We start from the raw sequence: 144,179 nt of genomic DNA, 5'->3' as shown, positions 1-144,179 counted from the left end.
ACAACTCCAACAAGTATTTGGCCCCTTTCTGATTTCTTAGATTTTTTTTGTTTGTTTGTGGGATTTTGATTGAAATTAAGATTTCTTCATGAATATTACCACCTGTTGCTTTGGCATGGTCTTGACAGCGCTTGAGGTCATTTTTTGCATTTTCATGTCGACAGAAATTTTTCATAATGAATTTGGAAAAAAACAGTTTTCAAAAATACGCATGCATGTGTGAACATAACCTGAGGCACACAACAGTAGTTGACCTAAGAGACAGCACCAGTGCTCAGTCAAAGGTAAATAAGGATAATTTTGAACTGTTAGTCATGCAAAGCTATAGAAATTGTATTGTTATTTGATTGGTTAACAGTTTAAATGAGAAAGTAAATACTTTGCTATATCGCTGACATATGATTGTGTAAAAGTTCTTCATATCTTCATATTGTGAGGAATGTGGGAAGATTTGTGTGACTGTAAATGTGTAAACATAAAAGCCAAAACAAAGTTTGTTTAATTTTAAGCAGCTTGAATGTCAATATTTGAGAATCATCTTTATTTTTCAACACAGCCTGAAGTGTTGGAGGCAGCTTTCTTATAATTTCTTTAAAAAGTCTTCAGGAATAGTTCTCAGGGCTTCTTGAAGGATATTTTAAGCTCTTCTTTGGATGTTTTCAGACTTTTGTTCTGTTCTCTGACCTCAAAACGTCCCACAGATAGTGCTAATTTACTGTAGATAGTTTTTTTTAGATGAGAGACTTATTTTGTCCTCCACTTGTGCACTTTCCTCAAATTTTTTAAGGGTACATTGCACACAAGCTTTTGGCAAGTGGACCTTTTCAAATTATCTTGTTGATGCACAAATACAATTAATTCCTGTCAAACTGTTATTTGTGGCATTTTTTGTAAATTCAACTAAAGGAATTGTGAAAAAAAACTGTTCTGGATCTTTCCCAAGTCTGTCATAGGTCATTGTTAAGTTGCCTAACAAATAAACAAAAAAAATTCCTGGAAATGAGTGAAAAATCTGCCAGTGTCCAAAGAAAAGGTTTGGCCCTCAGAAAGCCTGGAGAACTGTTACTCAAGACCACTTTAAAAAAATAAGTCTGGCTTCTTGGAAGTAAAATATAAAGAAGTGAGATGCGGCTAAAGACTGTAGCTCAGTATTGTATATCACTGATTCCAAAGTTAGCTGTTGCTTAGTTACATCTCTGATTTATTCAAGTCCTGTCACCCTTTGGTAGGTTACAGCCCTTTGTGAGGCACAACATTGTTTTAGTGAAATGTCACTGAATGTTACAAACGAACAAACTGCTTAAGTTATTGACAACTGATCAGCAGTGGTATGTTGGGAAAACAATGCATTTATTACATGATAATCTAATATATGATGTCATCCATTGTTTATATTCTCCTGTGTCACAATCAAGAAAATGCCCCTAAGGTTGTTGCAACATATAAAAAAAGCTAATTTAAGAGCAAAGATTTTGTTGAAAAAACGTTTGCAGAGCAGCACAAAGCAGCTAATTAAGACACGGTGACTGTATCTCAATGTTAATAATACAAATACAATGTAAAATTCTTGTGCTTTATATAGGGAAATAATATGGTCCAATTTTTTTGTGCCAGTGCCAGTGAAAATAATTCCAGCAGCAATTTAGTACATTGTTAACATTCCTTTTAAGAGGTAGGGTTACAGGGTCCAGTTCAATCAAACAATGATTTCTTTTCCTTGATTTATTTGAATGATTTTGGAGAGCCTGCAGGGGGAAAATTACCCAGCAATTGAAAAGGAAAAGAAAAAATATGATTTTTGTTGTAGAATTCTGCTTTTTCTGCTAGTAAAGCCTATCTTTATGTTTACTTTTGGGGGCGTCTTGACCATCAGTTTGAGAATGTGGCGTGAAGCATCCTGCATTCTTTCATTTATTTTGCCTATCTCTGTTTACACTGAACAAATAGCACCGAATATCTCACCCAGAAGCTGATATAAGACCATTTCAGTCCCCAGGTTCTGACTGTAGTAATCATATTCGGTTGATGGTACTGGCCCGTCCGCTATTTCAATACATTGTAATTTATTGACAGTTTTATAAGGACAGACTGGAAATAAGGTCCTTCAGGAAGGAAAGGAAAGCTGGTGCAGTAAAAAGACAAAGACAAAACTGCAGAAGGTGAAGTGGCTGTTCCGTTCGATGGACAAAGAAGAAGAGGCAGTGTGCGGCAGTAAGAGAGCAAAATGCTTCATAGCCTCGGGGGTGTGCGCCACTGAAAGAGACAGCCTAATGGAAGGTCCCTGTGAGGAGTGTTGACAGTCTATTTGCTTCATCCCAGTCAGCAGGTCTCCATTCAACCTCTGAAAGCAGGTGCACTGTAAAATCAAGCAGAAGGGGGGATGTTGTACTTGCAAACGAATACCTCCTAATTAAAGGCAAATATACATATTTAATAAGGCTGGAGTGGTCTCATCTTCACCTCCTGTAGGGGTGTCTGCATAATGTCCATGCTGCACTAATTAGTGGCGGTAACACAGCATGAGAGTCACAGAGAGACAATGAGAGGGTGAACAAATCTCTCTAACATTAGAAAAGCATAATCTGGGTCCTGCTATTACCAATAATTCGTAGCATAATTTCATTTATTTGTTTTCAAGCACTGCATCTCACACTCTGAGCTCTGACATAAGCCATTATTGTGTAAAGTGCTTAGAATGTGGGTCACATACCAGAGCAGTAACCTTGGATTTTGGGGGAGAAAATAAAGGCTTCTTTGATGCAGAAATTCACAACATGACCGCGGCAAAAACAGAGGATGTATCTCTCGGATGTACTGTATGGATCCATACTGGGGAAAAAAAGGTTAAAAATGGATTGACTGCAAGATATTATTTGAAATTGGGAAAATTAATATCCCTCTTGGTATAAAATACACATCAGAGATAGCGTGGTGAAATCTTCACACGTTTACCAGCCACACGCTGCCTGTCAGCTATGCAACCACGACGAACTGATGAAAATAATGAAACATTTTTGGCAGTTGCCTCCATGGAAACCCAAAAGCGTTTTGTTCTCCCAAGGCAGAGATGCCTCAGGAGTAAGTGTGCACAGCAAGATAGTGACTGCAGTTCCTCCAAGGGCCTGTAGCTATATTTTTAAGAAGAGCTTTCTATTTTGAGCAAACCACCACTGTGCTAGGCTGCAAGCTAGTCAGGGCTGGATGTCAGAAAATGCTCAGGTATAGCTTTACTGTGGGCTTTTCCGCCACACTTTGCTGCTGACAAGAAAATATTTTGTAGTATTTAGAGAAGCAAACAGGTTGATCATTTAACAGATTGGGGTAAAAAAAATAGATTCACACTATTGCTCAGGGATGAAAGTACTGCAGTGTGCTGTCTTATAAACTTCTTATTAATTCCTAGAAAAAACCTGATACTAAATAAGCCACTTCCTACTGCTGCAACAATCAAATTAAACCACTTATTCATTGCCAAAACTTTTCAATTCAATGCAGTTTTATTTATATAGCACCAAATCACAACAACAGTTGCCTCAAGGCGCTTTGTTTAACATGTTGTGACTTTTATTATGAAGTAATCACAGCTAATGTGAGTCTCGTTTTTACCAATATTGTTTCTCAAAAATGTGTCAAAGGCATAATGGAACAAGAATTAGAATCCCCCTGAGCTGCACACCAGCACACCTCCAACTTCTTAGAGGTAGCCAACTTTCATTTTAACTTCTGTTCACAGACTCATGCACTTGGCAGCTTGGCAGGTACTCACAGAATGATGGAAAATGGAGAAGTACTGTCTGATTCTTAAAAAAAATTAAAACAATTGTGGTTTTTTTTGTGGCCCACATAACACTGTAAACTGTAGCTTTAAACCCCATTTGTTGTTGATACCTAAAGGTGTTATATGTTCCAGTCAACTTTAGAAAAACATTATTTGGCAATTACTGGTTTTGAAAAGTCACTGACATCAACACTGATTAAGAAGCACTTGGTAGTTCATGGCAATTACATCAATAGAAGACAGCTACTGTACTATCAAAGCTAGTGAGCCAGAATCAGAACAACAGTGAGCAAGAATGATTTAATGAACCAACCTGGGTAGAAGAGAGCAGTGTAACTGAAATTAGTTACACTGCTCTTTTTGTGATGCCCAGCCACCTGCTATGATAGATGACTGTGACCAGACTCAAGGTAGACATCCAGCTCAGAGCATGACTCCTTCTCTCACTCACAAAGTCCCATTAGATGAGAGGCTTACAGATGTGAACACAAGTGCACACCATCTCCACTACCAGTACCACTAGAACCTATGAGCTCACATGTGCCACTCTGACAGTAATCCTAGAAGCATAGGGCATAAAGTCAAGGATGCACAGTCTTCTTTTCCCCCATGGAAAAAAAGACAGGAAGCCAAAATCAGAAAAACCCAGTCGGTTAACTGAGGTTTAATAGGATGTCATGACAGACAGGTCTTGGATGTACAAGAAGTACGACAAGATGTGCATAACTGAGGGTCAAGCCAAACGAAAGCTCACAGCTCTAGCCACTGAACCAGAGAAGCAGAGGCCAGGAGAATAAATGTCCTGTTCTCCAAAGACCAGACCTTCATCAGTGGTATATTCTCAACTACAAGGGAACAATAATACAAGGGAGGACCAACCCAGAGCTGAAACTGAGCAATACTGGAAGAAGATTTGAGAGAAAGAGACATCACGCAAGAAGGTAATGACATGCTATGGATGCCTGGAACCACAAATAAGAAGGCTGCTAACAGCAGGTACTCATCCAGACTGGCTAACACAAGGCAGAACCATCCTGATCATTAATGTTACCCACAATAGGACAATACCATCAAACTGTCACCCGATTACATGCCTCTCCAAAGAAATTCCTCTCTTAGGCACATGAGCCACAGCTCAGCAACGCACAAGCTCCTGGTTCATAGGGAAATACACCAGGACTTTAAGACCTGGCAGGCCAACATAAGCGCTCAGCTGGATGGACTGCAAGAAAGTCTACTACACGGTACTGCACACATGGATACTGCAGTGACTGGCACTATTCAAGACAAATAGTGTGCTAGTAATCAGGAACTTCATGGGATTATGGAAGATAACACTAGAATCCAACTCAAGGGAAATCGGATAAGTTCAAGTCAATCAAGGGTGGAATATTCCAAGAGCAAGCATCAGAGCATAGAGTAGGAGTCTACCAGAGCTTACAGGAACCAAGTTGTATACTTTGCAAAGAAACTATCCAACACATAGCAGCACTGTACAAGATGCAAACTGGGACAACATGCACTGAGGAGCACAACCAAGTATGGACTATAAGTCCCCAAGTGTCGATGGAAAACAATGAATAAAGAGGGCTAAGGTCCTGTAGGACTGTGAGTTCCATTTAGACAGAAAGCTGCTGGCCAACAAACCAGACAGTGGTGGAAGTTAAAGTCCAAAGTTGTCCCAGTGGTAACAGGAACATCAGGATTCCAGGCACAACATCAGAAGTCTCTGTCCAGAAGAGTGCAGTCCCAGGAACAGCCAAGATACCTCACAAACCCCTCTAACTCCTAGGTCTCCAGACTTTGAGGATCACACATACTGCCCCCCAGGGGCTGAGAGGGAGGTTGTAATATATACAATTTTTTCTGCTTGTTTTTTGTTGGAATGAAATGAAGCCAACTGCTTTAGGGCGCCTGCTGAAACAACTGATGCTGCTGTTCTTGAAATACTTTGTGGCTGCCATTTCACTCAATAATTAATGACTTATTTACACAACACCAATGTGCTGCCATGCACAAGTGTTGCTATGGTCACCAATTGAGCTTGCATGATCAAGTTGCTTGTGAGATTGCTTCCTTCGCATTTCACAATTCAGATGAATAAATAATGGCTTTGCTTCTGAAATTCAGCGCTTTGTTTTGCTTCCCCAGCACCCATTAGTCACACCAGAATTAACTTAGTGTCCACATGTCTGTTTTCATGTTTAGGAATTCTGAAATGACATGTTTTCACAGGATAAAAAAGGAGACAAGCAAGAGCACCAGAGTTAATTTACAGTGAAGCACACCGAAGAAGTTAGGTGTGAAAGTACCCTTTGGCTTTTTGCCTGCACTAATTGACAGTGGCACAACTGTGAAAACATACATACTCACAGGGTGCAATATGTGACTTTCATTGGTGGAAGAACACTAACAACATGGCAGAAAAAAACTGATAAAATAGTAGAAAAAAAACAAACCTTGACATACTTCAGAATATTCCTGTTTTTTTCCTCCTTTCAATGCTGAAGAGGTTAAACTGAAAATTTCTTTAACTAAACAATCTGAAAAGGAAGCATCTTTGAATGATTTTCAGCTCAAACAAAAGTGACAAGAGGTCATAATTAAACTGTAAAAATATCACATGCTGCAGAGTGGATGCAGTATTTTGAAATAAACCCTCAACGTGCATATTTCAAGCGGCAAAATTTGAGAGTTTCTTAGCTAGCAAACTTTAAAATACCTTTATATAGCACACAGCTTGGAGTCATACTCTGTCTTATGAAGGAAAAATCGGAGACGGCGATAGCAGACTGTATCAGAACTAGGACAGCTTCGATGTTTTCAGCCAACTTGGATAACGCAGCCAACCTTTGAGCCCTCTGCCAGCCTTTTATACTCCTTTTAACTACGCCCGTTTATGGTACCGCCTAAGAAAGCAATGTTTTGGCCACCCTTTAGAAAAAATACCCCCCCCCCATTAAAGAATATTGAATGTTTTTTTTTTTTTTAATTTTAACCAGATAACTAATTGTTTGTATTAAGCTCCAGTTGGGATTTTAAGCTTCCTCCTTTTAGATCATTAACACAGCAACCCATGTTTCTTCTTTTTTTATTCAAAGCTCTGGTCACACTACTGAGATATATCCCAGCTACATATGATAAGATTATCCAAATTAAGAAACCATCTGGTGTGCTGTGCTGTGTTGCTGAGAGTTATTTTTAAACCATTTAAGAATACAAATGAAAAAAAAAACATCAGGAAGAGAAGTTAAATTTTCATCCTACTTACATTAAAAAAATATTATTAGCTGGTTTAAGCTCTATGAAAAGATTGAATGTTTTCTACCTAAAGTCTAGCCAGTGCATTATGTGTTTGACATTAAAGTGGTGCTTAGGGAGCCCAAACCCAATCAATTTCACTGAGGCTGTAACAGAGAAGCCAATTGCTTAAGTGTTCAGATATTCTGATTGGAGTCCCAGGTGACCGGTGCTGTCAGTAATGAGATATAATAAGTGCAGCCCTGGGAGACTTCTGTTCACATAATGCCTGGGGAGCCAAGAGTTGCGATGGCATTTGAAATCTAATTGGAAATACTTTTGTAGTGAATAAAGGGGGACACAAGGCGCTCTTTCCTTGCGTGGCATAATGAAGTGTAACAAAACTATTTAAAACAGCAGCGGCGTGGCAGGTATAAGTCATCAGCGAGGCTGCTTTTTAAAGCCTCGCTGTTTAAAAACAAGTTTGATCCTTTACAGCGAGTTTGGACATTTTACGACACTCTCGTCATTAATTTTAATTCCAATTTACACGAGGAGTTAATTGGGGTTAAGGAATGACATTTACCTTATTTGTGTCATGAAAAGTATGTAATGAGAAAGCAATCAGCGCTGACCTCTGACAGCATCCACGTATTGACATTAATGCGAGCAATGAACGTGAAGCTGTGGGATTTTTGGGAGCAAAGCCAGATCCTTTTGTTGTTGCTGTTTTTAAAAAAAATTTTTTTTATACTGAGCCAAGCAAAGGGACTGATCGTCTCTCTCAGAAGCAGGAAACTTTCCAAAATCTTCAGTGATTTCTTTTCACATAATAAATGTTCTGTTCCAGGAAGACAGCTTATGTCTTGTTAAGTGATTAAGTATTTATTTGTACCTTTAGACCTCTATCCATAGCACATAAACAAAAACAACTGGTATGTGCTTCTTATCTATAGCCTATAAGCAGATCCCATCACCCCAAAATGGGTTATGGCAGGTTGCGGCCCCTCCCTGTGACTGGTTTTGTAAAAGAGACTTTTTGTTCCTCACTACTGCCAAGTGCTTGCTCGTGTGATCATTAAGCTTCTTTCTCTAAAGAAGCACCTTGAGGACTGCTGTGAACCGGTGCTATATATAAACAGCACTGAATTAGACTAAATGTTAAATAAACACTTAATATGCAGATGCATATGTGCATCTTTGCAGATTAACGCTGAATAACTCAAGCTTCAGATGTGCTACTACCAGGCTAAAATAGGCTGCACATACAGACCGATATGTGTTATAATGCTGCCCACGTGGATCAAGTAGCATGATTACAAAACTACACAAAAACCCTTTATGTGACAGTGAGGTTAATAATTTCATTTTATTTCTTTTATATTCGTTTTATTATTTGTATACTGCTTCTCATTTCTGTTAGTTCTTTGTCTGCTTTTCTGCCAGACCTGCATCCAATCAGCTAATTACCCACCCAGCATTTTGTTCTTGTGCTATTTTGTCTCTAATGTATGATCCGTGACTACGGTCATTGTGTACGAGCACTGCTTCTGCCTGTTCTGTGGATTGATTGGATTTCATATTCTGGAGATTATGTGCTTTGTGACTGCCTACCTGTGTATGACCCCTGCTTCTGCCATTAAAACAAGCGATCTGGGGCTTTTGTCCCGAGTCCAGCATGAGTCCCGCTTCTGAGACTCCCCTTGATTAAAGCCCATTACCGTTATATTATGAAAGTATAACATTTCATTATCAGTCAACATTTTCAGTGAACTTTGCAGTGAACATTTTACAGTGCACTGTCAAAGAGCTGGCCTTCCCTATCACTGCAAGCTGTTTACTATTTCAGATACTTGTGGTTCTGTTGAAAGTGATTGATTTTTTTTTATTGTTCTATAAGGAGGCAATCCAAAGCACTGCTGAGTGGTTCCTCTCTTGAGTTTCTGTGTTACTGTGTGGAGAACCTCTTTTCTCTAAAGCCCACAGCACTTTACTCTGCATCTCCACCTGCCTATAAACACTATGGCACATTGCACTGTGGGAGTTCACTTCCAATCAATTTATATTTATCTGCCTCTGTTGAGCTACGAGCATTTCTCAGATGCTACAGCGCCGGCAGCATTTCTAAAGCCCGCCCTTCTCCGTTGCATCTCATTCTATCTATGGCTCGTTTTTTTTTTCATCCACTCCTCAGCAGCCTCGCTCTCTGCGTTTATATTCATAGCATGCATATACGTGTAACTGTCACACACCTGATTTAAATGCATCTCAGTGGGGAAAAAAAAGAGCCCGGAAAGTACTTTAGGTCTGCTCTGTGGGATAGACCTGAGCGCATGTTTGTGGCTCGCGGTGCTGGGGGTGAGGCAGAGCTGCTTAGCATGATGAGACTGGAGGTGGTGACACACGAGGCGAGGCCATGTCAGTGTACAGGCGGCACATTTTTAGATCCAGAGTCATGCTCCAGATGAAGCATTAGCCTGAAAGAACATAAATCTTTCATCCAAAGGCCTCGACATCCAATTAACTCACAGACAAAGAGACAAGTGCCGAGACTCTGGACACCAAAACTATGGCTTCTTTTCCTTCTTCCTTTCTTTTTTCGCTAGATTTTAAGGTCATGCTGGTTCATAGCAACCCTGTCATTTTTACAACATGTCATCCTCTGGTCTTAAAAAACCCACCTCCTGCGAGAGCAAATTTATGCTTAATATTCTGCTGTCATACAACACGCATTAACCAAACCTAGCATTTAAATGACCTTGAAAAGTATTGTTTTTTCATGATTTGCATAGCAGACAATTTTAAGATTACAGTGCAGCCCTAGAAAGAACGAAGATCATTAAACATGAATTTTCATATCCCTAATGCTCCAATTTATACTGGTGAGGCATGTTTGTATGAGCACTTATGAGATGATAATTGATAAAATCCCAGGCACTGTAAGTAGACAGCACACTAGATAAATTGATGGTCAAGAAAAAACTTTATTTTAAATGGACTGAGGTCAGAGCAGGATTTGTTTTTTTAACCTTGAGCCAGAAGATCTTCCTCTTTTTTTCCTGAGAAGTGCACTTTGGTGCACGAGGGTGAATTGATACAATAACAGATGTGTGGCGAATGCAAATGTTAGCGTAAGAGGAGGTACGCCGATCCTTGAGAGCAGAGTTTTGGCAGGGTTTCATATCTCAAAGGCATCTCTGGGTGGAAATACCATCCAGAAGTCTCCACTGATCACACCATATGACATCTACAAAATGAGATGCTTTATCTGAGAGCCCCATGAAAGCCATTATTCCCGACAAATCCGCACTTTAAGATCAGATTTTTCTTCCTGCTCAGTGCCACAGAACAGATAGCACTGTCTTTGGTTATCACATCACATTTTTTCCTCCATATTTCACAAACGGTTGAATGCCACATCACATCATTTTTGACAGCCGCACTCAAGCGTTTATTAACTTATCCATATACTGCTAACAACATACACAAGTCTCTGCTACTCCTGTATTTGTTATACTACTATGGCCTGTTGCCCCTGTAGCCATGTTCAACCCCATGCTCCTATTTAGCCATTGTTATTTCCATGGCTTACAGAAAATCCCTTTGGACACTGAATTGCCTCAACAGCAAGGGCTAGAAATGACAATGATGCCACTGTTGACTGGACAAGAAGAGCTGCTGGTCTGGGAAGCACTCTTGGTGTGGTGTAATCTGATTTGACATGTCTGGTCAAACATGAGGCAGAAATAAAATATATATAAAATACAATCCACACAATTTAATCTGAGGACAACGGGACATTCACATCGGTGTACAAGAACACATGCGTGCCTTTGCAAGATTACAACAGACTAACGGTGTACTCACACCAGGCAAGGTTGCCTCGTACTGTGTCCGAGCGTGATTATCCTCCCCCCTCCCGATGCCCCTGCTGGCCTGCACTTAACGATACACATCAGTTTGTCTCAGCATCTCCACTCCTTTCTTATGCTCTCTCTCGCTCCCTTTTACAGATGTGCTGTACAAAAACACGTACAAGCACAATGAGGGTCATGATTTTCTGCATTCTGCAGCCTTATTAGGATTTCTTCTCACACGCCATATAGATTTGTTCTTAACACAGCAAAGCCCACAGAGGCCGCCATAATTGAGGACATGTTGGAGTGACATGCGTGGGCATTATTGGCAGTCACACTACATGCGTGCTCAATTTAATTCAGTTCAATTTAATTTTAGTAATTTAACACCAAATCACAACAATGTCAAGGCACTTTAAATTGTAAGGTAAAGACTACAGTAATAGTCCTGAGTAATGAGCCACGCCCAGGCCAGCCTCTTCAGGCAGTCCATGGCAGACAGCACTAATGCCCAAATGTTCACAGGCATGGTGAGGTATATTTGCATGCTCACATGCTTGTACTTATGATAACACATTGATATGCAGCAAGATATGCTGGCAAACAATTGTATTAGCATGCTAACATTAGCATGTATTGGCTAATAATTAGCCTGCTAATAGTTTCTAATTGATTATAAAAACAATGAATACAGCTGTATGTGTTTCGTTAGCTTTTTTTGATTGTGCTTCACAGTAATGGGCATCGTAATCCATCTTGTAGATCAGCGGTCGCCAACCCCCGGGCCGCGAAAGTTGAGACTAGGGTGTGAAATTGATGGTTTTCAGGGTTTTTATCGTTTTTTATTGTTTTTTATTGTCGTTTTTTATCGTTTTTATCAGTAACTAGGTTTCCCTGGGTCTTTTCCCGTGTGTTATTAATAAATCTTCTTTTTTTTGGTACCGGTACTGGTTTTATTTAGTTGCTTTTATCCACAACACCTTAAAGGCCGGTCCATGAAAATATTGTCAGACATAAACCAGTCCGTGGTGCAAAAAAGGTTGGGGACCGCTGTTGTAGATCTTATTTTACTAGATAAGTGAAAACTGTGACAAGAAAGGGGACATAAAATACTGGTTAACATGCATATGTGTAACAGACTTAATGGTATACTATTCAACAGCTACTGAAATAAAGGCAAAAAACCCACCCAAAACAAAAACAATATCACTATCCAAATCACTACAGTAATGAAAATCCTTTGAGATTGCGCTTACAACCAAAGCTTTGTGTCAAACTAAGGTTTTATGTCATTGTCTGGACATCTGCCGGCCAATCAGTCCTAATGAGCATGGATGGCTTACCTGGAATTTTGAGCAAGGGCTTGGTTTTTATACATTTATCATTTAAAAGAAAACAAGTCAAATGAATCAGATTCTAGCAGTAATTAAACACAAGTGAAGTCATACCCCCATGAGGCAGGGTCTACTTCAATTTTCTTGAACTGAGATATTATACGCTTGTCAGATCCCATCCATTTCACAGACAAACATTTTTTAAATCAAATTTCATCATACAAAAACCTCATTAATTAGTTTTTTGTGTGTTTTAAATAACATAATAAATGCTTTGTTGTTTGTAAAATAGGGAATAACTGCTGGACATGAAAATTATCACTGTCTGGCCACGTGGCAGTTGGCATCCAACCGCAACCGTCTTTGAGCAGAGACACAACGCTAGTGATTCAATAATGTGGGTCAGTCTGACATCTCAGGAGCATGCCAACTTTGTCATCCAAATGACAAAGTTAAAGGACTGATTAGAGAAAAGCCTTTGAGCAGAGACACTGTAACTGCAGCATGGAAATAAAGTGCCAACTATTGTGTTTTTCTGGGAACAACATGCTAAAAATACTGGGCATCAGAGTGACTCTTCTAGAAATGTCAGCCAGAATGAGTCTAAAGAAACAAGAACATGCAATGATGTAGAATATGCATACAGAGAGAAAGTTCAAACAGTGCTAAAGGCCATTGCAAGGAGTTGTAAGGAGTCCAATGGGATGATATCTGACAGTATGCTAAATATACAGCTTCTGCAGCTGATGCCGCAACTCTAATGGCGTGTTCTAGCACAGCTTACAATGGAACCGCTGTAATTTAGGGGTTTAACATATGCTCTTTAAACCTCAGCGCTCTCTTCTTGCCATGAATATAGGAGAGTTTTTTAGTTGATTGCTTTTAGTTACGTCAAAAGATTTGGACATATAATATATAATCTTTGTAACATCCTCATTAATAGTAGTGACTTTTTAAAACATTTTTAAACAGATCTCCACACACACTCCAGAAACATAACACATGCAAAACAACAAATGCATAAAACTGGTGGCAAAAAATGGGTTTCATTAGAGTTTAATTAGATCATGAAACTGCAAATTATTCACCAAGTTAAAGTCTTGTAACGTACTGTAACATCATTTATGCTTTTCTTTGCTCGTAATGAACAGAAATGCTAAAAGATGACTAAAATATTAATCGTTTGTCGTGTTTGTTTTCAGCACACTCTTGTTTATTCCTTATTAAATTAAAAAAACTACTAAGCCCAGCTGACACTTAGTAGTTTCAATTAGAAAACAAGGTGCTCTTACTGCAACATAACTTGGGGAGAGGGTGAGCTATTCTTTGAAGTAATGGAGTGATTTTGTCCGAGGAGATCAAGATCAGATCAGCATGGCAGTCACCCATCTCTCCCACAGGAACACATTAAAAAAAACAAAGTGTCTTCTAATTTTCTTGCTTGCTTATGCCTCAGGGGTAGAACAACATTTGCAAAGCCTACCCTGGAACTGTGACCTTGGGCCCCGGCCTAGTACTTAGACGGGAAAGGCTAAACAGGTTTTGCATACCAAGAGAGGTGGCTCCTTGTTTTCAGTCCAGCAGGGAGCCACATAATAGCAGGCTGGAGCAGGTCGAATGAACCCTCCCACCAACTTCCCCTCTGTTTACTTTGTCCTGAACACCTGCTGTCTCTCAGCCTGTAAATTAGAGGGTGAAACACAGGAGCAGTGTACTGTATATGTGGGAGTGCAGCACACAAGGATTAATTGCTAGCCCAGCGATAAGAGCCCTCCTTTGCTCCGTTTCTCTCTATCGTCTCTCATCAGACTCTAGAACTCCTGCTTCCAAAGCCCTGTGAGCTCTGCACCCGTGCTGCCAAAATAGATCCCCGTGCATGAATGAGGATACATCTGCGATGACAGAACCAAAGCACGGCCTTCACACCTCCCTTTCATTTATATATTTATCTATCAGACATCTGCTAGTGAATTTCAGTTGGCTAAGAAGAAGGCAGGCTGGAGGTAGTTAGAAAATTAGGAGAATTCTGTCATTTATCTCACATATTTGGACCTTGGAGCGCAAGCCCTAAATGTGTTTTACATTTTTCAGCAAGCAGCTATATCTGTAAATAGAAGTGTAACCCCCTGAGTTACATTGTGTTCATTCAGCAGTCCATTCATTCTTGTACTCCTAGCTTGTTCCTTACAAGGCTAATTAGGGGCTTTTACTTATAAATGCCCGTTATGACACTTCACCACTGATATGTTCACATACAAAACATTTAGAATCTTGAACTTATATGTTTTCATTGTGCTTTATTCAGGGAGACTTAATTTAAGTGGTGTTTTACTCTAATTGTAATCCAGTTAAATCAATAGCAGTACCACTGGCGCCACAGTGGGAGAAATGTTTCATCACTCATCCAAGTGACTTCTTCTGTGTCATTTGACTGCAGGTTTCCCCAACCTTGTTAACAGTACTGCTACGTAACAATGAATCATGACCTCGGTGTCATGGTTGTTAAGATGCAAATTGTGATGACCATTAGTCAACGGCCATGAGTACTCTTCACTCAGAGTTTGGGAATGGCTGTAATCAGAGCACTGTAAGATGGTTAAAGGTGTACTCTTAGGCCCTCTCCTCCTTTCAGTGATGGTCAGTTGACCTCCTTGACTCCGAACTCCAATCAGCATTCCTTACTGTCCAGAATGTGCACATCCTGAATGGAGAAAGTGGTCATTAGCCTCTAGCTTAAAACACAGCCTCAGGGCTGTGTTTTAAGCCCCCTGCTGTACTCACTGTACACTTATGACTGTGTAGCCACATCAGACACCACCTCCATTGTCAAGTTTGCTGACGACACTGTTGTTGTAGGCCTGATCTCCGACAACATTGAGACGGCCTACCTGGAGGAGATTAGGAACCTGGAGACCTGGTGCCAGGAGAATAACCTCCTCCTAAACATCAGCAAGACTAAGGAGCTGATCGTGGACTTCACTACAAAGCAGGCGAGGAATTACAAACCCCTCATCATCAGTGGCACGCCACTGGGTGTCCACATCACTCAGGACCTGTCATGGTCCTGTCACATCAACACCCTGGTTAAGAAAGCCAGTCAGCGTCTCTTCTTCCTCAGAAGACTTAGAGACTTCCATCTGCCACTGAAGGTGCTCAAGAACTTTTACTCCTGCACCATCGAGAGCATCCTGACGGGAAACATCTGCACCTGGTTTGGGAACAGCACCAAGCAGGACAGACGAGATCTGCATAGAGTGGTGCGCTCGGCCGAACGCATCATTCAATCAGAGCTCCCTGACCTGCTGTCTATCTACACCAAGCGGTGCAAGTCTAAAGCTAGGAAGATTATGATGGACCTCTCCCATCCCAACAATGGACTTTTCTCACTGTTGAGGTCTGGGAAGCACTTCCGCTCCCTTAAGGCCAAAACAGAGAGAATGAGGAGGAGCTTCTTCCCCCAGGCTATTCGGGCCCTGAACCAGGTGTAGGACTGGACTCTCCCACACACATCACATTAACACACGCACCACCACACATTTCCTATAATTTATAATCTTTATAATCTCTTTCTGCTATTTGCACATTTTTTACTGTAAATTTAGTTAATTTGTAAATTTTGTAGTAACCTGTAAAACTTTTTTCTGTCATTTAATGGTCGGGCATTGTACAGCTACAAGCATTTCACCCCTGTGTCATACTGTGTATGGTTGTGTGTGTGTGTCCATCCATCCATTCGCTTCCGCTTATCCTTTCCAGGGTCGCGGGGGGCGCTGGAGCCTATCCCAGCTGTCATAGGGCGAGAGGCAGGATACACCCTGGACAGGTCGCCAGTCTGTCGCAGGGCCAACACACAGGGACAGACAACCATTCACGCTCAAATTCACACCTAGTGACAATTTGGATTATCCAATTAACCTATCCCCTCAAACTGCATGTCTTTGGACGGTGGGAGGAAGCCGGAGTACCCAGAGGGAACCCACGCAAACACGGGGAGAACATGCAAACTCCACACAGAAAGACCCCGGCCTGATGGTGGAATTGAACTCAGGACCTTCTTGCTGTGCGGCAACAGTGCTAACCACCGTGCCACCGTGCTGGAAGTGGACTGACACTGACTTTACTCCTACACAGCACCCCGTGCTATCTTGCATAGATAGAGCGCTTTAGGTTGAAGTTGTAAAATGTTGCTTTTTTTGTTTCTTTCTTTGGGTTTTTGTGTCATACTGTGTATGGTTGTGTGTGTGTGACAAATAAAATTTGAATTTGAATTTGAATTTGAGGTGTAAATAGATGACAGAGTCCTGGCCTGATGAGGAAGCTCTTTTGTGTTGTGCCTCCACTTAGTCAGGCTGTTTGGTACATACGTTCCCAATGTATGATTCAGTGCAATCCTCTGAATATTAACTGTGTACAGTGTATTGCTGTCTTGACCGGGGTACCAGATCCTTGGGATGGACCAGGTTTTGTCATAGTAAAAAGGTTGGAGAAATCTGCTGAGAAACATTTCTGCTAAAGAAAATTTTGTGTCCAGATGAACAGAATCAACTTCCTGGGATTTCCTTACTTGGATTGTTGAGCATGCATCAAGATGAAGGATTTACTAGTTTTTCCAGTCCAGCGAAAAACTTTCATCACATGAGTATACATGCCACATTGGCTACAGCTATGTGGCAAAGTAGCTACCATATTGGTAAGGAAGTCTAGACCTCCTGATGCATATGTATTAAGTTTCCTGTTTGGTCCATGTAAAATGTCAGATATGTATCACTTATATTTACATTTTAGAATATTACTTTAATAACCACAATATACATTGTATTTCTGATAGTTACATTAACTCAGCATAGTGCTGTCTATAGCTAAAGAGGGATCATTGTATAAAATTCTGCATATTTAGAACCTTCTCACCTTAGAAATGTTTTCTCTGTTTCTTTGTTTTAGCACATCTTTATTTAGACACCCAGAAGCAGCACACAAGTCTGGCACGAATCTTCAAGCAGCAGCATGTCACAAGCCATGACTGAGGTATCTACATGTAACCAGTGTACAGGTAACGGTAAATTTTTTAAAGATTTTCTGAAAATGACCTGAATTATAATATAATATTTAATCTGCCTTGTCTATGATCGTCCGTTGCACTTTGAACAGCTCATTGTAATGTTTATTACATACTTTATTACTTGAATAAACCAGAACGAGCGCCTGCAGTTTTAATATAATTTAATTCAACCCTTCTATACTCATTGCAAGTGAAATATTTCAACTCTTTTTTGGGTTTAATTTTAATTGCTTTGATAGTGGCTTTCTGCTTGTCTTCTGGGTTGGGTGTTTTCTGTCCCTCTGATAGATACCCTATAGAGTTCCGGCCAGGCAAATTTGTTTAGAAGGGTCAGCAAACCATTTGATAGTAGGCATGTTGAAAACAACAACTGGTTCTTGTCAGCAGATTGATGCATGAAGTGCTCTGAAATCTTCTGCAGGATGGCTGCGTTGACTTTGGACTTGATAAAACACAGTGGACTAATACACAGTACCTCAAATCATCTTCACTGAACAGTCCATGCAGTCCAGTTCTTTTTCTCCTTAGCCCAGGCAAAACACTTCGGTCTCATCATGGCTTCCTGAGTTATTAGTGCATCCACATCACCACACAAGCATTTGTTCAGCTAAGGATCTGCGACTGTCGCATTACTGACACCGTCAGGTCCCCGTAAAGCTCTCCGTTGTAAATGTCTCCCTTCTTGAATTGGCTTTTCAATTCCTGTCAAGGCTGCGGTCATCCCTGTCGCATGGGCATCCTTTCCTCCCACACATTATCCTTCCAGTCAACTGTCCGTAATTTTCTTCATTACTGCACTCTGTGAACAGCTAGCCTTTTCAGCAATGACCTTCTGTGGCTTGCCCTTCTTGTGGAGGGTGTCAGTAACAGTGGTCAGTAACATGTTGCCAGCTCGATGATGTATCTGTGTGAGTGTAGCAGACTGAGAGATATACAGCATTTATGCACCGCGAACAGTAATTACCTCAAATTTGACATGAAAAATTCTAATAATTTGAAAAACTGTAGCAACTGCAAAGGGAATATCTCTCACAGTACTGAAGCTCAGGTGGTGATTTTTTTTTTTTTTAACTGTCACAAAGCCAACTCTAGTATTACATCCAATTACAAGTTGGATTCAGAGGAATGCATATGTCTAATTTTCTGGAACACCCACATGCTAAATAATTATTTCTAAACCTCAAAGGGCGCAAAAACAAACCTCAGCAGACATTAGTTGCATTTTTGTAAGTCGGTTATACTTCTTTCAACATGACTCACAGAGCAGGCTTTTATATCCTATCATCTAACTGCATTCACCTGGGGTCCCAGGTGCACAATAGTTGCTGATTAGAGGTTTCCAATTAAAATCTGCAAGGCTTGAGTGCAGAGGATCACAGTTGAACAGTTGGTCTACTTATAATTATAGTTTTTTTTTTTTTCACAATTAAAATGATGATGCAAATCTGTGAAATCTCAGTTTACTGCTAAGTACTGAGCAAGCTACTGTGTTTCTGTTTATAAATGGGTGAAGGAGGGTGGAAGCACAGCTATTTACCTATTTACCCTTAGATACTGTGATGTGTCACAGCAGGGGAAGCAATAATAATGAAGTGAGCATTCTCTGTGTGCTACGGCTTTGTGGAATAGACAATCTTAGCTGAATTTTTGGTAGTCTGTATAAGATATAATATATATGAGTGTGTGTGTGTGTGTGTGTGTGTGTGTGTCTCATGGATGTATTATATATAATACAACTGATTAAGTGATCATCAGCAAGTCTATAAAAGAAGAGGTTTTAGCAGTTTGCTGTTCTGGGGCATCCAGGTGTGTGTTACCAATGCCAAGAAGGGAAGACATGAGAAATGATAAAAATAAAGAGGTTAAAAAAAGAGGATTGTTACTGCCCATTAATCTGAGAAGGTCCATCATTCAACAGTCAGAAAGATTTTTGTTGTTGTTAAACTCGCATTGTTTCATTTTGAGACTGGTTAAAGAATTAATTGTTTTTCATTTTGTCTGGATATGTAAAACCTTGGCAGTGGGTATACGTAGTTTTAAATATCACTATGTGCAGTTTTTCAGATTTCTTTTTCTCAATTTTTTATTTTGTAACAACTTTCAACCAACCAACCAATCAATGTTTTCATTCTGAAAAAAGCTCTCAGGGCTGCTGGTTTAAGTCTTTTCCAGGTTAAAGTTGAGAAGCACTGAGTTTTTCTACATTTGCCTTTCTGTCTAATGGCTGTTTTGTTGTCGCATTACAGTTTAATCATCTTGTCACATCCATGTGTTGGTTTTGCTTTTACTTCTTTCATTATTGTTTTTTTTTCATCGCCTTTTTTTTTTTTTTTGTCTGTCCCATTTGGTTCTTTAGCCGTCAGAATTGTTGTCTGAAGACCAACAAGGATACCAAATGGATTTATTTTGCCAAATGGATCATCATGGCATTGCCGTATTGGTCCATTTGATCAAACTTTGGTGTTATTATTTATTTTATTTTCAGTTGTTACAGATGGGACAGACATGACTGGGGGATAGGAAAGGGAGAAAGAAAGAGAGGAAGGAAAAGAAAAACAGAAGGGAAAAGGGACAGTGAGAAAGGGCACTTACAAAGACAAAGAGAAAGAAAAAAAAAAATCTCCTGGATCACCTGTTGAGAGAAAAGAAGAGAAGACAAGCAAAAACCAAACAAAGACAAAGCAACATACTAAACACAACACCATCACGTTAATCTAGCTAAGTGTGAACAGCAGTAAATACTAAATATTGAAAGTTGTTGTGCAGCATGCAGGACAGACAGCGCACAATGTGCTTTGAAGTAGCAGCTAAGAAAGGTGTAGTTTATGTCTACGAACAGTGAACACCCGTGTGCACACCTGTGTGGATCAACGCGCTTGTATACAAAAAGGTTTCCCCATGTAACAGTCTGCTAGAGGGTGTGGAGGGCCATAGCCCCGTCCCCAGGGCATGAAGCAGGCATGGAGGAGATCCAGGCTCCAGACATCCAGAGGCCCCAGAGTGCGAGAGCCCAAGGAGTACCACCGGAGGGGCATCCGTGCCACCCTCCTGGGAAGGGCTGAGGAGATCCCCAGACGAGGGGGTCACCCAGTAGCCACGGAGCAGAAGCCAGAGGGGGCTGCACTGGCGTGCCCGCCGGCTCTGCCGGCAGCCAGCTGTGCCAGAGTGAACCGAGTTGCAGGCCCTGAGGCCGGAGGCCCGAGGGCCCCCTTTGCCCCGGAAGAGGCCTGACCGAGCGATAGGCACCAGGCCCCGCCAAGTAGCCACCGGGAGTGAGCTGGTGCATACCTGAGCGCCCAGCCCCGGACACCAAGAACCACCAATGCACCAACCCCTGAGGGCATCAGTTACCAGCAGGGAGTGTGGTGAGGGGAGATAGGCCTCCACACTTGGAGGGCCTGGGAGTACCCAGGGAGGTGGAGTCTAAGACCCGACCTGACATATAGACACAGACAAACAGGCACACACAGACATAAACATGCTTTCCCACCCTCATGCACACATATGCAAACACTCAGCACTCACCCAACGTAAGGATAGACATACATAGACATGTACACACAATCATACTCCCCAAACATACTCTATGCCCCGGGTCCAGGTACCCTCGCCCCCAGAGGGGGAAACGGCACCCAGACCCAAGAGATGTGACCCTTTCCCCCGGGGTGGAGGCAAGCAGACCGCCCCAGGCTCTGCAGCAGCAGGGAGGCCAATCGGACAGCCAACACCTCCTCCCAGCCCCCCGCCCCAATGGCTAGTAGAGAACGGGGTGTGTGAAGACCCCATACCTCCCTCCTCCCGCTCATGTGTAGTGTTGCTGCGTGTTGTTCGAAAGTGCATTTAAAACAAGGGAGGGCATGGTGCTGCTGCCAGAGAGCAGCAGGTGTTAGCACGCCCCTCCCGAGAACCCTCAATGTCTACATGGATTTAAAATTGAGAGGTGGGCACCGCGCCAGAGGTAGGGTTGAATACCCAAACCGTCCCTCTGGACGCCGTTAACGTGGTCACCCTCAAGGCCCTATATATATATATATGTGTGTGTGTGTGAGAGAGTGTGAATAATGTGGATGTCTAAGTTGTGAAATAAAATTGAGGCACAGGTGGCCAGAAGGGGACAGAGGGGGGAATGCCTCCCCTGCACCCTGAGTGACACACCCGCACCCCAAGGCCCTACCTGTGTGGGTGGGTGTGGTGGAGCGGGAAGAGGAGGCAGCCGGGGATGGGAGGAAAAGAAGGAGGGGCAAGATGCCCTCCTTAGGGCCAGCTCCCCCGCTGACCCCAGTAGGCACCCCCGTCCTCTAGTACCCACCAAGGCAAGGGAGCCCAGGCCCATCCAGACCGGGGCCTATGGCAGCAGCGCCGCTAAGCCCCACAGGACCTGGGGAAGCCCACCCCACCCCACCGCAGAGGAAACTATACCCACCCCAACATTCAATCATCTCCAGACTACACAAGACAGCAGACACCCAGGTTAGGTTTATTCTCCACCTCTCCTGTGTCTCTCCCCCACCTGCAGAGTGGACTTCTGCAAGGATGGAACAACCTCCCTGCCAGCTGAAGAGCCCCCCAGTTAGGCCGATGCACCAGAGGCCCCCTGTGCCAGGGCTGAGCCCCCGCGCACCCACCCGCCCACAACCTTCATCGCCTTTTCTTTGTGTTTTAAGTTGTTTTGTCTTCTTTTGTGCCTCAAAAAATAAAATAATAAAAATAAATAAACCCTACGGTACTTTACAATTTGCAGTTGTGCTTAATTTCCCCTGCTCCTTGCTTAAAAATTAAATGCAGCCATTATTATTATTATTATTACTACTTGTATTATTGTTATCACTTGGAACTCGAGTTGTCATAGTTATAAAATTGCACATCCTTAAGAATGGAACTATCAGAAGTCATTTTCATGCTGATGCACTTACTTTGGCAATTTTGAATTGCGGGTTGAGAGAAATTCAATTTAAATTATCTAACACAGTTTGCTTATTGTTGATAATAAGGAGATTATTGAACAGTGTGGATTCTCCTCAGATGCTCTAAGCAGGAAAGATGGAGCTGCATCACTCTTTCTATTTGATTAAGGGATCGTTTAGAGTAGGCTGCAGCATTACAACTTCTCCCAGACTTGATTTGACAGCCTTAAGCCTGCCTGTTTCTGCAGCTCACACATCCCATCTGTTTGTCACCTCTTAATATGAACAGAGTCACTCAAGCTGAAAATGTGTTGCGAGACCAATATTTACGGAATACCAGTTATCCTAATGCATGCTAGAGCTAGCAGCGTAATGCCTAAACATTGGGCTTATGCTGCAGCCTGCATGACAAATATGTACGGGTGTTGGTAATGGGAATGATTAGAAAAAGCAATCCCTGGAGAATTATGCAGTCCTAATAGAGATGCAGCATTTGGGATGGAACGGGGAAAAAAAAGATTGACCATGTTTGACAGTTATCATTTAAAGCAGCAGTGATGAATATTGCTTCAACATGGACAGTCATTTCCACTGACTAACATCATTAGTAGGTCACAGCCGCATAACAGCTGCACTCTGCCCTGTTAACCCCTTCTTTTCTCAGCATTTGATCCCACCAGCCAACAGCCATCGTTCTGTTGATTCATCCTTTTAAAGAGGGTAGATGTTCACACGATGCTTAAACAATATGAATCGACATTTGCATGCAATTTTAAAAAAATGTGCACATTACTCGGTTCACTGCAGCTGAAAATGGTTAGTAGTTAATCATCTGAAGATTGATTTTTGCTGTTTTTATCTAGCTTTAAAATCTCAGTGAGCATTTTAATGGGATGGGAAATGTGTCATACTGCACTGGGCCAAACCGAGTCTTTCAGTGGGCCAAGGGGAGAGCGAGACCTGGCAGAGGCAAACTTCAAACCCAGAAGCTTATCTCACGTTAAATTATTTACAAGCAAAAAGAAATGTAGTTTTCAACGGTAATGGAGAATCTCTTTTTCTGCCCTCTGAAGTACAGCCCCGTCTTGTGTTTTTGGCACGCTGTCAGAACCTTTTCAAAATCACATAAATATAAATCAGCACTGATTTAAAAAAAAAAAAATGGAGTTCATGTGCAGAGATCAGGGACAAAATGGTAGCACTCTGATTTTCTCTATCAAAGTCAAATTCTTCTCTTTTACCATGACTTCATGGTATCATAACAGAATGATGTAACATCATATTTAAATGGATTCTGTTTGGATGTGGTGTTCGATTTTTTTTGCTTGGGTGGTTAAAAAAAGGCTTCTTCAGTTCTAAAACAATGGAGATTGTTGGAGGATGATGGAGAGTCTCATGTATTTAACCCCTAGTGGTAGTTAAATTAATGGGACACAAATCGTGTGAGAAAATGTGTGGCTCATTTCCATCTCTGGAAGACATTGCCTCACCCACCATCATTTAAGCTATTGGGGTTACCTGAGGCAGGGGTGTGAGTGGGGGATAAAACCCTCATGAAACTGGAAGTTTATGCTTCAGTGGGAAATCTGTGATGTAGGTCGTAACTGCAAACCCCTCTGGAACCTACTTCATAACCTACATCTTAACCAGACAGGCACCTCCCTGGAAATTAGACTACACATTGCTTTGGCACAGCCCACAACGACTATAACTGACCTGTTCAATACTCTGGAATCCTTCCGGCTACTACTTTTCCTGTGGTTTTTGAATTTATCAGTGAGAAAATGTCAATCATTGCCTCAATTTAAGGAATGATAATCATAGCATTAGTATAAGAACTCACAAATATCAGCAAATTCCTACAGGGAGATTACTGAAACTATCAGAATGGACCTGAGGGAATGTACAGATGTGGAAAAAAACTCGAGGGGTAAATATGCTTGCCTTTGGGAAAAACTGACCACAACAAAATTTTATTTGTTTCCATTGTGGCTGGGACTGCATTTAAAACACTGGGACACAACAACAAGATTATTAATACATAATGCACGACAGAACTGTAAATGCTGCCAACGACATTGACCACACGTAAGTTACATTCTAGGCTCAATTCTAAACTTAAATAAATGAATTGATTTGGTTTTTCCTAGGTTGGGGTCATCATCCTCACTGACCCGAACAGCATATACTGTGTTGTTAAGCTTGTATTAGGGTGTTTTATCCTTCGGATAAACCATATTTTTCCCAGGGTATCGCTGGGTCTGAAGTGCAGTGGGATATTATGCTTGCTCTTGGAGTTTCTCTAAAAAACTTGAAGATAACTTTAGAGCTTCTGGGCCTCTTCTTTTCTTAATATGTCTTCAAGCTCAGTTTTATTTCTTGTACTTTTACATTTTGTCTTTTTTATTTGTTGATTCTTTGACTTTCACTTTGTCCGTGTGTTCCCTGAGTTTCCTGTTAAGTCTTCTCTCCATGGTAGTTGCTTCCTGTTTTATTTTGATAGTCTCCTATCTTCTGTGCCTTGTACTGAGTTTAATTTCCTTCGTCTCATTATCCCTGATTTATTCCCGCTGAGATTTTCAGCTGTTTTCCCTGTCCGACTCTCCCCTTTGCCCTTTGTTGTGTCCATCAATGCTGTGTGTTTCACTCTTTTCTGTAGTCACTGGTACTTTAGTTTCTGTTTTCTTTGATGCGCCTTTTCCCTTGTTAGAGTTTACCTCCTGGATTAGTCGTGCCCTTTATTTTGAATAGTCAACAATAAAGACTTGCTTCATGTTCCACTCCACTGTCGTGAATTCTGCATTTGGGTCCACAACCTGCCTGCTACACAACAAAGTGACAAATGCCATCAAAAAGCACTAATGGTTTTACATGGACCCAGTCTAAGTTTGCAGACGCTGTTGGTGAAGACAGTGGAGTTTTTCATTGTGAAAAAGGAGCATTTCCCAGAAATGGAGCTGGGATCATGGGGAGGTATTTAGCAACATTGCAGATTGAGATTGCTGAGTTTATACTGCTGTCATAGTGGGACTCCTGTCAGTCTATGTAAGTCTATATATGCAGAGTGTATCATCCCCAGGGTACAGGCTCAGTGACTGAGGACTTATTACTGAGTAGCATTTTCATATAAGAGGATGACAGGCAAGCATACAAATATTAAAGAGTTATTCAAGTATTTTTGGACCTGATTTCAGAATATTTGTATCACTTTTTTGAATTGTTGTACACGGTTACAAGGATATCGCTGTGTATTGTCTCAAGCACTCGACTTCCCTGATCTGGAGGCCTGAGAACCTATACAGCCATTATTACAGGACCTTCACATACCTTTAACATACATCGATATGAGAATATCATCCAATAGCCACAACAGCGAATGAATAGAATCAGTATATTTTAAAATTAAAGAGCATCATTTTATTATTGGCGTTGGACATTTTTATTGGGCACATCTGGTTAAAACCAGTGTTCTGCTTTAGTTATGAATGTCTCAAGGAAGTGTTGATCTAATTTATCATTTTAGAGGCTGCAGTTTATATTGCAGTACCTAGAGAGATGTATTTTGTTGAACACGAATATAAATAGAGTGGGCTAAATAACAAACAGCATTCAGTATAACGCTGTGGGACCCTCCTGCGACCCCAAAATGAATAAACAGAAGGAAATGGATGAATTTTGGAATCATTTATTTTTCTGTTTTTCTGTCTTTTTGTTCCTCTCATCCCCCAACCAGTCGTGGAATATAACTGCCGTTACCTCGGTCTGGTTGTGTCAGAGATCTTTCTGTGAAAAAGGAGTTTTTCCTCCCCACTGTCACCAAGTGATTGTTCACAGGATCATCTGGGTTCATTGGGGTTTTCTCTGAGACTGTGTTGGTACTGTTATTTAATAATGCACGTAAACTTTTTTTGCACAAGAGCTGAAAACATCAAAGTAACTGTGTACTTCTTGACACTGTTAATTTCTCAAATGGAAACATCAACGTGAAAGCCACATTTCATCCCATTTTCTACAGATTCTTGTGGATAGACAGGTGATCTTTGAATGACATCATCACACTCATTGTTTTCCTCTTCAGAGGCACCAGTATGGACTGTTGGTCCCACCAGCTGTTTATAGAGTTGTGCAACTGTTCATTAATTTCATTTACGGGGTAACTCTTAACAAGGTAAGTCATTAAAGTACTCAGGTTACTGTTTTGTTGTCATGGATCACGCCATCCATCCATCCATCCATTCGCTTCCACTTATCCTTTTCAGGGTCGCGGGGGGCGCTGGAGCCTATCCTAGCTGTCATAGGGCGAGAGGCGGGGTACATTTTGATTTTTTTAATGCACAGTTACTCCAGGTTAATGCTGTAGTACTTTTAAATACTTTTAAATGGCATGATGGCTACCTGTAACATGTTATATAAAAATGTTATGCTACACAATATTGACGGTCATCGTCAGAAACTCAGTTTGGTTAAAATTTGTGTTCCATTTGGACTGAAGTGTGAGTAATGTAGGTCAGAATTTCAATATAAAGCTCAAGGGGTCAGCTCAGTGACTGAGGATTAATCATGGAGTAGTATTTCTAGTAGTATCTCTTCATCTTTTTTCATATGAGGGTAAGTCAGGCAGTTAGAGCACTTTTTCTGGTGAGCATTCATAAAACGTTTTAATTTTTACATTTAAGGAAAAGTCTATTGGGCCCATGGTTCTGTAATGCTAACTGTATTCTCACAGTCCAGCAGAGTTCCTGGGAACTTGGCAACAACATGCAAGTCAAGTGACACAGGCACAGCATGGCATCCTTGGGATATTTTTGGTGACCTTGCTAATTGTACTAACAATATTCACACTACCAAGAATAATCGCCCAGCTGTGATTGTCACATCACATTTAGATTTTTCCCCAGCTACATTTGCACATGAATTCCATTCCATATATCATCTGCACACATAGCACGGATCACATGCTGTTACCGGGTGCAGCCAGGGTCATTACATGAGGCAGATTTCATGGCTAGATTGCTGTGTTAAGCAGTCTAGCCATGAAGATGCAGTTTAGCATTAAACTTTAATTATGACCCTGTTTCAGCTGGTTCTTAACATGACTTATTTTACTTGTCAAGATCAAATATGATCTTCAGTCTAAGACACTACAACTCGTCTGAATAAACGTTATCACTTTTGGGACAAGCAGAAAATTTTTCACTTTTGCCTCTGAATTATAAATAGAGGAACGTGCTGCAGATTTTATCTACATGTGAGGCATCCAAGTGTTAATTAATTAAACAGCCCTGTCTCTTTACTCGGCTCCTTAATTACAAGTGAATTAAACAATGCCCAATGTGAATTATGTCTAATCAGAGGAATAGATTTCACCAATTAAAGTGCCCTCCAGACTCGAGGTGAGAGTAAAAATATGTCGCAGACTTGCTCATAAATCCAAGTATTGATTTGAGTCAGAGTCATGCAGTTATTATACAGCGGCCCTCCATCTCCATTGCAATGTCAATTTCCATACACAGAAAAAGACAATGATTGGGAATCGTTAAGCTGACCCTTATATAAATCGCTTTACAAGTCAAAGCATCTACTGTGTTTCGTGTGTGCGTCTTAGAGAGCCAGATTTGTGATGGGAGTCCTTGGAAAGCGTCCATATGTTGTGATTTCAGTTGCACAGGCTACACTGTGACATTGTTTTATTAGGAAAACTCTGTTTTATTTCAGAACATAATCCTCCTTTTTTTTCATTGTCTTTGGTCAGAAACTCAGCCAAAGTCAGAACAGTAATGAACCATGGAGGTAATTTATCACTCTCATTTCTTGTTTAATGATGTGGACATACTGAAAACCTGTTGAGACTATCTTTGTAATTAAAGGTTACAAGGGAAAAGAATATTAGCTTTAAATTGTGTTTCAGTGCACTCTGTTTAAATAACCTTCAGTATGTGCAGCATTTACATGTGACTTCATTGTAAGTCATTTTTAGAGTGATTTCATCTTTCTTAAACAGGCATACAGTGGGGGACATAATAATTTGATCCCCTGCCAGATTTGCAGGTTTGCTCACTTCCAAAGAAATTAAGTCTGTAATTTTAATGAAGAGATACATATATCATAATATCAACACAAAAAACCCATAAAATGTATAAATTGATTTGCATTTATTGAGTGAAATCCCCTCTGTGAATTGCTACCTTATTGTGATGGAGAGGTTTGTATATACTGGGGGGTTGTCCCCTGGTATGGTCTCCCACGGCAAATTGGTCCTGGGTGAGGGACCAGACAAAGAGCAATTCAAAAACCCATATGAGTACAGTTCACCTTGCCCGGGATAGGGCTACCGAGGTCCCCCCATCTCGAAGCCAGGTCTCGAAGAGTTTCTGTCCAAGGTCAGGGACGAGTATCTGCCCCAAGTGGAAGAGTTTAAGTATTTCGGGGTGTTGTTCGCGAGTGAGGGCAGAAGGGAGCGAGAGGTCATCAGACGGATTTGTGCTACGGCTGCAGTGATGTAGATGCTGTACTGGTCCATTGTGGAGAAGAGAGAGCTGAGCGTAAAAGTGAAGCTCTCGATTAACCAGTTGATCTATGTCACTATGCTCATCTATGGTCATGAGCTTTGGGTAGGTGTTCCGGGCATGTCCCCACCTGGTGGAGGCCTCGGGGCAGATCCAGGACATGCTGAAGAGATTATATCTCTTGGCTGACAGCTTACAATCAATCATTCAGTACGTCTATCACAGATACTCCTGATCTCACCTCATCATGTGTATAAAGCACACCTGTCCACAGAATCAGTTTCTTCCATTCCAACCTCTTCACTATCATCAGCAAGACCGAAGAGCTGTCAAAGGACGTCAGAGACAAGACTGTATACCTGTTGAGTCTGAAATGGGCTACGAAACGGTCAGAAAGAAGCTTGGTGCTGTTGGTGCGATTATTTGGAAATGAGAGAAGGATAAATCACTCTCAGTCAGGAGCACCATGGAAAATCTTGCGTCAGGGGGTGAGAATTATAATTGGAAAGGTGATGGATCAGCTTAAAAATGAAAGGAGGAGCTTGTAATTGATCTGATGGCAGTCGGAAGTATCGTTACCAAGAACAGCATTGGTGACACTCTACATCACAATGGCCTGAAAACTTGCAGTGCCTGCAAGGTCCCCCTGCTCAAGAATGCACATGTACAGGCTCATATGAAGCAAGACATCTAAAAAAACTGGGCCAAGGCAATGTTTACAACTGTATAGCTTCCCCTCTTCTTTCAACAACAGCCCATAAACATCTGGGAACTGAGGAGAAGAGATGTTGGGCTTTTGGGAGTCTGATATTGGAATTCTGTCTGGTCTTCTTTGTCATATTTTTTATTTCATCAAATTCAGATGTTTTCGGTTGGAGAAAGGTCTGGACGGCAAACAGACCAGTTCAGCACTACTACCATAAAGCTATGCATATGTAACTGATGCAGTTCAGCATTGTCTTGCTGAATTGTGCAAGGCATTTGGATGTGAGCGTATGTTTCTGTAAAACCTTTATATACCTATCACCACAGATAGTGTCTTTTAAGATGTGCAAGCTTCCAACACCATAGGCACCAGAGCTGCAGATGTTTAAACTGAGACGATAACAAGCAGAATGGTCTCTCTCCTCTTTGGTCTGGAGAACACAGTAACCATGTTTTCCAGAAAGAATTAAGATTTTCAATTGTTCTGGGCCCAGAACAGTTTCTAACTTTGCCTCAGTCCATTTTAAATGAGCTTTAGCCCATGGAAAATGGCATTTCTGGATCCTGTTCACACTTAGCTTCTTCTTTTTTCATGCCAGAGCTTTAACCTGCATTTGAGGAAGGACATGGTGAGCGCTGTCCACAAACAGTACGTCCCTTTGTTCCTGAGAACATGGAGCAATTTCCACGACAGAACCATGTCTATTTTTATATAGTGCTACATTAGGACCAAAACCTAGATGATGAGATATTCAAAGTCTTCAGAATTTTACATGAGAAATATGAATTTGCAATGATTCTGAATTTCAAAAATTAGTGAGAGACTCTGCCTCTCGAAGATGCTCTTTTTATACCCAGTGAGTTATTGTCTATTAAGCTAATTAGCTCTAAAATCTTCTTCCAGCTGTTTCTTTTTAGTACCACTTGCTTTTCCAGCCTTTTGTTAAACCTGTCCCAATTTTTTGAGATCTGTTGATGTCATCAAATTCAACTAATTAATTGTCTAAATTTACACCTTTGTGCCTTCTACTGTGAACATATAAAATATGTGTTTATAAGATTTCCAATATGGGCAAATTTTAAGTATTGACATACACGATCCAGCAAGATGCGACTGAGCCAGTACATTTCAGTTATCACAGTTATCCTGTGACAAGGTTTTAACTAAATACTTTATTTTATTAATTTTGTATTTCATATCTCTTTCAATAAAAGATTGACAGCATTTTGATTCAATGCTAATACAGATGCTGTGAATAGCCACAGCTATGCATAATAGGAGTTTATAATGAAATCTGAAATAAGCCCCATCAATTTATAACTATTCATGTAAGTGAAAAATTGGAGTGATACACAAGGTCTCATTCCCACAATGATTGAGATTTATAAAAATGCAGCCATACATACCCATATCTTTATCTTTCTAAAGCTCATAAAAGAAAAGTGCCTGTGCTTATTTATCTCTTTGTGTAAACACAAATGTATTATGCATCTGCCTCCAGCAGTGTGCTGTCTGAGAATATCATTGCCCAAAAGTAGGTAAAATCACTGAGATATGACGAGCTGCCAGTCAAATGTACAATGCATTTTAATACTTCAAAGTTTAGTCAAAGTGCAGTCAAGTAAGATTAAAATGGGGCTTTGTGTGTATTTGTAGATGCTTAGTGAGGTAAAATGGTCAAGATGGACTACGGTCTAATTATTCAGGGAGTCCATAACAATGAAATCATCCTCTCTCAAAACAGCCTTTATACACACAAACAAAACCACTGTAATTAAAACAGTCTCTCTCTTTCTTCTCTCTCTCACTAGAAATGAGCACACAAGTCTCTTGGAGTAATGAATGCCTCTAATACAAAGCGCTGGAAACCATTTTTCTCCCATATTCACTGTTGCCAAAAGGGAGTTTTCAAAGCTAGGCTATCCTGTGATGTGGTGTTATGATTATAAGCTAAACTAAAGACATCTTAGAAACGTGGACAGCAAAGGTTGAGAAATGACGACACACGCCGATGCCTTCAAGAGGCAAGTGATGACCATCCAACCTTTTCATATCACTCACAGGGGTGAGTCTGAGAGCTGTCGTGTAATGAATCGAACGGCACTTTAAAGGTAGCAGAAGCAGCATCAGTACAGATTGCGTCTTAATGGTCTGTGGACAGTCTGAGAATTTGAACAATGATTTTTTTTTCTGTTTTCAAAGGGAGTAAGTACTTTTTCTATGTAAGACTTCTAACATGAAGTTTGTCATTCCAGGTCTGAAGCATTTTAATGCTGAACTATACTGGTTACTTTTCCATTGTAGTCCAGGAATCAAAATGGGAACATCAATGATGTAAAATGCACATTTTTCTTCATATCTAGTCTTGGCTGAAAAATATTTCCAAAATAAAAGTTGCACTGATTTTGGATGCATAACCTCAACATCTGTTGCCTGGATGTCCTTGTTGGACTTGGAACACACGATCATTGTTTTATGTTACGGTTTGGAGGAGGACTCAAGCGCAGGACTCCGGTTCTGATGCTCACAAGAAGGGTTTATTTACAATGCACCAGGTGTATATACAAGAATGTGCGGGGGGTGCTATATACAGCTGAGTGAGGGGAGAAGGGGTCTCCAGGGAAGTCCAAGGGAAAGCACGCGTTCTTCAGAATAGCCACTCACACGATCACAGGCTCACACTCCGACACTGCCACACGGGAATCACACGGGGGGAAAATCCAGGGAGCTCTGTAGACAGGGAGACAGGGTTAAGTACGACGCACACAGGAAAACACTCTTAACTAACTTGCTGTAGCTTGGCTTCACTAACGCGTGGTTGACAACGATCCAGCGACGAACAGCAGTCACCTCCTGGCTTAAGTGCTGATCACCTTAACGAGACCCAGGTGTCTCATCTCCCGAGGGCGTGGGCCGAGGGCGTGAACCCACAGTGAGTTCCGCCCCGGCGAGAGAGAAGAGGAGAGAGAGGAAGAGAGAGAGTGCTGATCAGCGTGCAGCTGATCCGCCTGGCCGTGACAGTTTTATATTGAAATGAAATAAAACAGAATCATGATGAGTAAGAAAGGGAAGAAAAAAATAGATTTTTGATCTCTCAATCTGTACGCCATTTCTTATTTTACTGATCCATACACCGATTCAACTGCATCACTTGGTACCTCTACCAAGAGGTCATGTTTTTGGCGTGCATGTCATCATTCTGTTTGCAAACACAGAATGATGCGACCATGCATCATGCAACCAATTATACAGATTTTATGCATGACCGTTGTTTAAATAAAGAAAAAAAAACAAACATGTATCGTACATAATAGTCTGATTGGACCACTGTCTGTACATCTACAGTGCGATTGCGATATCACAACCAGTTTTAAGTGTTTGGTGTTTGAGCCATGTCTAAATGATACAAGGATGCCTTCAGGCCATCTCACTTGTTACATCAGAAAATTATAACTCTTTAAATTAATAATTTCGTTTGCTGGCCAAGGTAGGCAGCAAGTCAGTTAGCAATAGTTACACATACTTATAACAAACCCACAAATTCACATTTTCGAGAAAACAAAAAGACAACATGTTTGTTTGAGTGGAGAGCGCTGTCAATACACACTGCTTCTTCTTTCATACCATGTGACCTAAAGTAAGTGTGGAGTATATATCGGGAAATAGCTGACCCAAGAATGGACCCATGGAGGAAACCACAGAGCTGACCTGACCTCTTCAACTGCATCAGATAAAGTTCTGTGCGGCAGATGGAAAGCAGCCTAAAGCAGTGGCACTGATGCACTGGCCCAGAGAGTAGGAGTGAATGATCGTCTGTGTCAAAACCTGCACCAAGATCTAGGGGAACTAAAACAGGATTTTCCACCTTAGTTACTAAAAGCAAGTCATTCATCACCTTGAGCGGAACTGCCTCGCTGCTATGAGGTGCGAGGAAGGCAGATTGAAATTCCTATAGAGACTATTATTGCCAAAAGGGTAACTAATCAGTTGCTTTTTCCCCCAAGAACCTTGTTCAGAAATGGAGTTTGGTGAGTAGGGAGCAGTCATGAATACTTAATTGGAGTGGGTGGATTCTAAAAATACATGTAAAAATGTGTAGATTAAGTTTCAAGATTTATTTTTTTTTTTGGGGGGGGGGGGGCAGTTTGAGCCTGTAAGTTCTCCTTGTTAGATCGGTAGACATATATTAAGCCATATATAGTTTATTAGTTAAACTATCGCACATCTAAGCAGTGTAGCTGGAGCTTCTTGTACCTTAAAGAGCAAAATGCACCCATACACAGCACTACGCAGTATTTTAGTTTCCAACTTTGACGTATAAGGGATTATATAAGCTACACTACTCTAATTTAGTGCCAAGCGGTAGATAAAAGGTAAAAAAGATTTGCTTTTCTTCTCTCTGCTCTTTTACAGGGTTGTCAAGCTCCATTACAGCAGGAGACAACCTTCCAGCCTCACCTCTCGGAGCACTCGTGCTGCTCTACAGCACACCAGTCACCAGCCATGCTTTTGCTATCTAATGCATAATTTGGTGCCTAATTTGACAGTCTTCACTTCAGCCTGTTTTGCCTGTAGCTCCTCAGTCAGCAGAACAAGCACCGGCTGTACCGCGTGCTATTTTTATCTGAGTGCACATCTCTTGTTGATAGGTAATTGTTGAAAACCCTTGTCTCATCAGAGTCTGGGAGTCTGGCATTGTGTGGTAAAATAAAATAAGGTCACAGTAATGGGCTTTATTTACTGTATTATGAGTTTGAATGTGGTAGGGAATGGTGTTTCAAGACATGGAGAAAATTGAAACAGAAGCGAGGCCGCACATCAAACCGTTACTCCCCATACTGTATTTCTGCACCTTATTTGGGAAGCCAGTCCAATTACTACACCCGAGGCCTTCACCAGCAACTCTTGCAGAAGTCATCCGATTATCCTTTTATAGTTATGAACCCAAATCCCCACCTCCAACCCCCCCTCCCTAAAATCCTATTTGTTGATAACCCTGCCTGTGCCGGCTTAAGAAATCTGAAATGAAACCTGGGGAATACTATCCAGTGAAGTTGCCGTTCTCTCAAGTAAACACAATGCCATTATATCTGCCTGTAATGAAATCGACCAGCACAGGCCACTCTGTCTCATCTGCAGTCATTGCTGGCACTCTGGAGATGGACTCCCTGTACGCATTCACTGTGTTGAGTGTTTTATCAGCAAACAATGATTCAATGCTTTGTGGTCTACCACAAGCTGTGCTTCTCACACATCAAGTGGAGTGCTATTAGGGAATACTTGGGGTGAGGTGCGGTGGGGGCTGGTGTCTAAGGACGAGGTCTCTTTGCACTGCAGGAATAATGCTGACTGAGCCATTCTGATAGACAGGCCACGTCTGTATTCAGAGCTCAGTGAGGTTCAGGAGTCCTGTGCGACAATAGCAGTGTTTGCCAAAAGGGGGGAAAGCCATGACAAAATAAATGCTGATTGACTTTTGGGGAAAAGTCTGTTTCGGTTCAGTTTGCCAAAGTCCTCAGCTCAGTCTCAAAAAAACTGTAGATATGCTTTTTGGAAATGTATTGTTGTAAAGTAGACCTTATTTGGAAGCCCAAATGTCTGCAGGCACAATTATTGACTTTTGACACTCCTAACATATAGGAGAAAACTAAGTGGTACCAAATCACTCAGACAATACAATAAACTTTGGAACAATCTTTTGTGTCTATTTTGCTTGACCTTTGAATTTCTTCAGTGAAAAAGGCAATTGATTGGCAAGTGTAAGAACCCAAACTGTACCGCAGCTCAGTTCCCAATACTGACCTGCTGATGAACTGTTTACTTTCTCAACAAGACGCTTCCACATTATGTTGTACTTTTTTAATAGTTACAAAAAAAATTGCATATGCCAGGAAGCAAGTTTCACACAGTGTTGTGCATGCTCTCTGTGGGGGTTTATCAACTAACAGTTCAAAGAGAAAGGTAAGACTCTCATCCAGCATGAATATTATACAATACAAGTTTCTGCAACGTTTTCATGCTGAGATATTCAGAGTTCCTGTTGCGTTGAGCAAAGAAATGTGGCGATGATACTGCTGATTTTACCAGCACTTACTATGCAGATAAAATCTGTTTGGCTGACACACTTTGAGAGAAAAATTGCATTGGGGTTTCAGAATATTTTGGATAGCATTCAGATGCATACAGTACAGTGCAAATGTCTTGAGTCACCCCTCATTTCTTAATATTTTGCTGGGAAATGGGAAATGGATGCAGCAATTTACTGAAATGTGCAAATATACGTGGAAATACAGTGTGTACGGTAAAAGCAGAACTTAAAAGTCAATATGTGGTTTGCCCCCCTTTATTCCTCAGCACTGCTTAAGGAAATTACAAGTTCAGAGTTGAATTCAGGCTTCTTCAGGATTATTTCTCAAGGCTTCTTAAAGGATATTCCAAAGCTCTTCTTTGGATGTTGGCTGCCTTTTGTTCTGTTCTCTGCCAACATGATCCCACATTGCTTCAATAATGTTGATGTCTGAGCTCTGGGGAGGCCGATCCATGACTGATAGTGTTCCACTGTGCGTTTTTCCATCCATGTGATCTTTTACTGCAAAGCAGTACATTTGAGATCATTGCCACTCTGAAACATGAAGCCATTGCCAATTAGATGCTTCCCAGATGGTACTGCATGGTGGAAAAATTGGGTATGTAACTTTCTTTGTTCATAATTCCATCAGTTTTGACAAGATCCTCAACACAGAGGCCAAACCATTACAGAGCCTCTGACACTTTTTTTTTTTTTTTACAGATTGTCATTGCTTGTCTTGATCATATTTATGACAATTTGAACTAAAAACTTCATATTTGCATTCATTTCATCAGGCCTGATGTTACTGATTTTCAGTCCAGTTCACATGTTAGCAAATCTCAGCCTTTTCTCCTCCCTGATGAGGCTTCAGTGAACAGTAGTTGGATCAGCTGAAGGACCACAAACATCTCTTTTTGCCATTTCTTAAGGATATGACTTTTACATACACTTCATCTACTATAGATTAGTTTTAAAGCCTGCTGCTTCTTCTTTTGTCCACCACTTGTTGAGTGTCCTCATTTTTTAGGACACATTACACACCAAGTTTTTGGCTAATAGTGCGTTGCAGTTTTATGTCTGTCAAATTGTGTTATCTTTAGCTTTTGTCATAGAGCCAGCTAAAGAAATTGGAACATATTATGTGTTTTTGTGTCAGGCTGCTAATACACTGTTGTCAGACACCATAATCCTGGGTCACAGTCTACAGTCTAATTCATCCCAAAAGTGTGCAAGCAGGTTGAGGTCAGGACTCTGTGCAGGCCACTCAAGTTCTTCCACACCAAACTCACCCATGTCTTTATGGACCTTGCTTTGTGAACTGCTGCACAGTCATGTTGTAACGGGAAGGAGCCATCTCCAAACCGTTCCCACAAAGTTGGGAGGACGAAATTGTTCAAAGGCTTGGATGCAGCTGCTCAGCCATGGAGCCCATTCCCTGAAGCTCTCTACCGACTGTTCTTAAGTGAATCTGAAAGCCACAAGAGGTTTGGAAGCCTGCAACGACTGACTGCAGAAAGTTGGAAACCTCTGCACACTATGTGACTCATCATCCACTGATCCCGCTCTGTGATTTTACATGGCCTACCACTAACAGCCGACTGTGAAATACTTAGTAGTGAGGAAATTTCACGTCTGGACTTGTCACACAGGTGGCATCCTATCACGGTACCACGTGGAATTCACTGAGCTCCTGAGAGCGACCCATTCTTTCACAAATGTTTGTGGAAGCAGTCTGCATGCCTAGGTGCAAGAAAGCTCCTTGGAAGCAAAATATAAAGAAATGAGGGATGCTGCAAGACTTTTGCACAGTACTGTACACTGGTTTTAGGTGTTTACACTGCAAGCTTTGCATCATCATGGCATGTACTAGTAATGCTGTTTGATCGTATTTGCCTTCTAGGTGAAAATGTGCTTGGAAAAAATACTCAGAGGGACAGAAAGTGAGTAAGTAAAAGGTTTATTCTCTTGGGTTCATCATCAAACATATTCTGGCAATTCCTTTTTCTTTTTTTCACTTACTGTACCAAAGCACTGACTATTAAGCATCTTGTTTTTTTTAGGGTGAGCTTTTCAAAGCTTTTTCTGCTTTTTCTATTCTGCTTTTTATGTTTTTACATGAGAAACTGTAATTTGAGATTTTATATGCAATGTAAAGCAGTGTAAACTGATAAATGGTTTATTAAATACTGCGACTTGGTTGTTTAATGTGTGATTCGATAATTCTATGTGTTTATTAATGCCTTTGATAACCCAGTTTTTGTGTGCGTTTATGCGTACTGTATTTTTTTTATTGTTTTTTAAAAACAAAGTAAAACTAAAATAAAAAAAATACACGTGCAAATCATTTAAAAATTGGTTTAAAATTCAGCGAGTTATGTTGTGAACAGACCTCCTGCCTCCATAAACATGCATTCCAAGACATGGCCACCCCGTAACAATATGGCAGCTGCACTGAAGCACAAGATTCAGCAGCGAGGTAATGGAGCTAACAAAATGCAGTCTGGTTACAATCGTAAATATGTTTTGTTCTTTTGTGTGGTTGAAGTAAAGAACAATGTTTCGCACATTCTTTGTTTTAAGTTTGCAAAGTAAAAAAGTTGGGATGGTAGAAAGTGAGGCAAAAAGAAATATGGTTTAGCGTCTGTAATTTGCATGTAAGCTTCTGGTGGATGTTGAGATTTGTCATTTTATGGCTATATTTGCAATGATGCATTGAGGAGGACAACACTTTTTTATCTCTGGAAAAAAAGGCGATATCTGGACCTCTTTGTCTTTGGTCTTGACTTGATAACACAGCTTCCATTTGAGGCACCAGAGAGAGGCAACTGCACTGCATTTGGCCCTCACTTGGATTAATTTGGGCACAACATTTAAATGAGTCAGCATTAACGTTCACACACCTTGCCATGTTTTCAGTGTGGAATCATGACATTGAGGAGTGTGGAGTGTTGTCTTTCACGCTAGGAAAGTTACTTGCTACCTAAATGCTAATCAAGTCCCTAAGAACGGAGCTAGAATATGAAATGATTTTAGTGTAGTGGCTGTTGGGTGCTTTGGAACTTCCTTGCTCATCATGTGACTCACAGTGGACCATGCCAGAGCTGCCTGATTAAATTATTTTATCCCATTCATGGGCATGCAAAAGCCAGCAGGAGGTCAGCCAGCTAAAAGCCAGCTGGAGTGTGATTAATGATCTGCGTGCCCCAAAATGCAAAAGTGTGAGGAAGACTTTTGAACATCCAAGGAGCAACTTTCATCTCAGTGAATGGAAAGCAGTTTTCGGGCGCATTATCCAATTTTTCTGATACATTCATTGGCTGCTAAACACAACTTGAGACCCAGTCTGCTGGTGTAGATACAGCTGCTTTTCTCCATAAAATTATCTTGCATCCATACTGAATGAAAACATATAAACTGCAATGCTTTTTAACACTTTGACACACTTCCTTCCTCCTGCCTTTCCTTTAGTTGGTGGAAATCTCAGCTTAAGTAATGTAATTTATGATGACTAATTTTCAGTCTCAATCAGTCACCAGTGAATATTTTCATGTCACATTTTGCTGCTTTTTGATGGTAATAAATGAACTTAAACAGCTTTTATGTTCTCCTTAGAGTTTCTTGCATACTCCCTAATAAAGACTGAACTTTGAAAACACCTGCATCACAATTTTCTTATACCACGAGTACCGTTCAAGTTGGTCATTAAGAATGCTGGTTATAAAGAGATATATGTGTACAAGTTTAGCTAAAGCTGTAATCAGTATACCTAGGAGATGCAGAGCTAGTCTACATTTAGCTCATGGTTCTAAAGTTTGCATATGCAGCTTTGACTGCATGAAGATAAAAGTCCCTATAAGGTCTATGCTTTATCATAGTAGTATTGTTAAGTATATGTTTTATTGCATTGCATAATTAAGTCAGTATTTGTACCAGTGAGTCTCTGTGGCACAAAAACACAGAGGTTTAAAGTGTTCTGCACACTCAGCTTCATTCATTCTTTTTCTACTGTTGGATCCATGTGATCTCAGTGATGGGATCTTCTTAAAATAGATAAGGGATATTCCTGAGATGGTAGTCCCATGCACACAGATCTTTTTGTAAGTGCTCAAGCACCAGAGCTGATCACACGGATTTAAGGAAATGCTGGCAATTCCAACAAATGCATTACAGCACTTTTAGAAGTGCACCTGAAGCGGCTCTCTGCCCCATGTCTCCTAATACAGCATCAGTTCTGTTTCCTATAGAAGCCGTCAAGCTCCACATGGCTGGTAAGAAAGGCAGGAAGTCAGACATAGGAACATCAGAGTGAATCCGTCTACAGGAAGTGTAGACCCTCTGCAGACTACTCCCTCTGCCTCTGAACTGCTCCTGGTTTTGGTTTAATTTGAAGCCATGAGAAGGACGGAACAAAACTGTGTCAAAGACGCAACATCATAGGGTCACTCACCCGCTGTTTAAACCTGCTGCTTACACTGAGCAGCCAATCAGAAGAAAGTTGGTTTAAGGGGAAAGAGGTCATAAAATGAAGGGAGCTAATCTCATGTACGGAACATGAACCAATGGGCTGCACAAAGCCCAGTGTGAGAATCACAAATCAGCAGAGCCCATATTTAAAAACGCAGAGCTGGAAAGGAGTATACATGGTTGGGCAATGTTGTGCACCACAGAAAATATTAAATGCATATTTCAAATTGTCTTTTATTTGTCCTATACTGTGGGTGCGAAATAAGCCATTTATATGTAGTTTATACACAGTTTTTAAATGCCAGGGCTCAAGGGCCACCTGTGTTGTTGCTCCTCTGTCAAACCAAACTAGCTCACTAGCCAGACATGTTGTGACTGCACATTGCTTGTATCCCCCCTCTGCTTTTGCTAAAGTCTTAATAATTCATCCGAGTTACATGTTTAAGGCTGGTGGGTGGCATCTGTGAGACCACTGCACAGATCACCCCGGAGCAAGAGAATGCTGTGTTGGTGTATCAGGAGCCGTGGCAGTCACACTCCTCCTCGCTCACAGAGAAATCCACCTGAGATTCTGAGCACTCCCTCTGAATCGTGTGACCCTGTGCTGTGGTGGCAGTATATTTATAAGGCAGCGGACGGACTGACAGCAATTGAATACTCGGCAGTATTTATGAGTCGGGTGGAGGACCTCCAAGTAGTGGTGGATAATGAAAAATGATGCTGATGTTGTGTGAAAACACTGAGTGGAAGATATGTGAGTGATATTAAAGTAATGAAATTTTGTTGGAATCAAATGCATATAATGGTGTATAAAAGTAGGAAGTTTGGCTGGAAGTGATGCAGAGCTGTCAATTCAATAATGTGTCCATCCTGGTGCAGAAACTTATTCGATTGAGCAGAGGTTAAACCCGATGATATGACTACACAATTCTCCTGCAGGAAATTTATTGTGCCCGACAGTAAGCAAATACTTCCACGGAACAACACACAACAAAACAATGAGAGGATGAGAGGAAAGAATGGAGATATGCATATTCGTAATGTTTGGGGGGGATAAAAAAGCTTCACTTCCAACTTTTAAACTAACATGTAGCCGGTGTGAAAGCCAGCATAAGAAAATCCACTGAAGGGACACAGACTTTACAAATTCCAGTCAGCTAGCAATTGTTCACACAAAATTGTTGTTGCTCTGATTAGTGCAACAATATCCATTTTAATGCTGGAACATCCTGATCTGACATCTTGGAAAACACAGCATGCCCGGAATATAAAATCAATGGCAGCCTTCATTAGAGTCGAGCAAAGATCTCTATCGACACGTACAAATGTACTGAAAGTGAAATGGATATATTCAACAGTAACACATTCTGTGTGTGCTCCGCGAGGAGGAGGAGGAGGAGGATGAAGAAGAGGAGGGAGGGGGTAACCTTAGACAACATGCCAACAGTGGAGACTGCTCTTTCTAAGTAATAAGATTAGCCGCCAGCATGTGTGCAACAGGATAGTCTCAGTTGCAGTGCTGGTCAGATTTACTGTTGCAAGCTGCTAAAGGGTTCCCAGTATTGTAATACAGCATCCATTAACTTCCACATTATCTTTCAATTAACTTTCATTTCAATATATACAATGGATCTATTTTATATCCGATAAGAGCAAACATCATCTTGGCGACGATTACTCACCGCCTCACTCAGCAGTTCCTGAGTGCAAGATGCTTCCTATAAGGTTTGTTTGTTTTCTATATGTTCTTACCAATACCTTCCAGCATCGAAATCTATCATATAATAGTTATTTGCAGTGGTGGGTGGGTTGTGAGGACCGGGGGCGGGGGACGGGATGCAGTTGGCAACAGAGTGTGTATGTTTGTGCATGTGTGTGTGTGTGTGTGTGTGGGCATGTGAACTTGGCAGAGACATGAGATGAGAAAACACACTCACCAGTTCCATTGTCTCCTGGAGATTGTACATCACGGTTCAGCCTGGGTGGTGTTTTTCTAAGCTCTGTGGTGCATTTACAGTCCAAAGGGAGGATTAGCACTGAACACGCAACAGGATTTGAGCTTTTCTCTCAAATGGCTCAATTTTCATATCTCCTTCAACAGAGGCTCAATTTAGGGTTCGGGGAATGGACAGAACCACGAGACTGCTGCTTTGGTGGATTTTGAAATAAACTGAAACACATGATGTACACTGTTAAATAAGACTAGGCTACAGATAGTGTACCATCAATTTCTGTATTGCGTTTGTGAGATTGATGTTGAAATCTGGTGGCAGGAGCTGGGCTCCTTTGGATAACTTCTCAACATCCACCGGGTCACCAGTGAAACATCTAAGAGTGGCATTAGTGTGGAGTTAGTGTCCACCCCAACAGCCAAATAGAAATGCTGTTAAAACAAAATGTCAGAAAGAGTGTATAGGCCTTCATTTGAAAAGCAACATGTTTTAGTTTCTGATAATTTTCTATTTAAGCATGTGTCTTAAAGAAAACCCTGATGTGAGAGTTTTAGAGTCGCTCTGAGTATCAATAATCTTCAAGTATGAAGACTTTAAGAAAAGTCACTGGGTTAAATTCCACTATAAAAGAAAAGCTAACTCAAAATATGATTTCTACCCACTTCTTGAATGTTTGTCAGTTATTTTTATGCTAATGTAGACATGGGTGAAATACAGTCGAATTACGGTCCCGCGGTGAAACACGTTTCAGCCATGTATTCCAGCCCTAACCATAACCTTAACCAGCACTTTAATGGCGTGAAATAGTGTTTTCCAAAGCGATTGGAGGAAAATGAACGAACATGTGGATTGGTTCCAAACGGTTCTCATGTTTCCTCATTTTTCTGATCTCATCATTTAGGAACATGTTGGGTGCCCGGAAGCGTAACATGTTGACGATTTGTCACCTACCGTATGCCTCGGGAGTGAGAACGTGTTGCGTCACAGTACTTGAGTCGCTCCTCATTTCTTTATGTTTTGCTAAGAAAAAGGATCAGATTTATTGAAACATGTGCAAACATAATGCAAATACAGTATATAAGCAAAAACACAATTGTAATGAGCCATGAGGCAACTGTTGTTGTGATTTTGCGTTATATAAATTAAGCTGAATATGAGCAACTTGAATTGCCTTAACTGAAGATCAATTAGGGTCAAATGCATCTCCAGTCTTTGATACATTTCTTTTTATTTCTTAGGGATATGACTATGACTAGGATACTGGTCATCTGCTGTAAACTGGTTTTTAGGCCTGCCACATATTTTATGCTCCACTTGTTCAGTTTCCTCAAATTTTTTAAGGACACACTGCACACTGCCTGTAGCTCTTTGGGAATTAGCTGATTGGTTAAAAAAATGCTCCTTTTTGCTCGGCAAACTGTGTTATCTTGGTTTTTTTCATACATCCAATTAATTAATAAAAAATAAAATAATGGATAATAATAATAAATATGTGTTATACCTGATGAAGTTCAGTTAGAGTAACACTGTGACTCAGTAAAATAGGGTTAAGCAAGAAGTTACAAAGTGTGTGGAGACTTCACATTTTCTTCTTCTTTCTCATATGTACTTGTCATTCATTCAGGTGTGCAGAGATTTTGAACCAATGGATGCAACTAATAAAATTATGCAAGTTTTGCAACAGGCTGCAAAAGTAACTACATATACAGATTGAAACAGCTTCTTTGTCAATTTATATGTTTGATTTTTGAGTCAGGTGATGTTATGAAATGTTATGAAACGTTCATGTATATAGCTAAAAAACAACAACATTCTTCTGGAAATGCTCAGGTGTAAGGACAGAACTGAAAATGTGTGAAAAAGCAGCCAATGGCCAAAGAAGAACTTGAAAGACCTTCAGAAAACCGGGAAAATTGTTGCTCTAGACCACTTTAAAATTGTAAACATGTTTGGCTCCTTGGAAGCAAAGTATCTAGAAGTACATGGTGGCTCAAGACTTCTGCACAGTACTCTTTATAGAGGCCTGTTAGAAAATGGCCCTCAGCTCTGCTGGGTTGTGACCTGAACAAACCATTCATGGTCTTAGTCACTAGTTTCACTCTTACCAAATACAACATGATGGTAATTCTGTAAAGTCTAGTCCCATGATTCAGTCAAAAGGACCCATTTATATACTTAAGTTGACAGGACAGTAGCATACAGTATGAGCTACTGTGCCACTGATTTTCTCAGTCAGGTCTGCCTTTTCTTGTCACATCCAGCTTCAAAACTATAAGACGCCGATGGCGAAAACGTTCAGTTTGAGGCTTCAGTAGCATTTCACTAACCAGTGGATTACATCATGTCACAGTGGTGGCATCCATCTTTTATATGTAGTCCATGATTGTGTGCTTACATATTTCTATTGCAAATAAGACAGAAATAAACATATATAAAAACATAGAATCTATTAAAAAAATGCATAGGTGGGGGGTGGGGGTGGGGGTGATATTTAAAATGCACTTGTGCCATTGTGTATGTGTGTATGCGATATTTCTGGGGTCTCTGCAGCGAAACCTTTGGGGGAAGGATTAATAGGAGTGGGGGTCTGCTGATGCATGCTCTTGCTCCTTTGGGTCTCCATAATTCACATTGTCAGCCGGAGAGCCGGTGCAGAGCACCAACCCGGAGCTGTCTCTCATCATCACACACAGTCAAGAGCCTGTCAGAACAGATGAAGCCACCGGCTCAGCACTGTCGAGGAACATTGAGCCGTAATTCACATTCTCCTGCCCCGACAGGCCTCACTAAATCCAGGTCCTGCCACGAAGCACTCGCATCTGATCAAGGAAGCCCCGCAGAGGAGCCCCCTTGTGATGAACTAGATTAGCTATGATCGACTCACCCTTGCCTCCCCGTCGCATGATATCGGCACCAATAATTGGTATGTTGCTTTCCACAGTGGCTCAGTATGTGCCTGCGCATGAATTCTCACACTGTGCAAAAGAAAATTAAGACATATCTTTTCAGTTCATGCCTTATTTAGGATGCATTAGATGTGTGGGACACATATAATAACCTCTTTTCTTCTTCTTCTTCTTTTTTTTTCTTGCGCAAATTATATTTCAGCTCTATCAAAATTAAACTCCAAGGGGTGGTTGGGGATTAAATTAGTGTAATGATACGCAACATCACACTGCAGCGTCCTTTTGCCACAACCTAGAGAGACGTGAGAGATCATCAGAGTCGGTGTAGCTGAATCTCACAACAATTATCAGCTGCAGCAGCCTTCTATTTGTTCTGATATACACGTTTTGGCAGATGCATACAAAAGGGACAAAGCTGCCGTGTCCCTCTTACAGCAAAATAATTCCTCTGAGTATATTTAACAGAGCATTTTCACAGCATCAGCCCACAGAGCCCACATCTGTGTTTGAGTGTCTTAATTAAGCTGTAATGAAGAAGTGTGCATGAACTACATGGAGCTCAGGCATTTCTGGTGCCCAGTGTCAGACCTCATTTATACCATCAGGCTCTGTGATTGACACCCCGCTCTTTAGCAAACCGGAGGGCAGTATGAACGCCGGAAACACACTGCAGAAATTATCTGCAACACCACTCCAAGTTATAGGCAAAATCATGAGACACTGGAGACTGAGATCCAGTGACCTAAAACAAGACTATTGCACTAAGACGTGGGAGTTTCCCTGGAAGATATTTATTATCATGATCATTCAAGAGTAAGTAAATGAAACTGATTCAACATAACACTAGTTTAGGAATGGTAATCCCCACGCCATCCATTGCTTTAGCGTTCCGCAGATACAAATGTATAATTCAAATAATTCAGATACATATTTAATTTGCTCCGGGCTTGTGTGCAAGAGAACAAATGACAGAGCAGAAAAAGAACTGACATATTAACATGTGTCATCTGCCAAATTCTGCTTTTATGCTTGCTGCTCAATTAAATGCCTTTTCACATTTTCCGTGCGCATTTCTGAGAGCTGACATCCACATAAGTTATACAGTAACAGGCTGTGCAAAGGGCTTCCTATGATGCATGCAGCATCATAGCACGACACTGTATGTGCTGCATAAATTCATGAACACTCATGAACACGTGTTGCGCTGACTCATAATTCATATTCCCGCATATTTGCCGAGGTGAGCCATCAGGAATGAATATGAGTCATTAGTGACAGGAGAGCATTCAGAACTATTTTTCTTCAACATGTTTTATTATTATCATTATTATTATTTTTCAATGAGGACATCACTCACTTCATCACAGAGAGCAACGCTCTAATGTCAGACTTCACTTCTCTGTGATATTGCGGTCTTGCTGTTCCAATGCCTGAATCCAGATACAGTGATACAGAAGTGTGTCTGTTTGGCTTATTGTCACAGTGACATGATGGAGATGCAGGTTTATTTGTTTATTTATTTCGATTTGGGGAGGGTTTTGATGATAAGTGATCTGCAAATACAGAAGTACCCAAGGATACCGATGTTGAGGCTCAGTTATTTTAAAGCACACCCGGAGCCCTGAAAATTCAGTCAGTGCATCAGAATATCTATATATATAATTAAACAAGTCACATTTCTTATTAATGAATCAACGCCCTTGTTTATGTCTTGTGTACATTGTGAGGCATTTAATAGTGTCGCAAACTAGCATGTATCCACTGTAATCTGCTGTTTTACTGCAGCTCCTCAAGGATGTAATAGCATGTGAAGACTGCTCTCTACAACGTTAGCAGTGATAACAGATAGTGACAGAAGAAGAAAGGCATTGTTAATCTAATCATGTACACATGATCACTTCAGCTGTCAGTTATTGCCATTCTCTCTCAGTTCCACAGCGTGTACGAATATTACAGCTGTACTAATAACCACCGTGTAAATGTTTGACTCTCATGATCTGCATCAGATCTACGTAGATACAGGTCACATTTCAGTGTCTTTTAGCTCCTTGGTTTTTGTTTAGCTTCTTTACTTTCTTTGTCTTTTACATAATTGATGATTCTCATTGCTTTTCTTTGATTTTTGATTTCATTTAATGCAGCTGTAGCTGTAAATGTGGCCACAGGCATCAAAAGTTATATCCCCCTGGAGTTATTAATTGGAAAAATTCCATTATGCAGCTGAATTTTTACCATTTCGGTTATTTTTTTCTAGTTTGATCACCATTTTTAGCTTTTTATTAAAAAATGTAAATCCCCGGATACATTTAAGAGGTTTTACTTTAGTCTTAAATACTTCTGGTCATTCATTTATAACAAAAACAAAACAAAACAACTGCATCAAAACCTACCGTGTGCTTCATGTGCACCAATGGCCTGATGACAATTCCAGCTGAAAACTGCTCTGAGGTCGAGAGACTATCCTTTTACAGCACTATGATACATATACCGAGGTTCAGACATTCATTCTTCCAGTTCAGTTAAATGAATTTCATGTGCTTGATGTATTTAATGAATTTCATGCAATGATTACTCTCTCATGCTGGCCTAGGTTGACACATAACCGTTTACCAACACACTAACAACCACAGAATCACAGATGAACTCGACAAGCAGATCTTTGGACAGGTTCAGACCTAGAACCATGTTGCTTCGAGGTGACAGATGCACCACTGTGCTGCCCCGCTATTTGTTAAACTTGTTAACTGAGTTTGTAAAGTTAGTTAGCGTTCTCTGTGTTCCGCCCTCTCTCAGTTCAGAGCAATGAGAAACAGACTCTAATTTAGATAGCACCTCTTTTATTCTTGCCTAGCACTGATAGCACTTCTTATCCGGCAAGCTGCATCCACAGATATATTTTTAAAAATATATGCACATTTGCAAATTCCAGATGGGTGCATCAGGGGTATTTGTGGTTCAGTATCTTGCAAAGAAGACTTCAGCATAGGAACACAAGTGCTGGGAATGAAACCACTTCTGAATAATAGACATGCTATTCTAAGATTGTATTGTTGTATTGTATGTAAAAAAAAATGATTCTTCATTCTCAATAAACACAAAGCAATAATTCTGAGTAAAATGCAGCTGAAATATATGACATTGCCAAAAGTATTCACTCATCCATCCAAATCATTGATTTCAGGTGTTCCAGTCACTTCCATATTCACAGGTGTATAAAATCCAACAGCTGGGCATGTAGACTTCTACAAACATTTGTGAAAGAATGGGTCACTCTCAGGAGTTCAGTGAATTTCAGCCTAGTATGGTGAGATGCCACCTGTGCAACAAGTCCAGACGTTAAATTTACTCACTACTAAATATTCCACCGTTAGCTGTTAGTGGTAAGTGATTCTGAACAACAGAAACTCAGCCGTGGCCTTCAGATTAGAGAGCTTCATAGAATTGGTTTCCATGGCCAACCAGCTGCATCCAAGCCTTATATCACCAAGTGCAACGCAAAGTGTCAGATTCACTTTGCTGTAAAGCACACTGCCTCTCGACTCTAGAGCAGTGGAGATGTGTTCTCTGGCAACCCGATGGATGAGTCTGGGTTTCGTGGTTGCCAGGAGGACAGCACTTGTCTAACTGCAGTTTGCAAAGTTTAAAGTTTGGTGGAGAGCGGCTTATGGTATGGGGTTGTTTTTGAGGAGTTCAACCTCAAAACGAGGAACTATTAATGCTTCAGCATACCAAGACATTTTGGACAATTTCACGCTCCCAACTTTGCGGGAACAGTTTGGGAATGCCCTCTCCTGTTCTAACATGACTACACACCAGTGCAAAAAACAAAGTCGATAAAGACATGAATGAGCGAGTTTGATGCGAAAGAACTTGAACTACCCTGAACGGAATTGTGATCTCAACCTTAGAACACCTTTGGGATTTCATGGAAAATTAATCTAATTTATTTCAGTTTTTTTGAGTGTAAGGAATCCATAGAAGAGACATGACTAAAGCAAAATATATATATTTTTTAAATTACATGTTTTCCTGCACCCCACAACCCCCTTTGCAAATTATTAAACAAAATGAAAAAAAAGTACTTTCAGACTAAACCTGTATTATTTAACACTAAGATTATCAGCATGGTAACTACTACTTCATCTTTACTCTATATGAAGACACTCTATTTTGTTGCCTTTGTCTACAGCCATGTGAAAACGGCTACCACCTTGAGTTTTCAAATGACTAATGGGCTTCATCAGAAAAGTCATTACAGAAAAGTATTTGTGCCAATTTTATACTTGTATCCACCTGTAAATTAGATATAACAGCTACAGTACATTTCCAACAGTAAGCAGATTGAAAGCTCAAAAGCAGATCAAAGCTTTTAGACTAATTATACATTTCCAAGCACTAAGCAGCAGACAAGGACTGTCACATGCCACCTCACCTAATTTATAATTCTAGATGAGGTGTTACTGTTATTATCACTTGCAAAAGAAAAAAAAAATGAAGCTAAACCTAGAGGATGTGGCTTTGCAAGTTTTCTTCAAATAAAACACCAGTAATCCCTTTAGGACAGACATGACGAAGGTGAAAAGTTGCTTATAACATTTTCTGCTGAAGATTGTGGAGAGGAGCTGCTAAATTCCAACATATTCTAATACATCACAATACATCAATTTAAAAATGATTGTGAAAAGTACCTTCTTTATAAAAGTGCCCAACACTAGGGTTGGTTTGATTAGGTTAGGGCTGTAATGTAGGATGGATGTTATATTCAAGTGGAAAAGAGAAATTTGTATAGATTTGTCCTGCTTCCGTGTAATAAACTTACATGTTTCCTTTGGAAATTTCACTTAAATATACAGAAAAAAGCATAACATGTCTTCTGTATATCAAGTCTATTTGTAATTTAGTTTCAGGATCCAGAGGAGCATCTCTAATTAAGGTTTATTATTTGAACTTTGACATAGTCCTTTCTTTAAAAGCTGTATTAGCAGGAAATTCTTCACGCTGCTGGAAAAAAAATTATAAAGCATGAAAAAAAATCATCTATCACTGTCTTGATCACCAAGGTGTGCGCACTGGTAATAATTTGTTGCCATGCAGTGCTCTGCAATAAAGCCGGCAGTGGAAACGATAATGAAAAAAGATTCACCAAGATGTCATTAGACAAGTTCAGAAATAAAAGCCGTGGGTATATATTTAATAAATATCCAATGCTTTAGTTCAAACCTTTCCCTTTTTTCACACATTTACTTCTACACTGATATTATGTTCAAAAGACTGAAGTTTCCCACAGAAGAGCAAAAAGTGTTCTCCCACTAACCTATAACATATAATCTGAGAGAATCCAAGCATATGGCTGCTTGTTACATATTAAATATCATGTTTAAATAAGCTGTTTGAACAGTCATTAATGACAGCTGCCTCTGTTCATCCACTGCAGGCTAATGATGAATCCAGGCTCAACACATACGGCAGCTATGGCTGATTAATTGTAAGTTTCCTCAGGTAGCTACTGATTGGAAATACTTGGAAACAATGAACTCTGATGAAACACATTAAATTACAGACAGGCCCAGTGTATATCCTGGATATTATTTGTGATATTTATTTCACAGATAGTGTTTGGTTTTCGCATTATATCCCAAATTGCAGATTTACCTCTTAAGGGCCAATGCAAAAGACGGCGCCCCATCCATGGATGCCCAGTTACAGGAAACACCTTTAAACAGCAAACGATAAAAAGGAGCTAGAGAAGGCTTGTCTACGTACAGACAGAGACAAATGACACAAAGGAGAACCAATGTAACAAACTAAGAAATAATGCATATTAACAACATGAAACAGATATGTCTTTGTTACACACACGCTTCCTCAAAGCAAACCTGAAAATCCAACAGACTGCAAATGAAAGGAAAGACTTGACACCATCGCAGCGAGAAAGGACAAGGACGCCATTCAAACAGACGCGGAGGAGACAAGAGATGAAGAGATGTTCGCTCAGGATGAAGCAGGTAATTGCAGACAAGTCGTGATGTGAGAACAGTTTTGAACAAAGGCAGGACAAGGACTGTTTACATTTCCCTGACAAGGATCTCTTGTGGGTGTGCAAGTAGCGTGAAGCTGTTATAGACTGCAAAAGCTCTGAAAGAAGAGGCTGGAGAGTGATCAGGTTGAATTCTTGGGCCTTAAAGACCACAGTTTGCATCATGTCTCACACTGTGCAAAACTCCTCTAGTTTAATTCCTTCTATATTTCTGAGTCAAGTTCAAAAAAGAAAAAGGTTTGTGAATCCTTTAGAATTACCAGCATATCTCATACACTGTTGCTGAGCTTCATCTTAGTCATTACAAACACAATCTGACTAAGAAAACAGAACCGTTGTACTTGACTACGCATGAGCAAGCTGAGCAATCAGACTACAAAAAGTCCACCATGTTAACTCTTCCCCAGAAGTTAAAATTAGGGAAATGAGACTGCAAGTGTGGTTTGTAGAGGTGCCCTCTGTAAGTAAAGGCATACAAAGTGTGTGGTTAGTGTTAAAGTTTGCTTTTCTTTCAAAGACTGATTGGGGGTGAACCCATACCTCAATCACAACAACTTTCGTAGGACCTTGAGGAGAAGAACTTTAGAGATGCATGAAGCTGGTAATGGCAACAGAAGCATTTCCAAAGATCTGGGTAGTTATTGATTCTCTCATTTGTTTTGTAGACAGAATGTCCACAAGCTGATCAAACTCAGAACTACTGCTGCTTGCCCTAGGAGTGGGCGTCCTGCAGACATCGTACAAAAAAAGCACACCGCAGTCAGAAAGAGAAAGAAAAAGAACCCAAGGGTAACTCCCTAGACTTTATTATATCTGTCCACACTATTAGCAGAAAACTGATGGTGGTAATGGAACGAAACAACAAATGAGACCATTGCTCTCCTAAAAAAGATCTGAGAAAGAACACTCGGATGTTCTGCAGAAAAAAATGAGTTAATTACAAACACAAACAAACCTCCACAATGTTTAGGTAAAGTAATGACGCTGCACACCAGTATCAAAACTCTATCCAAACCTCAGGATCTGGATCATCGAGGAGGTGAATGATTATCCACTCCATAATCTCAACTGGATAAAGTCTGGCTAAACAAAACTGATGTAAACTGAAAGGCAAATCTTAAAAACGTAAAAATTGTGTTGGGTTGTATTAAATTAAATTAAATTAAATTAAATTACATTAAATTAAATTAAATTAAATTAAATAACATAACAGATTATTTAATATAGAAAATGTATGTTTAGGTGCTTTCCAGCTAGGAGCCTGCCACAAATACACATCATTTGCTCCCATTTCTTTGGCTGAATCTACTAAAGACATGTGAACAAATTTCTCTAGCTAAAAGATAACAGTTTGATAAAATAGTATTTTTATATCAGTAAGGTAATTCCCAAACAACTAAACTTGGCATATCTCTGCATGGTGTACTTTGAAAATTTTGAGGAAACTGGACAAGTGGTGTGAGATAAAAGAATGGCCCTTCTGCATCTGGCAGAAAAGGTTTCAATAGAAGGTCTTCTAACAAACTATTCTTATAGAAGCACAACAAGAAGAAAAGGCTGAGGTGTGCTAAGTTATATTTTTTTAAAAATGGACTGAAAATCAGTGGCAACAGGTCTGATCAGGCGATGTTTTCAAATTTAAAATTTTTGTTTCAAATTGTTGTCAGTATGAATAGAGGAGGTTAGAAAAGAGGTACAACAGGCACAGGTTGGCCTCCCCAGAGTCTGGACCTCAACATTACTGAAACAGTCTAAGATCTTGACAGAACAGAACAAAAGACAGTGAAAGTCCAACTGTTCCTCTAGACTAATTAAACAAAATGACAAGAAAGCTTTCCAAGGACATTTCAGGCTGTGTTAAAGAACAAAGGTGGCCATACCAGACATTGACTGTCCAGCTCCTTAGAACTGTACAAACTCTGATTTTGCCTTATATGCTGTTTCCTTTTATATTTGCACATTTCAGTAAGTTGCTGCACCTTTTCCCCCACTTTCCTTTCCAAGACTTTTGCACCAAATTGCGAAACATTTCTCACCATTGTCCAACATATAAGAGGAAACAACACCTGATGGAGGTTGAAGAATTCAATTCAATTCAATTCAATTCAGTTCAATTCAAGTCAAGTTTTATTTATACAGTGCCAAATCACAACAACAGTCGCCTCAATGCACTTTATATTGTAAGGTAGACCCTACAATAATACATACACGAATGATCTTCACTAATACAAGAAGAAGGTGCAAGAAACTTTGTTTAAATCAAATTGTTTCCATTTTGCAATGCAAGTGGTTGTTGAATAAGACATGGAATTTTTTAAAGGTTTAAGTTTTTCACTTTACAAAATGAGTCAGGATCAATGAGTGTAGAAAACAGTTTTCTACAGTCATTGGTCAGGATATGTTGCACTGCTTTTTATCTTTGGATGAAAATATGCTTTTTTAAAGACTCACAAACCCTGATGATTTAAAACTTTACAATCGGCGTAGTTCATTTTGATAAAGTTGTTGGACAACTTCACTTGAAGTAAACTGTTCACAACTGTACGGTTAGATTGGCATTGTTGACTACTATTTCCAGCTCAAGTATCAACTTTTCTCTCACAAGACCCGCTTCACAAAAAGTTAAATTATGCTCTAAACTGAAAGTAGAGGTTAAATGTCAGATTCTCTTTCTGATTTTGAATTCTCTTGATATTGCTATTCCTTTAGAAATTCATTGTAGAAGATTAAAGGGACTGTTTTTTTCATCCTTTGAAAATCCAAGTCCTTGCTCAGTCCCATTTTGAGCTTATAAAAACCCATCTAGGGTGATCTAGGTCACCCTTTGAAAACAGAACGTGGTTAGCATTCAGAGGCATCTGCTAACCTTGTTTTCTAATTTGTTGTACCTTATCTATGGAGAGAGGCTACATGCCCACTCATTCGACTGCTTTCCCAGCTGGGAGCAGCCCGGCATAGTCACAGTCCTCTGCTGTTGGCCACAGGGCAGCATCACAGGGGCAAACTGGGGTTAAGTGTCTATGTAAAGGGCAGTCTGAGGGTAGTCACTGGGGGAGGGAGGAAAAACATCCACTTTCCCTGCTAAGATTGTTCCTGTTGGTCAGGGGTTTGAAATGGAAATCTTCCAGCTAGAAATATGCTTGTCCAATCTGACCTTGAAAAATCAGAGAAATAGCAGTGTTGGCCAACTCCACAGCTTAAGTATAAAATATAAAAATGTATTTTTTAAAAGATTTGTTACCGTTTTTGCTACGCAGCCCTAAGATTAGTGCTGTAAAACCTTCGTGCTAACATAATAACCAGTGACCTACTTGGCCCTGTGAGCATCATGCAGGACTTGCCAGTGCTGATGATTGTATCCACAGACACCTCCAACACACAACCACTGTCTCCTGGTTTTACTGGCTGCTTCCTGGAAGGAGGCTTGACTTTATCCTCTAAAGCTGAGTTAAATCTGAGAGCTGGTCAAGGCGGTTTGGCTGAAGCCCACACTGAGTCATCATTCCCATGTTGGGTTCGCTTGACCTCACTGGAATGTCAGAGGGGACTGTGTTCCAGTTTTTCCTTTTTCCCCCTATTTGGAACATTTTTCCATTACTAGTAATCTGTGGCTAAGCTGCTTTTAAGAACTTAAATACAATCCAAAACTTTAAATTTGCATTTATACCATCTTTCTTCCCTAATGGCTTTATGTTTTTAGAAGTGGTCACACTGGTTCTAGTGTTGTCACCATCCTTCTAGTCAAATCCTTTCTGAATTGTGGAATTACACACTGAGCTAATTCAGTGGGATTTAAATCCCAGGAGGATAATCAAACTTGCCAAAATGCTGATGTTGACCAATAATAAGTGGGAATTTACAGTTGGCACACATGCATGACTGGGATGAATTAAAGCGTAATACTAATTCATCATGCATCACCTGTAAAAATCCACAACAACTGGGACTTATGTTTATGTCACATTATACTGCAGTGTGTAGAAAAAACATGTATCGTGAATGATACTCATAGAATGCTTTCTTGCTCTAACTGAGCACTCAAAACACTCTACAAGCTTCAATCACCCATTCATACACGTATAAGCACTTTTTCTATACCTTCGTGTAAGGTTTGCTAATACTCTGATGGATGCATCAAAGGCAACTCAGGGTTCAGTATCAACTGCCCAAGGATATTTTGAAATGCTGACTGGAGAAGCTTGGGAACAAACCACTGACATGCTGATTAGTAGACAGCCCACTCTACCTCTTGAGCCACAGTCCCCCTGACAGTAGCAAAATTTATATTGCCTATCCCTTAATTTGTTTCTTTCTCTAAATTGTAGTAATTTACACAACCTTCTCTTAGAAAAACACCTGAAAATAAAGTGCACTGCAACTGGAAAGAGCTACAAACAATGAAATAGAAGTGAGATCCTGTGCACGCACCTTTAGCTGAAATATTTCAACTTATTAAACAAAAGCAGGCGGAACAGATTCATATAGCACAAAAAATGTCAGGCACTTTCATCATTTTCCAGTATGTTTATAAATTCAACAGATAAAAGAACAATCACCCTGCTGAAAACCTTCCATTTGCTGTTCCTGGCTGGTCGATCGGTGAATCTCTCCTTAATTTGCTAGTCGAAGTAAAGCAGCGCCATCAAATTTGTAGGAAGCGGTGATGAAAAGCCGGAGCTTTCAAACAGAAACAATAGCAAATGTTAATATTGGATCAGGTCCAGCTAATATGCTATTTCAGTTAATGATTTTCCTTTCTTCACTTGTGCCCGCATTAAAGATTGCCTCTGAAAGCTTTACTCTGCTGGTGGCTTCCACGCACTTCCCAGAGTGATGGATGGCGCTCGCCTCTGATCGCTCCTTTTCATATTGTTCTTGGGCCACACAGGGCCGATACCCCCTCATTAATAAACCTCAATGATTAATTTCCAAACCTCCCTCTTGTGTCCCTTCCCTTGTCGTCTGTAAAGAAAGGCGCCCTCCTAATTAGTGAACACTGATGGAGCGTCTATAATGACCAGGGACAAAGCAGTGCTGGTGCTAAAAAGAAATCCATAAATACTCACTGTGGCTGAAGTCTTAATCTGCAAATGCATTGGATCATTTTAGAATCTTTTATGCTAATGGCCATTTAACCTTAAATATGTCTGCTGTGTTAATTGCCATAAGAAAAACATATATATGGTTAGCACGTCCCTCAAAAACCTGTTTGATGAATATGTGTTCAAGCTGACATTTCGCTTTGTTTAATTAATAAGATGCTCATTGGCACTCACAGCCTTGATTATGTGGCACGTATAGATGGATGGATAGATCTAACTGTCTGTCTGTCTCTCTATGAAACAAATCTCATTTTGCAACTTTTGTCTCCTGTCAAAAAAAGCACATTTGAGACTCTTCGCAGCTTGCGTCAAAGCGCAGTTGTTTTTATTTTATTTTTTTTAACCAATCAGTCGCTCTGATCCTTTGAAATAAAGCAGAGGTTACGTGGGAGGAAGGTCGGACTCTTTTAATTTTCAGAAACATGAAGCATTTTTGGGGAAGAGAAGAGATAACATACCACTGAAAATTGCTGTCTTTCTGTCACTTGAAAGCACACTTATATATTGAATTTTGTAATCATTTGCCATGAATAACACATGAGTGATTCTGTGTGAAAGACCAGAGCACTTTAATTATAAAATCCCGATGCACACACACTGAATCGGGGATAGATTTGAAAGTATGAAGTGACCTTAAGTTATTCATAAACATCTCAGCTAGAATTAATGCGTTCTGCCAAAACTAACAATGTGTAGATTATGCTTATAATACTAGTGCGATGGGGTTACTGCTGGTGCAAATTTAGGAAAAAAGTTAAGCGAACTTTAATTTTGTTTCAGAAACCCTTTGCTTTAATAATATTTTTTTATGAATCTGAAACAGCCCCTCTGGTTGTGGCTGTATCACGTGTACAAAAAACAGAAAGAAAGAAATTTGGAGGAAATAGTAAAGGGAGCCATGAGAGCGTGAGCAGTGTTGCTCTAAAGAAATGCATTCATATATATCTCATTACAACTGGATTTTCAGTGGCGATCATTTATATGCATAATAATTTGCAGTTCCTCATAAATAGTGTAAAACTCAAACATGGAGGTCAACAAAGGGTGAAAGCAAATGAGCCACCTTTTCTGAAGAAAAAGCACGAGTTCAAATCCCACAGCTTGTCTATTACTTAGAGACAACCCCAGGTCAAAAATAAAGGAACTTCTATTCTTCACAGATACTGTGCCTGTGCCGGGCTAATGATGGGGAAAATGCACAGTGGAGAAGGCAGTGCAAAGCTGGGCTTTGATGAATCGGGTGATTATATTCTGAAACACTCCTTTGCTCTACAAACTGCTGTAGCATAAAGTAATCCTGTTTAGATCTCACTGACTAAAAAGACCTGCTTGCCAGCGATGTGTGAATCCCAAAAGCAGACGCTCTCGCCTCTTCTTGCTTTGGATTATGTAAGGAGGTTCTTTTAGTTTAATCAAGCACTACTATGATGTTGCCATTTATGTAAAGTTAAAACGCCTCATTACTCGTTACGTTGTACTTGATATTTGCAAAGCCCCTCTGTGAATTATCAACAGCAGCATCTATATGTCTTTTTGGACTACAAATGTAGGATCCTGGGATTAAAACTGGGTCATAAAATTGTATTTTATGACTAGAAAGATTCATAATGTGTAACTCTCTTTAATTTCGTTGCATTTAATAACATATGTTTAGTTTTAGAGTAAATTTAGTTGGAGTTCTTGTGTTTTAGGAAATCAACCATTTTTTCATTGTATTTCCAAATGCCTGTTTTGCATGGCACTAAATCATTATCTTTTTAGCTGAAATGCGGTTATCAAGGATTAATTTGCCATATTGTGATAAGTATTGATTAGGGCCGACCCCTGTAAGTCAACATCATGACGCCTCAATCGAACGCCTTCTTCATGGCGAGCTTGTCGCTTTGTCTCGACAAGTCTTCAACTAAGTGATCATATTAGCCATTCAGTCTGAACTGACCCATGGAAGAGTTCCTGAAACAAGTTATACGAGTGTGACGCCAGAGATGTGCTCCTTCACACAACAGTGAGAAGTCGATTGACTTCAGAATGTGACTGTAGCTCATAGTAACAGCTTTGACCTATGGGAGAGCGCAGGCTTGTTTATGGATATCACAACTGATGATTGAAGAGTAAAGCTCAAATGTGGTTTGTTCTGACAGCCTGTTCTTGTTATCAGCTGACCCTTTCGCCCTAAGGAACCTGTGTGATGTAGGTCCAGTGTTGCAGCAACCTGAGCATATAAGAACATTACAAGCAGCTGAAGGCAATGTGAAGTGCATGGTGATAGCAATGATTAAGCTACTTTAATCAGCTATAAAGCATCTAGATACAATTTAGTTTCAGTGTAACAGGTATCCAAATGTGTGCTGGAAGGAAAAAAAAAAAAAGAAAAACTTTACCACACACCACTTATCAGTGCACAGTTGGGCTGAACAGTAAAAGTTACCATCGGCAAAATAAATGCTTTAGCAACCAAAAAGAAATATAAATACAAACTGTCAGCACAAAATACAGCATGTTTTACAAACAGCAAATATCGCTATAACATTAGAAACTGACAAGTCTCGCTCAGATGAGGTGCGAGTTATTTCATAACTGCTGTAAATTTAATCCTTTTCTTTAATATGCACACACTGTTTAAAGTGAAGCTAAAGGAGTTTGATTTGAACAGCCAACGGCAACACGCGTGCTCCCTGGCTCATTAATCCAACAAAGCTTTACGGCAGCCTGACATTATATGTGGCCTCCTTCAATTCTACTGACAAAATCCCGAATCTGTGGGGAGGCCTACTTTTGATATAGAAAAATATCCCTTTTTCCACAGTTAAAAGGATTTCTTACATATCATTTAACCTAGCCAGATTAACCTGGTAGGATGCTCGGGGCAAATATTTGCACAGTGGTCCCCGTTGACCCCCTTTTGCACTTCTTTTTTGCAGTGTTTACAGCACCCTGTTGTGCAAAATTCCACATTGCACATAGTGAAAACTGCAACTGCATAATTTGCCCGGCGATTCAGAAACTAAGCAATATCCCAGCTGGAATAACACATCCCAGCTCCATGCAGGTTTTATTCGTGTGTCAGTTTGTGGTAATTCTGTTAAAACTTAATTGAGCTGAGAACAATTTAAACAACAATAATAACACTCAGGAATAGCTCAGCTAATAACGTAGACCTTTTAGTTGTTATTGTACTTTGTTGTAGCAAATTCTCATACAAATATGCAATCAATCAAATTACCAAATGTTCACTAGCACTTAAGGGCTCCGGGGCCCCCTGGGGTCCTTGTTTTGGATTCCAAATTAAAGAAAGCTCCTTGTATGTTAGTAACTGGCTAAAAGCAAGAGAAAACACCAGCAGCTGGAATAAACATTTTTATTAACTTATAGTTTTAGAAAAAAACTCAACACAAATTCACAAACAATGATTAACATGCACAATTTTAGTATACAAGACAGTACAGTTACTTTTCAATATGAAAATGCCATTCTACATGTCAGTATCTCACAGAGATCAATGATTAATACACCAGTATTAAGGTCAGAGAACACACTATAGAAAAGCAGTAAGGTTGTCTTTGATGGCCATATTTAAAAAAGAAATATATGCAAGCTATATACACTGGACCTGGTGCACTTCTAGCAACAACAACCACAAAAAACCAAACTGACTGAAATGACTGAATGGATATAAATAGATATGTTGTTGCTCTTTGTTCAATACATTTCAGCCACTCCAATAATCCCTTTACTTACTTTCTTCAGATTGTACTTTGTAGTATTTTTCTATAGCACAAGGCCAGAAACAATACTTTAATTATCTTATGTGAACATGAGCAGACGTTACACATTAGGCTCAACTACGTCTATGTAAATAAAAGGCAGTTTGAGAAACTGCCACATAATTTCGTACCGTAAATTAATAACCTTTTAGCCTGCAATCTGGCGATGAGGTTACCTTATTTGGATATTAATGGAAATATTAACACCACTCAGAAACACGCAAGCTGCTTCGAGGCCCGGTCACACCAGAAAACTGCACACCAAATTCATAAAACAGGCTCCACAGCTTGACTGGCCAGTTTGTGAATTACTGGACATACTGTAGAGTTAGGACCACGCTAGAGCTAGGGCTCTTAAATCCTTCTGCTTTCTGTCTACTGGGTTATTTATTCCACGCTGTTATCTTGTTCCCAGGATTCACTCAGCGAAGACTTACCAAATGGCAGAAAAGGTTTGGCACTAGATTGGCTCCAGAGGGAGACATATGATTAAAGACTTGCCTGACAATCAAAGCAGACTAGTGAAGAGCTGTGAAAAAAAAAGGTCAGCACTTCAAAAGTATACATGTACATAACATGAGTTAAAGTTTATGCAACAAAATGCATAATATGCAAAATGCAATATTTCATGGTTACTGCTCTTTTTAACATGAAAACTTAATTACTTTTCATTCCAGCCAGTGTGATATTTTTATAGTTGGCTGGACAAACCAGGCATTGTCATCGGTTTTACTGTGGGTTCTTGGACTATTTTCTCCATTTTCACAAACCATTCCTTGCTTTGGTGGGTGCACATGCCTGCTGAATCCATTTATGCTTTAAATCAGATAAAATCACAAACGTATTTAGCCGGCTCATCCAATTTAGCTCCAACCGGGGGGAAAAAAAAATAGCTAGATTGCAAACTGCCAGGTCATTAGTACTGTCATAATGGGACATTAAGGACACACAGTTTATGCAAGAGAGAGGATTCGCACCACTGAAACTCACAGAAACAGATCTTTTGTTGAGCAGGATACACTTAAACATACTGCAGTTAAATAAAAGTTGATAGCGGAGCAGAGTAAATTAGCCAGGCTAGCTCCCCCTATTTGGATTCTTATGCTGTAAGCAATGTCAGCGCCACCAAAAATTCACCCATGTTTAACTCAAGGCAAGAAAAGTGACTGCACTGATCAAAGCAAGCCTGAACTGCTCTGGAAGTGAAATTTCACCGTTTTAAATGCTGGTGTGACCGGGCCTTTCTGCTCTTGGAAAGAAAGATACAGTAGTACTGCTGCTGGAGCACGACAGGGTTTGTTTTGATGTGCAACTCAAAAGAATAAACCAGCTAATCAATTTCAGGTCACCGCTCCAATTCAAAGTCACAATCTACAACTACGCTACAAGCGGAGCAAATACAGTGATTTCTAGTCAAACCAAAACACAACAACAACAGAAAATAAAAAGAATGTCTTTGAAGTCCTCCGATAGGGAGAAAAGTAGTGGAGGACATCTGAAACATCACTGACTGTAACACAACGGAACAAGTGCAATAAGAACACGGCCATCAGTCAATCAAGCAGCTGAATTGTGACAGCTGTAATAATGGGGCAGGAAAATCAATATCCCATTGACTGGTCTGCAGCAGTCTAATCAACAAGCGCAGCGCTTTATGAAACCAGTCAAGGAGCGGATAGGACAGCCTGATTATGTCGGCCGTTTGGACTTTTTTTACGAGGCCGCTGGGGTCCGCACACCTGCTCAGACGTTTAAGTGAGGACATCCAGTCACCTTGCATCAATTCCTTGTGCTTTCATTCGACTTTGGGGTGGGGACTTTAGGGAGGGAGGGGGAGTAAAGAGTGCAAAATGCAGACGATGACAGTCTCTAGCTAATAACCGTACGCAGCCCCGTGTTCGGCAAAGGCACAGTAATGTGTAGCAGTTGGGTTGACTCTATCCTTCCACGTGAACATTGTCAGGACCCCAGCAATCACACCTCGGCCTTTACTTGGGTGGCTTTTGACAGACTCATCCACATGATAAAAAGGCGTGAAAAGTAGCTCCCTCAGCAGAGCAGCAATGTTCCTTTGTTAATGTTCAGCTTGGTATGTGTCCAACCGACAGCGATGAGGTGGGGGTAAAATGACAGCCATGCCTTTTGCTCCATTTCCAGTCAGGGCTCTTTCACCACGGTATTCGCATCAATTATTCTGATACCTTAATAGCCCATAAATTATGCTACGGATGGAGTCATACATTTATTATACCACAGACCATAAATACTGAGACCAAAATTTCCGTCATATATCTCAATCCATTGCGGCTTTCCTAAAGCTTCCAACCCCCTTTTGTCGTAGGTGCTCCGGTGTCTCAATGAAAATTTAATCAACATACCATTTCCGATAATGGGTTCTTCTACATGCCGAGTTTCCTGTCCTTTCTAACTAATTTCTGCAGGAAAGAAAAGCAAACAATGCCTCTGCTGCAACACGAGTCTCTCTTCTAAGCTCTCTGAAGAGGAAAGAAAGAGGAAAAGAAATGAATATACCTCTACCGAAGGCACTGTTATCCCAAAGTCCACTGTGCACCGGGCCAGCTGGTCATCTGGGGTGTAGATGCACATGCTCTCGATACGATGAACAGATCTAGTATACAGGTCGTCTAAATGTAGAGGAGGAACAGTACACATGGGATCTGCTCGACATTAAAATACCAAACGTCTCTATTCTCTGGAATCTGGGCTTTTTTTTTTCTTTTTTTTTTGCTAGGCTGAAAATGCGGATAGGCGTTCATTATTTAGAGGAGCATGAAACAGACAGCAAAATGCCACGATCTATCAGAGTACTGGGAGGGGGAACTTAGCTCAGGAGCCTATGGCTCTTGAACAGTCTTAAGTTTATTTCAGTGCACAGGTTCAGTGGGATTTGGACACAGTTGATCAGTTGGCTATTCATCTTTCACACATTTGACAAAACCTTGTAGAACTTTAAGCCTGCAATGGATGTTTCTGTTGGAAAAGGCTGCACAAATACTGGATAAGTGTGGTTTTAATGACTTCTGAGATGATCAAGTATGGATGCAATCTATCATTATATTATATCAATTTGCTGAGACAATAACTTCTTTTTTTCTTATAGGTTAAAACAAGCAGCCTCTGTTACCTACTTTGGTATGGACTATATATGTAAAGTCGGTTTTAAGGCATTAGTATCTCCAAAGATACTAAGATAAGTCATGTAGACATCAGAACTTCTAAAATGAAACCTAAAGCACGGTGGCACTTATGACACTGGATAAAAAATACCAAAAGATTTCATGCACGCAAATCATCACATCTCTATCTGATGGTCCTTTAAGAAGAAGTGGCACGGTCTCTTTAAGAGTTTGGCGCAGTCCGGTCTTTTCCAGCCTTTCCCAGTCCAGCCGCTGAAACCCGGGCCTTGTGCCAGTCCAGTGGAGGGTTAACATAGGACAGGCTGACTGAAGGGATGGAGGGGGAGAGAGGGAGAGCGCTCCATCGGCTGTGATTAAAGATCACCAGATGGAGCAGAGCAACGATGAGGACTGCAGAGTGACACAGCGGGCTGAGGTGACTCGCGCCCGAGCCCCGCGCTCCCATACCTGCAACCAAAAACCCACAGAGCAGCTCGTTAAGAACAGAACTACCTCGCAGCTCAAAGGAAGAAAACCCGCACTCTACTGTGCTATCCTCTAAATTTCTGACAAGTCATCGTAAATCAAAAACCGAGCGTGACACTTTCCTATATCTACATTATTAGTGCCTTTCAACAGGAGAGGCTATCTAAGTATCCCGAGAAGATAAAATTGGTATCATATCAAAAGAGGAGAGCGCCAAATCGAGCTGCCTCACAATTTTGCACAGCAGCGGGATGGGAGCACAGAACTGCTTTATATGCTGCTGCGCTGAGCAGCCAGTCAACAAGGAATAATAACCCAATGGCAGAGATGGATGACACCGTGCACGCATTTCTAAAAAGGTCGCTTTTCTCGCACTAAGTCTATTACACCTGGTTGGAAAAGGATGCAACGAAGAAAAATTAAATGCTGTCTCTAAATTATGAATTCACACGTAAGATTTATCAGTGGTTAAAAAAAAGGAAAAAACAAGAAACTCACTTAATTTATGGATGTGGATAGGCTCACTTCCCACACCTTCGCCGCCCTCACTCACGGCTTTGATCTGAATGAGATAGTTGTCATTGGCTGAGAGGCTGAGCTCAGCAGTGGTTCGGTTGGTCAAGACAGTAAGGATGTCATTGTAGCGATGTCTCTTCAGCAGCACCTGAGGCACGGGGGAGTGACTCCGGAAAATGAGCTAAAGCAAACACCAACATTATTGTTTCTGGAGATAAATCACAGCTTTGCAAAATAGTGGGACTTACCAAATACCCAGTGACCTTTGACTCTGTCTCCATGGCTACTACAGGGTTCCAGTGCAGCGTAAGTGTTGAGCCAATCATGTTCCATTGTATGTTGAGCGGAGCCCGATCTGGAGCTACAAAAGAAATCAGAAGTAAGTATACAGAGGATATGCTGGTTGCCTTTTTTAAAGCATCTTTCTGGAGCAACATTCAAATTCTTGTTTTTTGCTGAATTCCCTATAAACAATTAATTTAGTTTTAAAAGAAAACACTCTCGTTAAATAAGACCGAAGTTAATAAACTGCACTGTGGGCAGCACTTAATGATAATAGGGGAAAATCTGTTGGCATCCCAAAACTGACACTAGTGGAAAGCCAGACTGTACTTATCTCAGAGGCAGTGAGTCATTTAGCTAGAGTCAGGTTAGCCCTAACAAAGAAGAAAATGTTGTTGGAAACTCTTACTGGCAAGATCTACCCCACGAACCTGACTGTTCATCCTGGTTTAGACATTTTTGAATATGTTCCAGACTTTGTTGGTCCCTAAATTACCAACTAATATTCCTATGCCAGACCATCTCAAACACTCTGGGGATTCCTCACATGAGACACAAGGACTGTGTCACAAACTTAACAGAGTTTTAGCTGGGTTTAAGTTTAATGCCATTAATTCAAATATTTCTTGATGCTCATCAGCTTAGCTAGCTGGCTAATAACCCGAGCCATGCAGTAGCAGGACCCTGAGAGAAGTGAGCGTTGTCATGATGTGATATGGCACAGTCGTATCAGGGGCCCAAAGATAAAGTAAAAAGAATAATGGACACACTGCACATCTTTTACTGGCATAAATGTTCCTTATATATTACATTTATCTTTATATTTGAACTGACTTTTCAATTGACTATGAATCGCTGACTCGAGATCCAAGTTTGAATACCACGAGTAAGTTATATATCCATGGTAGTGCCTAGCAATCCTCTCGACTTGCTTGAGGGTAAAAAGAATAAAACTCAATTGACCACCCCATCAGAAAGTGATTCTTAAGGGAAATCTGCTTGATTTTTCAAATTTGATTACCTAATGCAAACTGGAAAACTCTTTTGTATACTGCACATCAGATGAGGAGAATACAATTTTCTTTTCTGTTATTTTTCCCCCATGTTATCATTATTTGTGTAGTGAATAGATTTTTTCCTGCTCTTTCCATTCTGAGATTTCCAAGATACATTAATATATTTTTATATGTTATTATAATGCCAGTTCATCTCAGAGGAGCTTATTTTAAGGTAAGGACTCTATTATAATAAAAGACAACCCCAAAGATCAGACAAAGATCTCCTATAAGCAAGCTCTTGGCGACAGTGGGGAGGAAGAACTCCCCACTGTCCACAAGCAGAGACCACCAGCAGAGCCAGGCTCAGAGGGGCACAGCTTTTGGCTATGACCAGTTTCAGAGGTGTAAGGAAAAGAACATAAGAGCATACAAAGATAGGAAAAAATAAGCACAAATGTGGTCAAAGCCTGCAGGGGCTGTTTAAACAGATTTGCCAAACTAAAGACGACCTCCCGGATTTGTTGCAAGCGTGATGCAGTTAGAGCTACTTGTGTTTGGAAAAAGGAACAGTCTCAGCACTAACAGTAAAGCTGAACAAATGCGATGCCCAGCATGGTGAGGACAGTCCAATGCCAAACTGAAGGTTACCATGTAAAGATACTTTCAATGTGCGTCTGGGGATGGACTCACGTGGTTTCTTTGTGGTGCTGTTGATGGGCGCGGACTGTGGCCCAGGGCCAGCCGTATTGAAAGCAGCCACAGACAGGTAGTACGCCGTATTTGCTTTCAGCCCCGTGATATTAACCAGCGTGTAGTTTCCAGATAAGCGCACTTTGCCAATAGTGTCAGGCTTGGTGTCATCTTCCCAGTACATGACCTGGTAGGAGAAGAAGGGTAAAAAAAAAGTCAGGCTCCCAAGCGCAAAGATTCAAGTGGTGCATTTCATTGCATTATTAAAATTCAGAATCCATCGTGAAATCTGAAATGCCGTTTGTATTACAGAAAGGGAGGGGAGGAGGTGGTGAATAATAAATTTTTCACTAGTTGAGTCTCAGTTCCTGATGCACATCCCCTCAGCCGCCCTACTGATATACAGAGGGCATTAGAGAGCCATATGATCACTGACCTGGGGACAAAAATTCTACCTCAAGTCTTTCTAAGTCAAAGGAAAGTAGATCTTAAAGTGAAGAGGTGAAGAATAAATCTTGAGAATATTGTTTTTAAAAGAATACTTTAGTTTAGTTTAGTTTAGCAAAGCATCAGGTCTGTAAAACTAGATGCAGAGCTAACTTTCCCTCAGGCTATTAGCCAACACTTAGAGGTGCAGGTGACGCGATATTTGATAAAGCAAACTAATATGCCGCTTGCTGTGGGTCATCTTTAATATTCATGTATCTGGTATTAAGTGACAAGACTTGAGTCAATAAGTGATTAAACTGAAATGTGAAGCCTGTCCTACGGGATACCCCTGTTTTTCAATTGCCCATAAATTGTTGTATTTCCAATTTGTTGACAATTAAAGTCACGTTTGATAAGGACCAGGAATCAAATCTTTTCAGCAGGATTATTGAATCTGAAAGTCGACTGAATTTACAAGCCCAACGACATCTACTTAAAAGCTGAGTGCCTCACACGTGTAGTCCTTGGTTTCCATACTGTTGGTGGCCTATTGAGATTCAGCAGCCTAAATCCACTTCAGAACCACATTTGGAGAATTGAGCTCTGTTCTGAAAGGACAATGTGGCCAGCACTATGGCAACTGCAGAGCTTTGTGAAAGGGGCCAGAGGTGACAGATACTGAAAGAGCACAGGAGGAGGGAGACTAAAAACAGCAAAGCCTTCTTTGCATTCTTGAAGCGATGAGGGATTTTTATTTTCCTCTCATGGGTTCAGTGTTGGGGTGCCAAAGTATTGCGATCACTTTGTGATGGTAACGCATCAAACAAAATCTCTTCTGAGATATATGCAAAGATACCGGAGAATATCATAAGTTAAAGAGAGAGACTCATTTAAAAAAAAAAAAACAATGGATAAAACTGATAAACAAGGCACGGGGAAAGGCCCACTTATCATGTTATTTGAAAGGGAAATAAAAAAAGAGAGAAAAGAATATGATTTTGTAGCAGGTCGTACCTCATATCCAAGCACTCTTTCAGGGATGGTGGGAAGAGCTTCCCAGCTCACTTCAATTTGTGCTGCAGACACACTTCTAGCCCTAACCCTCTTAGGAGCCACACTGGGGACTGCAGAAATAGAGCAGAAATGTGGTGAGAATCCCACAGACTCATCCAACACCATCACACACACTAATAGCAATAAGAGGTAAGGCACAAAATAGACCTGTAGTTTCACTGAAAAGCTATTTCCCCTGCTCTCTTTTAATGGGATCTGTGACTGACATAAGGGAAGACTCTCTGCCCGGCAAATTCAATTAACAGGATACCTCCCTGACAGTGCGGTGTGGTAAGAGTCTGCTAGGATTTCCTGTAATCTACCAGCACGATAACTAATATCAAGTTGACATTCCCAGCTTGAGAGTGGAAGGAAATAACAGCACTGGAAAAAAAGGAGCTCATTTCATGATTACTATTCAAGGTCATGGTTATAAGGAGGGAGATTATAGCTTATTTAAGTGTCACTCTCTGCCGCCAGGCTGAGAAGTCTGTACCCTACCTTCCTCTGCCGAGTACACGACGGCGATAGAGCTGAAGGGCCCCTCGCCTCGGTTGTTGTATGCCCCCACTTTGACGTCAAAAGGCGAGAAGGGTGGGATGGTGTCATTTCGGAAGACGTAACGTGCCGCGGGTGTGGAGATAACCGCTCGCGTCCACGTGACCGTGCTCACAGGCCTGAAGGCGATGATGTAGCCGAAGCCCTCTCCGTTCTGCAGTTCCTCGGGCACAGGCTGGGAGCAAAACACAAAACTATAGTGATATTAAAACGCATACAGACAAAAAAACAGACAGGCCCGTCTCTGCACTGTGCCTCGACTAAGGGATATCGTGAATAGACACAGCCCCTTTCTCAGCTGCCACCACCTAGAAGCCTCCACAAATGCCTTTTACCTTGTCTTTTCCTTTCATATGTGATCGTGGCTAAAGAGCACAGTTCTTTCTAAAGAAAGTGTCCCCATCCCTGCTTTTGGAGGAATAAATGGCACTTGGGGGCTGAGCCAGATGAATGGTGTCTCCTTCTAATGGGGGTCATAAAATTGCTCCTTTCAATTCTGCACAATTAAGCAAAACCATTACCCGGCAATGGAGAGAACAGTAAAATGTGACAGATGACTTACCTCCCATGTTATCACTAATTCAGACTTTGTGCCGCCTCCACCTCCAACATCAGTGGGAGCTGTATCAGGAACTGAGAGGTAAAGCCCAAAGGGGAGCAATTAGAACACAGTTTACAAAGCTCAACGACAAGCCTCGACTGTACATGTAACCTTATGACGAGTCTGCCAGCTGCAGATACTTCGCCTTCCATTTTACACCCCACAAATCCCCCACTTTGTGCAAACACAAGCATTGCAGAGAATAGTGACTTACAGACTTTGCCCAAATGTCAGCGTGCATACACCACAAGCCAAGATTTGTAATATTTTGCAAATGACATTTGACTCAACCCACTCCTTTTCAATTCCCACTAGGCTGTTTGTGCACTGCAGCGTGCTGGAAAAAACGACAGTGTAGGTGGAGGAGCACTCAAGCACGTCCTCATAGTATCCTTTCGTAAGTGGAGCCCTGATTTAGTAAGCAGCGTTTGTGTTTGAAGCCCAGGAGTAGTTGAATGCTTGGAATTGAGATTCCTTTTTTTTCCTACCCAGACTTGATATCCTTCTTTTTTTGCCATACCTACAACTTTAACTACAATAAAACAATCATTACATATAAACAAACTTATATGAAAAATATAACTGAAAAATATAAATGTTATGATTTAGAAAATATTTGAGAGTTTCTGTAACACTTTAAGGCTTTGCGTGCTGCTCTACTGAAGCGGAAGATGCATGGTTTTCCTACTGAAAAAAGTTTAAGCTACGTACGTCAGGTCTGCAAAGGGGCTAAAAAACGTTATACCTTAGTAAGTATTTTCAAGAGACGGGGCAACATAGGATGGAGTATAATGACAGGCTCACCAAAGAAGGCTTAAAATTGTTAAAGTGTACCTGTTACGCTTATTTGACTCTATATTCTTTGACTCTACTAGAGTAGCTTTCCATGATTCCCAGTCCAGACTAGTCCTCCTTTCTTGGTGCGGGCCCTCAGTTCATCCTCTGTCTGAAATAAGCTCTTTTAGTCCCTTCTACAAAGTGAACTTCTAAAGCGAGTGATTTAGCCTATAAATGCTTCATTTTTAGTAACATGACAGAGCAAGAGCGTGAAGGATCAGTTTCCAGTAGACTTCTTTTAGACCTTAGATTTAGTACACAAAATCTAAGGTCCATAGCCAGATAGATCTTCTCTATTCTGACCAGGCCTAGTTGGGCAAACACACAGGACAAGGTCAGACTTTAATCCAATCAGTAGCAAAAATGCAAAATAATATTTAGAAAAAGTATAAACCTCACAGTTTACCCCATAATGACAAAGTGAAAATGTGCTTGAAATTCTTGCAAATTTTTTAAAAATAAAAGCCAAAACTATAACATGTACATAAGTATTCACAGCCTTTAACACATAAAATTGAGCTCAGTTCCATGACCTCAAGAATTGTCTGCAGGCCTCCAAGACAGGACTGCACTGAGGCACAGAAACATTTCATAGTCTTCCTAGTCTTCCCTGAGTGATCAGGGAGAATGGCCTTAGTCAGGGAGGTGACCAAGAACCCAGTAGTCATTCTGATAAAGTTCCAGCGTTGTACTGTGGAGAGGAGAAGCTTCCAGAAGGCCACCTATTTCTGCAGCATTCCACCGATCAGGCCTGTATGGTAGAGTTGCCAGATAGAAGCAACTCCTCAGTAAAAGGCACATCACAGCCTGCCTGGAGTTTGCCACAAAGCACCTGAAGGACTCTCAAACCATGAGAAGCAAAATTATCTGGTCTAATGAAATACAGATTGAACTGTTGGTCTGAATGGCAAGCCTCCATGTCTGGGGGAAACCAGGCACTGCTCATCACCAGGCCAATGCCAACCCTACAGTGAAGCATGGTGGTGGCAGCATTACTGTGGTGATGTTTTTTGTCCTGAGCAAAGGCTGTGAATACTTATATACATTTTATATTTGTATTTTTTATTTATTACCATGAATGTCAAGCAAACTATTTTCACTTATTTGTTTATTATGGGGTTTTGTGCGTGAACTTAACCAGTGTTGGAATAAGGTTATAACATAACAAAATGTGGAACCACTATAAATACTTGTAAATCACAAACCTTATGTTCATTTTTACCTGTGTGTGTATCTCTCTAAATTTCAAAACATTTACAATGGAAACACCATGGAGTTTCTTGGTTTTTCAGAAGAATAAGCTACTTCATTATTTATACCCTGCTAGTACTGGTTTGGAACCCTTTCTGTCTTGAGAACCGCCTTAATTCATTTCTCAGAGATTTTGGTTCATGTTGACACGATAGCATCACATAGTTGCTCCAGATTTGCTGGCAGCACATTCATGAATGAGAATCTCCTGTTTCACCACATCCCAAAGTATTGGATTGAGATCTGATGACATTTGAGTACTATGAACTTACTGTCATGTTCAAGAAATCAGTTTGAGGTAAACAAGGACATGGTCAACAACAAAACTCAGGTAGGTTGTGGTGCTGAAACAATGCTCAGTTGTTACTAAGGAGATCAAGATCTGCCAAAACAATTGTCCCCCACTCTATTTTACCAACACCGCCTACACCATTGATGCAAGGAGGGCTGGCTCCACTCTTCTATGTTATTTACACCACATTGACCGTACCACTGGAATGCTGCAGCTGAGACTCGGACTCATCAGACCAGGTAACATGTTTCCAAACTCCTTTTGTCCAGTTTGGTGGGCCGACAAATTTACAGACGAGCGAATACTATTGGTAGTATTACCTATTTGCTTATCTGTTGGTATCATCATTCACAATAAATTCCCACAAATGAAAACGTAAAAAGTAAAGAAGAGGGGGGTTGAAACACAGTTCATTCTTACTACATACTTTGTCCACCAGAGGGCATTCTGCAACATCCCTGTTGGCAACACAGCTTTGAAGTGCCACAAAAACATTAACCAGCTGATCTGAGCACTGCAAGGTAATGAGTAAATAAATAACTACACACAACCAATGTTAGTGAAATCTGTTATATATCGAATATATTGGAATGTCAGATTTTTAAATGACCAAATATCGGTATTGGTATCCTAAAAAAAAAAAACCCCCACAACCCTACATTGGTTGGGATCTACTACAAATGGATGTGTGGGGAAATCCAGCAGATCAGCAGTTCCACCTTTCTTCTCCATCCTGATACTTGGGTTAATCTTCAGCAAGTAATCTTTACCATATCTAAAATGCAATAATGCACTGAGTTGCTACCATGTGACTGGGTGATTTGATGTTTAATTATCAAGCAATTCATCGTTTCTACCTAATGATGTGGTATTCATTCCTGTGAAATCATCTGTAGCATAGCAGTCACTTTCTTGGACATATTAACTTTAGCTCACTATCACACCATTGCAAGTGTTTTTGTTAAAAAAAAAAGTGCTCTGCCGTCAAGCAAACTGGCAATAACATCAAAAACCGCCAACACAAATAAAATAAGCGTCACTTTTGGAATTGATTTTCCACAGTTCTGTGGTTGTGCTATAATCTCAACTCATTTTTTGCCAAGGAAGACAGAGTCCCAAAAAGTGAACATTTTAAAGTAAAGCTGATCCATCAGTGCTTCTATCTGATTATGTGTGTAGCTTTCATTTTTTTGATGTACATACTTGCATCCTCCGTCCTGGTCTTGGCTGAGGCCGGGCTAGGCTCGCCAAGCCCTACAGCATTGCGTGCCACCACCCTGAACTCGTACTCCACCCACGCATTCAGACCCACCACCGTGGCTGTCAGCATGTTACCATTGACCACCTCTGGCACTGCAAAGTGGAAATTCAGTTCTTTAACAGAAAAAAATTGAACGCTAAACAACTGGACTCCAACTGAATGATGAGCAAATAAATATCCAGTCAAAATAAATACTACAGAAGCCTCTTTTCAGCGTACCTGTGTCTACAGCCTGCCAGCCCACGGTAAAAGGAGTTCGAGCCTGGACGATGTAGCCGGTGATGGGGCTGCCGTTGTCCCTTCCGGGAGTCCAGGATAACTGTGCTGTACTGTCTGTGATTTCCTCCACTGATACCTTGTCCGGAGGACCTGGGGGACCTGCATCAATCAGACAGTGACGAGGGTGAACCCAAGGTGAGCACCCATTTAAAAAAGCCTCCTCTCATCAAGCTCATAAAGACTTGTACACATTGTTACATATCAAGGCCATCACACTCGCTTTAATTAAGGGCTGCGCCCTTGGTGTGTACACGCTTTATGTGTGTGTACGTGTGCGAGTGTGGGATTCTTAAGTGATGAGTTCACTGGCTGTGGAAAGATAAAGTGAATGGGATAGTTTATTAGAAAAGGAAATAGGTGCTTCATGAGGAGGAGACATCAGTAAGTAGAAAAAGGAAAGAATAGAGAAGCGAGTGTTTGCGACTACAACATGCTCAGTCTTTACCATGTTATAGCCGTTTGCTTTGCTGTTCCATTATTCAAATGCTTTCCATGATATTTTGCCGATGTGTAAATGAGCCAATTACAGTCATTTTCTGTGATAAACATTGCCTTCTCAAAGCACCTGGGACAGCTATTAGAGTTTGTTTAGGGCATGAATACCAATGTGAATCACCAGAGATACGCTTGTACACGGAGCCAGATACACCAGGCACATATCAACAAAGCTACCTCAGCTACCTCACACACCAGAGCGAGCGTGTACACCATTATTGCATTTCAGTAACAAGTACAGTATATATTGTAAACAGGAGCTGACGCTACAGACTGAGACAGCATCCATTTTTGCTTCCCCATCGTGTATCTTCAGCGAGAGCCTCGGGATGTTTCACACCCTTCTGTCAAACTTCTTTTGCTTTGAATACTTTGACACACACTCTATGGTAGCCGTGCTATGGCGCTCACACAAAAGCAACCGAAATCTGGCCCTTCTCTTACCTTTGACGACTAAAATGGCAGAGGTGGACAGGCTTTCCACGTCAGTGTCAATAACACAGACATATTTCCCACCGTGGTTCAGCTGGATGTTACGAATCATCAGATCCCCTGATATGCTCTGAAAGAGAGAAATAAGGTTAAGTAAGAGATGTGGCGTTAATTAATCTTTCAGCCTGTGGCTCTGGGATGCCTTTACATTTCATAACATCCAATACAATCACAGTGACTCCGGGCCGCTGATTTTTGCATCTTTCAAACACCATCAACTGACATGGCAGATGTACTCTGAGCAAATAACCCTATTGGCCGTCCTTCAGGCACTATCTAACCAACCGGCCCCCGAACCCCCTGTAAACAACTACCAGCTACACACAGGACACACAAAACAAACACAGTCGAGCTAATTGGCAAAGCAATCCTAATTATTCTCTAATTACACAAGCTCAAGCAAGATATGAGTCTAACTCCCAGTGTAAAGAGTAAATACTATTTTACATGGGCTGCATGCATGTGATGGCCGTGAGGAACACGCAGCGAAACACAGCAGCAAATGTTAACTTTCTTATCTGGAAAAGGGGAGTTACTGCGTGTGGCTACATAAAGCAGAATTACCTAAAAAATGAGGCTGTAATTCTGCATTTTTCTTTGTTTTCAAAAAGAATGAAGATCATTCTTTATTCCTAACATCTTCTAGTGCTTTCGACTACAAAGGCAGCTCTTCTAAAAGCAACTAGCAAGTACGGTGCATAGCTCATTTCTCTGTACTGACAGAATATGTTAGCAATCAGAATACTTTTTTTTCCAGCATCCATGAAAGTATTTGTTAATTTCAAAATTCATGTGGGAAAACGTGGCACAAAATTACTCATCAGTCGTACGCGGCGAATCTAAACTGCGCAGCTGATTTAGCTTTTCATAGCTCGCTTAAATATTCTTTCAGTGCATTCCAATTAGCCAAGCATTCATCACATCGCAATGAAACAACCTAACCTAAAAGCTATCATGCTACACTTCAGCATGTCTGCGTCATTCAGTCATCTTGTAAAGAGAGATATTATTAGAGCCCTCTTGCACAGCGTGACATGCACTTGCTACTGTACAGCGTCAGATGGGTCTTTGGGGGGATCAACTGATTGATTGTTTGGGGGTTTTCTGATGGGGGCTCAAAGGCAATAAGAAAAATATGGAAAGTCAGCAGACGCTTTATCCAGGCAACATTACTCTGCTCTCATTTGGACTGCTGATGGGAGTCAGGCCTTTTGAAAGTCACCTCTTGAAGTGGCCTGTCACAAAGCATGTCAGTCAGAGAAAAAGAGTGTGCTGCTTTAGAAACTAGTCACCTGGGGGAGAGCCAGGTAAGACTCACTGCAGTCACAGTAGATCTCATCACCCCCAAAGGCTAGTGATCATAGTTCCACTGTGCCGCGACTGGGCACGAACACCCATGGATCTTCACCTCTCTAAGGCAACTGACAAAGCAGAGCTGAGCCGAATGGCACTTCTATGCACCCAAGGGATAAAGTGACTATGTTTCTCGCTCTTTTTTTCTCTTTTACCCTTCCTTTCATCTTCTCTCCTCTTCCCTGACAGTTTTGAAGCGCCATGCCTGATTCTCCTTCCAATGTCAGCCGCCACCTGGCCGACCCGAGAGCTTGCGATGCGTCGCAGGCTTCCTGCCTTGGCAGGAAGGAAGTGATGAGGCAGATTTGCTTTAATTATGTTAATTAATTCATCAGAAGCTGTTGAGCAGGGGGTTGGTAATCTCTCTGGACAGGGGAAACAGACTCTGTGAAAACTATCTCTCATTAAATGCCTATGCACAGTTCAATGTCATTAGTAATTGCCATTTGCTTTCATGAAGAAACGAGTGCGCCGTGTCCACAAAACCGTGAGCGTATTGAGATGCGATGTCAACTATTACCACATGAATGGCAGTGATCAGACTCTAAAACCTCGGATGATAAGCGGCGGTATGTGAAGCAAAAAGAGTGTGCATAGCAATTTGAAACTGACAAGCTCTGAACAATTAACTTTGCCCTTCATCAAAAGGAACAAATATTCAACAACAAAAAAATAAAAAGGCGTCACTTATCAATATTTCAAGGCATATGGATTTCAAATGAACATTTACTGGTGCCAGGCCTGCCCTTGGTGAATGCCAGCCAGCTCATTACTTAATTATTTCGGGACTCTAGATTCATAAATAGGTATGCAAATTCAATTACGGCGCAGGGAGATGATAAGAAAATGTTCTCCCTTGAGGTACGGGAATTAGAAGTTGAAGGGATGAAAAGTATAAAGACTTTATTAACGAGGGCCCTCTGTAAGAGTAAAATGGCATTTCACCGATATATTTTTAGAGGTGTAACACGTGGCAGCTTGCACAGGCAATTCAAAAGGTAAGGATCCCGATTAGAGCTGATACCGCCATTCACCGAGGCTGTAACTGATATCGCTACCTTTTTGAAATTCTGTTCACAACTGACCACAGAGAAACTTTCAAATCTTCGCCTAAATCTCTTCATTTGAGTATTATTAGGGTCTACGAAGCTCTCAGCCGGGCTGTGGAGCGTACCCTTGCGCGTTACACACTGTGTCCCAATTAATCCCAGAATAGCCAGAAAGTATCTGAGTTTAATGCTCGACATGACTCACCCCACCCACTCTTTCAAAATGATCGCTGTCTCGCTGGAAGTCGATGAGCTGGCCGTTGAATGCCCACGAGAAAGAGACATCCAGAGCTGGATCGGAGGCAATCTGGCAGGGTAACACGATGCTCTCGCCAACAATAATCTCCATGTTAGTAGGCCTCATGGTGATTCTGGTGGGCTCTGGCCAGACAACAGATGACAGCACAAGCATGTTAATATCTCTGCCACTGAAACCTCTAACACCACCATGACCCCTGCAACTGCCATTTCACTCCAATTCGCAGCTAAACCGAGCAACAGTCATTAAATTACCCATGAATATGCGCTTTTTTTCTGATTTTAATAAGCACTTAAATTCCAAGCCTGTCCATTAGTAACATTTAATGACTTTGTGGGTTCACATTTTATCTCCCCAGATCAATCTGGACAAAAAAAAAAGAAAAGTTGTTTGAAACAGGATTACTGAGATGGGAGCACATTCTTACTGGTGACTGTGGTGGATTGGGGGCCTCGGAGTATGTTGACAAAAGGTCAGAGTAATTAAATTTCATGACATTAAATGGTTCAGCTGTCAGCGTATGAGAAGAATAGAAAGTAATGAGAAAAAAAAGTTGCACACAAAACAGATTAAAACCAGGGGACTACATGAACGTGTTATGTCATTGCACTCATAAATAATGACCTTTAACTAAATCAATGATAAGTATTTCCTGCTTACTTAACTGTTATTTTAGCTGCTATTTACCAGGCCCATTAATTTTACAATATCCTTGCTTGATAAAACACGTAATAAGCTGAAAGAAACAAATACATAAAAATAACGACAAGAACGAGCTGACTTTTATTTTGGAAATACTTCAAGGAAACTGTCTATTTGCTAATAAGAAAATTTTAGTATTTTAAATTACTTTACCAAAAAAAAAAAAAATCACATATCAACAAAATATTTGGCATATAAGAGCATAACACTATCCATAGTACAGGATAAGTTCTTAAAAATATCAGTGAGTGCATATTTCATAGAATTTTAGTTAGAAGAGCTGAAAGGTGAGACTGATAGTCACTACTTCTGCCAGCAGTTACAGGATTTTTTTGGCTCAGCACTTCATGGCTTGTGTTTGAGTACGTGTGTGTGGCAAGATCATGACCCACCAAAATCCAACAGTTAAAGTTTTAAGTCATTTTCTTGGTCCACGCAGTGCTTAGGGGGTTTTTTTAATATTACAAACAAATGTCCAGATGGTTGCTATAACTCAATCTTTCCTAGCACAATGCTGCATTGCAGCACATGTTGTGGCTGGTAAAGGACAACTGTATTCGTCATGTAATTTTGGATGTTTGCAGCGATTTAAACATGGCCACCTGCACGCTCAATAACCAGCATAATCATATTCAGGACTTGTTAAAGTGAAACAGCATCTGCTTTATTATTACCGTACACACATATGACTGATAACATCTTATCTTATTTAACTCTCACCAAGAAAGCATGTATTTCCTAAGGTTTCAGAGTTTGTCTTGTTCTTTTTTCCCTTTAAAAACCGAGAGTTAATTTTCCGAGTTAAAATCTTTAACAACAGCTGTCAAAATCAGGAATGAATGAAAAGCTGTTTTTTTACGGGTTTTTTTTGGTTTCTTTTCTTCTCTTTGAAATCAAGAACCCATTGTTTGTAAAAATTAGCACAAGCCTTGAGAGGCAAATCAAAGTTCTTGAATGGGAAGTGTGTCAGGTGTGATGACAAAGAAGGGATGGAGCAGACAGCGAAAAGGTTAATTAACTGAGAGCGATTCGACTTTTAGGCCAGACTTACCAGTGACAATCAGTCTTCCTGTTGTGCTTGCTGTCCCAAACTGATTCTTAGCGATACACGTGTAGCTAGCTGCATCCCGTTTGGTTACATTGGCAATCTTTAATGTTCCATCTGGAAGCAAAGCAATCCTGAGAAGAGAGCGGCTTTTTACTGTATTGGGTAAGATAGCGAGCGTGAAGTAAGACTACAGTGTTCAGCTCTGTTTTGGATTTGTATATAGTCATGACGTTTCCATCTAACGCCAGGTATATAATAAAATTCTCAAAGATTTGTCAAATAACTCAGATTTAAAGACTTTAAATCGATGATGTCAGTGTGAAACCCTCATCATGCTGAAAGGTCACTGACTGGCTAGATATTTTAAAAAAAAATAACATGCAAAATTAAAAACATGCCCCCCCACTTTAGTGTTTTATTATATTATTTCCACTAGCTGGGTCATCATTTTTAGAAATCTGTAGTTATTTAGAAGATGTCTATCTCCAAACATGTAGAAATCAAGACATGAGCTAAACATAAGCTTATATAGAAATCAGATGGTTGTAACAATTTTTCAACTGATGTGGTATTCAGTGAGAAAATGTGTGCAAAATTCATTTTCTAAACACTGCTCCAATTTACAGCGTGACTGCATATGTGAGTAAACATTTCCCTTCCAGTGTCTGCATACATCCAGTCTTGAAAGAGTACGTGGGCTTCACATATGCTAAATGTCAGTCAGCTTGGGAATTCTACCAATTTTCCGCCGCTATAGATGCAGCTTCCCATCTGGAGCCGACTAAAGAGGCTCGGTGCTGTTTTGACAAGACGCCTTGCTTGTATTGTTCTTTTTCAGACCTCCTCTTCAATAGGCAGCATGGGAGCGATTCAAACGGCATTTCTTTGCCTGCGTTTGACTTTGTATTGAGTTTGCATTCATTCTGTCCTGTCTGTTGTGTGTGAGCGTGTGTTCCAAAGTCTTGATGTACGTACGATAACTTACAGGAGGTTTTAGAAACTATCTGAGCTTTTTGATTCCTTTGCCTATCGAGATGACAAAAAGCCTGAAACGTGACATGCCTTTGGAATTTTCTACCTTTAAATGCTTCTTTATTGTGAAACGTTCCAGTTTATCCAATAAAAAATCCAACAGAGAAGGGCACCAAACTAAATGAAGCACCACTTTATACCCCTGAAAGCAACGCTTGATGTTGGCTCATTGTCTTTGTGCCTGTGTTCAGAGTTATTTCTTGTCTATTGAGACTGCTCTCCAATCTGCATCAAAGCTTTCGTCTCTGCTGTTTGGTGATTGCATCAATCAAGCCCTTGTAACTCTTTGTCTGTCACGATAAAACAGATAATTACAGGTGCAGTAGCTTCATTCTTACTTTTGAATTCCTTCCTCAGTTTACGAGATGAGCGGGAATTCCATTTACTAGTCTTTTATCTTCTTAAATATTTAACACAGGCAGTGTTGATATGACCACCTAGCATCTTCAGCCTTCACACCGAGCTATTTGCACACGAGGGGGCACGCAGTATATTAGCTATCTGCAATTTTCCTGGTGGGCGCCCTCTCGTTCTTCTCATTAGCCTTTCCTTCTATGCATCTCCGCAAATGCCAAACACACTATTGAAACAAGTCAGCTTGCAGTGAATGCGAATGAAAGCTGCCAGTAATATACACTTGGATTTTTATCCTACCTTTCAGTTCTCTGCAGGATTTCATTCCCTTTCTTCCACAGGCTAATTGCTGGGGGTGAGGCCTGAGGCTTGCATTCAAGAGTGACTTCGCTGCCTGAGCGAGCTTTTAGCAAGGCCCTTAGCGGACTTTTGGAGAAAGTAGGAGGTGAAGCTGCATGTAGGGGAACAGAGAAAGGTGAGAGATTAAAAAAAAATAAATATATGGGCAATCTGAACCTTTGCAGATCAACCGTGCTGTACTGAGATAAACTCTCCTTCAGCTTTCAGAGAAAGCAGCCTGAAATCTCCGCACAAAAGCCTACTGGTCTCAAAGTTCGCCACTAGTCATCCCACCCTTCAGCTGCATATCCATGTGCACACCATGCACCTCAAGCATGTCCCGAGCCATAAACTATTGTCTGCACTCATCAGTTTTTTGTTAGCCATCGTTGGGACACTCAAGTGTCATCACATGTATCAAGAGAGTTGAATTTCTTATTGAGCCAGTCAGATGGAAGTCATCAAAGCTTTGCAAATAAATCAATACCCTGTCTACATGAGAAGGCATGCACAATGCCACAAAACAATGCATTTGTAGTATCCAAATCAATACGTGAAATGACTGAAAGTAAAACGAGACACTCTATCAGATTCACATTTTTGCTGGCAAAGCCCATGGTGACATCAAATGCGTGCACAGACTGATTGCAGAGGAATGTTATAGCAGGCTGCTGGTTTTTATCTTAGGAGATGATCAAACGCATAGACAGATAAGCAGGATAAAAGCAGGAGGAGGGAGGCAATCTTACCTAACACCATTAGCTGGGCACTGGAATAAATAATTCCATGTTTGTTTTCAGCCACACACTGATACATCCCAGAATCGGAACGGTTTAACGAAGATATAGAAAGGGCTCCGTTTTCAATTTGTACACGGCCCTGTGGAGGAAAGAGAAAGAGTCCTGCATATCCATCGCAAGGCCAGCCTATTATATCCAAAGGCACAACAGCAATTACTGCAACTCTGCGTATGCTAAGCTTGACATAGATGAGGAAGTGCAGTGGTGAAAACTGTTTACCTGCTTCACACACCGAACAGAAGAAGTGTTAACATAATTTATATTTCATGACCTTTCAGGATGATCATGATGATGATGACAGATCACATCATTTTTAACAGCTAAAGTTGTCTCCGTGCTGCGTGGGGAGGGGATCGATGCTTTCTAAAGCATAGTCTGGCTATAGAATAGCTAACGTCTGCATTAGCATACATTAGCTAACGTATCCATTAGCATACATTACTTATATACACACAGCATATTGACATTATTGCATTTACAATTTCTGGTACAGACCAGCTCAATTTTTTGTTGTTACTTAGAAACTATTTAGAAACTAAGAAATTTTAGCCAGAAAAGAAAGAAATGTAACATATCTCCATACATCAGCCATCACTTGCTCCCCATTCTTCAGCCAGCTGTAGGATGGTTTAGGCTTTCCATTAGCCTTACATTCCCAGAAGAGGTTTCCCTCTATGGAAAGAGCTGTGTCCGCCATCGTCTGGAGCCAGTGAGGTTTAGCTTGGAATAAATGAAAAGGTTACCTATTCAAACATGCGTTTTAATTATAGAAGCACTGGATTAGTAAAGAATTGCATCAGGAATCATACAACCATAAAAGCAGCCTGGCATTAAAGCTTAAATTTAAGTCAAATTTTAAACTTTACAAGTGGATTACCAGCTTAATGAGAAACATGGGATGGTAAACAGATTTGAATATTAACTGGAAATGAATTTAAAGCCCTTGGAATAATAGCCATTTATCATTTCTACCCTTAGCTTGTTCTGAAATTTCAACAACATTAAGCCTCAAACGTCCGCAGAAAAAGGTTTTATGTCGAGCAAATGGGATTCAAGCTGCTGGCCATCTGCATGTTTTCTGGACAACTGTGGATATATATGTTCCATTTGTCCCTCCACCTCACTGTCATTCGATTTGAAACGGCTCACTTACCGTGGAATGAAATACGACCCCGTGCAGCATTTTTGCCTCTGCGATTCTCCGCCATGCACTCGTACGTCCCCGCATCCTCCTGCTGGAAATTAGGGATTTCCAGGACGGCATTTGAATTCTTCATTTTGACTTTGCTGGGGAAAGGGACGCCGCTCGTTCTCCTCCAGCTTATTTCTGGGACAGGGCTGTAAAAGAGGAACAAAAAGTTCCCAGGATTGTAACTGTCACTCGCTCTGATCAAAGTGTGATTAAGGACAGAAGGAAAAGTAGCTGTAAGAAAAAGCAAAAGCTTTGTGAATTCTCGTTCACTGCAAATCAAACTGTGATTGCCAAGCTGTCGGATGCTCTTAAAAGAACTCTTACTTCTGCTCCCTTGTCTTTTTCATGCGTTCCTACGGATTGATGAATCTGAGGATGAGTAATGCTAATGCTTGTGCATTCTTAAATCGTCTTGAGTAGCTGTAATTCATGTGTGAATGCGTGTACCGTTTGTGTCACAGGCATACAGTGACTTACTTTCCCAAAGCGAAGCATTCCAGTTTCACCGCTGATTCTTTCGCAGCTGGAACTGAATCGGGAAAATGGACTTCTATTTTGGGTTCATATTCACCCATTACTCCTACAGAAGGGAGACAATAGATGACAAGGTTTTTACATCAGTGATTAACAGCAGACTCACACTCACCGTGAATCAGGCAGAGCGAGAGCAATAACACAGCGGGGCAGCTAATGCAAAAGTTATGCATATGAATACAAAGTGACCAGTGAAAGCATTGTAAAGGGGGGGGGGATTAAGAGGTGGGCTATAAAATGACTTATTTAGCTGAGATTGATAACATTTGGCTATGTGACTTCATTCAGGAGTTTATTTACATTCACATCACCGGGACAGGTCAGTGACTTCCTTGCAGAGAGAGTAGCCTGCCCTTTATTATTACCAATCACAACCTGGCAGTCTCTAAGCAAGAACTGATTTGGGGTCCTCTTCATGTTTTCAAATTAAAAGTCAGAAAAGACTGTGATAGAGCTGACGCACTCTGGGGAAAACATGTAAAATATGCAACTGCATCTTCCTCTGTGCTTAGTTAGAATATATTTGTGGCATTTTGATAATAACACAACCTAAGAAGCCAGCTCATAAAAGCTTTGTGCTGCAGCTGGAATACCAAATGAAATCAGTGGCTTTTATGTAACTCTGTGCCACATTGTAAAAGACAAGCTTTGGAATTCGTGTCTTTACTAATGGTTAACAACTCATCTGTTGCTGTCTTACGGCTCAGTTTTAGGCTGGTAATAATCCCTTTTGCTGTCCTTTCGATTTTTCTTGTTTGTAATAATGCACTTGTAATTGTTTGACAGTCACAGCTTTCTCATTTTATGTCATCAAAGCTTGTAAACAAATATTAATAGCATTAATAATTCATAAATGTTCCAAATTCTTCAGCTGGAGGAGGATAAACACCAGCCAAATGGATTTTTCACAACCCGGCTATTATCTGTTGAGTGCGAAGCAGGTCCTACCACCTTGCTGGAGTATGATCAATTAGTTGCTTTTATAATGAAATTAAAATTTGGAACTTAAATTATAACCTAGATCTTAACGAGCTGAAATCATGATGAATCCGGGAATGCAGCCTTCAGGCAGAGAAGTCTGACCACAGATTAAAGCTGCATGGCATATGAGCATAAAGATGAAAGCCTGTTTTTAGTGTTTACCATCGCTTCTGAGGACCAGTGGTGTGGGAGAGCTGAGGATCTTCTCCCTTGTGACAGTGTTGTTAACCACACAGGTGTAGTTGCCCACATCTGAGCGCTCCACTTTGGCGATGTACAGGCTCCCTGTCTCTTGAGAGATGAATCTCCGACTGTCTTGTTGGACAAAGTGAGGGTATTCATTGAAGATCCACGCAAATGTCAGCTCTAGAAGAGAAAGGAAGACAGTTGAACTATGCAGCAGCGGTCCACTTTCACACCTCGGCTGATTTCACACGTGTTAGTCGCATTGGCCCCTGCTGGAACAGCTGTATCAAAAGAACTCGGCTACGGCCTTAAAATGTGAGCGTATCATGTCATTTTCCTTCCCTTATCTCAGTTTCCTTGGGAGGAGATACCAAGACTGGGTGACTGTAGCAGCTATCAGTGCAGAAAAAAAAAATGGGAGAGCTAAGGAAAGGGAGCGAAACAAAATGGATTACAGCGCGTCAGTGGCCCTCCCCTGACACATGGCCTCCATTCCCTGGGTCCCTGAGCGCCTTAGTTCAGGGGTGGCACAGGCAAGTCAATGGTTGGATTGAGGGATGGATGGATTGGCACAAATATATGTTGTCATGCCCCTTTGCAAATGGCAGGTCTACCATAAGAAAGGAGAGACTTTCTGTGATGAATTACTGTGGCATTTTCTCAAAGAAAACACTGCAAAGACTTTCAAGAGTTAGGAGATGCTCTGTGTAATCAGCCACTTCAGAGGTAATGGGCTCAGAGTCAAAAGGTGTACACAATGACTGTCAATTGCCCCGAGGGGGGGAGCCCATAGATGGGATTGAGCGTCCGAGCTGGGTGCAGCGATGCAGATACAAAGCTGCCTCTGATTAGGCAAAAGCGGCAGCATAGTTCAGAGTCAGCATAACCTGGAGCTGAACTATGTGTCTATAACGGGCAGTAATATCATTCTGCCAAGCAATTCTTTGTTAAGCGAACTGACAAAGAAAATACAACACAAGTGGTTTTACAGTATGTGGAAGATAAAAGTGCCAAAAAAAAAGCCCTTGGAGTAAACAAATGTCTAAGGTGGAGTACAATAACATCTGCTTGCAATGGTACTGTATTTAATTTTTCATAAATGGGTGTTGGGATAATGCATGCGGAGGGGGAGGAAAAAGCTTGTGCAGAATTCAAAGCCAATGAAGTGTAATGAAAACTAAAAGGAATGCCTCTTACTGTAGGCGTCAGATAAAGTTCAAGGTTACGTGGCACATCATCGCTTTCAAATTTTAAAAAGGAAAAGAGGGTGGAGAGCGAGGACAGCAAGAGAGGGAGCCAGGAAGACAGCAAAAGGGGAAAGAGGTAAGGAAGAAAAACAGGGACAACAGCCTTGCGCAGCTTTACTTTCATTCACTTCGGAAAATGCAGGAAAACACTGTGATACGGTTACAACAGCCAACTGCATATAAACCTATGTCAAAGAGAAAAGCTGTCAAACTGTATTTCACAGAGTACTTTGACCCATTATCCCAAAGACCAGCTGTACAATGCGCTGTGCTACAAACTGCTCGCTTGTGAAGGAAATTGGTTGTTCCACTGTGCAAGCTATTGTATCAAGAGGGTGACAAGCTAGGCAGCAGCCATTGTGTATTTTTTTTTTTTAGTTTTCCGCAGACACTCAGAGCGGTCGGGCTGAGCAGACCGTGTCTTTATCTCGTCTATTTGTAGCCTCTCCTTTATCAAATGCAATTTTAGCATCTCACTTGAACATTTAAAGCATCTTTTTTCTTGAATGTGTGGAGGTGCTTAAATATAAGGCTAACAGCCAAGAGTGCTATGTTCGTTATTTTAGCCTAAATACTGTAAATAGTGTGAAGACAGAAGCCTGGCTCTGTGCGAAAACAAATAAAAAAAAAAACACCTCTTAGCTCCTCTGAAGCTCGCTAATTAGCATATTTATTTCTGTAAAGCTCAAGTGCAAAAAAAAAAAAAAGAGAGAGAAATTGTGGTTTTATGGAGGTTATCATTCACCCTACCTCCTTTATAACCACAACATTTTATACTAAGCAAATCATTATACTGTGGTAATGAGCTGCTTCAGAGGTGCCGTGGCCCAAATATTGTCATTTTCAGCCGTCACCAAGCTAATTTAGTTACTGTTTCCAGCTTTGTTTGAAGCTAAGCTAGCTACCTGCCGGCTTTAGCCTCACACAAGCAAGAAGAAGTAAGTTTATTTCCCAATTTAACTCTCAATGAAAGTGAATAAATATCTTTCTAATTTGAGAAACATGGCTTTAATTAGAAAAATAATCTGAATGAAGTGGAAAGAAAAGCACCCAAGTGCGACTGGCTTATAGGTGTTCTCAATAAACAACATTAAGATGATTTTTACGAGCATGTGCACACATTAATGGGTGTAAAACTGGATTAAGTTTAGGAAAAGGCAGTAATTATTCATCAAAGTTTGCAGTTTGCACTGAGTGGAGGTAATTCTTATGAGCTATGTTTAAATAACAGACAAAACTCTCACATAGCAAACTTACCTCCAGAATGTGGCGGCGGTCCACATAAAAGAACCACTCCTTGGCCTTCACGCACATTGACAGCACTCCTCACTGACTGAGTTTTGAAGTTATCCAGGTCTGATGAGACAAAAAACATTGAAACAGAAGTGGGTGGCGGTTTAAAAGAATAAGACTGACAGTCAGATTGACCAAAAAGTGTGATTCAAAGATTTTCTATATCCACGAGGGTTACTTTTAAAGAGAGTTTTGAAGGGGGGGACATAATTCTTCCCAAACTCCCCTCACAGAATCACTGAGCCATGTGTTTGATGCTACATTTTGAAGATTGGGACTTTTATAGGGCATCATTGATTGCCCTGGGACACCTCATGACAGCCTCCAATACTTTCAAAGACATCTGGTGTGCTGATGAAATAGACGGACCTGACTCTGTGACGTTTACCCTGCAACGCTGCACTTTAGGAAGAGATTAGGCTGAAATAAGATAAAACTAGCAGGGGAAAGAAGAAAATACTGTGCACAGACTGAACAAACACTGGTGAGCGCGCATGACAAATGACAGTTTGCAGTGCCAGCAGCAATAAGTAACATCATTATTAAATGTGGTGTAATCTTGCACTTAAAAGCATTAGCTTCCCCATCAATACTCTCAGCACAATCTATCCCCCTGCAAATGAATGAGCAGTTGCTGGCAGACAAAACCTAAACCTGGGATGATAAACCACCCCTGGCTTCATGACTGATGGAGGGAAGCTGCTGCAGTCCGCTCTGTACTCTGTCTGCACCCTCTGGCTAACAGCCTGGAGTAAGCCTTCCAAACACAAACAAAAGAAAGTCAGTGTGACCGATAAGGGAAATTAGGAGAAGGAAGATTATGGAGAGAAGTGGGACAGAGTGTTGGTAAGATTAATGAGCGGCTCTCTGATGACCACAGTGGAATCAAACAGAGCCAAGTCACGGCAGGACACTTAGAAGGCCACAGGAGGAGATGGCTGACTTGAAATACAGACAGAGGCATCCTGATCTCACTAGGTTGTCTTTAGAAGAAATGTCATTAGGAGAGTCGATCTTCAAATGACATTTAGGATTCTCAGGAACTGTGTTGGAGCAAGAAACGTACAGTGCTACGTACTGATCACATTTTTGGTAGTTGTGCACTAAAACATATTTATATAATGAATACGGACCTAGAATGTTTAATTCAACAAACACGTGGATCTTGTCCCACAGTTGTGGCCAATTTCTGGATTATTTCTTCACAAATTAAGCAGGTAAAAGGACTAGAGCTGATTCCAAATGCGGCAATTACATTTGGAAGCTTTTTCTGTGAAACTGCATGTGGTCAAAGGAGCATGCAATTGGAAAAAAAGGACCATCCTCAGGCTGTAACAACAAAGTGAATACATCAGAGAGATAGTGGGAACATTAGGGGGAGGCCAAATCAACGTTGGTGTTTCTCTTCCAATTCAAACATAAAACCAAGACTTTGTGAGAGAAAACACAAAGGTGATGAGTAAAATACTGATCTGTCTCAAAAATTGAAAGGCCTGATTGGATCTTGCCAAAAACATCAGAAAAATCCAAACAAATTCAGCTGAAACTGGGATCAACCTTTATCAAAATAAGGTAGGTAGGTAAAAACTGAAGACCATCCCGAGCACACAACATCCTGTGTAAAACACAGCGAGGGCAGTGTGATGCAAAGACACTGTTCTCACTGAGAGAAGACAGAAGCAGCTGGATTCATTCTGAAATGAACAGTTCTACACTTACGCCTCAGATTCACATAAATGCAGTAAAATATTTAGAGACTCAAAACCAACTCAGGAGTCTCTGAAGCCAAATAAGTGCAGTTATGCAATGTCTGAGCCAATCACCTGTCCTCAGACTTATTGAGTTGCTTATCACTTGCTGAAGATGAAATTTTAAGTCAGACCCACAAAGTAGCATCTGAAGACGTGTGAAAAAAGTGAAAAGCATTAATCAGAAATTCATTCTTCCTTAGCTGCTAATCCAGTTCAGGGTCACCGGGAGTACTGGTGAGAGTCAGGGTACGTGCTGGAAAACATCGCCCATTATTCTTAAAGTCCATGATTTCCAGACAAAGTATTAAAAATGAGCATCAACTACAACTACATTAGACACCTGAAAATATGGATAAAATGGAAAGTGCAACTGTAACCACTAAACAAAAAGAACAAAAATTGTGGCAAGGTTCAGACATTTATGGATGCAACTGCACAACAAGCCTGGCAACAGCTGTTTATAATTATAATGGCAGGACCTTTAGAAACAGGGGAAGGTGAATCAGAGGTTTACTAATAATTACTTAGTGAAAGAGAAACAGATGGCGCCTCTTTTTACAAAACTGCACAGAGACGGGTGAAGATGAAGCTGGACTCGGTGCTGGAGGGGATGTGCTTCTCTCTTCGCTGGGAAAAAGAATAATGGGCTTCACTGGAGTGAACTGACCACACACTGTAACTCTGAAAGCTAGAGGCCAAACTCACTGTAGCTTCAGTGATTCCTTTGTAAGCAGAATCAGTCTTTGCCATACGAGAATGGCTTGCCTAGAGATTACAGAGAGTGACCATTACAGCTCGACGATGATTGGTCTGGGCAATGGCGGCGCCATAGAGACACTCCCTGTTATATATTGTGTCCTATTGAGCTCTTGAGTAAGCTCCTTTACCTGCTACTCAGGCACTACAGCACCGCTCTCTAAGCGTATGACGTATTATTTTTCCAAAGCTTCTGGTAAAATTGTACCCAGTGACACAATTTCTATCTCTGTCTGCTCCAACATTGCTTTAAAAAACGTGTGACAAGGAAAGAAACGTGACAATGTGACAAGCAGTTTATTCTGACTGTTCAAATTATAGGAACAGCTGTGTCATATTCTGACTGTCAGGAGAAAATCAAGCAATGGCCAGTGAGTCTTGTATGCCAATATCCACAGCGTGACTCTTTCTTAGCCCCTGTGAATGTATGTAATGCTTAAGCATGTGAATGTATGTAATGCTTAAGCATTGTTGATTTTAAAATCAACTCTGCAGAAAAATAAAATCTATCCTATCATCAAACGTAAGGAGCTTGTATTATTTTTTAAGCCACAGCTCTTCCAAAGACTGTGAAACAGGAAAATAACTGCTGCAGATCCCCTTCTGCTAATTTGTAATTCATGAAATACAGATATAAAGAGACAATGGTAATTCAAACCACTGGGTTTGAGACCTGTGTGATCATCTAAGTGGCCTTTTTTTTTCTGAATTCCCAGATCTCATAAATGAGTTTGACCTTGGTTGTATGAAAGCAGACTTTCTAAATCACAGTATTTTAAATTAATTTGGAACATTTTTTTTACGTTGTAAAAATGAGCTGTGGGAGGATATGCTTACAGTGGTTGCAGCTGAATTGTGAAGGCTAAGCAAAGCAAAAGAAAGCACGACATTTCTATCTTAGGGCAGTGGCCTCATTACATGGAAAAACTGAATATCAGCCTTGCTGATCTTCTAGACCTCCCTCACTGTGCATTAGGCAAGACAATAAATGTCAAGCAGTTCTCCTCTTCACCCAGTCCCCACGAGTGAGATTCATTACTGAGCTGTAGGGATAATGGCAGTCCATCTCCTGAGAGGAAGTGAAAGGCTCTCTATCCTTGGGACATGATCAATAGTCAGGAGGCCTGATCAAGAGAGGAGAGGTGCCTCTACAGTGCCTGTCTGGAAGGTGGGACCACAACCAACAGCGTCACTTCTCAGCCCCCCTTTTGTCTTCGCAGGCTGCTATAGTAGCAGTCCTGCCACTGTCTGATCCACTTACAGTCTTCTGCGCATATTACACATAAAGAAAGAGCTGGTGATTGCATAGACGCAAAGACCTCTTAAGCGTTAGTTGTGTTTGTCCGCTTTAAAGTCTGTATCACAAAGGCTTGCGTATCACTTGGTGAAATATGAGGCAGTTTGGATGGAGCATAGATGCTGTCAGAGCTGGAACCGCTAATGAGAATCAATGGAGTTCAGAAGCAGTCAGAAGCTTCCTCACCCACTGTGTTTGTTGTATCTGACATTTCATTCGATTACCATTTCCCCTCTTGAAAATCTATTCCCAGGCAATCTAAATGAGAAATCGCAATAGTAAATGAAAAAAAGAAGGAAGGCCTGGGCTGCAAGCATATTACTCACATGTCAGGCTGTCAGACAGCAGATACAAAGAGATGCTAGAATGTCATAAGTGTGTCAGAACCATGCCAGGAACGTGTTAGCAATTGTAGGATCACTTACATGCAAATTGAAGGCTGGCTCTGCGGCTGAGTATGGACCCCCACATGTTGAAAGCTGTGCACTGGTACACCCCGGTGTCTTGGTCCTTGTCCAGGTTGCTAATGATCAGGCTGCCCCCAGACATGTGACGCCGGTAGTCATTCCCAAGATCAATGAGTGTTCCGTTTAGTGACCATCTGGAAAAACGCAAACACAATCAGTAGCTGAGCCCCCTGGAGATGAACACTCGCAGCGTTTATCGATTTGATCAGTCCGCCCACATCATGCTGCGAAGATAAAAGGTGAGCAATAAGAGCAGGGCCCTGTATTATTAACGCAGAAATGCGAACAGCTTTTGCAGCGAGTTAGGAAGAAAGAAAGCATTTCTTGTCACTTTAGACTTCAGTAGTCTTCAGTTTGACTTCATTTAAGGATTTTGTTTTGCTGTTAATTTAGGCAAATTTCCAAAACCCAGCAAATCATCTGTGGTGAATATTGATTTTCTCCTAGTTGCATGAAGAAGTAGATTTTATTTCATCTCATTTTTAATTACCTCCACAGAGGAGGATTGGTACGCTTTAAAAGTCTGCGAGCCGGATGTCTGGAAAGAAAAAAGGTTTGCCTTTCTGATGTTTGCTTAAAATCTTATCTGGACATGTGAAAAAGGTGCTGACAGATTTTAGTAGACTTCATGGAAACTGAGGTCAGAGGCTGAAAAATATTTATGGGTACAAGTTTGTAAAATTATTTTTCATGTATTTAAGTTTTCACAATGCTTTCTGTTCAGCTGGTCAGCTAAGATATTCAAATTCACTACACTTACGTATGTCAGCAATTACTCCCCTGCAATTTTGTAGCACTATAGCTTTTTCCTCTATGTCCAGGTTGTGGTTTTGAGTGCAGGGGCTTAACCACCTGCTTTTACCTGTAAAAATAGTGACATTCCCATCAGCCACTGTTGCATGATATGTATGGAACAAATTTGCTTAATAAGCTAATAGCCAGTGCATTTATTGCAAAGATAACATAGCAGACAGAGCTCAACATAATAAGCAAAAATTGTATCTAATCTCATCTAGTTTTGGATTACTTTAAAATTAAACATGAAATTTATTGCAGCCTATGCACAAATTATGTTCCACAATTGTTCTTCTTGATTATCTTTTCTATAAATTGTCTAAGTAATTTAAAGTAAAGGCGTACTCTACAACACATTAGGTTTTATTTCTGGTGTGTAAAGTTTTGTTGCTGCTGATTTTAATCCACTACCACATGGCAGACTTTATTTTTAAGAAGAGCATTTAAGGAAAATGCTCAGCATTAAGTTTTTTCAGTGTAAATAATAATTCATTAAAAACACCATTTATCATAACTAATTTATGAACAAAACAAAAACAAACATGCTAACTATCTCACCTTGGCATGCAGTATAAAGTACTGGTCATATGATATTTGGTCAAATCAGATTACCCTGACAAAGCACTGACATAAATACCTGCACTTAGACTGCGTTCCTTGTTTAAGATTTAGTTTCCATAATTTAAAGATGCAATGAAACATTATCAAGTAATCAATGGCAAAGTAACTGTAATATAATATAATTAAATACTATTCTCACATGTCATCTGGATTTACAGCTACTTTTTAGGGTATTAAATGATCCTGATTACAGGTAAGCCATACCTTTCTCACCGTGAAGATATCTATGTATCTATACTGCTATATTTACTTCTGTACAAAGTATATGCACAACTTGATAAAGCAGCCATCGTGGCTGTAGACATTGAAGCTTTTGTAACCTAGATGTAAATGAAAAAGAAATACTATGACTGTATGCCTACAATGTGTGCAATGTGATGCAAATTGAAATATAAATGGAAAATAAAATGTGTAAACATTTTGTGGTTGGAAAATTACAAATGTAAAGGTCTGTGCGGCTCTGGCAGATTTATGCGTTCTTTGAGTGCTTTCTAATTAGTTTTCTGTTTGTGCTTTTGTGTTTCTGACTTATTGCTTTCTGACACTTTCATATTGCATTGTCTACAGACCATTTCCTTCAAAGAAAGGTCACGAGACACTCTGTCATGCAAACAGAATTCAGGAAGTGACAGCTATTAATCACAGCTACCATCAGAGAGGAAACACTGAATAATGTTCATGCTGAATAATAAAAACACTTCATATGTATTTCACTGGATTTCAAGGAGATGCAAAACTCCTATACAGTACAGAGCATCACAGAGCGTTAACACTGATAAAACAGTTATAGAAGTAAAGAGATATTTTAATGCCATGTGTAATGCTGCCTCTGCAACAGGACTGTAAAATGACAATTCCAGTGACACGGGGGAAAAAAATCAATATACATCTTTTCCTTCCTAGGCAAACTAGCAGGCAGTTAGAATGATGCCTCATATAGTCTTAAAGCCATTCGTGGTTCTCCCCAGTTTCCTCCCTGACAGATTACAAAAGACGAAGCTGTCTTTCATCTCGTAGCCTCTATTATTCATCTAACAGTCTGTGCCCGTCACTTAATCTGACTGATTTTGTCACTGTTCCAACAATATTACTTTTAAATGTCCTAAACTTGAAAAAGCTCAGGTTTCCAAGAATATATCTGACAGCACAGGCGTTCAAAATAAAACACTCCCATTTCACTATTTGCTCATGATGTCCCTTTATGCCTCCATTCGAATTCTCCACTGTCTAATTCTTCCTCTGTTTGTGCCAAAGGGAGGATTATTGTATGTGCGAGAGGAGAGGAGGTTAAATGGCAAAGGATGAGAAGCTAGTCAGACTTGCAGCAACCCAGCATGACTGAACTTAATGGGAAAGGAAGGTGGGCAGCCTGGACAGATCACACACCCATGGAGCAGACAGCTGGCTGGGTGCGATGGTGCCTCTGCTCCACCAACACAATCAGTAGGCCACCCACCCACTTGTGCTGCACAAACATCTGAGACAAGCTTTGATATTAGCAGACCTGGGGAACCATTTTTTTTTGTATGGGATTTATAGATAAGGAAATATCAACAAGGGCAAAAGGGCTGCGGACTTCTTGTAAGCACAGTCTTGTGTAACATGCGCTAGTCATTGCAGTATGCAGCTATGCCAGTGTTTGCCATTACCGTCCAATTTTGAGCTAAATAATGAGCCCGCTCTTGCAACTTTTCCCATGGTGACAGTGAGAGGTAAACTCTGAAAACATATGAAAGAACATCCACATAACACGCTGTACAAAACATCTCTATAGACCCAACCGGTCTGCACTGCTTTACATCAAAGGGACAAGAAAGCAGAAATGTACCTATCTCTTAATGGAGTGCTCTGTCACAGCTTTGTGGGACCCGGATGTGCACATAGTGAGATTTTCCATTTTCACCTGCTGTAAATTTATTTTAGAATTTATTTGAAGTTTATTTCATTTGAGAAAATGTGACAGACGTCTCAGTCTCACCTGCTTTCTTCAGAATTCCTGCATGTAGTACCTGATAATCAATGTGTACATTTCTCTCATCACTTACTTATTTGCATACATTCACTCAGTCAACCTTCAAAATCAGCAATCACTCTATTTTATGGACAATTCAGATCATGCCCATCAAAAATGAGTCTGTACAATGTACACTCATTTTTAGAAAGTCTGAATTTTATTAGTGATTAATAAATTTACTGATGCTTTGTAGATTCAATAATTTTAACTACCGACTATTTAAATGTTGACTGTGTTACACTGCATTTTGTGATTGACAATGGCTTTTACAGATGTTTTTGTACTTTACTTTATTGAACTCTTCTAAATGATGACATGAAGTTGTCTGGAAAAAAAGATCAAAATTGCATCACTTACACAAATAAATGTTCTAATTTGTACATTAAAAAATCTATAGTTTCTAACTTATAAAAGCATAAGAAAAATGAATTTTTCAGCTTTTTATAATTAAAGGCAGTTAGTCTTTAACACATAAAAATACACATAAACTATGATTAATATGAGTTTTTAATGTTATTAACTCAATAATAACAGTTAAATTACCCTTCATCACATGTATAATCAACTTGTGTACAATTTCTAATAATCAATCAGATTGATAATTTTAGAGTATTAATGAAAGCTTTTACACATATTAGCTGTCATAAATGTAAAGTGTTTGTAAAAGCTCAACATTTTGCAAAGGTGTTGCATTTTATCACAAAATGTATCCATAAATAAACAGTTTTAAACAAAAAGATACATCGTTCATATGGATGTTATTAAATATCAATATAAGAGATAATATAATATATGTGAACTATGGGTTCATGCTGTCAAATAAACTGTGAGCAAAAGTTAGTTCTCCCAGAGTAAGTCACTGAAAAAGACAAAAAAATGTTCAAGTCTTCGGTTTCAAATTCTAGTAAGTGATTTGTTATGGGTTCTTACAGTAATCTGTATCTGTCAGTGATAATAGGTTGTTATAAATGGATTTAGAGGAGAAGATGAATTACAGAGAGTCATGCTGAAAGAGGTTTTTTTTTTCTTCCCAACCTGGCAACTCAATAAAACACTTAAACTCTTTTACTGCATCAGTAAAAGAGAAAGGCAAGCCAGAGTTCTTAATGTTAGTGCGCTGAGTGAAACACACTGAATCCAACACCACATCAGGCAGAGAGGAGCTTACAGTAAGTCACCAAGAGAGAGTCCAGGAGAACAGTCCTATTTGCTGCGGTGTGCTGCAGGCACAGACTGAGCTGAGCATGCTCTGAATGAACTCCTCGTGACCTTGAGGTTCACATCAATTTTGCATGAGGTCTCTTCATCAAATAGACCGGGGACGGTACTGCACCACTGGCTCACCTGGCTTTCCTTGAGGCCAGACACCCACAGAGACAGCAGTGACCACACAGACCACATGCAGTTCACACATACACAATTGCAGGGCTTAGGAGCTGATAATGGAAATTCAACTGCTGACCAGGGTACTCTCTGCTATTATATTTAGCAGGCTATTGCTGCTGCCTTTCAATAAAATGGTGTTCATTTTGCTGTCGAGCCAAACGTAAGAACGTAACACCACAGACAGACTTAAAATCGCCCTCTATCAGTGTCGCTTTGCTGTGTAAAATCCTGTGAACTTAGCAATATATTAGTAGATACACTAATATAGCACCCGCATTCACATGGATATTGTACATATCGACATTATTATTATCTACAGTTTCAATTTATGGCCTGAAAGCAATACTCAAATTAATGAATGAATACTCATGCAGCGCTATCAAAGTCCACATATGCAGAATTAACCTGCGCCTAAGACCACATCGCTGCACTCTCTCTCAGTTCATCCATTTGTTTTTGAAATGATTTTGCAAGCCCGAGGCTCAGAGAATTTTCTCACCCTATAAAAGAGCATGTAACTCTCTAAAAGATAAAAATCAATTCTATTTGTTACAGTTTCTAGATTCGGTGCCGTTATCTGGCCCTATGCTGCGACTGAATTCTAATCACACCCTCCCAGTTCTACGCGTGTCCCTGTTACCCCGTTCCAACTGGTAAACAAAGGCAGAGTCGTGCATCTGCCCGAAGTCGCATTACATGATAGCAGACGCCAGCCGAAGCACTTTTTTATTCCCCTTTTCCAATCACTATTGTGCCCTTGATCCTGTGTTACGGCAGATTCATAGTAAACACACTGACAGGTGTATTCATAAAGCAGCGCCCTGAGCCCCGGAGTGTGCTCTGGTGCTACGCTGGACTATTTGTCAACTGAAAAACTGTCAGGGTTCCCGTTCATATATTCACCGTGTAGGCGAGGTGAAGGTGGAACGGCGCGCTGAAAACAAAATCAGGCAGTATGAAGCCAGCTAGCAACAATAACTCACTGGGATTATGAGCATAAACACAAATGACAATGAGGCATTCTCATTTTATCATATCTGCCACATATGTGTAGAGTTCTATTTAAATCAACCACACAGATTTTTTTTTCCAACTCATTCAGTCGTGTGTTAGAAGAATAACACACCTTTACATGACTGTTAAATTTCACCAATCTGTCTGTTTTCAGTATATTATAGGAGAAAATATGTCAGGAAGTGTTTATTTTTAGATTTTGTCATCCTTGCCTTCCTCACTTAGTGGTTTCCTTCCATTTTCTGTAATGCCAGTCCACATTGCATTCTGCTCTGCTGGGTCTTTTCTGTGATGGAGTTTTCCATGTGTGACTGTTGAGCATCCGTACAAACTGACAACAGCACGAAGGCTCAAAAGCACTTTCTCTCGTGACTGACACTCCAACACTGAGAGTTGCTGCTAATGATTTACCCCAAATTACAGGAGTGAGCCAGGTGACACCAAATATTTTCTTCTTTCTGTCAGTTTTGTGTGTTACGAGTATTTTGTGTCCATCCAAAGACAGATGGATCTTATTCCTCTGTGCAGCAGAGCTCCTCTGTTGTCAGACATCTATTAAAAACGCATCAGTGACCCACATCGATGCACTGAGTGACACGTTCCTTTATGACTGGGAACATGGGTACTGCTGTTTACTTTGAATCGATCCACAATCCCGCTGCCATAAATGCACACAAGCTCGCCAAATCTGTACTCATCCCCTGCTGAAAATGGTCTTGAACAAATGAGGTGTTTACTCTTGTTTAGTCAACCTTTCCGGTGCCCAGCTGTTTCGGGAAATTACTGAGCCTCTCTTAAAAATATAACTGTAAATTTGAGAGCCTTTTTTTTTAACATTTACAGGCTCAGCAAGAGCCACCGGGCTTTGGTTGAGAGCTGCATAAGAAAGGAAAATCAGATTGTATTCAGAGATGGACAAATGGAGTGCTTGTTTTGGTCTCCACAGAATTTGTAGACTCTGAAGAAAAAATATAATTTCTTGTTCTAAGTTGCTGTGGCATACTGGTCTTTTACCAGCATAGTGCTTTATGTAAATATGGTCTACGCTAGCGGCCCCCAACCCCCGGGACACCGGTCCGTGAGTCGTTTGGTACAGGGCTGCGAGAGTTGAGGCTCGGGTGTGAAATTTATGATTCTCAGGGTTTTTATCGGGTTTAACTCGGTTTCCCTGGGTCTTTTCCCATCTTGTAGTTGTGTCTTATTTTGAAAGAAATATTTATGCGTTACAATAGCAACCAGAGAGCATTAAAGGGCAGAGAGGAGGATTTTACTCTCAATGTTGATGGCGCATTTCAGGAGGACGCTGCTAATAGAGTTAAACAATTACATAGTGAATTCATTATATTTTTATATTTTTTTATTATATTTACAAAATGCCACTGTTTTTGTCTTGGTCGTATCATTTTATTTTGTTGTATTTATCCACGACACCTTAAAGGCCGGTCCGTGAAAATATTGTCTGACATTAAACCGTGGCGCAAAAAAGGTTGAGGACTGCTGGTCTACGCCATTGGTTCCAATATACTGTACCCAATCACACAAGTATCAGCGGAGGTCAGTTGGGTGGGACCTTTTGACTATATTCTATAATTGCAATATAAAACTGTAGAAAATATAATTTATTAATATCAACATGACCTAAAGAAACCAGGGGGGAAAAAAGTGTCAGTATGACACTGTGGTGAAAGCTGCCTGTCTTACGGGGTCAACAATAGCCCTCAGCCTGACTGTGTCATGCGTCAAGAGAAGTTGGCTAATGTTAACATGGTGCCAAGTAAGTCCCTTCTAACAGAAACTTGGCCCACTTTAAGAGAGCACTAGATCAGAAGAGAAGCAGAAAGAAGATTCGTCAGATTGTGTGAAAGTGTCTGATAAGGTGATGAAGGCGAGGTACATCCTTGCATACAAACTGTAGGTGACACGCGAAGCTCCCAAAGGTGTCTCATCTGATAATACAATAAAGAAAACACGAACAACAACAGATGACATGTCAGATGACATAGAGGCTACTTTGCACTGATATCAGCAGAGGTGTAACTTGAAATTTTGGCTTGGACTTTCACTCTGTATTAAACCTGCTATAGATTTCTACCACATTGTGCACATCTGGCCTCTTTCCAGGGCGAATAAAGTGAAAGTGAAATTGATTCGGGTAATATCTGATTCATAATTGATCATTTTAAAAGCACTAAATGTCCTCAGGTGTTTTCCAGCGCCATGCAAGACGCTGAAAAGCTGAAATACCCAATACTAATCGAAAAGACAAACTCACTGCTACAAACACATTCGAGGCTCGCTGGCGAGGGTTAACATCATCATCATTTCTGGCAAATTCAATATTGTGTGGCCCAATTTTCTGTATGGATATTAGACCAAATGGATGGAATTTCCTTAATAGCTAGAGTAACTGAGGAAATTAAGTGCTCTGAATGTAATACCCTCTCTCGCTTGGCATATCTAATTATATAAATACTATTCATTGGCAGCATGTAGGCTTGTGCATATAGTTTATGCCCAGTCTGCTGAAAGTCACAGCATGACCACTTCCTAAAGGCATTTCTTTCAGCTTACATTCAGGACGTTTTGAGCTTCTAATTTCAGTGTTGGTGAAATAAATTGCAAAGAATTTACGCTTTCTATTTTATCACCAGGACAAAAAGAAAAAAAAGTCCTCTCCTTGCCCAAAGGGAAACAAGTCAAGGACAATCAGTGTCACAAAAACTGATGCAACCCAAATAAAGCTCAAAAATGACTCTTTCTTCAAAGTAACATTAAGGGCAAAAATCTAGTGTCTTTAAAAGCATTACCAAAAATGTCAATCCACAGTGGTCAGAGTATGCTTACTCAAACATCAATTTTTCCTTTTAAACCTGGTTTCACATTATTTATTAATACGCGATGGCAGTGACTCCAAGAGCTACTGACCTAGATGAAATTGGCCAGCGTGAGATATCTGTGTTGTTTTTGTTCTACAAACAGAAGTCGAGTGGTTTGAAACACAGAAAAATTAGTGAATGATAGGTACTGCAGAAAATGAGAAGCCACACAAGGCTCGCCAGCGAGGTGGGGTAGAGTTAAGCAGGAAATGCATTTGAAATCAGAGAAATAATAAAAGCAAAGGGCAATAAAAATGACTTTTTATCAGCAGAACTCCTGAACACGTGGGCGGTGTATATCTTCAATATCGTAGAGTGATATTACCCACCAAGCACCAACTGTCCACGGCTGTTGTTTTGTGAGCTTAAATTGATCAACCAGTCATAGCTGTATTGAGTCATAGATACTGAAAACTGGGCTGCCTTTCATACAGTGTAATTTTGCCCAAATTAAGACTACATTAAAAAGAACAGAACCCCATATAATTTGGTTGAAAAGTGAAAGGGGAAAAAAAGAACAGCCTGAAAACAGAGCTTTGCACCTGGCAATGTCTTTTCAGGGACTGTTTACCAAGATTTTGCTGGTGCAGGTAATAACTGATATTAGCATATTACAGACAGCAGTACAATTCATTAGTTACATCTTACTAGTACTGGAACCCCTTTTTGCATTCAGAACTACTTTAATTCTTCGTGGGATACACTGAAAAAAGTGCTGAAAACTCTTCTTAGAGATTTTGCTTCATACTGACAAGATGCCATCACATAGTTGATGCAGATTTGTAGACTATACAGCCATGTTGGAGATGATGTCATCTTTGTGACATGATACATTATTCCATTCATAACATCGGTACACTGTGGTCATAAAAGGATCAATATGGCAAGCAACAGCACTCAGGTAGGCTGTGGTGTATAAACAATAATCAGTTGATACTGAAGGGCCGGGAAAATATCCCCATGTTATCACAAAACCACAACCAGCCTGAACCACTCATGCACAGCAGGAAGGAGCCATGCCTTCATGTTTTTTAAATCACAATTCCAACCCTGCCATCCAAATGTTGCAGCAGAAATCTAGACTCATCAGACCAGGCAATGTTTTTCCAGTCTTCTGTTGTCCAGCTGTAGCCTTAATTTCCTGTTCTTAGCTGACAGCAGTGGCATCCAATATGGTCTTCTCCTGCTGCAGCCCATCTGCTTCATGTTTCAATGTGCTGTGCTCTTATGCATACCTTGTTGTAACAAGTGGTGATTTGATCTGCTATTTGATCTACTGAGTAGTTTCTTCTGACCTCTGGCATCAACAAGGTATTTTTTCACAGAGAACTGCCGCTCACTAGATATTTTCTCTTTATTGGACCATTCTCTGTAAATCCTAGATATGGCTGTGTGGAAAAACCCCACTAGATCAGCAGTTTATGAAATACTTAGACCTGCCCATCCAGCACCAACAACCATGCCACGTTCAAACTTAAATCACCTTCCTTGCCCATTCTCATGTTCAGATTGAACTTCAGTGTGTCTACCTGCCTGAGCACATGTTGCTGCTATGTGATTGGGCAGTTAGATACTTGCATTAAGAAACAGTTAAAGTAAGCAGTGAGTGTATCCTCTTCAGTATTTGCTGATAGGAAAACTTCCATAACAAAAATGTTGCTTGGGGTAATTAAGACACATTGTCTGCACTACACTCTACACTCTCGCCACTTCTGAGTAGGCGGTTCATTTGCTTAGTACAGTGGAACCCCGACTTACGAATACCCCGTTAAACGAAAAATTCAAGTTACAAAGGCACTGAATGGCAATATTTCTGCCATTCTGTTACGGCAAAATGCCCGTGTTACAAAATCCGCTGGCTCTGATTGGCTGAGCCCAGAATGCCTACAATGCCTTCCGAATCATGTGACAACCCCTTGGCTTTCGTACTTGCGCGTCGCTGTTCCACTTGAACGACGTATTGTTGTTGCCGTTAGCAATTAGCCTATAGCCTATCGTTCACTCAAAAGGCGCGATGGGTGCTTCGACTTACGAAAATTTTCGACTTACAAAAGACCCTCGGGAACGAATTAATTTCGTAAGTTGGGGTTCCACTGTAGTTTGTTAAATACTTTCCTTCAAAGTTAATAACCAAAGATGCCATAACTTTCCCTTTTCAGTATACTAAAATATTAATAGACTATGTGCATGTTAGCATATGCTACTTCCAGTGCGGAAACTCCTGTGGGGAGCTTTGTTTCCGGTGTCCTATTCGCGCCTTGTTTACGGTCCAAAACAAGTTAAGCAAATGAATGAATCAAGCGATTTACATTTCTATAGATGTCCTGGTCATTTACCCAATATATCTGTAAATGATGTTCATTGACTTGTCGATATTTTTTCCCCCCGCGCCTCAGAGCAAAAGAGAAAAGGGATTCAAATTTTATATTTCTCAGTATCTGTAAACAGCGGTCCCTCGTTTATCGCGGGTGTTATGTTCTAAAAATAACCAGCGATAGGTGAACTCAAGTAGCCAATTTTATTTTTTGACAGTGCAAAACGTTTCGTCAACATCGTGGACATACAGTACTGCACTTCAGTCACACTGCTAGCGATCGATGCAGCGATTCTGTACTGTACAGGAGAGACGTCACGGAGGAGATCGTCTGCAGCGATCAGGACGCAGGACACAATGTGATGTAAAAAAAAAAAAAGCATGCAAACTTGCACTAAAAAATCTGCGAAACAGCGAGGTGAAAGTTGAACCGTGTTATAGCGAGGGACCACTGTAATTTTGAAGGTAAGTCACAACATACCCTTCGTAAATACTAATGTATAGAAACCCTTACCAGCAATCATTCATTTTTTGTGTGGCTTTTTTTCACGGTTTGTTAACATGCTGTGTAGGTGTGTACTTGACTAGCTGATATCAACATAACGGGGAAACATCTGGTTTGATTATTCTTCACCTGTAGTTTGAATGCTGAAAATTTGCCTGTTTAAATCATAAGACCAGTCACTATACAGAGATGTGCTTCTGAATGTGGACGATGTGTCTTCAGATTTTGTAAAGCAGTTCTGCTTGTGTTGAGTGATGTAAACAACTGATCGATCTAAACTCTTTTAACGTCAAAATTGATCATTAGATTTTTTATGACACAACAGTGGTGAGTGTTCCCACCTTCTGCTCTTTGTAACTTAACGCGATCTTTCCGTTTTCGAGTTTTGGACATGATTTTGGAGTATATCTTCGCAGTAGCGATTGACAGCAAAGTAAAGCTACCGGAAATGTACAACCCTACATCCGGTCTCAAACCAGGAAGTTAGCATTTTCTCGTGCACAGGGTCTATGCTGTACAAGTTTTTATTTTTGGAAATATATAAAGAATGTTGACATACTCATATTACAACTGATATTAATAATAATGGATTGGATTTCATATAGCGCTTTTCAAGGCACCCAAAGCGCTTTACAATGCCACTATTCATTCACTCTCACATTCACACACTGGTGGAGGCAAGCTACAGTTATAGCCACAGCTGCCCTGGGGCAGACTGACAGAGGCGAGGCTGCCATATCGCGCCTATGGCGCGATCGTGTACCCTACCGCCTAAAGTGTCTTGCCCAAGGACACAACGACCAGGACAGAGAGCCCGGGGATCGAACCGGCGACCTTCCGGTTGCAGATACGCTTCCCAACCCCCTGAGCCACGGATTTTTCAAATCATTTAATACTGATTTTGTGTTTAATACAAAATCAGTATTAAACACACCTGTATCAATTAGGCTCTAACATTATGAATGACCACTGTATCAAAGACACACACAGTTACTACATAAACACTGTTACTACCCGTTTGGCCCAGTTGGGTTAGAACAACCTAAAAGTTACATGAATAACAAAATATTACCTTGCGACAAAGCTATCACTAACCTGTTAGCAAACTTGCCATACTAGCAGCTACATTAGCATTCTTTTGTAGTTGTATTACTATGACCCCTGGGAAATTGAACTCCTAACCCTGCTTTAGTCCTCTTATCCTTTGTTTTATATCTATAACAAAAACATCTGGCATGTTGCTAAATGTTAAAGGCTATGTCTATTGACTGTGGTGCTAGCTAGTAGCGTAAACCTAAGTTGTGGGTGTCTGCCACTACAAATAAGCCCTTTCACATAACACACTGTCATATGAGCCACTGTTCACTTAAAATATTGATTAGAGCAGCTTTAAAATGAGGATACACTCTTGCAGTGAGAATCTGTGTATATTCGCTCCTCTAATATTACATCATACCTCTGCTTGCTCAGCTAGAGAACAAACTGCAGATCATCCTGACAACAATGGCATTTCCTACTGCTGCATTAACTCAGCAAAGAGCCCCAAAGAGAAAACCTCTCGAACAACACAAGTGAACGTCAGAAAGGCTTTAAGTTGCGGGTGAGATAATGCGAGTGATGGTTTTCCCTTCATACCGGAGATAGCTCGGGTTGCACAACATGTACAGTGATACCCCCCCCCACTGCTCTGCCTGAACCATGTTTTCAGTGCAGACACATTATAGGAAATGTAAGCGTTTAACAGAATGTCACTCACAAGGTTACTGCCTCTATCCTCTGCTTGCTGTGCATCTACATGGTGCTGACCAAGCTCTGAAACACAATCTACCACAAAAAAACAAAAAAACCCAGCCAGCTGCCATTTTCAGGCCGGGCTCCCTGCACCGCCAGGGAATAGCCACAGAGATATCAAAGGATCTGCGGTGCAAATGAGTCGCTCAAATCTCCTTTTCTCTCCTAATGATTTCTTAAGCCGTGCACCATATTATAAATCACCAGCTTCATTTCACACCATGCCTTAAATCTTATCATTAATAAGGTTAACCTCACTCGTATCTTAGGTGTTAGCATATTCATCAACCACAGTGGCGGCTCCATGACTCCAACTCCACATCATAGCTCAGGCCAAAAACAGATAAGCCTTTTTTTTCAATTAGAAACAGATGCTCAGTTAAACAGTTGCTCTTTGAAGCTTGTCTTCTTGTTGGATGGCGCGTTATCTCTCTCGAGCATTTATGTCCAGAAAACGTTGTTCTCTAACAAATCGATAGCATCCAACAATATTGGGACCGTCTTTGATTTCTGTGGAAGCAGCAATGAAGGTTCACAAGCAATTAAGCCGGATTGGATTTTCAGCACGCGACGCAGACGTGGAGCACGGAGCAGGTAGACAGCTGAGGCTTGTGGGGAATGGCACTTTGATGTGGTAATTTACCTGTACTGTGGAGGAGGGCTCCCCTCTGCCTCACACGTAATGGTAGCCTGGTGGTCTGGGGAGTTGATTGGTAAAATGAGGTCACTTGGCTCCGTCCTCCATCTTGGCCCTTGAAATATGACATCCTCTGTACAGGCTGTAGAAAGGGGAGAAAGTCTATAGTTGTACAAGCTAGAAAATTTGTCTCTTTGACCTTAAGAGAAAATACTGGAAGAAGCACAATCTCTGTGAGGGCAAATAGTTAATCTTGCAGAAATACAGGAACCTTCTGACACTGAGTGTATATTACTTTTTCAATATACTCTATACAGTATATTGCCTCCTATTCTCTGAGCAGTACCTCACTTTACAAAGAAGAATGCATTAGGACACTCCTCGTGATGTGTTGTGTACATTATTTGCTTATCTTGCTGCAAGGAGAGTAAATCCTACTTACCCTTGTTAGGCATTAACAGCTAATGCTGACATATTTGTTATCTGTTCCTCTGTGTGCTACTGCATTTTTCAGATGAGCGTGACACTTGGAATAATGAGGAAAAGAGCAATGGCCTAGGCACTTATGCGAATTCACTCAAGTTCTACACACTAGGCCACTTTTCCATAAGGCCAGGCTTCATTCTGTCATTTTATCCTTGTGACAAATCATTATATTGTAGCTGGATGTGATTATGTGAGTAAATTAAAAATCCTGGAAAATATGTCACCTACTGCTTTGATTGCAATATTTAGCTGGCTAAGAGATTTGTGCGTTCTAATGAGTCAAACAGAGCTCGCTGACTGATATGACTAAAGTGAGGTGGTTGTTAATTACTTGCCAGGAACAATATCCTAAAAACAGCTGAATACAGTGCAGGGACTTAAGTTAAGCACCTAAGTCAACAACAGATAATGCAGAGAGCCCGTTTTCACGTATTCCCTCAGTAATTAACGGCGGCTTGGGAGTGACAGGATTGATAAATAAAGCGAGGCGTTGTATTTTCGGAACATCTACGCCATGTTACACATGCATGTTAATTGAGGCCATAAGGATGCGCTCATCTGCCAGCAGCCAAAAAGGAAAGGATGTTGAACACAATCTGGTGCTAAAGCAGAGTCAACAGACGGCCAGTGTAGGCCTAATTAATATCCTACTGCTAACAGATTGTGGCATGTGGCTAGCAGTTCTACATGTGGTTTTAATCGGCGAAAATGTGTCAAGGAATCAAAACAGGTTGAGAAACGAGGCAGGGCAGTGAGTCACGGCTGCTCTTGGCAGTGCTTTGGGAACACAGGGAAGCAGGATTTGGAGAAATCCGGAGGTGAAATTCGGGATGAAAAGCATCACGTTTCAAAACAATTGCCGCCGAATGATCTATCAACAAATGATGGTACCATGAACGAATGCAGGAGTGAATTCTTTCACCCCACAGGCTAACAACACAGGTGTGAGTTTATTCCATGTGGCTGCCTCATTGTCCCAGAACGGAGAGCCAAGACAACACGTCGCTTCACATGTCATTAATGATTGTTATCGGCCGCAGCAACTGCCGTTACGCTCCCGGTGCGTGATGGCAACACCGAATAAGAACTAGCACCTACAGGCCCTGTTAAAAACACTCGTCCGCTAGCAAGGTGAGGCTGCTTGGATTTCGCTCCTTTGGGTGCAGGGCTGTGAATTACCCATGAGCCAATTTGAATAACATTCATTGGGATTTACAATGTCATTTGAACAAGGGTTGACATTCCGAGTCTCTGTGCTTCTGCTGTAGAATCCCAGGTGGCTGCACAAGGGCAGAATGAGGCGCAGTGGCAAGTAGATTGTGCTAAAATGTGAGTCTGGATTCACTGCATGGATCCTGATAATGATCGGGACAGGCCATAAACAGGAATAGGATTGGACTCCCAGATGTCCCTGACGGGGTAGTGAAAACGTGCAGCGGGCACACCGCTCTAGGGAATGGTGAAGGACATCATGCTGGAATACTGTACATATAATGACTGTGGTTTAATTAGTGTAACCTTTTTTTGGTCAAAAGATTTTTCTAAGGTTACTTGCAAATGCTCAGCTATGTCCTCTTAGTGAGACGAAAGTATATGCACATTTTATTAAAAATAAAAAAAACCCTACTGCTGTGAGAATGTCAAAAAGCGCAAAAAGAGCATAGGAAGACTGTACTTTAATGCACACACATTAAAAATTAGTCTTTCTCAGGAGAGGTTTTGTGGTGACATAAACCATGACAACATGTGCAGTGAGACTCAGATACAATACGTGTAAAATACCTTACCTGCAAGGCATCCGGTGATTGATAGCAGAACAATTTGTTTCCATGGTAGCATCATCTTTAGTTGCCGAGGGCTAAGTAGACTCTCATCCAATTACTTGTGAATGGAATGCTCTCGCTTGAATACAAGAATTTTAATCTGAAGGGAAAGTAATTATGGATGTGATTAAAATATGACATTTTGATCCAAATACGACAAGCATTCAACAGCACAAAAAAAAAACAAAAAAAAACACGATTACAGCACTGCTAACTTCCATAATTGGTTCCTATTATTTTTGAGTTACTGTAAAGTGAATGTTGAGGAAGTGGGGAAAAGCAGCAGCAGACAAAAACCTGAGGATACAACCCAGCTGTGAGAGGGGTTTTTTTCTCTCTCAGGTGGCGCAGAAGAAGAAGAGGAAGAAGAAGAGAAACAGCTGCTAAATGGGCATGTTTTCTTTTACTGTGTGTGTTTCTCATCCCGCCTAACAAGCTCAATTCTGCTGCTTTAAAGAGAAGTGAGGAAGGAAATGATTGACCTCAAAAGACACTTCTCTCTCCCAATTTGACTATTAATAGGAGCTGGCAGACTGTGTACCAGCACTCCACAAAATGCTATTTCGTACTTTAACAAAGACTTTGGTGGCCGACTGAATGTAAGCAAAGTGACTGTTTTCATTTCTGTATACATAAATCAAATTTCCTTAGATCAACAAGAAAAACATGAGAAATACATGAGTGCCACACACTGAAACTGTGAAAACAAGACTGACAGTAGAGGACAGACGTGTGCCATCCTATTGCCTTACCCTAACTAGATGCTTAATAATTGATAATCCAACATTTAGTCTTGTAGCTGTGTAATGTCTGGAGTTACTATGAAATAGCAATTAATAGCATTTGTTAGTGAGTTAGACTTAATTAGTTAGTCAGTAAGGCTTGTTCATTTCTTGGGCTTGTATTGATTTTTAATGATATTCACACTTTGGTTTACCTTTCAGTTGCCTACTTAGCAACTCTACTTGTGATGGTCAGTTTTTAGGGGGTTAAAAAAATCTATGGGCAGGACATAATGATGTTAAACTCAGTAAGGTACACTTCTCTCTAAAGCGACTGAGCTTTTTGTCACAGCTATGTGCTGTTTGGATGAGAGGGGAGAAACACCCTTCAACCATGTTATGTGTTGATGTTGCGTAATTTGTCCACCAGAGGGCAGTCTGCAACTTCCTTATTGGCAACTTGCTTGTTTGTTGAAAATGCTCATTAAAAAAATATATAAAAAGAGCAATCATTGACTTCTTGTAACAATAAAAGAAGTTGGTTTTTTTTATAACCCTCAAATAACTACACATATAAAATGTGAAATAAATCTGTTCAGGTTCTGTGCCCCTGAGAAAAAAAAACTTATCAGCCAATTTATCAGATTTTTATTTTCATATCACCAAATATCTGTAGCAATATTTGTCTTTAAAATCCTGAATGAGCTCAAGAAATCACAGCAGAGGCATTTTATTAAACTTGTTTGTATGCTGATTTTGTTAACCTTAATCCAGTGACTATCTCACCCCTGAAATCAAAGCTTTTAATAACTGCTATAATAAAAATGTGGAGCCCCTCAAAAAGGCATTAAGGACAGTCCTTGTGTATTTTAAGGAGTAACAGGCACAAAGAAATTATTCACAAAAAAAAAAAAAAAACGAAAAACGAGAGAGCCTGATGCTTCTTTGGTGTTAGAAGTGTGTATTTTTCTCCATTATGGGGAATGTAGGATCCTTCTGGAGAGTGACCCATACGAGGGACTAAAATATCTCAGCCTCTCATGCACCAGTTGTGACCATTCTTTTTTAAAACCTTCCTCTTCCGAGACCGCCAACTTTGTGGAAGCATGAAACTGATTTACTAAGCAGGGCAAATTAGCGTGAGGCCACAGTTGGAAAAAAACTGCCCACGGGAGCGGAAAGCTCTGCAGGTGATCTACTAACAATGTGCACTTTTATGGATACACGCGTAGCCCATTCTTTACAATAATGCAATCTAGAGCAAAGGACCCACAAACAAGCAGAGCGGAGGAGGGTGTGAGCAAACTAGTAACTACACAGGCCCAGCTTGTTACTTGTAATCTGAAAACATAATATAGGGTTTGCGTTTGGTTTCACACACGTTTCCCCAGAAAACAGCAAGACAGTGAAGACTGAGGGAAGGCAGTGGGAGGAGAGTTGGAGGTGTTGTTGAAGAAATGAAAGAATTTCACTAAAATGCGTCACTCTGCATTGTCCAGCTTGGTTGCAAAAAGGACTGGAAATGGCATTGGGGGCAAGGGAAAGGACGCACAGGGAAAGATGTATTCAACTGCGAAAGTAAATGCAAGCTAAACCTCGCTAAATCTTGATTATCAGGGGGTCTTTTTTCCAGAAGCAACATAATTGATCTGGGAGAAACATCATGCTCTGTCCATGGTGCTGAAGTGTGAAAAATACAGTCTGAATGTGATTAAGTTGAGGATTTTGCATTTCACACAGTGTGTGGCATGACATTAAAAACTCAACACTTAGGAGAAACTACGACTTCACTGCTTGACTTTTTCTAAAGAAGATTTGATGCAGTGGGTACAGCACAACTTCTTCTAGCTGGAGGTTCCAGGACATCTTTGATTTACTCCAGCAGATGAATAATAACGTGCCCTACTGGAATCGATATGCTCCGATAACACCTCTTCTGGCGTTCAGCTTTGTTTTCAGTGGCGGATCCTCCAAGCATGATGCAGATATGTCCAGCACAAAATGAGGCAAGACATGTTTTTTTTTTCAGTGTTAAATAATGCAGCAATTAGCAATAAACTTCAAACTCCAACAAATAGACAGAAAATAAGGACAGAAAAAATGAAAAGGCTGCTTCTTTTCCATTTATTGCCCTCTTTTAATAACTCTCCATGGTTGTTTTTTGTAATGCCAGAAGAGAGCTTTCACTGGAACAAACAGTATATCTGGCCCTTTATTGCTTATTTCCCCTTTTTAATATCGCTGGATGGATTAGGTCATTGCTGGTAACTCACTCAGTGGGACTGCTTTATGGACTTTTCATCAGATTCACATTTAACTCTCTTAATTAGCCAAAAGTGGACATTCCAGTCTTTATATCACAATATCAGCATCTACCGTGATAAGAAGCCGTTCTGTGGTGGAACATTTTATTCGCCTCCTTTGCTTTACGTGGAGCTGAAGTGACGTTCTGCCTTATCTAGTAATCGATGATGTTAGGGGCCATTAAAACTTTTCATATGTGCTGGTGGAATGGAGAGCTGTAATTGCAGTATCAGTGACACGGGAGGGGCTTTGCTCAAGCTCTGACCTACATCACAGCGAGAGGAAAGTGATATGCCTCTCAGGATTAAGAATTCAACCCAACCCCTCTTCCTTATAACACAACCCTGTTGTGTGGATTAACCCTAGGCTATCTTTGGAAATTTTTTGAAACAGACCTAAATACTAACCACTCACTTGATCTATCAGCTACAGGCTTGTGGCTGGGGTTTGATGTGAAAGGCATGGCAACATAATCTTATAGAGGAGTGTGATGCACAGTCAAATTTACAGACAGGACAAAATAATGCCATTTGCCTGATCGCAACTTAATGGCCAGAGCTGGCTTAGCTCGACTGTGCCGGTGCCAGTAATTGTTCGCGGTTTGCTGTAATTGCAAGCGCAGCCAGATCCAGAGTGGATTTCCTGGTGTCTTTCAAAATTTAAGGGGGCGTTTTGCCACTCTAAAACCCCATCACATTGGATTACACGCTTCGAGATTCTACTGGAGCACAAAAAAAAAAGAAGAGAAAAAAAAGTGTGTGCTGCATTTTTCAGTTCGAGTGTAGTATTAGCAGCCAGTTGAGGATCCAACCTAGTCATCCCAACAAACTTCAACATCCTGAGAGAAAAATCTCCCAGTAAAGATGTTCTGGTTTGTGATCAGCACGTGGCAGAGTGTCTGCTTAAGTACAGGATAGCTGGCCTCAAGTGGCTTCATTCTGAAACCTTTATAAACCTGCAATAACATTCTCATCCTGGAGTATTTTGTGAATTAGATTCACAAAAAGTTTATTTTGTTAATATAAAACAGCAAACAGAAGCATGTGTTTCTACAATACCCAGTTTTTCAGTGGCTCTCAGTGCAGCGCTTAAGTGTCTCCCGATGCTCCAATCCTTTGAGTCCTACTAGATTAAAATAGCATAATACCATCCAATGGTTTTCTTATATAAAGGCGATTTTTAACTCTTTTGACCTTCAGAAATCTTCACCTGTGTCATTCCTTGCAGAGCTGAATATCATCTAAAGCTTTAGTAAATCTAGGAGAGAAAGAACACAATAGCGAGGATGCCAAGCAAACTAAAAATGACTTCTTTGCTTTTGTGGCGGCGAGGTGGCATTTTCTTTCTTCGGCTTCCTCAGCCGAAATGATGGGCAAACGATTGCTCTGCCAAATGTAATGAGGCATCACACTTTCACCTCCACAGAAGCTAAACCTAATGGAAGTCATTGGCTAAACGCATTCCAGAGTAAATGAGATGACTTCTTGGTTAGTGGGGCTGTTGTTTGGCACATAATTGATAGGAGAGGTGGTTAAAGGCATCCATTTCCCCCCCGAGGGCAGCATAATTGCAAAAGAATCTAATAAGGGAGGGAAGAAAGGAGAGTTTCTATCACAGCTCAAGGTCTGCATTTAGATCACATGTGGTACACAGGAAACGCACAGCAGAGCTATATCAGAACATGCAAAACACCAGCAGCAGGGTGGGGATAGATTCACTACATTATATGATCTATTCATTGTAGTTCTTGTCTTCAGGGCTATCTGCTGCCATCTCCATTAAATCCACTCAGCAGAAGAACCCGGGAAACAAGGATGTGCCACCAGGGGCAGACTCAATCTAAATCCACAGCTGCTCGCCTCTTTTTGCCAGTGAATGAAGAATTCACAATCAACTCTGAATTTACTCTGACTGACTGAGGACCCGAGTAGGCTGAGGGTGGCTTTCTTTTAGAAATTATAGTTCCTCAAAACAAACAAAAACGAGATGACGTAGAAATAAAAGCAAAGCATAATATCTGCATTTCACAACTTTGCAGCCTGCAGTGAAATACTTGGAAGAGAAATGAAAGAAAACAGAAGCAAAGAAGGGATAATTGTTTGGTATTGATTGCGCCATAACTCTGCATTAGGCTCTTGGGTGAGTGAGCGGTGCTTCCCATAGCAAATTATGCATTAAAGGTTTCAAATAAAAAGGCATTTTGTGTAATTGCCCTCCCCTCCTAAACCCCAGCCTCAAAAGCTACATTAACATTCATGAAAGAACCCCCCCCCCCGTACACACACACACTCAGATGTTTCCTCGCAGGCTAGAAAGAAAAAGCAGCAGCTTCACACATGTGATTGACATGTCACGCTGCGAGCGTGTGAATAAAACACAGCGGTTAGAACTGTGGCTAAGGTCAGGGTTGAATGCTGGAGGACAGCAAAGAGCAAAGCTGGAGGCAGGAGTTCTACTCACGAAAGATCACTTAAGTGAAAAGCAGAGGCATGAAAGCACTTCACATTCAGTGTTGACTTTTCACACACAAAATACAAAAAAAAAAACCCAAAACGCTGTAATTTCACATTCAGTTATGACCTCTCCTGACTTTTTCTTTCCTGTACGTGTTTACATATTTGTTAAAATACACATCTGGACAGGACATTTTACAGCTGTGTATTTCCAAGCGAAAAATCACTGTCCCCCCCCCCGACACACACACACACACACACAGACATACCTCCCCGTGACATCCCCTCCAATGTTAAACACGGCTGCATGCCTCAGCTGCTGCCTAACACACGGTTGGGGGGGGCAAGAGAGTAAGTGCACTTAAAAGAAAGGGGAGCGGCGATCCATTTCTCAACCCCTTCATCAGCCAGGCACATCCCCAGACCCTCATCCTAGATACAGCACCCCCCCCCCCCGCAAAAAAAAAAAAAAAAAAAAAAAAAAAAAAACCCTGACTGGAGGTCAAGGATGAGGAGCAGGAGACACTCAGGCAGGCTCTTTACATTTTTTCTTATACTATTCAACTCGTTTCACAGCCTTTCCAGGGGAAAAGGAACTGGCTGTAGAATGTAATTGCCACTCTGGTTCAATCAAAAAGGTTTTTGAAAGCAAACGGTGCTACAGCACAAGCTCATCTTTGCACTGCTATCTTGCTATGTGTTATAGAACAATTCGCTGCATGCCTTTCAAAGACACGTCTCACCTCTCATTTGCCTTCTGCTTGTTATTCTCAAAGTTATGCGAAAAGCAGCCATAAATAAACATGAATAGAGGGGAGAACGATTCCAATCCCTGCTGAATAGCAGGATACTTTGAAGATGCAGAGCCGGCTGCATTTTCTGTTCACTGTTCTGTCCGATTGCAGTCTGGGTGGGAAGAAAGGGAATACTTGTGTGCAGACCACCGATGGGCAAATATTTGGATTTGCATGAAAAAAAAGAAGAAAACAAGATTAAAAGAGAGAGGATGGAGTCGAGCTATTAAAGATCATTTCTCTAATAACTATCCCCCGTTTGGCACAACTATCATGAGTATGCAAAATTTTTGAGAAAAGAGACAAAATCATCGAAATGTTATAATTTAAGAGGGCATGGGGGCACAACTCAGCAGCACAGAAAAATAAAAAAGCAACTATTTTAAATAATTCACATAGGTCAATGCTCTTCCCCCCTCCTCCATCTGCGGAGATGGATATCATCGCCTTTAACAAGTTCGAAAGAGGCTTTTCTCCAGGCGGACGGTCCTGATGCTGTTTCTCTCTGTGTGACTGAGCAGAGCGGCACCATATGGACTTTGTCTAAAGATGAGGGAAATGAGCCCCAGCGGTACAAATCCCAGTAGGACCATCCAACCCATTTGAGGCTCATCTAGAAACGCAGTCATCAGCATCGTGCACGTGTGCCTACTATCAGCACGCACACATTTGGCGTCTGTGCCCTTTTCAAAAATTTAGACAACGGCATCTCGCCAGAGGAAAGAGAGGTTTTAAGCTCTATCCTTCCAACTTATGTTTGTTTCTATTTTAGTCATGTTTGCAAAACCAAAACTTAGCAGCACACAGTTCACGGTAGGTGCATGCACATAAATTTAGGGCGACAACACGCACGCATGCAGTGATGCTCTCCAAGGATCACTTACTTGTCCTAGGATGCAGATTTTTTCCTCTTCATTAAACTGCTGTGATTGTAATCCCACTATCCGTCGGACGCGTTGTTTCACACACGTTATTTCATTTTCTTTCTTTTCCTTTTTTTCACAGTAACTCCTGTCCTCTTAAAAAGCAAGAACAAAAAAGAGAGGATGCCCTCTGCTCCAGCAGTGTTTGCGCTCTGCACTTAATTCTGCTCGCTTGGATGGGACTAACAGTAAGCTGTGCTCTCGGTAAATTCCCACAATCATAAGTACATTTGCCGGCCGAGGACGATACGCGCCGAGCCGAGTGTTCCGCGACCTCCTCCAACGGCACTTCCACAAGATGCTGCCAAGAAGCACAGAGGACAGCGCTGCCTCTGAGCGGAGACTCACATTGTGCGCATACACGGGTTCTGCTCTCTTTGTGCGCAGGAAGAAGCGCCCACTGGTGACGCGTGAAAACACCCATCGATGCACGGTAATGCGCCACCAGCCTATGGGCAGCTGACATAAACGCACGTTTTATGTGTTTATCGTTTAAATTAAGGTAATTTATGTGCAAAAATAAAATAAATACATTGGAAAAAAGAGAAAAAGATCGAAACCACAGGGTTGGTCGGTTTTAAAAGAAGGAAGAAGCACTCAGAAACAAACGCCGTGAAAAACATCAAAATATGTTTTTAGTAATGTAATGTCTAGAATGTAGTGTGCAAAAAACTTTTATGATAACCCCATGCCTGGGCTTGAAGGCGGGTAAATGTGATCTGCTGATTAATGGAAAGTATTAGTATTAGTGGAAAGAATCGATGTGTTACTGGTCCCTGAACTCACCAACAGAAACCTCGACGTTTTTACGAGGAAAATGCATCAAGTAAAAAATACACTTTTTGTGTGTTGTTTTTTTGTGCCCCTGTATCACTATAAAACCTTATAAAGATTCTAGCTCACTGTACTGAAAAGCACAGCAACTACAAACGTGTGTGTGTGTGTGTGTGTGTGTGTGAAGGACCACACACTCAGGTGCTTTAGAGCCTCTTGGTTTATAAATATGATGTCACCTACTTTGTGTTTCATTGTTTTCATGATGCAACCATCCGAAATCACTGTTTTTGGTGGAGTTTTATTTCCCACAGCTCTTTTTAAAGTGTTTGCAGGAAAAATTCAATCACATGCTCGTTATAAACACACAGGCTAATAATAAAGGCTCATTTTCCCCACTTACGTCTGCGCCAGGCGTATGAACACAGTTAGGTCATCAGTCTGAAAGCTGCACTAATCACTATGTAAAAGCCATCCAATTGCTGTGCGCATGTAAGGGAACCAATGTAGTCACAATATCAAAAATAAACACAAATAAATACAAATTAAAAATTAATTATAACCCAGCTGTGTAGGTGCTTTGGTATTGTTCAGCATGTTTGTCCTCCACGCATTTGTCCTGTCTATTTTCAGCCAAATATTAGGATAAACCTACCGTCCACTTCCTGTCCAGCAGCAGGAAGTGGACATTAGCTGGTGACCATAAGAGAAAGAGTGCTAACGGGTACCTGTTTGCAAATATGTGCAGCTTTATAAGACGATTACATACCAGTGCTGTGTTTGTGTTGCTATTATATCTTTGTGCTGGGTCCAGGTTACTGTTTTAAGCAATATTTGTAGATTAAGTGCATATAAATAGCAGTAGAATGTCTTGAAAAATGATCACTTATGTTAATCGTTTAATCTATAATGCATTTACTTTAAATGGTCTTTTTTATGGGACTAGCTGTTATTAAATCTAATGGCACATACTGCATAGACTCTGTAGCATGGACATGTAAGTAGTGTTCACAGGAGTATGCTGAAAGTAGAGATAACTGCTGGTACAGGATCTGTGGTAGACAAGTTACAAAGATTGTTGGCAGTATTTCTCTTGCAATGCCAAGTCCTGGATTTGATGGGGCTCCAAACATTTTGCAGACTACTTCAGCTGCTTCCCAGCCACACTGTTTTGGCATCATTTTTAAAGTACCTGAGCTTCTTGGGCCTGTGTTCTCTTCGGGAATGATAACCTCAAAAATACACTCAGGTCACTTCATTAGGTACACAGTGTGACCAGGTTTACTCCCCTTTTTTGTTCAGAATTGCCTTAATTCTTTGTAGTATAATTACTAATAGCCCAAAAGACCACCAGCAAGCATGACACAATCACCAGCAACCTGAACCTGATATCTCTGGCTCTCTTCCACAGCATATCTTTTTATCCGGTCTTCCTTCTCTCTCCCCAACTGATTGCAGCAGATGGCCGCCCCTCCCTGAGCCTGGTTCTGCTGGAGGGTTCTTCCTGTTAAAAGGGAGTTTTTCCTTCCCACTGTCTCCAAAGTGCTTGCTCATAGGGGGTCATATGATTGTTGGGTTTTTCTCTGTATGTATTATTGTAGGGTCTACCTTACAATATAAAGCGCCTTGAGGTCACTGTTGTTGTGATTTGGCGCTGTATAAAAAGAAATTGAATTAAATTGAATATACAACAGGAGGGATCCATTCATCCATTCTCTTCCTCTTCCCTATAAGAGTCGTGGTTGGGCTGAAGCCTATCCCAGCTACCGCTGGGTAGGGTACACCCTGGACAGGTCGCCAGTCTGACACAGGACTAACACAGAGAGACAGACAACCATTTGCACTCAGCTTAACCTAACCCCCCCATGTCTTTGGACATTGGGAAGAAGCCAGGGTACCCAGAGAGAACCCACACAAACACAGGGAAAACATGCAAACTCATCAGACCAGGCAATGCTTGCTTCTGCTGTCCAGTTCTGATGAGCCATGCAAATCATAGCGTGAGTTTCCTGTTCTTAGCTGACAGGACTGGCACCTGGTATGCTCTTCTGCTTCTGTAGCTCATGTGCTTCAAGGTACCTTGACATCATGGTTGTAACAAGTAGTTATATGAGTTACTGCTGCATTTCTATTAGCTCAAAGCAGTCTGACCTTTTCTCCCCTCTTGCATCAACAAAGCATTTCCACCCATGGTACTGCAGCTCACTGGATATCTTCTTGTTGTCGAACGATTCTCTGTAAACTCTAAAGATGATCGTGTGGAAAACTTCCAGTAGATCAGCAGTTTCTGAAATAAACCATCAGGCACCAGCAACTATACCACATCTAAAGTCACTTCAATCGTCTTCTTCACCTTCCTGATACTTGGGTTTTAATGTCATGATGATCTTTTAACCAACAGTTTGTCTGAAGGTGTGGAATGAAAGTGACTAGCAGATTAGATATTTGCGCTCACAAGCGGTACTTGTGACAGCTGCACCTAAATAAGTGGCTGCTGAGTACATACATGGGTTACACAGGTTTGTGTGAGGTTGGTTAATGAGATTATAACTGGAAACTGCTTAGATCTGCCACCATCTTTAAATTATGGATTAGGAGAGAAGGCATTTACATTCTACTCTTCAATTTCCTGCTAGGCTGCAAGCTACTCCAACACCAAGCCTTAAGTGAGGCTGTTTTTCCACCAACCAGAATGTATTTTAGTGCTGCTGAGCTGGGATCTGCCAACAGGACGTCATAGGGAGTCAGATGGTGATGGCCTTTGCACACCTAGATACCTCCATTTGCTTACATATCTCCTTCTCCTCAGTATTTCCAGAGCAAGAAACCTTGTTCCAGGCTGCTATGGTGGTCCCTCCCTTGCTGCACTCAGTCCACAGTGTCCTTGTCCTTGAGTGGTCAAATTTGAACTCCACTTCACTGAGAGTTAAAATTTGGAAGTGTGTATCTTTTGAACTTAGGTGCCTGACCAGCAAACACTTCTTTAATATGAGCTAATTAGTCTCTCGGTTTTTTATCTGTGAAATCAGAGCTTCACAATGCTCGTGATGGTTTAGTGGCCACAAGGTCACTTGTGTTGCAAATTACAAACAATAGAGCTTCATCTTGCCAGGGTTACTGCTCGTGTTTTTGTAACCAATGCACTAATTTCAAACTGAAGTTCTTCACAGGCTTCTCAGACAGTACGAATTATGTTGTTGTTGGTGTCAGAGTACAAGTGCACACAAATGAGCTGTCTACCACTAATTTCTGCTTACACTGAGACACTGACTGAAAATGAAGCATTACAGCAGCGATTCAGGGTTTTAATGCAACAGGGCTGAAAACAGTCAGTGAAATTAACAATGCAAGGCTCATCATTGTGAAATATCGATAAATTTTAATCGTATAAGCCACTTTAACCAATAGATTTTATACGTTTTTCATCAGCAGCTGTGGAATGGATATCTCATTTACTTTATAAGCTGTGTCAGTGATTCACTTTTAAGGTGAAGGATGCCTTGAAGATGCAGTTGCTTAAAATAAATAAATAAAAATAGGTAAAAAGCTGCAGACATTCAGCTTCATGTTTTATCAACTGTCACTCATCACACTAAATAAAATTTCCTGTCCCTGCATGGGTAATTGCTGTTAGTTTTATCTGATGCAAACCATTTGATTGACTTAAATATTAAAATGATGGAGATATGAATATTTAATGTTTATGGTCATAGGAGAAATCCAGGGGCTTCGGGGAGACTAATGGAAAAGACAGAGGTGGGGGGATTCCATTAATTAAGGTCATTTGGGGTCTGATTGGTTGAGGAGAGGTGTACCGTAGTGGGAGTTTGTGTTTGGGAAAATGACAGATCAAGGTCTGCAGAGATATGAGGCTATCACATACACTCCATCCACCTTCATCTACAAGTAAGTGAGGTGGCAAAATGAGTGATGACACCATTCTGTATTCTGCATGCACAAGCATCTGTTTCAGAGAGCACAAGTCCTGCTCGATTGCCTGTAGACCAACCATGGCTGGAGACCCTTTGAAGCTGAATCACATCTCCAACCATCTCTTGATGAAAGTCAAAAGAAATTTCTGGTGGCACTTCATGATACAGGCTGCAAATTAAAGTGCAATTTCACAACATTTATCATGAAATTTTCTAAAACTAGGCCAAAAATTTCAGTACCTAAATCTATTTACCCTGACATTCAGTAGAACAAGGAAGAAGCAAATGCAAGTTTGAATAATAAGAACAAAAAAATTCTACTCTCAGTAATTTTAGGTGATGAGTAAATTTTGGGTAGTTTAGAGAAAACAACATCTGCTCCATGTAATGTTGTAAGTGCACAGTAATTTTAAGAGTGTGCTCTGTGTTTGAGTAGCCTAAGCCCCATGCTCACTTGTTATTACAAATTATTTTGGTGCACATGGTAAAACATACACTGTTCAACTGCATGCATATTTTGGTTTACAAGAAAAAAATAAATACCATCAAAAATTGATGGAACCAAATCTAATTTTTGCCTTTTTAGATGAAGATGAAAGCGGGAATAAGGAAGGAGGAGGAAGATTCTTCTCCCTTCAATTTTCTGCTTCTGCAGTAATTTCTTTAAAAAATTGATGCGAGTTTCCAAATACAGTTATTATTGCATCCTTCTGCATGATTAAATATGGAGAACTATTTAAAACAAAGAGCCAAGCATGATAGTTTGCAGTGTTACTGTGCTGTATAAGCAATGCTTTTTACTTGATAAAGAATGTTGACTGTGATGAGCTGCTATTGTGGTTAGAATGGGTCAAAATTGGGAGTTGGTTTAAAAAAATACAGATAAGTAGAAAATCATACTACTTCTTATTCTTATTCTTTTTTTTTTTGTTTTTGAGCAAATCCAAATATTATATATTTAAAAGTACAACAATATTAGGTTGATCATGCATGTTGTCTGAACATGTGGGAAACTACAAACTCTTGAAGGTAAGGGGCAAAGCCAGTTTGCAGACTCTAAAGCAAGAGTGTTGACTTAACAGCATACACCTCAAAGGTTTTATTTGCATGGACTTGAGATTGACAATGGATTGGGAAAACTGGTCAGGCAGCTCAGGAGTACGACTCTGGGAGGGAAGAGTCGAGGATTAGTCCATGCCAGAAACTGATTGTTTGAAGAGCGAGTGTTGTTACTTGATGAGAATGAGATGAACAGAAGGAGGAGCCAATGGTCAGGTACTCCTGGAGAGTTGGTACCATTGGCGAGTGGACAGGCAGGTGAGTTTTTGACCAGTGGTTTTCATCCAGCTTAAGAAATCTGGTAAGAGAGTCTTGCTGGAAGTGTTTTCTTCAGCCCTACAGGAGTGACTAACAAACAGGAGTTCTCTCAGGAGTTAGCATAGCAAACACGCGGGAAAATACAGGTGCCAAGAAGGAATCTGATTACTGCTTTACTACTGATGACAATCCAGTCCAGACCGGATGTTGGAGCTGGTGCTTAAATATAGGTGGGTGACGACTCTGATGAGAAACAGATGCGATGACTGAAGAGCGGGAACAGAAGACTGCATGTGAGACTAAATTAAAAAAACAAAACAATATATTTCTCATAATGTATTTAGCAACATAAATATTAGAAGATTTATGCTAACTACAGCTATATAAATTAATCATAGATTAATCTTCTTTCAGTCGCCACAGTGTCTCCAACTCACCCTATTCCTAGCATCTTCCTCCACCAAAAGTCTGCATGTCCTCCATCACCACATCTGTGGATCCTCTCTGTGGTCTTCCTCTTTTCCTCCTGACTGGCAGCCCTGTATTCAACATCCTCTGTCAAGTATATCCATTATCCCTCCTCTACACATGTCCAAACCATCTGGGTCTTACCTCTCTAACATGGCCTGCAAACCGTTCAACCTCATGTTTAATCCTGTCATTTCTGGTCACTCCCGATGAAAGTTTTTGTATCTTCAGCTCTGCCACTTCCACCTTGGCCACCTGTCTTTTTTGTGCCACCATCTCCAAACCATACATCACAGCAGGTCTCACTACCATCTTACAAACCTTCCCTTTCACTCTTGCTGCTATCCTTCTCCCACAAATCACCCATGGCACTTGTCTCCACCCACTCCATCCGGCCTGCTCTTTCTTCTCTTGTGCACTGTCTGTTGCACTGAATGGTTAAACAACCCAGGTACTCTCTCATTCACACACATGTATTTTGTCTTGCTTGTTCTCTCCAAAGCCCCCCCACCCCCCCTCTTCTGCCTGCTCCCCACTCTTGCTACAGATCACAATGTCGTCTGTAAACATCATAGTCCATGGAGACTCTTGCCTGACCTCATCTGTCAGCCTGTCACTACTGCAAACAAGAAGGGCCTCGGATCGATCCCTGATGTAATCCCACCCCCTCCTTCAACCCATCTGTCTCTCCTACCGCACACCTCACCACTGTCTTGCTGTCCTGCACCACCCTCACATACTTTTCAGACACTCCTGACTTCACCATGCAGTACCAAAGTTCCTCTCTTGGCCTTCTAAGGATCCATGAAGGCACAGTGAAGTTTTGTTGAGCTTTTCTGGAAATTTCCATCAGCACTCTCAAAGCAAGCATTGCATCTGCAGTACCATACTGCTACTCACTGCTCATCACCTCTCTTCTGTGTGTGGTTCATAAACTTTATCCCCATGTAGTCACTATAGCTCTGCACATCACCCTTGTTGTTGAAAGTTAATACCAGTAAACTTCTTCTTCTTTCTCAGGCATCCCCTCAAGTTCCCTCTCCTAGACACCTCCATACCTCCACAGGTATGTTATCTGGACCAACTGCCTCTCCACTCTTCATCCTCTTCATGACTGCCATCACTTTGTCCTTATTAATCCTCTAAACTTCTTGATTCACTAACTGTCTTCCATCTGTCCCCTTCTGTGTTTCATTTTCTTCATTCATAAAGTCCTCAAAGTACTCCTTTCATTTTCTCATCAGACTTCCACATGTGTTTGGGAAAATGACAATTCCACAAAATTCCTCATTTCCATTTCTGTCCTTTATCACTCTAACCTGCTGCACATCCTTTCCAGCTTGACCTGTCTGTCTATCCAGTTGATAGAAGTTCGTCTGTCCTTCCTTAGTGTCTAACCTCAAATACAAATCACTATAAGCTTTTTCCTTTGCCATCTCACTCTTTGCAGTACACCTAGTTTCCCGGTACCCCTGTCTTCATTCCCCGACTAGTCCCCATTTTCTTTGCCGACCTCTTCCTTTGAATGCTTCCTCATTCCACAATCAAGTCTCCTTGTCCTCTTTCCTCGGTCCAGAGGATACACCAAACACCAAATGCCTTCGTGGCAGTTTCCCTGCCACCTTAGCTGTACTTTCCCAGTCATCTTCTCACCTAGATCCTGTTTCAACTCCTTCCTGAACTCTGAGCAACATTCTTCCTTCTTCAACTTCCACCTTTAATTCTCGCCTCTGCCTTCATTTCCTTCCTTTTCTTGATTTCCAAAGTGATCCTGCAGATTATCATACGATGCTCCCTAGCTACAACCTTGCAGTCTTGTTCAGTCTGCACCTTCTACACCTGCATGCACCTTTCTCTTATACATCCCCCCATGTTTCTCTCTCTTATTTATGTAGGTGTTAACCACAGCCATTTCCATATATTGATTTCCATATATTTTTCCCTTAAATCCACAAACATATACCATATTCTCTCCTTAAGTCCATACCTAACAAACACCCCCTTTTCACCTCCGTTCCCTTCACCTACAGTCCATTGAAGTCTACTCCAATCTCCACGGTCTCCCCTCTCGGGAAACTCTTTACCACTTCATCCAGATCTTTCTCTTCTAACTGACAACAACCTGTGGGACAAACTCACTGACAACATTCATCATCAGCCCTTCAATTTCAAGCTTCAAACTCACATCCCTGTCTGACGCCGTCTTCATCTCCACAACACTGTTCACATTCTCATCCTTCAAAAACATTGCTGTTGTGCATGAGTGTTCAAGATCAAACAAACAAAAAACCCCAAAACAAAAACAACTTGTCAAATAAATGAAGCTGTAGTCCAAATTTATTTTCATTTCTTGATGGATTAAGAGATTATTTCATGCTCCTGCTGTTCTTTTTTGTTATAACGCTAATTAGCGAAGATATTTCATTAAAGCAGTTATTTGTCAAGAAATCCACACAGCCACGTCTGTTTAAAGTTTTTTTTCTTTTAATTAAAGGTAACTGAAAACAAACCATATTGCTTCCATTACTGTAAAACCATATTGGCTTGTGCTCTGTAATGTCACCTTACAAAGGAGGAAAGGGAGAACAGCATTTATCCTTTTTATATAAGAGTACAGTTGAACAGTGGATATTCTGCCACGCACACCAAAATAATGTGTAATTACAACATGAAAGGGGAGGTGATACAGCCTTTACCCCTAAAATCACTATAATTACAAAGTGAGATGGGGAAACACTGTGCATTCTTCTAAAATAGCCTGAGGCTACTCACTACTTAAAATTACTTACAATATAATTTGTGTCTTTTCTTGTTTTAAAAGTCTGAAGTTACTGACAACTTGAAAATAACTTGGTCTTTCTTTTAAAGGCTCCAGTTATTACTCAACCCTAACACCCCGATGTGCTGTATTTTTGAACCTAAGAAAGAAATAGTGTTAAGAAATATTAAGAAATAGTATTTTATTCTAGAATTTATCATTTTACAAAGTATAGACATGTTTTGCTTATGCCTGGTTATATGGTTTGCACTTCTTTTATATACAGTGGCTTGCAAAAGTATTCGCCCCCCTTGAACTTTTCCACATTTTGTCACATTACAGCCACAAACATGAATCAATTTTATTAGAATTCCACGTGAAAGACCAATACAAAGTGGTGTACACGTGAGAAGTGGAACGAAAATCATACATGATTCCAAACATTTTTTACAAATAAATTACTACAAAGTGGGGTGTGCGTAATTATTCAGCCCCCTGAGTCAATACTTTGTAGAACCACCTTTTGCTGCAATTACAGCTGCCAGTCTTTTAGGGTATGTCTCTACCAGCTTTGCACATCTACAGACTGAAATTCTTGCCCATTCTTCTTTGCAAAACAGCTCCACAGCTGCCCTGTGACGGCCTCAGAGGTTGTCTCACAGAATATTGGGAGCAACAACACCATGATAAGGTCTAGGATAAAGTTATTGAGAAATTTAAAGCAGGCTTAGGCTACAAAAAGATTTCCCAAGCCTTGAACATCCCAGGGAGCACTGTTCAAGCGATCATTCAGAAATGGAAGGAGTATGGCACAACTGTAAACCTACCAAGACAAGGCCGTCCACCTAAACTCATAGGCCGAACATGGAGAGCACTGATCAGAAATGCAGCCAAGAGGCCCATGGTGACTCTGACGAGCTGCAGAGATCTACAGCTCAGGTGGGGAAATCTGTCCATAGGACAACTATTAGTCGTGCACTGCACAAAGTTGGCCTTTATGGAAGAGTGGCAAGAAGAAAGCCATTGTTAACAGAAAACCATAAGAAGTCCCGTTTGCAGTTTGCCACAAGCCATGTGGGGGACACAGCAAACATGTGGAAGAAGGTGCTCTGGTCAGATGAGACCAAAATGGAACTTTTTGGCCAAAATGCAAAACGCTATGTGTGGCGGAAAACTAACACTGCACATCACTCTGAGCACACCATCCCCACTGTCAAATATGGTGGTGGCGGCATCATGCTCTGGGGGTGCTTCTCTTCAGCAGGGACAGGGAAGCTGGTCAGAGTTGATGGGAAGATGGATGGAGCCAAATACAGGGCAATCTTGGAAGAAAACCTCTTGGAGTCTGCAAAAGACTTGAGACTGGGACGAAGGTTCACCTTCCAGCAGGACAACCACCCTAAACATAAAGCCAGGGCAACAATGGAATGGTTTAAAACAAAACATATCCATGTGTTAGAATGGCCCAGTCAAAGTCCAGATCTAAATCCAATCGAGAATCTGTGGCAAGATCTGAAAACTGCTGTTCACAAACGCTGTCCATCTAATCTGACTGAGCTGGAGCTGTTTTGCAAAGAAGAATGGGCAAGAATTTCAGTCTGTAGATGTGCAAAGCTGGTAGAGACATACCCTAAAAGACTGGCAGCTGTAATTGCAGCAAAAGGTGGTTCTACAAAGTATTGACTCAGGGGGCTGAATAATTACGCACACCCCACTTTGCAGTTATTTATTTGTAAAAAATGTTTGGAATCACGTATGATTTTCGTTCCACTTCTCACGTGTACACCACTTTGTATTGGTCTTTCACGTGGAATTCCAATAAAATTGATTCATGTTTGTGGCTGTGATGTGACAAAATGTGGAAAACTTCAAGGGGGCCGAATACTTTTGCAAGCCACTGTATATGCTCTTGACATTGTTGTTAGGTGTCTTTTTTTTCTTTCTTTTTTTTACAGAAAATGTACAACCATAGTAAGTAAGTTGCACCATGAAGTTTCTAGAAAAGATTTAATTCATTGGACAATAGAATTATACATAAAAAATGACTCAGTGAGAATATCACATTTTCACATTCAGTTGAAAGCACATTGCATAACTGTACTGTTTGGAGTGTGATTAAAGCAATTACCAAGTTATATTTGAAATCTTTTTAATACCTTGTGCAATGTCATTTAAATCCTGATGGTGTGATGCAAAAACTACAGTCTGCAGTTATTTTTTTATTATGCCTTTTAGTTCCTGACAGTTCCTCCCACTGTCTCCAAGGGAGTTTTGGCCTCTGCTCACTGATAAGGCAGGTTGTCAGTTGTTCACCTGTGCCTTTGCCAGGAAACGTTCAGTTTTTGGTTAGCATAGTTCAGTCAGCTCCGAGTATGTTCAACCTGAGTTAGGCATGTGCATGAGTAGAGAAAAGATGCCATCATCAGTGGAGCGCTGATACTCTGATTCGCCATGGCAACAGGTAAATAAAGAGCAGAGCCTTCATTTTGGGCTGAGGAATATGAGTATATATCATCATGGACCATGATATTTATCTTAAAATATTAAAAGAAAGAAAATATTTATTATTGTTCAAGTACAGCCATTCTGTCATCATCAAATACAGGGTAAAAAAAATCAATACTTAAAAGGTTTTTATTGCTATAGTTTTTTATTTTGTTTGTTTCAATAATTGTTCAGTAAAAAATTATGTATCTATTTATGTAGAAACATGACTGTTTCACAGAGAATTTCATTATTTGTCATTACTAGTAAATTATTTTTAATGAGATTCACATGCTTAATAATATTTTAAGAGTTAAGTTTCACATCTAACAAAAAACAACAACAAAAACAAAACAATCAGGGACCTTTTCAAAGTCTTTAACAAATATAAAGTTTTATTAGTAAAAGCAAACACGTCATAACAAATATCTGGGATTTTGTATTTTTTTATAATAAATAAAATAAAGCTTTTGGGGGATGTGCCATTTGAAATAAGGAAAACAGATTGCGTTGGAAAAAATAACACACTACAAAGAGATCCAAACCGATCCGGACAGGAGTTGGGACATGACCAGAGTTGAATTTGATCTGTTTTTTGTTTGCATGCTAGTCATTCAATAAAAATACAGTCATTTCATTCTGATAATAATTAACGTAATTTAGAACACAGAGTGTTACGAATGAATGCTGACACCTGAGAGATGTGTGGAATAGTTAAGTTGTATATAGACCAGATGTTTGCCCAGGGCAGTAACTGCATAAGATTCAGACCAGTCCAACATATATGAACCTATTGCTACTGTGCATTGCCTAAACTGCCACAGTTCACTCTCAGTTTTATAGTTTACTTTGAAGTTTCTGTTGCTGTGTGATGATGCAGGTATTTGACACACAGTCAGATGTGGGTAACTAACAGGAGATGAGTTAGCCTAAAAATATAGACCTTCAGAATCCCAAACAGCATCACCTGACACAACATTATTATGTTTATTTATTATACAAAATTTACATTGTTAGTTAAGTAACATTATTAGCTGCATTTTTGTATAGATTTCAGTGTCTTCTTTTAATTTGTGAAAATAAGAACGAACCAAAACACAAAAGCTGACAGCATGCTGTTACAGTATGCTGCACACTACAGAGACAGACTGGGGCTTTGGTATGCTCTACAGTTTTCATTTTGGCATTTTGTAAAAGTCTTTGTAGAAAAATGTAGGGGGAGCAGAAAGCACTGGTTAATGCTCCACTCACTGCAAAAACTAACTCCGCTGACCGTGACCTGTTGCCTTGTGTCTTTTAATGAATAACTCTTCTCAATCATCCCTCCAATGCTCCAGATTGAGTTCCAGCATGTTATTTTAAAGCACACTATTAGTAATAACAAATAAAAAAAAACTTTCCATAAAAAAGAGGTAATCAAGGAAATTTCTCTTCTATCAGGCTTTCTGCTTTCACCACCTAATAGTTACTGCAGCCATGCCAAAATGGCTATTAATATGGGCTTTTTCATATGTAAACTTTGAACCTTTGAACCAGTAAGCCTTCACACTTTCTCATTTGAATCGTCACTATTCTATATTAGCATTTGTATGACAGAATAATGTTCATTAATTCAGAATGTTGGACCATGTTCTGATGAATCTGCAGGCGCTGCTGCCAGTAAGGAGAAATGTTGCATGTCACACAGTACACACGTCACTAGCATATAATATCTATGTGCACTATAGGCAAGTCCAAACAATAACTGAAGGTTACTCGACAGGAAAATAAATGTTTTAAATTACTCTAATTGAGGATTCTTCTAAAAACTGGGGTCGACTGGGACTGATGCACTAAATTAGGGATTCTCCAAGAAGCCATATGTTGGTATAAATATATGCAAATTAGTGTTATAAAATTCTTAAAAAGAGGTCAGAAGGCTGGGAATCATCAAGCAGCTCCTCTATGAACATAACATTGAGTCTAATGCTGCTGTGCTCCCCTGACCCCTGAGCAGGGAGTGCACATGGAAAAAAAATGTATAATTTTGAAGGTCTCCTGGTGCTTTGCACATTCTCACTGCTTTCATATTTAACAATGACCTTCTGAATGGGCACCACGAGGAGAGAAACTGGGAAGATAGAAAACAAGGGAAAAGTTATGAGAAAGATGAAAATTACCTGAAGGTGTCCACTTCTTCCCAGTGAAACATACAGCTTTGACTGAGAGAATGCTTTTTTTTTTTTTTTCAAGCTCCAGGCTTGGCAGCATAGAGTATACTGCTCCCATTGTTGTTTCTGCCAGTTCTCTAAAGTTGGAGGTATAACAACATCCACTGGCGAGAATAACACTTTGTTTCATTGGTGAACTTTGGATCTGTGCTGTGAAGAAAAAAACACACTAAGAGATGTGGGCAACACCTCAGCGTGAACATGTCAAAGGTGGTCTAAGTGAAAAAAAGTAGGAAAATCAAAAAGCACAAAGTAAAAAGAAATCAGCGTTGTTACGTAATGTACAGTCCAGAGGGTAAGCATTTGGACAGTTACACAGTTTTTGTTCTCCAGGCTCTGAGTTTCAGAACATTCAGTGTAAAATAAAATGTAAGCTGCTCAAGGAACATTTAGCAGATGAACATCCATTACTGCAAATGCTTTGCAAACTGTTGCATAAAAGTTTACTGTAAATTTATATTACAATACTATCTATCTATCTATCTATCTATCTATCTATCTATCTATCTATCTATCTATCTATTCAATGAAAGTATAGGAATTGTGATAGCCTTATTCAGAAGGATGAAGACAGAAGATATAAGTAATGAACAGTATGGATTCAGCTTCGTGCTGGAAGCAGTTATTATGAACATTGGCTATGTTTGAAAATTGTTTGAAAATTAGTCCTCATCAATGACAGCCTGGTCAGTAAGGTAACACCTTCTAAGTAAGTAAAACTATAATTTGAGTAGAATCTAAAGGACAATGAGTATTGTAAGATCCAGCAATAAAAATAAATATAGAGTTTAAAACGGGCACAAAAATGAGGCAATGGTATCACGGGGAGGTAGCGAGGTGCATATTTTAAATAATATTTTATTTGGTAGAATAAACCCTGTTTACAAATCATATCAAGGCTACAGTGAACATACTTGTAAGCACTCGTGTCACTTTAGCTTTCCTGCAGCACCTCTGCAGTCACATGGTGCTGCTGTAGCTTCCTGCTCAGCAGGCATACAGTTATGCCTTCAAGTTTTCTTGGTGTTCCAGATTTCGTTTCAACTTCCATAAATCCCCTAAACTGCCATTTCTTAATGACGGGTTAGTCAGTGGAAATTGCAAGCTGGAAGCTTTGATTTCTTTTTATAGACTTCCTCTGCTTTGCAGGCTTCAATTAGCTTTCATATCCAGTCAGCTGCCGTAAAGAGCCCTTAGTTGCTGAGTGTCACCACAAAGTTTGAAGAGTAAAAGCATTCATCAGCTCACAGGTTGTCATCAGTTAACAATTTCAATGAACGACTTAATCAACCTCACATTTCATCAAGGCCCAAACAACAAGAACAACAACAACGATAAGAAAAAGAAGACTGATTTTATTAAAATTTTTTAATGAAATAAATTTTTATTTGAAGAGTTTGTATTTAGTCAACAAAATGCATAATTTCTACAAACTTTTGTATACAACCTGTACATAGCTGTACATAAAGAAACAAAGTAAATAAAGGCAGCTGATGTTCTGTCTAAGATGAGTTTTTATACACCGTATATAAAGCCTTGATGACTTTATAGATTTGATTCACCTAAACAAATTATTAAATTCTTCATTTTCTGAATCCAAGTGAGAAAAACAAGGCAACCTTCTACAGTACCTAATTTTTTGGAAAATAGCTTCCATGCTATAGCGTTACTAGTCACACGGTAGTGCTTTTTGTGTTACCTAATATAACAAACATGGCCACCATGACAACATCCAGTGGTTTTTGTGCTCTCATTTGAAATCACTGACTAAAACTTTAAACACATCTAACTGTGGCCATATTTAGTGTGGTTACCAAGGTGTATGCACAGATACAGTATTAGTATTGTGTTAAATTGTATAAGCACTGGCACACAACTGAAGCACAATTATTGCAGTTGTATTTTGTAATCAGCTTTTAAAAATGTGATTAAGTTATTGTGTTAAATTAAAGTACATTTGCTGATTTCCACTGAATGTTTGACTGGAAATACTTCATTTTAGCTTAGTTTTTATGAGTTTCACAGTCAGTTTGTAGAATACAGGTATTTTCGAGACTTAAAAAGTTTAGAAATATTTAAAAATACTAACACAGCACTTTGACTCACATTCATTAGCTGCTTTTGGAGCTCGCCTCAAGTTATCACTGTTTTTTTTTTTTACTTTCCATGTTTTTAATGATGAGACTCTGCTTGTATTTGAATTCTAATAAATGACTTTTACTTTAATTCTAACAGTTTTAAAATGTGTTCTAGTTTTTTATTATTATTTTTTTTTCAGTATGAAAAAATCAGGACACCAAGAAAAGAAGACATATCCGGGACATTAGACGTCCTTCTCAAGTAATCATTTGAAGAACTGCTCCCATTGGCTGTTTTAGTACGGAGGTTGCTGCTTGCTCAGTGGTGTATTTCTCATGACATTGGTTGTAACTAGAGGCAATATTAGGCCTTCTAAAAGCAAATCTCACCACAAGCCATAAGATTATTTTCAGTGGGTATGTAGAATATAAATAAAATACAAGAGTAAAACTGATTAAACTTACTTTTCTTAAGAAAAGTTAACTTTTTTTCATGGTCTTGGGTTTTTATCTCGTTTTGGTTTTATATTCAGTAACATAGCAAAGTGTGAGTGTGTCTTTCTGAGGTTTATTGTTTAGATTTTTGTGTCAGCACATTCCTGTTCTGTTATTGTACAGTGAGCTATAGTATGGAGGAAGTTCAATATAGCCAGGCTTTCTTTGCAACAAAACCTAAAATCCCTGTCAGAGGTTACAAGTAAAAAGACAGTGTTTATTAAATTTGCCTCAAAGCCTCAGGTTCTATGTGCATTCACATAAAACGGGGTGTTTCACACATCATTTGACTCTTCTTCTGCATAAAAGAATCCCCGTGAGTGCCACCTGCTTCAATCAGATGATGAAGAAGATAAATAGTGTTAAAAAAAAAAACACGGTTACAAATAAATAATTCATGATTAAAATAGTTAACTTTAGGTTTTTCCTCACAGAGCAGAAGAATACATTTTTTATTTGGGTTAATTATGTTAAAACTGTTGTTTATTTCTTAAGTGATGGCTCCACATTAGGCTGCTGACAGTTTACATCTTATACATTTAAACATTAAAGATTTTGTCCTATAGGTAATTAAAGGAGACCTGGTAACTGTGACACTTACCTTAATGTCATACAAACCGCTCTTTAATGTTGTCAATACTGTGCTCTTCTCTTCTCATGACCATTGCATTATTATTAATCATGGAATAGTTCACCACTCCATTAACGGGTGCTAATTAAGAGGCTAACTATAATTAGCAATTAGCATTTAACTATAGTAAAACAGTAAGTTTAAAAGAAGAAGGGAATGCCATTTCATTGACACTGAAGTAAATAAACCAATCTCAGCTCAAAATGTGTGAAATTATAAGTATACTCTGGTGTCCTGCCATCTGTAGCATGCCCTACTCTTAATGTGTTAGCATGCTGTTTTGAGAAATACATGAGTACAAAGCTCAGCCGAGCAATACAACACCTGAGACTGATAGTAGAAAATTCCCGTAGAAAGTTTGCCAGGAATTAGTAAATGCCAATTCATGGTTCCTGCACATATACAAGACTGCTTGTGTTATTTTCAGGGTACCACAACTTGTTTTTTGCTTCACTGCTCAGTGTTTTTTTTGTGTCTTGTTTGTTGTTAGACATGCATTTTCAGTGAATAAAACTAAGTGCATTTATACTTAATTGTTAAGCATTTCTTTTGCTATACTGAAGCGATGTTGTAAATACAGGATGCAAGAGCAAAATACAGAGCTGGACCTGTTTTGAGAGATACTGGTGTTTTAACTGGCACAGTCTGGAAAAGAACAGCATCTTAAAGGTCTTCTTGTGGATTAAACCACATCTGAATTTTTTCGACTAAAAATAATTCCTTAAAATTATTTTGATCCATTTTTGTAATTTTGTGGGTATCTAATCATATGTACATTTCTATTCCTGAGCTGGAGAGGAAAAGCCAGGGCTTGATTTCTAAATCAGGAGGTTCTCGAGCCTCACAGCACATATTAATCCTTGTTGGAAAGGTGTTGTTTCATAGTAGCATAATGAGTTGTGGTCAACACCAGCAATTATCTTCACTTCACCTGTCCTCTGTTTCACCGTGACACACAATGAACAGAGCAGAGGAAACACGGAAACACACACACACACACACACACACACACACACACACACACACACACACACGCGCGCGCGAGCAGAACCAATTTTCAGCCTGGGAGTTTTATATTTGAGGCCAGCCTTTTTTTGTTGGTGAAAATAAGATAAAAGAAGCAACACTTCAGTTCTTACTATCCTGTATTATATTTATTGTTGATGTTTTTTGTCAGTCTCCTCAGCAACACTATCCTCTGTTTGTTACTCAGGAATCTTCTGCTAGGCTGCTGTATCACGGCTTACTGTCTGTGTCACTTTCCTTTTCCCCTTCTCTCAACATCAGACTCATCTGTACTGAATCACATTAGGAAAGTCACAAGGCCACAGGGACTGCAATTTAATCCACAGACAGTCAGTTACCCATCATTAAATGTTAAGGTATTATTCATTCATTCGATTCAGTTTGTTATTTTTTATATGTACCACACAAATATATTCATTATTCACATCCTGACCTCCTTGATATATGTTTTCTTTTGATAACTCTACATCTTACTATAATGATTGTAGTGTAAGTATGTTTGCTCCCTCACTTCTCCTAGATGCATAAATCAATCTGGATGAAACTTTCAATATAAAAAGCCTGTGGTACCAGGATTATTAACGTCTATACTGTATATCGTTTGGCATTTCCATAACACTCACTTAGCTGACAATATGTACACATTATGCATACATTGTTTGTTACACATATTTTAAAATCTTTGGGGGAACAGGTATGTGTTTTTATACACATTTCTATAAATGACTTTTCATTTGGCAGTAATAGTGCCTATCATGGAGTATTGTGTCCTATAAAATGATCTTTCAAAAAACAAGGACACAAAATATATATTTTTTCAGTCTTTTTTGCAAATATGTAAAGTGATACAATGGTAAATAGACTGGCTCTTATATAGCGCTTTTCTACTCTTCTGAGCACTCAAAGCGCTTTACACAACTTGTGCATTCACCCATTTGCACAAGCACATTTTTTCTAAGTGCTTTCTAAGTAACATTCACACACACATACTCCGATGGATGCATCGGAGAGCAATTTGGGGTTAGTATCTTGCCCAAGGATATTTAGCATGCAGACTAAGGGAAGCCAGGAATCGAACCACCAACCTTCCGATCAGTATATGACCTGCTCTACCGCCTGAGCTACAGCCACCCCGCAAATGAAGATAAAAAGAATAATATGATGAATTAACATGTCTGTGTTTTTATGCAACAGCAGGTGAACAAGTGTCACAGGCCTTTTACAAAAACACCCACAGGGTGACATTTGCTAGTTTTCCTAAGCTGAAGTAGTGAGGTGAGAACCCAAATGCAGAATGAAGGAGGCAGAATGTTCAGACGGAAATCGATTGTTAAAGGCAACAAAAAAGTCCAATACAAACAAAGTAAGAAAGATGGAACACGGAACCAAAAACATAAGAACACACGGGAATCCAGAAAGATAAACACCAGGAGCCGAAAGTGAACAGGGCAGCACGAGAGAGAACATGAAAACACAACTTGACAAAGAGGAACACACAGGTGAAGACAAGTGGGGCAAGACTGACAATCACAAAGGAAGGAGAAACAGCAGATGCACACCAGAAAACAAACCTTCAATGGAAACAGGAAGTGCCCAAAAAACAAATACTGAACACGGAGCCAAGAAGACTCAGAGAACAGAGCAAAAGAACGACCACACTGAGGGAGGAACAGACAGGAAAACACTGAGTCTGACGATTCAAAAACACAAAAATAAAAATTAAAAATTAAGAACAGAAAGCGAAACTCCAAATCCAAAACTCAAAGTATCCCAATGCTTGGGACCATGGTTCATATAGAATTCATTTACCCCCTGCGCTCCTTGTGGTTTGCTTTTTTTGTAGTAAACTGCCTTAATTTCATATTTTATAAGTTGTACTTCAATACATATGTACTGCATATGACTTATATGTATTTTCTCACATTGCATTTTCCTCTATGACCAGCTGTGTTGGTGAATTTCTAATCTTTCAGTTATACACTGTCAGATTAGACAAAAACTGAAGACCCTAATGAAAAAATACATGATGCAATACCTATATGATGCATGTGCTGCTCTTTTTAGTAGAGTGACTATCCCACAGTACGCAGCTGCTGATTGCGAGCACAGCTGCAGCTGCTCTCCCTGCTGTGACGGGGAAGCTGTGGCGGGATTTGTGGTTATTTTTCTGACTTCTCCTTCTGATCTGGATGCGGTTTACTCTATGACACTATGGATATGTTCAGCTGTATTAAGCCTCTGGAAATTATGCCGGTTCTATGACGGATGTGTTACAAACATACAGTAGCTACAGGGCAATGCTCAGTCAGCAAAAGCATCACAGCAACAACCACTGCATGTAGACAGTGTTATAACCATGAACAGCAACCATGTCACAGCCATATTTTTAACAACCAAAGCCACCAACACTGACAGCTGTGCCACTCCAGCATCTGCAGTCGTAATGCCAGATTCTCTTTCTTGGCAGCAGTAAGTGAGACAGGACGTGACGCTTTCATTCGTGAAGTACATCTGCAACACATCACAAATTTAATCATATTTTCCTTCTTGAAAGAACAGGAGAAACCACAAACAAACAAAATAATTCATTTGATTTATTAAAAAAAGAGATACACCAAATAACACTTTTACTTCTTGTATTTTTGTTTATGTTTTAAATGCTTTCAACTCTATAAACAGAAGCAGCAATTTTACGTCTATGCTAAATTGATGTTGACAGGTTAAATGAGCTGCTGATGCTGTAGCTGTGTGGCAGGGGTTCTCTCATCTTGAGATATAGTATAAGCAGATGTTATACATTTATCTTATCTTACAGCATTTTTTTTTACTGATGATTAGTTTGTTTTAATTACACTGAAAAACATGTAGCAGCATTAGAATTAAATATAACTACAGTGCAGGAAATAATTATTTGGTCCTGGCTGAATTTGTAAGTTTGCTCACTTACAAAGAAATGAGCAGTTTATCATTTTTTTTATGCTAGTTTCATTTTAATAGAGAGAGACAGAATATCAACCAATAAAAGGCTGCAAATTAACTTCCATCTCACTGAGTGAAATAAGTATTTGATCCCTTAGCAAACATGTTTATTAGAGGAGAACTCGTTGATGGCTTGCACAGCGGTAAGATGTGTCTTAAACAGTGTTGGTCAAGTTACTTGAAAAAAGTAATCAGTTACTAATTACTGATTACTTCCCCCCAAAAGTAATCCCGTTACTTTACTGATTACTTATTTTCAAAAGTAATTGATTACTTAGTTACTTAGTTACTTTTTAAAAACACGATTTACAACCTGAATAGGTAATAAAGCGATAGATCTTTCAGCCCAATTCTACTTTTTCTGCATAATCCATCATACAAAATGCAATCAAATGGAAAAGTCTCTTTTTAAAACTTGTTTTATTAGTTTTAATCTTTTAACTTTATGCATCAAGCAAAAATTTAATTATATGCAACATTCTGTGACTGGAAGAAATTTGTTTAACATTTAAACCTATTTTCTGCACATTCCAGCACATAAAATAAAATATTTTTTTTGTGTTTACACTCACTCTTTCAAATAGATGCAAGTAAAACACAGCAGAAAATAAATAAAGTCAAAGACTAGTTGCTCTATTTTCACCTGTAAAGCAGGACTGGGGTAGGCGGAGGTTTGCCCTGGTGCAGGTGTGCCACAGCGGTCAGTTGAAGACTCCGCGAGATTCTCTGTGAAACGCGTAACGCGTTACAAGTAACGCGTTACTGCCCATCTCTGGTCTTAAAGTTGGATTTCCACACTTCTTGGGGGGGATTTTGGTCCACTCCTCTTTATAGAAACTCTTTAAATTCTTTAGTTTACGTGGCTGACACTTGGCAACTCCAAGCTTCAGCTCCTCCACAGATTTTCTATAGGTCTGAGGTCTGGAGCCTTACTCTATAACCTTAATGTGCTTCTTCTTTACCCACTCCTTTGATGCCAGGGTAGTATGCTTTGGGTGATTGTTGTTGGAAGACCCATCCATGACCCATCTTCAGTGCTGTAGTTGAGGGAAGTAAGTTCTTGTCCAAGATTTTACTCTACATAGTCCCCCAATGTGGTGAAGTTGTCCTGTACCCTAAACAGAAAAACAGACCCAAAGTATAATGTTTCATCCTCCATACTTGACTGTAGGGATGGTGTTCTTTGGGTCATACTGAGCATCTGACCACTGAACTTTCTTCAAGCCTACTCTGAATCATTCAGATGCTCACTGGGAAACTTAAGACTGACCTGTTCATGTGCCTTCTTGAGCATGGGATTTTGCAGGTCTTGCAAGATTTCAATTGATTACATCATAGAATGGTGTTCTTTGTGGCTGTGGTCCCAAATGCCTTCAGATCATTACCAGTCTTTTTCAGTGAGGTTTGGGCTGATCCACTATCCTTTTTATGATTATTCTCACTTCATGAGGCAAGCTCTTGCATGGAGTTCCTGCCCAAGGGTGACTTGACAATCATTTTATATTTCTTCTGTCTCTGAAATTTGGTACCAGCCACTGTCACCTTCTCACAAAGTGTCTTGTTGTTCTTGTAGCCCATCCCAGCAGCAAGCTCACCCAAGCTTCAAAGATGTTGTCTCTCACTTCAGCTGGGCTTACAGTGTTTATTCCCTGACTTTATCACATTGGGGTTGTGCTTGTATTTCAGGTGGAAAAAGCTCATGTTGTTCAAGTTTTCCAGTGTTGTAATTATTACAGTTCTTTTTATTCACATATTTGTATCTAGATACAATTTACATTTCACGTGCTTCTTTTGTAGTTGCAAACACTTGTAAAATACTGGCAATGTTGAGTCCTGTGAGAGTTGGTGAACCACCGTGTCTACTTTTCATTCTAATTTGCTTGAGCTCAAGCATGCAGTACTTTCACATGATTCTCATGTGAGTCATAACCAAGCTCAGAAATTCAATCTAAAAGGTGCAGCCAACCCAAAAGTTTCAGATTCCCCTCTGAGTCGATAAACTGGACCTCTTGATCATGTCTGTGTTGTCCCAGAAGTTTTGATTAGTAAAATTCCAGTAATTTTTAGGGAGTTACTTAGCACTAATTAGCAGATATGTGTATCTCTTTGATGCACTGGGACTGTTTATAGATGCACCCTTTTAATCAAGCTAGTGTTACCTGATGACTAAGCACACTCCCCTTTTTATAAATATTGTTAATTTTTCTTCCAAAATAACAACAGAGGCTTAAAAAGAAGAAAGTTAGCATTAGGCCTCAAAATGTAGATTTCAGGATCCAACATTGTTACATTGTTTTAGACAGTCTTGATGCACACTCAACCATCCAGGTAAGTAAATCCCAAAAGGCTGATTCTGTAGCATTTCCAGTGGGAGAAACATTTCTTCACTCATCCAAGTGACGTCTTCATGCTCAGCTGACTGCAGGTTTCCCCAGCCTTATGGCTATTGATCAATGGTCTTTGATAAGTGGTTGTTAATCAATGGTCATGACAATTTGCATAATAACAATCAAGGAACTGACCTCACAGCCCATTGTTCATTCAGTGGGCTAGTTTCAGTCACTGTGCAAATGTACTGTTTATGAGGTTGGGGAACCTTCAGATGAACAGAATCAACCTTTTGGTTTTAGACTAAACATTCACATATAAACGTGAAGCATATTGCATCTTCCTGCAAAAAGTTATTAGAAGACCTTAAGATTTTACATGATTTGTCATGTCAAGCATATGTTTTATGAGCTTTACACTACTGTTGACATGAGATAAGGAAATGCAATAAATATTTTTAGATTAATTTCTGTATTAATAACTCTAAAAAATTAATAACAAAAAATTAAAAAATAGTGCCTGACATGGTTGCATCCACACTTTAGGTTTAGCTATAAATATATATTTATACAGTAGTATATAAATATATATAGTATCACAAATACTGCAGTTGGTGGAGCATTCCATATTATTGCTGTTTAGTAGTAATAAAAACATTTATCTTTAGCATCGCATGATTCTAATGAACTCTTTGTGTCGTGTCATCAAATTCATTATATCCTTGGCTGAATCAAAAACGAGAAAAAAATGCTTAAAATATTGAACTAGTTGTTGTTGTTAGTGAAGCAGCGACTCTGGATGGATTGCAAAACAACAATTTGACAGCTGTTTCGTCATGTTCTGCAATGCTTCTCATTGGGACATGCCCTTAGCAGAAACTCCAGTCCCTGTTTACTCTAAGCTTGATGCTTGCACTGTGTTGTTTCCACATATTGCACATATCCCTGACCACCACTGATGATTAATATGCAGATTTCAGAATGTGTGAATGTTTGTGTTGAATTATTTTGGTGTGCAACCACACTGGCATTTACAGCTTGAGGTAGTGCTCCACTTTCAGCAAATTCCCCCAGATACACATATCTTATACCTCTGTTAGAACTGTTAGTTTTCACAGCGGTGTAACGTGGATATTTGCTCTTGAGAACAAGTGAGTCATCCCATCTTTCTATAAATTGCTCCTTTTTTAAAAAATTAATGAATGGAAAGCTTTATTTTTCATTGCCTTCTGATGAACCACAAATCTATTCTGGGGAAAGAGTATTGAGATTAATCAGTTTAAATGACATGTGTAATTAATTGTTTGACTGTCTTTGGAATACTTTCCTCAGGGTTAATAAAAAGAAACTGTCTGCAGTATGCAAGCATATACTGAAGACTGTCTGCAGAAAACAGCTCGCAGCCATTTACTTAACGTGTTCTATCTTGTCTATTTTATCCATATGGTTAGTTAAAAGTAAGTTGTGGTTTTCACTGATAAGCTATATTTGAACTCATGCAAATCACAACCTTTTTAAGTTGCAGTGTGCCACATTTTATCTTATTGCTCAAAAGTTTTATCCCTACAGCTCTCTCAATATGCAAGTGCCTAAAATCTCAATTTTCTGCTCTGTGTTTAGTAAACGATTTAGTGTCTATTACGGAGAAGTGAACAAGTAAACATGAGAGAGATCTGGGGCACAGCCCTGGTGTCTTGCCTTGCAGTTACTAGTCAACAATAGTAACTTCAGGGATTCACATCAATCCTCGCCCAAGAAGTATTCCCCAAATATAAAATATATAAAACAAACTGAGCTACTTGTGTTTGAGCAAAATGGATTTACTGTATGTTTGTCCAAACATGAGTAAATCCAAACATCCTAAATGATGTATTAATAGAGTCATATGACCTGTAGAGCAGAAGCAGCCAGGATACAGTATCTGGGACACTATAGTCCTGTGATTACTGCCTGTTCATTGTTATTTTGTTATTTTATGTCCCCTGTAACAAGGTAAGGAAAGGTGTGGTGAGGAACCTTATCATCCTCTTTTAAAAACACACAACACAACACACAGTGATTTCAATTATTCATCCCTACTAAGCCCAAAATAAATGCTGGAACATGTTCCAGTCGTGTAAAATTAATTTAGTAACACGTGTAATATTTTGTAGCCTCTTACTAAAGCTTAGTTAACGACTCCTAAAATTAGTTTCAGTATTCTTAACAAAGACCAAGACAGTCTATGCAGCGAGATGCAATTACTGAAGAGGAAACATCCACAATTATTGACCAATTTACTCTCTTTGTGGAGCTAAACAGCGTGCCCGTGGGCTGCTGACCACCTGTGGTTTATTAGTGATACTTTGTTCTGCACTAAAAAGGCAGCATTAACTACTGAAGTCTATAAGTTAAGACATTTTTTAAAAATTAAATCAAGTAAATACCATAATTGCTCTGCTAAGTACTTATCACCTTAACAATCGAATTCACTACAAAGGAAAGTTTGCATTCTGTGAAAAATTTAATTAATAAATAAAAACCCTAAAAACTAAACAAATGTATCAGACTGTTGCTATCTTTGTTTTATATTGGACAGAAATAACAGATATGTTAGTTTATGACATCAAAACAAAGTGGCACAGTGGTGTGTAAAGGCGTAAAGCACTAACAGGCTAATTTGTCAAGCTGCTAGCTTACCTTTGACACAGGTATAGAGCACTGATTGAACCAACTTGCATGCCATGCATAGATAGGATAGCTTATAGTGTTCTTGGGTCCTACCTGAGACCTTGGCTGTGCTGTAAGCTCTCACAGGCCCATGTTCTCATTTCCCTAATGACATCCTTTAATCCTCTCCTTGCATTTTAGTCCCTCCCACCACAGATGCGAATGGAGGAGACAAGGAAGAGAATCAAAGACAGAAGAGCGGAGAAACAAAATCAGACATCCCTGCCTTAGAGCCTGATTTTAAAGCAACGTGAATTAAACATGATGTTTGACATTAATGCATTATAAATAGTTTTGTATTAGCTCAAGTACTGCTGATTCTTATGAAAAATATGAATAAAATTTTGACTAAAAATACCGTAAAAATGTAAATAAAAGGGACAAGTCGCTTATATAGTCCTCCCACCATGGTTTCTATGTTGTAGCTGCGTGCCACACCTAGTTTAACACTTTCACACACCTGTGCATCCATGATCATAGTTTCTGCCTTCTTTCTTCTCTGTCCTCCAAATGCATTTTGGGAATTGAGACATCCTTCACCATGGTGTACTGAGATTGATTACTGAGTCACAGGCAGGAGGATGGAGGATGGAAGACACGGGAGTCACAAATTAGTGAAATGAGAAAAGCCCAGTGTTGCTGCCCTCTCCATACGGGGAACCCAATTTGTTGAAGGCATTTGCAGAGCAATTCGTCGTTTCTGTCACTGTTGCAATTTAAAAGGATTTTCTTGTTTTCTTATCAGTGTTGGAATAAAATGACTGCACTTACCTGACATCTGCCAATATAAATATCAGTGTTATACAGAGCTGTAAGCTATATAATTTCATTCCCTTTTCGAAAAAGGTCTTTGTGTCATCAACTGTAAAAGCTGATTATGCTATTGTGTGTTTGTTGCTCTTAAAGCCTGAAAAGCTCAAACATTAGTGGAAAAAAAAACTTTAATATCATATAAAAGCAAAGATATGATTTGACTTCAATCCGAGAACCAAACATAACATGCTGCAGCTCCTCCTGTAAGCTGTTTTATTCAGTTGCTTATCTTGAAGAGCTTTTTCTCCTGGAGGAGTACAGTAATCACACACAAACACACTGTCACTGGTCACACTGTACATGTGTAAAGGGGAAAGAAGAAGGCCTTTTTTGCACATGTGTAGAATAAAAGAGGGTCTTTACTAGAGTTGGATGTCTCGAGATCGGTCTCGAGACCACTTTTACGTGGTCTTGGTCTTGTCTTGGTCTCGGATCCCTCGGTCTTGTCTTGGTCTTGCTGTCTCAGATCGACATAGTGGTCAGGAGATTTGGAGTCAACAGTATCCATGACACACAACGTAACGTTCGATAATGTGTCATGCGCAAAAGCGTTGGCTCTAAGAGCCGTTCTTAGAGAGTGCTTTGTAGTGAATCAGAATAGTCAACTCCCATTGAGCGAGAGCCGGCTCCTCACTTAATTTCCTTTCGCTGCTCAGCTCTCACACAGTGGCTCAGCTATGCTCCAATCCCTCCATATTGTGGCCAATCACATGCGAGGATATAGGATAATATCATTATGTGAAAAACAGAGAGGGTGAGAGACGTGACAGTCAAGTGGAGCATGCGTCTGTCCTCTCAGTAAGTGAGTGAGACAGTAGACAGCGGTGAGGAGGGCTGTGCGAAAGCAAAAACACATAAATATGCCTGACACCCGTAAACGAAGCAGCATCTGGCTGCAGCTTAAAGACTTTTTCATCTCGGTCTCGTCTCGACTTTGTCTTGGTCTTGACTCGGTCTGTCTTGGTCTTGGTATTGTCTTGGTCTTGGTTTAGGCGGTCTTGACTACAAGTCTAGTCGTTACAGACAGCATTAAAGATGGATGTAGCCTCTGGGTCTGGAAAGTGAAGCTAATGCTGACGTGGAGTCACTGAGCAGAACCTCTCTGCTGTGGCGATGTCTTCTGGAGCATTTCTGATGTGACTGTCTCAGAAATATGGCTAGCTTTGTGATACAGACCATCCAAGAAGTTGGCGTTCTAGCTGAGTGATATTAGACTGTAAGATTTGACAGACTGGGTGATGTCACAGATGTCCAGTCTATAAACACTCTATGCTATAACCCTTACACACACACACATATAACAGAGAAAGATGATTTCATTTTAGTTAATTTAAAGTCTTAAAATGAAAGATTTGTTCATACTAATTATATTTTCCTTTAAAAGTTAGAAATGTTCTTATTTCAACCTTTAAGCTAAAATGCAGCCATGTTTGGCTCTATCTGACCTGTGGAGGAACTGCAGTAACATTTTATGACCACTAAACTAATGAAGTTCTGTGGGGTAATGCAGATAAAGTGCTGCATCCCTATTAAGTGCAAAAGGGGGGGGGGGGGGACGCAGCTGGGAGGTTAGGGAGGTATAAAAATGGAGATAAAATGTGACCAAATGAGACTGGCTGGAAAACATTGGCCATTACACACCTCCAAGCAGCCTCCGATGAACTGATTCACTGCAGGCACATGTTGGAATTAGGGGAGAGGGACTGTAAAGACGGAATGCAGAGAAAAAATACATTTCAGTGAAGTTTGTAAAAAAAGCTTTCAGTCCAGAAAGTAGGAGACGTGAGCAGACTTTATCCAGGGCTGAGAAACTCTGAGACATAAAAAAAAGCATTTTTAAGTTACAGAAATGTGACAGCTGTCACATAATACATCGAACTATAAATCAGATACATGTCAAATTGGATGTAATCATTATGAGATGCGTGTTTGGCCTGACTTACTGACAGATTTCAGGGTATCTGGGTCAGCGGTGTCCCCTCACAGCCTTTCATCTCTCGCTCTGCCTCGGGTTGTGCTCCTTTCACATGCTTGTGTGATATGTAGACACGGTGGATCTTGCTACCTGATGTTATTTTGATCAATAATTGTTTTCACTTGTGTTTTGGCTCATAGAAGCAGCTGAGAAACACACAGTTCTGAATGTTTACTGGTGTGAGCAAGTCTTCAAGGAGCATGAAGGTGGTGCAGGAAAACTAATGTTATTTTCACCTGCACCAATTTAGTTGTTAATACAGGACTGAAAGTTGCTTTTGGACAGCTTCCCTTTGGTGTGCATGCATGTGAAACCCTTTTAATCCTTTCTTTGTAAAAGTGCAGTTTTACATATACGATAATGTCTGTTTTTATTCATGTTAAATGCTGACTTTTCTTTTTCTTTTGCACAGGCTGGATTTGAAGTGAAATGAACGATCAAAGTATCACACATTAATAAAACTGTATACATGAACGCGTCAAGTCACGACTTCAGCGAAGAAAAACTATGAACACTGTGAAAGGCATGTTTATATCTGTGAATGGTAAGCAAGAGCAAAGACCTCTTTAGGGTGATATAAATAGTGCATGAAGCTGAGAGCTTCTCAGTTAGCACACATGGCCTTTTCTGCAGATGTTGATATACTGATATTCAGAGATGTAAAGCGAGCGATTCCAATAGAGAACCAATGGCGGCATTCATCAGAACTTGCCAGGAAGGAAGGATCACGAGGACATTAATTGGTGCGATTCACTTAAGCGGTGGGCACAATAAGCAGCTGTGTTTTCCCATCGGATCGAGAGCGCGATGAACGGCGACCATGCACAGACTTTTTTTCTTTACCTGCACGAGTTTGGAGGTTGAGCTGGAGCTATGAAGACGTTGCTGCTGCTCCGTCACATGTGGCCCTGCCAAGCAGGGGCCTTTGTTCTTTGGCAGCATGCCAGCCCGCAAACTACTGCCAGAAGAACTGTGTCATGTTCCTGTTCAGCTGGGTTTGTAGACGGGGAACACAGGGATAATCCATTCTATTTGATAGCTCTGTGGCAGGAATTGGAGTGGCTGTCACGGCAACTTTACAACAGATTTGCTGTCAAAACTGAAATATTATGTATATCACCTCCCATCTATTAAAGCACATGCTCAGCCCCAGGGCCTTGGTGCTCTCTGTAAGCTGAGAATAGCTATTTATCCACAATCTCAGCACACGTAACTTCAGTGAGAAACTTAGGAGAAAAAAAAATTGAATTCATAGAGAAACTTGCATCACTCTCTTGTACAGAAATAGTCTTGTTTCTAATTAGACGCTGAAAAAACTTTAGAATTCCAAGTAAAATTTCCTCAGCTCAGGACAGAAATACAGGACAGAAATCTTATAATTCATTATATTTTCCTATAGCAAACCTGAGTAATCTAGGGCAAAGGCCCCTAAGACAATATTGCACAGCAGGACAAAAAAAAAATCGAACTAATTAGTCCTTGTGCCACTGGGTATGTCAGTGTTGTGGAAGTGCACAAACTGCAAGTACCTGGTGGATGTCTGAGCGAACAACACTAATCTTCAGTTGAATTATACTTTACAACATGTCCTGCAAGTTTAGCATTAATCTTAAGTGCTGTCAGCCCATAACAGTGGCACAGGTCTCTATAAGTTTAATCTCAGTCAGAGAGTGCAGGAAGTAAGATTTTAGGAAAAAACTGCAGTGGGTCAATTGTGTATAAAAAACACAGTTTCTGAAATAATAATTAAGTATGACGTATTTTTTAAA

The 144,179-nt window shown here is 40.3% G+C and overlaps 1 protein-coding gene across 1 annotated transcript; it reads right to left on the bottom strand.

Annotated features, from left to right (window-relative positions):
- Nucleotides 1–59,265: 59,265 nt before the first annotated feature.
- cntn3b (contactin 3b) lies at nucleotides 59,266–113,704 on the bottom strand. Its single transcript, XM_031748500.2, has 23 exons — nucleotides 113,396–113,704; nucleotides 106,203–106,338; nucleotides 103,936–104,071; nucleotides 89,935–90,110; nucleotides 85,670–85,768; nucleotides 83,142–83,345; nucleotides 81,942–82,044; nucleotides 81,426–81,610; nucleotides 80,856–80,992; nucleotides 80,222–80,351; nucleotides 79,434–79,584; nucleotides 77,751–77,878; nucleotides 75,944–76,119; nucleotides 73,289–73,406; nucleotides 72,290–72,448; nucleotides 72,013–72,162; nucleotides 68,391–68,461; nucleotides 67,772–68,003; nucleotides 67,232–67,341; nucleotides 65,789–65,975; nucleotides 64,067–64,179; nucleotides 63,801–63,966; nucleotides 59,266–63,284 (listed from the first exon to the last, which is right to left on the bottom strand). The coding sequence occupies exons 2-23, from the start codon at nucleotides 106,255–106,257 to the stop codon at nucleotides 63,040–63,042; spliced, it is 3,231 nt and encodes a 1,076-aa protein (XP_031604360.1). The 5' UTR covers nucleotides 106,258–106,338; nucleotides 113,396–113,704; the 3' UTR covers nucleotides 59,266–63,039.
- Nucleotides 113,705–144,179: the final 30,475 nt, after the last annotated feature.

The sequence above is a fragment of the Oreochromis aureus genome, linkage group 5 (assembly GCF_013358895.1).
Source record: "Oreochromis aureus strain Israel breed Guangdong linkage group 5, ZZ_aureus, whole genome shotgun sequence".
In the NCBI taxonomy this organism is placed as follows: domain Eukaryota; kingdom Metazoa; phylum Chordata; class Actinopteri; order Cichliformes; family Cichlidae; genus Oreochromis; species Oreochromis aureus.
The sequence above is the reverse complement of the archived record's forward strand: the minus strand, read 5'-3'. Positions and strand labels throughout refer to the sequence as shown.

What these genes read in the sequence shown, in the direction of transcription:
- cntn3b (XM_031748500.2), bottom strand. Translation starts at nt 106,257, where the DNA reads ATGATGCTACCATGGAAACAAATTGTTCTGCTATCAATCACCGGATGC. An exon ending in AATCACCGGATGCCTTGCAG is followed by an intron (nt 104,072 to 106,202) that starts GTAAGGTATTTT and finishes CCCTTTCTACAG; the next exon opens with CCTGTACAGAGGATGTCATA. An exon ending in ATTTTGAAAGAGTGGGTGGG is followed by an intron (nt 73,407 to 75,943) that starts GTGAGTCATGTC and finishes TCTCTCTTTCAG; the next exon opens with AGCATATCAGGGGATCTGAT.